This window comes from Callorhinchus milii, unplaced genomic scaffold, assembly GCF_018977255.1.
Source record: "Callorhinchus milii isolate IMCB2004 unplaced genomic scaffold, IMCB_Cmil_1.0 Scaffold3, whole genome shotgun sequence".
Classification (NCBI taxonomy): Eukaryota; Metazoa; Chordata; class Chondrichthyes; order Chimaeriformes; family Callorhinchidae; genus Callorhinchus; species Callorhinchus milii.
In genome coordinates, this window is record NW_024704744.1 from 98,598,681 (window position 1) to 98,742,859 (window position 144,179).

Genomic DNA, 144,179 nt, shown 5'->3' on the forward strand with positions numbered 1-144,179 from the left:
GCAGGGATGCAATTGCTGTGTGGCCTTTTGCTTTTCAGTTGATGACTGACGTGTGTTAACTGTTTTTTTACATTTGAAATGTCGATGAACCTCATGCTTTGTTTAATAACTAAGCGATTGTTTGCAGGAATATTCATTCTTCTGAGAGCTGCTGTGCAATGTAGGAGTTCCAAAAGGTTTCATTTGGTAATGTTCTACGGTTTCCGAGCTTTTTAATGGAACATTTTGGAACTGTATGAAAATATGTTCCGTTTGGTTCCTACTAAGCTGACCCGGTTTGCGGAGCTCTGTAAATGACATGTAAAAGGGTCGTAGGGTTGGGGGAGAAGGAGAGAGGGGTGGGCACGGAAGGGCATTAATTGTTCATGCCCATTATAAATGGGTGTTTCCAAGAGCCACTCAATGTCTTTGCAAGCAAGACTGACTCAAGAGGCAGTGGAGCTGTTCAAAAAGCAGCTTGAGACTGCGATGAGTTGGATGGTATGATGGGTCTTCTGGAAGGATGAAATGGAATGGACCAAAGAGCCCTCTTTTCCGTGCTCTCCGTTCCATTAATATACGACCCACACAGTGTCCTCACAACATCTTGCGCCCCCAAAAAATCCTTTCCTCTGCCATCTCTCTGTCTCTCTCTCTCTCTCGCTGCCATCACATGATGATGACCCTAGAAATGATTGCGAGCTCATAACCTAAACAGATACGATATGAATTGGAGCAGTAACACATTGTTTTTCCCCTCCTCCTCTCCAAAGTCATCCCCCACAGCTGTTGGAGCTGGCACGGAGTAAAAGCCTGGCCATTCCCTCAAGGCAATGGTGCGGGTGTGGAGTGGGGAGGGGGGATAACAGAGGAAAGGGAAGGGAGAGAGAGAGAGAGAGAGAGAGAAGAATTTAACCTGATGCTCACCAAAACCTTAAAAATAACTACAGCAGTCCTGAAGCATCTGCCCGCCTGACGGCATAGGAATTAGGGGCAAAACGACTGAGAAGGTGGCAGGAAAAATAAAGTTGACAAGACAGTGAGTGCAGTTGCACAGGCAGAACAAGCTGTGGTTGATGAAGCATTTTCATTCGAGATGCTTTCAGAGGGGGCGTTCGCTGCTCAAATTTATTTTAGTCTCACATTGCACACGTTTTAATCGCAGGTTTTGCAAGAGCACAATTACTGCGATGGGTTTATTGTAGGACCGCAGCTACTATTTCTTTTAAAAAACAAACGAATACCGCCACCTAATCCTAACAGGACTATTAGCAGAGCAGATGACACGTGTGAACATTTATTATCTTTCAGTGTCACACAACGGTGAAAATCAAAGTGACATTAAACCCTTTCCGACCCGAAGCAGCTGTGCATTCCCATTCAAAATAATGCAAATTCATAGAAACATCCAGAGTGGGGAAAGAGTTAAAGATATATGGCTCGTGCAGTCTGCCAATACTGTGACCAGCAGCTCTCTATCAGTATCTGCAACTGTTCAGCTGTACAGGGCAGTTGACCAAAAAGTGCCTTTAAAACTGCAGCCTGCGCTGCAAATATGCTTTCACCCATCTGCTCGAATTATCCATCTTGAAGGAGTACTGCATCATTTGTCATCATTTTTTATGTATAGTATAATGCAAAAAAAAAATTGCCCACATCCCGACTTAGCTCAGAAGCTTGGTGTGTTAATTTTACTTCTGTTTAAATGATAGATTGACGGCATCCGAGCTTTTCTGGTTTGGTAGACAATTCTGCCTGGTTCATCAAAGATTATCCTTTTAAAACACAATGTGGAAAAGCATAAAAGCAAATAGGGACAGTGCTGAGGACAGGAAAGATGCAGGGAGATTAATACTGAATGGTCCAAATGAATGGTGCTTACCAAATGTGATCCAATCCTTTGGCTGCAGTGAAACATAAATAATGGGAATGACACATCGTTTATTCAGAATAATGAGTTGATCCAAAGTAGTGGCCTAGGACAAGAGATTAAAGATTAAATATCCATCTCCTGATGAATATCAATAGCAAACTTTAACCTTTACTTTCCTTCTAAAAAGCATGCTTCTCAAAGTAATTGTATTAGCAAATAAACATTAGTCAAAATGACCTAAATGGAATGTCTTCCAATTATTCTTGGGAAATCATGCTGAATAAAAAGTGGGATGGACCTGGAGGCTATTGATTTATACAGTGGACATAGAGTCCCTTAAGTAAATTTTCCAAAGACAATAATAAATCAATGCTCCCATTCCATTATTCATTTATCAACAAGATTCAGCAAAATGTTTCCATTATAGGAGAAGTCATAAAATCTGTCATCTGAGGACAAGGTATTAGTCATTTAATCTTTAGACTTTTCAAATGATGGAATTACTTTAAATGAATTTTAGTTTGCAAAAAGGAAATTATAATGGCTGCTCTGAATTTAATCAATTTAACATACCATTTTATTTAAGTATAAAGTACTTGCCATAATACTTTCAAGATTTTCTAAATATGTTATGGTTTCTTACAATCTTAAACACATACTGTCGTACTCTGTTCATTAGTCCATATCACAATTGCAGGAAATGTAACCAATTTATTCTAATACCCAATTTTTATTAAGAAAAATTTCAAGCTCGTCATTACAAACTTATTATAAAATCCTTCTGCCAAGATCCAAGCGAAGGATCAATTACAAGATTAATTCCATTTCTCAAGTGTGCAATAGTGAGGGTAGGTAATGTGAAGATTATTAACCAAAGCCATACCTTCCAACAAATTGAGCACACATTAGCCAAAGTACAATGTCCATCTACATTCAAGATGTGCCTGATGTACTGTCCCAGTACGCCGTAGACTCACTCATCTATTTCCATGGCCGTGCGGGGTAATAGTTGGAGAGACAGCAGCAATTCTGTGCCATTGCTGTCCCTTCCAAAATTTTGGGTGTCATTGACAGCGCCCACAAAGAGGAGCACTGCAGTGCTCAGTCTTACTACAAACTACTTTAATTGTAATAATTTGCATTCCAAGCACAGGCAATCTTCAATTCACACCAAAAGACATTACAAAGGAAAATATGATTAAAGATCTTGTACAATCTTCCTCATCAATTCCTACATATCTAACATCTGAAACTCCCTCCTTCTATAACTCAGTCTCTCCCCACTCTTTCTATCTTTACGTCCCACCTCGAATCTGATCTTCTGGAATTGCCTATTGTCACATCTTCATCCACCTTCTCCCTTGCTCAACATCCAACCCCATCCCTGTAAAGAGCTCCCAAGATATTACCCATTATATTCAAGACTCACTTGTATCTGAGTTACAAGTCCAACGTGGTGTTAGATTCCACAAAATGTTCCACTCACTGAGACGATATCGGTCATAGATTGATGAACAATGCTCAAGATAGTGGGGATGACCTCAGAGGAATAATCTCCCTTTTAAAAACATCTGTTGTTGTCATGCATCAGGTAACATTCCCATTTGGGGCCAGATTACACACTGATTTCAGGTAGGACTCTCTTGTGGCTCATTTTAACTTCCTCTTGCTAGTAATAATCCAAATCATGCTACGAGTTACCTGCAGAGAATGGACAGGAGGAAGCTGGCTTCACTGAGTATGCCTTCAATTCCAGAATTAAAAACCTGCAAGGCGAGCGGTCTTAACTTTTCTTCATTCTTCACAAATGCAGAAGATTAGGAACGGACACTAACCAAGAAGTGTCTTTAAATGGGAGCTAGAGATAATCCTTCAGACACGGATCAATTAAAATCTGAAGGTTCTGGGGAATCGGAGTTACATTGCAAATGGGTACAACAAAGGAACAAATTTCTTCCACTTTGTTATTTGCCCAATACTTGCAGACGATGATCCCTGTTTTAGCCACGGGTGAGGGAAATGTTATGGATTAGTAACATTGAAAGCCCTTTGTCTCTCAGCGTTTCTAGGTCAGTGCAAGACTTACTTCATAGAGACGTAAAAAATTGCGAAAAAAATCTTAAGGAGCTGCTGACAGCTTCCCTACTATTTTCTAAATGATTGACTGACGGGATCTTCTGGCATTGCTGCTCTGCACTTTTGGGAGCTTTACGGGGTTTTATTGTGAACCTGTGATTTGCCTGCTCTGGATCCTGACAATGTATGCAAAAGGGAGCAAAAACTGAGTTGTAAAAGCATATCTTAGGGAAGCTCTACTACTCAGTAGTTCTGATAGTGCCTCAGCTGCTGTAAATAAGCTTGTGGTTTAAGGAGAGATTCTCTTGCAGGAGAAGCCCATGTACACCGCACTGACTCACAAAACCTCAGCTTTGACTCACAATCTCCTCGAAGACGAGGTTTCAGGAGTTGGTGTGAAACACATGGGGTTCCCTTCTGGAAGTGTGACTTTCATCAGGAGCAACTTATTCCGATGTCGAGATGCTGGTAACACTATTGCTCTCCTGAGCTTTATAAACCCCAGTGACACACTTCCTACCACAAATGGCCCTCTCCTCACCGAGGAGACCTGACAGGTCTAATGTTTTAAAACATACTTTAAAAAAACATTTGCTTGTGTTGGTTGGAATTATTTTTAAATCCAATTAAGAGCATAAAGTGGCACAGCAGAAGGTTTGCGAAAATTGCTTGTACAGAGTTCTAAAAGCACTGTGTGCTGTGTATTTTAGCAATGGGGGGTCATGCTGGGAAGAAAACATGGGTACACTGACTCCGTCTAAAAGGATTTAGCATATTTAAATTAAATTAATTGCTTGTAATTACAAGATTAATTAAAAAGAGAATATTGTCCCTAAGTTACTCAGCGTGAATTCTGATACTTTGCTTGCAGTGCTAGCATTCACACAACCCTGCACATGCCTGTTGGGGCCAATGATAGATCAGAAAATTAGGGCACTTGGGAATGGAAGCAGGTGAGGTCTACAGAAAACAAATGGGTAGTTGTTTGTATTGTTTATGAATCTTAAATGGAAACAAGAGCTGCTCTTAATTTACTGAGGAGAAATTTGCAGCGTTTAAACTGTGGGAAAGGCATTGCATTCAGAACATTTCGGGAGAAACAAAGGTAAATAATAATAATAGTCTTTGCAATCTGGTATGGAGGCCTTTCACATCAGAAGGACATCCCAAAGCACTTTACAGGATTTACTGTAAAATGGAGTAACTGTGTATTTTGGAGCAAACATGGCAATCAAATTGCACACAGCAATGTCCCACAAATAGCCTTGAATCAAATGATCAATTTTATTTGGGGGATTGGTGCCAACAAAATACACAGTCACTACACTTCGCAGTATATCCTATGAAGGCCCCTGAGATATTCTTCTAATGTGACTGCTAGATCTAATGCAAGGATTATAAATATTTTTATGCTTCCCCCAAACTAGTAGAGAAAATTAGAAATCATTACAACTTCTGTGTTTTTTTTAAAAAAAATTCCTTAACCTGACTTGTTTTGTGCCCAATAAGCACCAATAACTTTTTTTGGGGGGACAGAATGATACTCTCTTATCAAAACAAAAAAAAACTTCCACTTAGGAGTACAGAAGCAACGGGTTACAGAGTGTTATAGGAGGTTGAATGATTCAAACAGATGAATGACACATCCTAGCCCATTCATCTGTTAATTTCCTATTCATCTGCCCTTTCCACATTAACAGGGAGTAGTCAGATAGGAAAACACTACCTTAAAGACCCCATTTATCAAAAGTCTAGAGCTGTTACTTGTTACAAACAAAAAACTTGGAAGCAAGACACACACGTAATTTGGCCACCAATTGGAATTACTTATTCTTCCTAACCAGCAATACTATTAACAGGATGTTATGATTTATTTAACAGTTAAAGCGGGTGGGAAGGCAAGGTGGATGGTGCCCTAATGGTGGTCCTCGCCTGATTTATTACAGCAGGGCTTTAATTTTTCCCCAGAGAGACGTATTAAAAACTACTATAACGTAGGGTATAAACAGAGCGAGTCTGAAGATTTTTTTTAAAAACAGTTCTCAACTTTTCTGAAACTTTCCTGCCTCTACATTCCCAAGTGTGTGGATAAAAACAGAGCCAATCTTATTCAGCTTTTATAAACTTATGAAAAGATAATAAGGTAAAAAAGCAGTCAAAATTTAGTACATTCTTTGTCGATGCTGATTATAGTAATTATAGTAAAGCCTGTGTTGAGCTCTGTTATGCGACGGTTGTTGAGTTCACCTATAAATAAGCAGTCACTACACTTTACAGTAAAATCACTCTCAGGAAACCGATCTGGAGTCCCTCCAACTCGCTCCGTCCCTCACTTCATTCAAGGTCCTCCTCAAGACCAACGTCTTTGACTGTGTTTCCATGTCCAGCTCGGGTACTGAGCTAATATTGTCAGGTGCCTTAGGAGGACTTCCCGACGTGAAAGGCGCTATATAAATATAAATATTTATATGAATGTAAAGGTGTATTGGTATTTTGTATTAAAACCATCTGGAATAAAACTTGGTGTTCTAAAGGAGTATGGTCCAGCCTCTAAGATCTATCCAGCAAGACCTGATTCTGTCAAGCCAACCACTGTTCATCAGGACTGTAGAGCATCAGGCAGATCCACTCCATTGATGCAGTGTTTTAGTCCATTGTGATGGACACCACTTCCTTTGGCTACCTGGAGAGACACAAGAATTTATCATGAAGGCACAAAAAGCATGTCATAGTTTGGAGGGGGACACGAGGAGTAAACAAAACCTGAGCCTGCAGTTGTATCATACCCTGGCACCTCCCTATCTCTTCGACCTGCTTACTTCCCAACCCACTCAACTGGCTCCAGCCTCCTGCACGTCCCTCGTGGCTTCCGTTCCACAGTCGGTGGCCAAACTTTTAGCCACTATGCTCCGAAACTCTGGAACTCTCTTCCTCTATCTCCCTCCACCCCTCTCCTTCCCCATCTTCAGGTCGCACCTGAAACTTGCCTCTTCTGCCATGTCTACGGTCACCTTCCACCCCCCCACCGTCACCCAGCCCGGCATCCTGCTCCGCCACTCTTAAGCCCTGTGGGACGCAACCCTGCATCAGGGGCGCTATATAAATGCAAGTTGTTGTCGTATTCAATCCTAGCACATACCCCAAGTGTCTCACTTACACCACAGCCAGGGGTCAAACTAACTGCCTACCACAGAGCAGAATCCGACACTACTCACCTTAGATCGTACTTAATCAAAGCGAAGCATTGCTCACACGCGGAGTTTCTGTAACCAGCATCTTCATTGAGATTCAGTTTCGAAGTTAGCAAAGAACCAGAGGGAGTTGCTCCCTGGAATATATTGAATGTTAGCATTAAAGTTAACGAAACACTGCGCATGTGCAATGCTTGGCTTTGTTATTGCAGAATCGAAGTGGACAATCTCAGTGTGGTCCCCACCACCTTTGTTAGTTCAGATTACACTTCTTGAACAGCCTTTATGGTGTCCTGCAACTGTCCTGTTAAACATAGGCAATCTGTATCATCTTAAATGCTATTTAAGTTATTAACCTTAAGTACTAACGCATCCAAACTAACCTTCCACTCAATGTCACGACCAATTGAATCTTTACATTTAAATGGAACACTAGCACAATCTTTATTTTATCATTGCAACCGAAATAATCCCTTTCCAATGTACCAAATGCAGTGCAGGCCATGGTAACGTGTATTATGAAAAAATACCTAAATATAGCTGTGGGCCGTTGTGGGTGTGAATGGAAAACAAAGGAGTTACGAGTTGAGCTCCTGCTGCTGCGTCATTTTATCACCCATAATTATGTTATTATGTGTACTGCCCACTTAAGCTATATCTGGAAATCCCTTAAAAAGGCAGTGGGTGATTAATGACATGTCATCACTAATTTGCAAAAAAAAAGGAGAAAAAACAAGCAACCCTCCTGCTGTGTACTCACAATATGAGACATGTAGGGTTTTCAAACACTACTATGCGAAGCTGTAAGAGAAACGTATCATAAAAGAAACGCTTCTATTGAGATGGAAATGACTCTGCGCTCATACCAAATTTGAACCGCAAAAGTTTATACACTTTTATATCGCAGTTAGCGTCCATGCAATCCTGTTTTCTGTATTGAACTGACACTAAAAATTCAGTATGAATGAGGTTTAAGGTGCTTGACCTTGAGCTCTGACAGGACATACTAGAATTGGATTGGTTGGAGCATAATTTGAGTTTAACTCTACCTGATTTTTAACATTTTGGAAAATGTTTTATTTTGAAAATGTTGGAAGNTTTTTGCCCGGCATTGTATTATTATGATTATTGTAATTATTATTACAATGCATTGCACCATCAATACTTTGACGTTACTAAAAGATCCATTCCCATTCTTTGGTACTTTTATAACAACATTTAAAACTGAATGCTAGTTTATGAAGCTTTTTCATAATCTTTCAGTTATGTGCTCGCAGAGCTTTCCTCAGCTCCTGGTGAAAGCGATTGAATATACATCATGTTTCCAAATCACTATTCTCCTGGAAAGCAATGTCAGATAGCTTCAGTAGTACAAAAAGAGCATTTTGCATTCCAATACAGCAAATAACATCACAACATTTTCTGAAGCTTGAATCCTCAACAGTTCAATGTCAATTTGTTAATCAATGATTAACAGTAATTATTTTTGAAACTATAAACAGTTTTTGATAACTTTCTGGGTTATTTCCAATGGCCCTGGAATATGTTAATATTACAATTACAATCTGAGCTTTTATGGCAGTCAAATGAAAATTTTAACCAGCGTAAATTAAGCGATAAGGGAGTTCATGGCAATGGTTTAGAACGGTCTTTTCACCTCTGGGAATTGGAGTTAAATACCAAAAAAAAGTGATGAGATGAAAGTCTGTTCTCTTTAATGGCCATTAAGTGTCCTAAATGAAGTGAGTGTGTGCAATCTTAAACCAGTTCCCAGTGGATATAAATTCACAGCGCAAAGCAGTGCCCGTTTCCAATTTACATTATTTTGGATAATCCATTTAGAAAGGTAATGGAAGTGTCTGGTCTGTAAATAAAAAAACACCATGTTAGCTGTGTGCTTGAGAGTGATAATCTTCTAAGATTGGGTTTGATTTGGTCTGCACCCTATCCATCAGATAATTATATGTTGTTGGCAAGCATCTTTGCAAGTTGACAAGTTGACAACATCTTGAGTCATTTCCAATACGATTCACCTTTTGTTGTATAGAAATGTATAGAAACATACACCGGTTGGTTACTTAGTTTTATTTCAATTCTGTGTCAACCGGTAATTCAATTTGCTTCTTCATGAATGTACTAAAGGCTGGTCAAAGGAATGGGGAATAAGTTTCAATCTGAATCAGTGTAATACGCAGGAGAACAAAAAACATGATACACAATGAATTTATCTAGTCCCTATCTATATGTCATATCCTCCAATTCAGACCTTAGCCGTCTTCTCTCATTTTCCAACCCATATATATCATGATTTTGTCGTACCCCTGTGCCTTTCAATTGCTTATGAATCGCACTGCTGTCTGAGATTACCTTACAAGGCATTTCAACATTTTGTTCCACTAAACTTTATTAATCATTTTTAAATGACAGATTTTATTCTATACTTAACATCTTCCTAGTGAGAAGATGATATTAATATCCTTCTCAATTCTGTACAGGAGGCTTCGCCAGCTCAACTATTTCAATATAAAAATCTTTGCATTTGCTTATCACTTCATCAAGGTGTCTCAAAGTGCTTCATAGCATCTTGTTGTAAATTGTAAGTGTATTTTATAAGTGTCAGGCTCCATCCCCAGCCCCTATCCTTCCTGCCCCTGGTCCAGTCCCTGACCAGGACCGCTTTCCATCACTTCCGCCACATGGGACGTCCTCCCGACGTGAAAAGCGCTATATCAAATGCAAGGATTATTATTATTATCGCCCGTCTCTGACTGTACCTCACACTCAATGCAGCAGAAACTCTTATCCACATATTCGTCACCCCCCAGCCTTGGTTATTATTCCAATGCCCTCCTCGCCAGAGGGTGTTGAAATTCATAAACTGGTAAAATGTGAGTTGGCTGGGACACCGGGAAAAACTAGCTTCTCTTTTCGAATACGATCGTTATACGATACGAATACACTATCCCAACAAAGTCCTATTTTTACGTTCAAGTAGATTCCATTCAGGCACGAAACAAAGTAAAAAATTAGCTTACTTGTCACTTCCATTCTGTAACAAGTTGAAACTGCGGCACTTCCAATGAAAGGTATCAACATAAATCTGTTGCATTCAGTCAGGCTGTCAGAGTGTCTGTATTGCAATGCAATGTTCATCTAATTCTTCTCAAAAATTGGTCAAATTAAATATATTTAGATAATTTTCTAAACATTTATTCAATGTGTTTTTTGGCCTGCAAAAAATATGCAGTCAATTCACTTTATAATATATTCTGTGAAGCGCTTTGAGACGTCTCGAAGATGTGTTAAGGCGCTATATCAAATGCAAGTGCTATTACTATTATTTTTATCCATTCATTCTATTTCCACCATTGCTTTAGCATGAAAGCCAATGGAGTGTTATTGCAATAACTCCAGGTCAGGTATCAAGGGATCCATGTGAGAATACACTGGGGGGGAATTTAAACAGAGTTTGATTCCACAGATGCAGTGAATACATTTGAAATCCAATTATGCTGCATTTAAATGCATTGTCAATACAAGTCAGAGAGGTTCTGAGCTTCCAGTGGAACAATGGCTAACAGTAGTGCATAATGCACTATAACGCAGTAACATATTATGGGGATAAGATGAACTACAGCAATTAGCTGTGCAGTATATCAATGTTATCGCCACCCATGACGTATAACTGCCTCGTAACACCCTCCGGAGTGTATTATTTGCTGCAAATTTAACAGTATGTACTTTTATGGTTATCAAAGAGTTTTATTATTGATGGCAAGGGTACCATTGACAAAAGTGGTGAAATCACAATTTGAACAGAAGTGTTATTGTTCTACACGATTTACACATTCGGCGATATTGATATTTATTTTACTCCATGTTAGATGTGCACAACATGCTCCAAATTCACATTTACCAATGGTATTATTCTCAGTAAGTAAATATGGAGTCAGCAGGATAATTTCTTTGAATGCAGGCCATCTCCAGACACAGTTTAACTCCGTATTAAAAGATACGATTCGAGTCGGGTTGATATGGATCTAATGTGAATCTTATTATGTTCTATGTGAAAGGAAAACTCAGCACATGTGTTAGGTTTGTAATTTAATAACACATGACAAGCAAGTGTAAATCCAGGGCATTCAATCAGGTCATATCTGCTGAACGCAATCTCTGAGGGTTGATGCGCGAATTTAACTTAACTGATAACTCATTTATAGTGGAAACAGGAGCCAGTTCGGAGGAACAATTCTGATGATTCATCTCCTGTTTACCACTATCAAGTTCCCATAGGAATAAGATTAATCTATGCCATCCTTTGAGCCAGCTCTACCATTTTTGTAGTTCATGATTTTCCTTTATCATTTCATGCCATTTCCCCACCTTTTCTCAACGGTCAACGCCCAAAGTAATAATAATAATAATAATTCTTGCATTTGATATAGTGCCTTATCACGTCTTCGAGACGTCTCAAAGCGCTTCACAGAATAGACTGTAAAGTGAATTGACTATATTTGTGGGCGAAAGGCAGCAGCCAATTGTGCACAGCAGTGTCCCACAAACAGTCGTGGATTGAATGGCCAATTTATTATTTTTATTCAAGGGATTATTATCTCAAAGTACCCACCTATCACTCTTAAATACTTCTTTTCATTCTGCATCTGTGTCCATCTGAAGCAGTGCATTCCACATCTTCACAACCCTTTGTGTATCTGTACATTGTAAAGGACATTATCCTTTTGTGCACATAGTATTTCCCTTCTTTGTTCTTCCTTCCAAAATGCACTACAGTGCATCACATGTTTCTACATTGAATTCAATTTGCCACCAAATGCCGGCTAACTGCCTAACTCTCCGTGCACTCTTCTGCATTCCTCCTCGCAGTGAGACATAATATAAGGCAAGAAAATATAACATTACAACTGCAAGCACATATAATGTATAAATAGTCATTAGAGGAAAATATACCTTACAACTTCCAATGTTGGAAAGGAATCCAAGTTTAGAGCTCAAAAGCAAGTGTGTCATCCTAAAAGGAAGATAACTGCGAGGGACAATTCAAGAACATAGGAAAGCTGAAGAGAATAAAAGTCATTGGCCCTTCAAACCCATACTTTTCAACAACCCCACAATTCATTTACAATTACTCCTCAACTTAATCACACGAGGGAGGCAAGAACCACAGGTTAAAAATCTCCAAAGAGGAAAATGTTATTTCTAACTGACTTCAAAGGTGATCGAGGGGTGATCACAAAATCATGTTCAACACATCTGTGTTTAACGCGTACTGTACACAACACAGTACGTGTTCCCATACTTGTGTGCCAACAAGAAAGGATGGACTCCGTGAGCAACACAAAAGCAATTTTGTACATTTGTAAGAGAGTAAAGACATACAATAGTTACACCCAGCTGAGACCACATGCATCTCATTAACTCAGAAGTGCCACTTCTGAAACGCACTTTAAATTGTTTGTTTGCCATTGCCTAATTATGTTCTCATGAGGAATGCATACATCTGCCTGTTCTATTTCACACCACCTTTAATAATCCGGCTGAGAATCACTACAAACTATTAATGGGGTGCCAAGACACATACACACACACACACACACACATCCTTCTCAATTCCTTTGTATTTGTATACAAGTATTTCCTGCAAATTGCAAGGTTTCCCCATAGATATGGAATCACGTTGAGGAAATACAGATTATTTAATCCCGACCAGTTGTTTTCAACAACTGACATTTCTATATTCCCAACAGAGCTGAAGACATATGTTGTAGAATAATGGATCATCTATTTCTATTTTACGTTACGTTTGTTGTTTTGGACAACTAGAGGCATTTAGGTTTTATTTTATTTATTAATGTATAGATTCGCACCTCCCCACCCCTCCCTCTCCCGTAGTTGCTGACCTCCAGAGATACCAGGCAAGGTGCACTGGTTAGAAATTAGCAAGTACATAACACTTTGGGTTTGATAGTTACCCAAAGAAATGGCTCAGAGAGGTACTTACAACAAAAATCAATTCAAATATGACAGAGCAAGTCAATCAGGGCTACTCAATGTTGTGAAACGTTAAGAAGTAATTAGTTATTTTAAGGTTTTTATGATTCTGATTTTTGTTGTTGTCAATGTGTGCATTCCTCGTGCAACTACCAGGATGGTGGAAGGTGAACTGGATGGACCTCGGTTTTCTATCGCCGAGCAATTTCTTATGTTCTCATGTTCTAGGAACTTATCTAATGGAACTTGGTTTCACAATTGACCTTGAGGAAAAAGTGGATCAAACTTTAAATCAAATAAACATCTATTGCATTTAATAATAATAAATTAATAATAATGTTGATAACTTTGGTCTGTTAACACTTTCCTGCATTTAATTAAACTACAAATTACACTGTCAGCTGCCTTGTATTTTTCTTCTCTTCTATTTTTCGTACCCATTCTGAACTTTCAATTCAAAGCAAAAACATCCAAGACTATGTGTGGGAGTTGCCCACTGTCTTATAAAATGTGAAGTTGACAAGAGATATTTAAAATTAATTGCAACATGATAAATTCAACTAGAAAATATTAAAACTAACCTGAATTCACTGCCAAACATCACAACCAACGTGTACCAAGCAAAACTGCTGACCACGCTGTTCTACGCTTCTTTGTGCAAGAACATCTCTTGTCTTAGTGTATGACGAACGAGTAGATAAGCAAGGGTTCTTTAGCCTTGGAAAGAGATAAGTCTGAGGGGACCTTGTAGAAGTATTCAAAGCTTACCAGGATAAAGAAAGTAAACGTGCAAAAAAAAATTATAAATTGGTCACTTCAATCCACGGTTGTTTGTGGGGACACTGCTATGTGTGAATAGCTGCTGCGTTTCGCCCACAAAATATAGTCGATTCACTTTGCAGTGTATTCTGTGAAGCGCTTTGAGTCGTTTCAACGACATGATAAGGCGCTGTATCAAATGCAGGGATTATTATTATTATTAATATATGATTAATAATGATACTGCCAGGCAGCAGGCCTTGTGGGCACAGGGTCAGGGTTGTGAAGGGAACGTTCAGCACAACTGCCAGGAAGTATGTCTTTACACAGAAGCTGATCAACAGCTGAATGGGTAACAACTACAAAAATGGTTCAGATCAGAACATTGCACTCACTGAAGAAACAGCTTGAGAGTGTATTATAAAGTCAATAGGGTTGATGTTGTTAGCACTGTGAGATGATATCCCACACAGAGGATGCTATATAAATGCAAGTTGTTGTTGTAATGAACAACAACTTGCAATTATCTGGTGGTCTTCACGAAGGGTATCTTGTTGGAGAGCTCGACGGTGGTGGTTGGGGAGGGGGGAGGAGAGGGGTCTGACCTTTATTCTAATAAGGAATAGATCAAATGGTGTTAAGCGATGTCTTTACTTTAACTCCTTTCGTGATTTTGTGAGGACTGTACTGTACAGCGGAGTAAAAAAAAATCAAACTTTTGATTTGTTTAAACTTTTGAAACTTAAATATTCACAGAAATGCTGTACTCGATACTTGAGGAAGAATGGCATTTATCTTACAGAATAATAAACCCATAGTCTGGCCCACTTTAATCATGAGCCTCGATCAGAGGAAAAACACAACAAGTACAGTGCGACATAATTAATAAAACTGGATTTTTTTTTTTCAATTCCACTCAAGAGGTGACAGGATGACAGACCGGTTTAAATGAGGTGTTAAAACTAAATAAATCACTCGCAAAGTTGGCAAATGATTCGGAAGAGTCAATTGTGAACTCCGAAAACGTCGCTGTCACAAAACAAATCAAGACGATTTCACTCAGGGCAGGTCATCAAATTAATGACATCAAATACCAGACTGAACTTAACGCATAAATCACCCAAAAAAAGCAGGGGGTGGTGGGGGGGAGATTAACCTCAGAAATAATAATAAAACACACACACACATATTCATTCGCCTGATGTGGAAATCCTACCTTCACACAATAGGGGCAACTGAACTGTTTTGATAACTAACTCACACTCACACACACACACACAAACACAAACGCACCCCTCCCCCCCCCCTCCCCACACACACACACCTACACACACACCCACACACACACCCACACACACACACCCACAAAAACACACCCCTCCCACACACACACACTCACACACATACCCCCCCCCACACACACACACCCACCCACACACACACCCTCACACCCACACACACCCCCACCCCCCACCCCCCCCACCCCCCCCCACCCCCACCCACCAGCCAAGTCCAGCCACACTTTGCTGACAAACTAAACTCCCTCTGGAGTTTGGGATACACACCAGGAGTTTGCGGGCAAACAACAGACCTCATGTGTAACCTCACAAATCATCGCTGTCCAGTCATCAGAGAGCCCCATGAGCGGCGGCACTGCATAATATTGTTGCAAATATATATATTTATGTGAATTATTGTGCGGGTTCTGATTCATGTGGAAGGTCTTGCGTGCGCTCTGCGATAAGCGGTGTCCAATGTTAATAAGCAGGTTTCCTCTACACCTCATTAGCTCCTTCCTTTTCTAACCAATCTTCCTTTAATGTTTTGGTGTGTTTTTCCATTTGCTCAGAAGTACGCCTTTCGGGGGGTTATTGTGGGAGGGGGGCGGGTGGGGGGGGGTGGGGGGCTCTGATGTAAGTCTACTCGTCACGTTTCAAAATAAGTAGTAAGAGTTTTTTCGTAGCCACCTGTTTTTTTTTTGGGGGGGAAAAGGAATCAAAAAATAATAATATTAATGATGATGGTGGTGGCCCCAGGTGGCTTCACATAAGGTTACTATTGACTTCCATCATGGAAACTCCTGCAAAAGTTCTTCCAATTACCTCGGCAATTAGCGCTGTGTTTTCTTTGGCGACGTCTAAGGCCGAAAAAAAAGAGAGAGAGAAAATCGAAGCAATAGGATATAGACGAGAGATGGTGAACGACTGTCACAGTAAGAGAATAACAAGGGCGATTGGGGGGAAAACACTTCCTTTTTTTTTTGTCTTCATATAAGAGACAGACCTCGTTCACAGAGGGTTTGGGGGTCAAGGCAATGGGTAACAAGTGAACAGAAATAATAATCCTCACATTTATATATATTATATTTAATATATATATATATATATAAAGCGTTCATCTCGGGGGGGTCGTCTCAGAGCGCTTCACTGGGTGTGATTTGCCCCATTCCACTCCCTCCCCATATATATATATATATATTTTTAAAAAATCAACGTCTTAGGGTCTTAGATGGACGCGAGAGGGAATGAATACCAATTGGGTAATAAACAGACGGCTGAGATTAACGATTCAATTATCCTCTCCTTTTTTTTTTGCCCTGAACCGTAAACACAGATTATGATCGGGGTTAACTGGATCAGACTAATTCAGTTATCCTGCTTTACCACACGTGTGGTGAGTGAGAAGCAATCGTCGGAATCCTTCTTGAATCGTCGGTGTGAGACAGACTCACAAACTCCGGGCGATCCTCTCTCTCTCTCTCTCTCTCTCCCGATTCAGAGGTTCCTCAGGTTAGGAATCAATCTGATCGGCCAAGTAACGCGCTGTTGATTTTTTTTTAATTTATCATTTAATCAAATTTAATTGAATTCCCAGAAAACATCACCCCCACTGCAAAGGGGGGAAAAAAAAAAAAACGACTTTCGGCGAGTTGTTGCCTTTTATTTGGGCGCAAAAGCGACGCTTTTAAATACGCGTTCAGGACTTCAGAAAAGATAAGTAAATGTCTCAGTAAAACTGGGACCCTGAACATCTCGGCTGGTGATTTCAATGTGAGCCATCAAACCAATGTGTGTGGTCAATGGTAGGACGGGGATGAAGTTCCAGGTAACTTCAGTGACATAACAGAACAAGACAACACAGGACCTTGTTCGGTATTTCAGGGTTAAAGGGTTTCCTCTGTCCCCAACCGATAAGAAACGTCGCACACGGGGGGGGGGGGGTGCATTTCTAACTAAAGTTATCCCAAGTCTTCACAATCTTCTGCCTTTCGAAAATAAAGAATCATTTTAAATTTCTTGTGATCAAACAGGTCCTTTATATAATATATATATATATATATACAGCATATAGATATAAATATATATATATACACATATATATAATGGGCATTGGGTTTGAGAAATGACACTGAAAAAATGCTTCATATTGTAAATTATGATTTAAAAAAAAATCTCAAAACGCTTTCAACTTTGTCCTGACATTTCATTAGGGTTTGACTCTCTGATTCGGTGTCTCACGCGTTAATTTCTAAAATAGACACCGTCAAAAACCCCACATCAAATATTCCTGAAGACACCGCATCCAAGTGTGACAAATCCGGGGGTAACCAACGGTGCGAGTTTACAGCGAATGTGGCTTAGCCCCCACCACCCCCCCACCAACCCCCCACCACCCCCCCACCACCCCCTCACATATATTTGAAGACTATTTTTGTTATTCTCGGCTTTGTTTCACACCCTCAACTCTTCCAGATCTGACCCGAACATCCTTACATGCTTTTTGGAGTCGGGTTTTTAAAAAGGCAACTAAAACCTTTATAGTTCCTCCGCGAAAGGATTCTCCAACGCTAATGAGCATCGCTTAACTCTGCAAAACGCTTTGAAATCATTCCTTCCACCTTGAAGTCCGCAGTGGGCAATGGTTCTGTATCGCAATGCCTTTCGCGTCTGATGTACCGGTACATTGGCATAAAATCCTCACCAATGGGAAGTGATATAAAGTTCTGGCCCCTGAATATGGTGACAACTGCTCTAAACTTTATATTTGAGTGCTGGGATCATTATCACCACGACTGGCAGATTGCTGGAGACAGCTCACCAGATGCCATCAAGCGAGATTAGACCTGGGAGATCTGATGCGACATGATACTGGTTCTGCGCAGTATAAACAGAGAATATCCGAGCTCAACAGCGATAGGTATCACGTCGCTATTTTATTTTGCAAGGGGCAGATACTTTAAGCTTAACGTTTACTCCTTCGTGGCTTCACGTTTGTCTTCAAATTGTAAGGCGTGTTGAGTGAGCTCAGGGGTCCATCGTTTGGGAGCACTGACCGACATACACATACGTTGGCACTTGAAATTTGGAACAGACTGAGTTCTGGATCTCACACATGCTCCCACGAAAAGATGTTGAGTGAAACTCAAGCCAATTTTAGTATCGATCGAGGAGGTCCAACCTACGCCGTGCTGACCTACCTCCTGGAGACTAGATTCAGAGCGCATTGGTTGTCGCTTGGGAGCAAATGAATGTACCTGTCTCGTATCTTCAGATCGCTCCTCAAAACTTGGCACTTTGACTGTGCCCTCAGTCACCTCCACTTTCTACCTACCCAGATGGACATCACATCGCACCACAGTCCAACTGCATGGAGGGCGCGACATGATGCAAAGTGTTAGCATCTTTACAAACCACAGCTGGTTATGGAACCTCTGTTGGAACTTGAATTCATAAACTAGTCTGACCGTCCAGTGTTTGCAAGGGGTGGGGGGGGGGGGGGGGGTAATATCAAAGACAAGTCAAACTGAGGACCTCCTCCCCTTCCTTCTCCTTTGATTGGTGTCAAAAACCACCGTTTTTCAACATTCCGCTGGGTGGAGGGCAGTGTTGAAATCCGGGCAGGTTGTTGTTATTGTTGTTGTTGTTGTTTGTTGTTGTTGCTCTTGTCCTATCTCTCTGTTCAGGTGAACGTTAAAGATCCCATGAAACTATGTGTTTTCCCAAAGAGAATGAATCATTCCTGGCCTGGTGGCCTGGCCCAGAATCCTCCATCGTTCGCTCGTTGGCTGTTTGTCGGACCTTCCCGAGCCAACGGCTGTCGCCTGAGCACAAAAGCAGTCACTACACCGACGCCGGGAAGAGCGTTGGGAGGTTGGGTCGCCTGAGGTGCTATCAACGGCACGTGTTTTTTCATAGATGGGTTACAAAAGGAAGCATGAAAATGTCCTACAGTAATAAAGAGACTGGCCTTCAAAACGAGGGGATTGTCTTATCCTTTCACCTCTTCCCATGACATTGACATCTCCTATTCCTGTTGTCAACTTGTCCGGGGTTCCCTGATACTCAGCTCTGACTCCATCAGGGTTTCCTTTGGGGGTGGGGGGGGGGGGGGGTGTTGAGATTTGTGGCTGAATCCTTGTCTATCCTTTAATCACTCAAAACACTCCCAGGTTTTAACAATACCTTCCGATGGTTAAGTGCCAATGTATTTATTTATAAATGTTCACAGACTCCAAAAGACTTGACTGCCCGCAGCAAGATATCTACAAACGGAATAGTTGACGAGTAAAATAGAAACAAAACCACACGATAAAATTGGAAACTGTAATCTGTAAGTTATTGGGGGGGGTGGGAGGGTGGAGTGGGGCGTTGGGGGGGAACAGGTCGTGTCACCTCGAAAGTGCAGAAGTACAGAATCTAAAAGTTATGTTACACTGAATGTTCCCACTTCTCGCCTCTTGGGCAAAGTTATCGCTGGTGATGATTTTGCAGGAAAATCTCACAGGAGAAGTCTGACATTGGACAGTCGGTGAGTGCTGACGGGTTAATCGGGTGATTCATCCCTTTATCGGGTACGAATCACATGTGATACGAAGAGTGGTATTTATCCCAAACCTCTTGAACTCTACCCTTCTCTCAGGCAACGCGCATGAATATGGTGGTGCGGGGTGTGGGTGGGGTGTGTGTGTGGGTGGGGGGGATAGACTGGGAAGGTGGGTCAGCAAAGGGCTTACCATGTTACACAGTGCCCAGACACTCCTCACTGTGAGGATCTCAGAATTGCCCAGACCCACCCCCGGGGTCGGCCGCCACACTGACTTTATTGGTCAATGGCGAAGAGAGTGAAGACACCTTTGCTCTGTGTCGAGGGGAACGCGCTCCGCGTGCGGTGCAGCGCATGTGGCGATCACCGGCCCCGGGAGACACCCCGCAACCGCACCCGCAACCAGTGGGAACACTGCCACGATGTGCGCACCTGTTGAGGAGCTGATGCTGTGCAGCGCGTTCACACCCGGACCCCAATCGGAGCTACAACAATCCTGAACGTTTACTTACAGATGGGTTGAGGCAGCGGAATATAACGGCTTGGGGGGGGGGGGGTGTTGGGGGTGTGGGGGGTGTGGGGGTGGGGGGGGTGGGGGGGTGGAGATGGGGGGCTGAGGGGGTGGGGGGCTGGGGGGGTGGGTGTGGGGGCTGGGGGGGTGGGGTGGGGGTGTTGGGGGGGTGGGGTGGGGGTGTTGGGGGGGTGGGGGGGGTGGGGGGTGGGGGGTGGATAATACACTCACATGTTGCACAGTGCACTGTCTTAACTTTCATTGTAGTTTCAAACGTCAGAGGGACAGTTCACACCTCCGTATATGTTCCTCTTTTAATAAACTCAGTTTATACGAACATAACAGAAAGGTGCAGCTATGGATTAATCCAAATACCGGAATGGTTACTGTGGGGCATGTGGTGCTTGTGAGAATGACACTGGAATCCGGAGTTACGGGTTTGATACAAGAATTAAAAGGTCTCACAATATCCTTAACATTGTCGCCCATAATCCCAGTCTTTCTGGGAATGAATGTCGGAGCATTAGTTCTTTCGGTAATGTACTAACTTTGATCGATGATGCTTTAAATGTTAAATCAGCAGTGTTTTCATAACTTGTGCATCTTATTAAAACACACACAGAAACAAGCACACACACACACACACATATATATATATATATATATACACCCACATATAAAGAAATAGAATAGATACATTGAGAGTCGCTGACATCGCAATTTAAACTGAAATCCACCCCACCCCCCCTTCAAAATGAGTGCTATTTAGCAAGACACATTATATTCAGCATTGCTTTACTGCTATATATTGTCCTTTATATTGAATTATACACGCCATTTGTGATTTCAAAGGACCATTTGCAAGTCCGTGTTAATTTACACAGAGGCTGCGTTGATTCTGGGTTCCACTTGTGTCGTTTTACTCAGTAATATTCTGTACAGCAATTAACTGTACTATCCCACATATTCAAAACTGCAATCAAAATTCTAAAACACCCCTTTTTCTGTCAAAACAGTACACTAATACTTTTTTTCTAGCCTACGTGTATATATATATATATATATATATAATTTGCTATAGTATATCACTAAGTATATCAATCGTCAACCCTACCATTGCTGTTGCAGGCAATGACTGCGGTTTCCCAGTGTAAATTTATAAAGGGGAAAAATAAAATGTTCCATCCAAATGTACTGACCATCTCCGCGCGCCATAAAGGCTGTGAACGTTTTAGCAAATCAAAGTTTCTGAGCAATCAAAAGCCTCAATAATCCCTAATGTACCCGAAGATGCATTCGGCATGAACATTCATTTAAGGCAACCCGAAACAGCTGCTAGTTTAGAAATATATTTTATGTGAACCCTTTCTTGATTGTTTCAATTTAGCAAATGGTTCTCAGCTCAGAGATATTAATGTCAGGCCTTTTTTTTTTAAAAAAAAATCATGGATGTCATAACATAATAGTACACGATTCCAGTAGATTTCAAGACTCAATTCTTTTACAGTATTAAAAAAATCCGAGGTGGACGCTTAAACAGCAGTGCTTTCTTACAGGGAAACTAAGTTATTTTTATAACAAACTGGGACAGTAAAAGGGACGGACATGAAGAAAAACTGTCACCGTCCGAAAAATCTGACGTTTTAATTTACCATCGCTTTGATTTTCTGAAACTGCGGGTGGGGTGGGGGTGGGGGTGGGTGGGGGGTATTTATTATTAAAATTCAGCGTTTGCAATGTGTCTCTTATTGTCATTCGAAACGGTGTAGTGTAATATTATTATTATTATTGGTGGTGGTTGTGAATTGCATCCTAAACCAGATGGAAAATGCTCTCAGCTGTAACTTTCGCGGAAGGTGACTTGTGGACCCAGTGGGTAACTTGGTTTACTTGTTAGTGTTAGTACAATCCTGAACGACCATAACACGTCAGGAATGCCATAAAGGACAGCAGTGGGAAAATGTGACTCCTGACATTTGGGGATGGACATGAAGACCAAACACAGACACACAGAGATACACACACAGACAGACACAGACAGACACAGACAGACAGATACACACACACAGACAGATACATACACACAGACACACACACACACACACATACACACACAGACAGATACATACACACACATACACACACAGACAGACACAGACACACACAGACAGACAGACAGACAGACAGACACACACAGAGACCGCAGAACCATTTCAATATTTCAAAACAGGTTTATTTCTTAAGAGTGACTCGCGTCAAAAAGAGTGTGGGTGGGGGTATGGGTTGGGGGGGGGGGGGGGGGAGGGGGGTTAAAGGAAGGAGTGACAGTGGTGTTTATATCAATGAGAATATCACACACGTTATTCCACCAAAATCAACGCTGTTTAGGACCACCACCACCACCACAACACCAAAACAAAGAGGATGTCCCGCCAGATTGCTATTATTATTATTTTTTTGACATGAGCCACAAACCCAGACTGTTTGTTATTGCTTCGACACATATGAGCTGTCGTCTCTGCCTGCGGACCCCCCCCCAAAAAAAAACACACACACACACACACACACACTACACTCTCTTGCAAAAGTCACTCGCTTTTGCGCAAGACAGAGAGCATCGACATATTTCTGTGGCCAAACAGGCGCCGAAGCCCAAAACCTCTGCTGATGGTTATGTCTTTGTTTTTAAATCGGTGGGGAATGGTTGAGTCGCTTTCCGATGGAGAAACGAAGAGAGGAAAGACCGCGTCGCTCCACTGGAACTTCCAAAGAAAAGTAATCGACCGAACGTGTCCATGTGGTTCGACGCAAATGCCTCACCACCGATATTCTTCTCCAACTACTGTTTAATTATTTCTTCCCCCCCTCCTCCCCTCCCTCCTCCCTCCTCCCCTCCTCCCCACCACCACTACCATGGCATCACTTGGAAAGCATTCAGTTCACGAACACAACACGACCCCCCCCCCCCGCCCCTCCCCACCCCCTCGCAGTGGATTGAATCGCCATCAGGAACGTTACGATCGACTTTACTTTTTTTTTCCCCCAAAAAAATTGCACTTCAAACATAAACTGCGCGATGTAATCCGAGTGACGACCGATGCACAACGGAGGGGAGAGAGTGATGTGCACCTCCCGGAGCGCAGAGGGGCACAACCGGAATAACTGTCCCATCACCGAGAACCGCAGATATGTTCGGTTTCCAAAGCCCCCCCCACCCAAAAAAAAAATTATTTTTTTTACCTGAAGTCGCCCATCTCGCGTCTCTGGCCCCAATGGCTCGCACGGCTACGTGCGCTTTGTTCTAATTCACCTTTAACAAATAAAATAAAATAAAATAAAATAAAATAAAATAAAATAAAATAAAATAAAATAAAATAAAATAAAATAAAATAAAATAAAATAAAAGGCGAATGAGGTCGGGGAAAAAGCAACGGTCAATCAGCACGAAGAGTGATATTCCCACAAGGAGATGTCACCAAAGCTATAAATTCTGGAAATTTATTTGGTTGATTAAACTTTCAAGAGTCATCATTGCCTCCACACCCCCCCCCCCCCCCCACACCCCACACCCCCCCCCCATCCCATATACCCAATTCCCCCCAAAAGTTACCTATGTCCTCAGTCGCGGTTCCACTTTCGCTGTTATTGTTCCACAAAATTCATTTGTTCGTATCATTTTTTTTTGCACCCAATTTAGATTTGCAGAATGGAAATAGTGACACATCCCATTTCCGCCGTTAACCCCTTCCTGGACTTCGCTTCTCTTCACTCTCAATTAACTTTCCCCAACAGAGACGAGGTGTCTCCCCCCCCCCCCCCCCCCCCACCACACACCCCCTACACACCCGAGTCCCGAAGAGTCTCGAACCTCTCGCCATCGCTCCCGACTTCTCCCATCACCATCCGCCTCTCCAACACTTTTTTTAAAAAAAGAACAACCGACATCACAAATGCACAGTTTATGCTTTTACTTTGGTTTTGTGAGCAGTGTTTTTCCACCCCAATCCCCCCAACCCCACCCCCCACCCCCACTCTGCTCGACCTTGGAAACTATCACTTCATCTCTGAAGTTAGCAAAGTGCCAAATCAGACAGACACGGAGAAGGAAGGAAGGAAAAAGGCAAGAAAAAGGGAGGAGGAGGAGGAGGAGGAAGAGTGTGAGAAAAGGAGAAAGAAACAAAAAAAATCAGCAGCGAGAAAAATAGAATTGCAAACTTTTTTTGTTTATTGCCCACTGTAACATCCACCACAAACAGCCTTTCCCATCAAAGTTGCTAATTACTTTGTGAATGACACACACACACACAGACACAGACAGATACACACACACAGACACAGACGGAGACAGACAGACACACACACAGACACAGACGGAGACAGACAGACAGACACACACACACAGAGGGACACAGAGGGACACAGAGGGAGCCAGACACACACACACAGAGGGAGCCACACACACACACAGAAACATGTAGAGAAACAGAGATGCACATGTACACAGACGCACAAAGAAACACACACACAGACACAGATGCGCACATATGCACAACAGCGATGGACGGACACAAACACACAGAGCGATATACCCACATACACACACACAAATGTATACACACACACACATATATATACACACACACACACAGATATACCCACACATACACACAAACAAATACACACACACACAAATATATACACACACACATATACCCCCCCCCCCCCCACACACACACAGATGTATCGACACACAAATACAGACACAGAGAGATATACCCACACACAAATACCCCCACACATATATACCCACACACATATACATATACCCACAGACAGATATACTCACACATACACAGACAGATACACCTACACACAAATATACACACACACACATACACACACACACATATACACACACATACACACACATATACACACACACACACACACACAGAGGTACAGAGGTGCTGCAGCACGTGACCCCCGGGCTCTCCCATTGGCCCTGTTTGAAGCGGACCGCCAAGTCTCTCCTGATTGGTCACCGCCCGCTGCTCGCCCCGCCCCCTCCCCCCTCGCCCCGCCCCCCACACCCCACCCCGACGCCGATTGGCCCGGGCGCGGCTGACGTCACAGAGAGTGTGACGCGGGTTCTTCCTGTTTCCTTCGGTGCCGTCTTCAAGTGTATCCACAGTGACTCTCCATCCCGACCCCAACCCGCAGCGAGCGCGGCTCCCGGCTCCAGCCATCCCAAGCCATCCCAGCCATCCCACAGCCTCCTCCAGCCTCCTCCAGCCATCCTCCAGCCATCCCAAGCCATCCCAGCCTCCTCCAGCCATCCTCCAACCTCCTCCAGCCATCCCAGCATCTCCAACCTCCTCCAGCCATCCTCCAGCCATCCTCCAGCCATCCCAGCCATCCCACAGCCTCCTCCAGCCTCCTCCAGCCATCCTCCAGCCATCCCAGCCTCCTCCAGCCTCCTCCAGCCATCCTCCAACCTCCTCCAGCCATCCCAGCCTCCTCCAGCCATCTCCTGCCTCCTCCCAGCCAGCTCCAGCCATCCCAGCCTCCTCCAGCCATCTCCTGCCTCCTCCCAGCCAGCTCCAGCCATCTCCAGCCTCCTCCAGCCATCCCAGCATCTCCAACCTCCTCCAGCCATCTCCTGCCTCCTCCCAGCCAGCTCCAGCCATCCCACAGCCATCTCCAGCCTCCTCCAGCCATCCCCAAGCCTCTTCCAGCCATCCCAGCCTCCTCCAGCCATCTCCCAGCCTCCTCCAGCTATCCCAACCTGCTCCCAGCCTCCTCCAGCCTCCTCCAGCCATCTCCAGCCTCCTCCAGCCATCTCCCAGCCATCTCCTCCCAGCTATCTCCTGCTTCCCTCCAGCCATCCCACCCTTCCCAGCCCACCTGCCCCTCCTGCAGGTACAGCTCAGCCTCCTTGTCATCTCTCTCCTTCTGCCCTCCACCACCACCACCTCCTCCTGCAGAGCAGCCAAGCTCTCCTCCACCACACCTCCCACCTCTCTTTCCTTCCCTTCATCCCTCACTCTTCTCCGCTCGCTGAACCACTGCTACGAATACAGTAAGTAACCTGGTCCCCCTTTTATCTCTCTCTCACACACACTCTCTGTGTATGTCTCGCTCTCTCTCTGTGCCTCTCTCGTTCTGTGTCTCTTTCTCTGTCTGTCTCTCTCTCTCTCTCCTCCTTTACCTGTGTTTTTTTTTGGTTTTCTTTCTTTCTTTCTTTGCGTCTTTCCTAAAACTTTCACAGTTGGCGGAGAGCCTGTGTGTGTGTGTTTTTTTCTCTCTCTCTCTCTTGTGCGCTTCCTTCGGTGGAAAGAAAGGGCTTTTTTATTTTCGGTTGTGAGTGAGTGTGTGTGTGTGTGTGTGCGCGTGTGAGTGAATGAGTGACTATCCCCAAAGTAAGGCAAGAAGAGCAACGTGTTTCGGTAAGAAGACCGAGGGAGGATGAGGAGTGTGTGTGGGTGTGTGTGTGGGTGTGTGGGGGTGTGTGTGGGGGTATGTGGGTGGGTGTGTGTGTGGGGGTGGGGGGGGGGTATATCTTCAGCCCCTTCCTTGTCTGTTCTGCACACAATTCCGCCGCTTGTTTCCCAAATACTGTATTGTACTCTTTTGTCCCATCATCTCTTCTCCCTTTGTCTCCTGTCAAGTAAACCCCAGTTATTTCGTGTCTCGTCATGCAACGGATTTGCTTTTGATTTGCATTGGAGATACTTCCTTTTTATCCCCCCCCCCACCCCCACTCCCTCTCCCTCCCCACCTCTCTCTCTCTCTCTCTGACCCGCAGCAGTTCGTATTGGTTTCGGTTCGCCTTCTTTTCGGGATATCGCTTATTTTTGCAAACCTGCCCTTTTTTTTCTTTGCCTTCGGCTCTTTGGCTGTGGATCGGTGTGTTTCTGCTCAGAGAGCCCGAGGTTTCCGCCAAACTTTTTCCTGGAGTCGACGATCGCAATCAAACGTTGCTGAGAGAGAGAGAGAGAGAGAGAGAAAGCAGAGGGAGAGAGGTAGAGAGAGGAGAGGAGAGGAGGGAGAGGGAGGGAGGGAGTGAGTGAGTGAGACACGCTGTTTGCTATCCCTGTTTGTGTTCCTTTCTCTCCTCCCTCCCTCCCTCTCTCCTCCCTCCCTCCCTCCCTCTCTCCTCCCTCCCTCTCTCCCTCTCTCCCTCCTCCTTGGCTGATGCAGCTCTGATGGTCAGACATGGACAAAGAAGTTGGCCGTCACATCACAAGGTGTCCCTTTGTCAACAATTTCACCCCCTCTTTTTTTTTTCTGTCCCCGTTCCTCGAATTCTGCCCTTGACCATCCCGAGTCGGAGTGGGCACTGCGCTGCCCACCAATGTGCACCGAAAGTCGCTGTTATTCCCAATGCAATAAGTCTGTGTGTCTGTCTGTGTCTCTGTGTCTGTGTGTAAGGTAACGCTGTCACATCGAATGGACTGGTTGGCGTTGACAGGGTGTGTGTGTGTGGGTGTGTGTGTGGTGTGTGTGGGTGTGTGTGGGTGTGTGTGTGTGGGGGGGTGGGGGTGGGGGGGGAGGAGGTTGATTAACGGAAAGAATATTTTGCAACTGTGTTTGAACAGTTGGGAGTCGATGGCATTTGAGGGAAAGAAAGGCACCTTTTTTTTTGATTTGACGCAAGTGATCTGATCTGGAGAGTGGTTTGGGTTAGTGGTGGGGGAGGGAGGGAGGGAGGGAGGGGGAGGGAGGGGGGGAGGAGTGTGGGGGGGGGGGGAGGGGGGGGGGGGAAGAGACGTGAACTGTACCTCGAAAGTAAATCCAACTTCATCAAAGCCGATCGAGCCGACAGCCCCTCCCGGGGAAACATGGACCTGCGGCTGTTTCTCTTTTCTTTATTATTATTATTTTTTTCGCAAACGCAAAAAAAGATGTTCCGATTCAGTCCCCCCCCATCCTGTCCTGCTATCTGACTCGTTCAAAATGTAACCCCCTAACATCAAGGCAGAGGGGGGAGAGAGACAGGGACAGGGACAGGAGAGAGAGACACAGACAGGGACAGAGGGGGTGTGGGGGGGGGAGAGACAGACACACAGGGACAGAGGGGGGAGAGAGGGAACAGAGGGAGAGAGAAATATAAAGTAAGTCCTAAAAGCACAATTATCAGCTCACATTTGGTGTCGCCCTTTGCTTTTGAGGCTTTGAGATTGAGAGCCAACTCTTCTCGTCTTCTCTCTGTCCCCCACCCCCCCTCTCTGTTAGGCTGTGTGTGGGTGGGGGGTGTGGTGTGGGGGGGGGGGTGTGAGTGTGGGGGGTGTGTGTGTGTGTGTGGGAGGGGGGGGGGGTGACCTCTTTAGAAATGTGCCTTTAGTTGTTTACGCACCACTCCGGAGGCTCTGGATACGGTGGCGGTGTTGCTGATGCCCAGCGCTGGGGGGGCGCTCTGTATCCCGGGCACACACACGGGAAGGGACCTTGTGCTGATGCTTCTCTTATCCCTAATCCCCCCACCCCCACCCCCCCCCGGCAATCCCGACTGCAGGTGAAGTTCACAAGGGAGACGCTGAGAAAGAAGACCGACTGCTCTCTTTTTTTTCTCTGCCTCAACATAAAGAGAGAGAGAGAAAGAGAGAGGGGTGTGTGTGTGGTGTGTGGTGTGGGGGTGTGTGTGTGTGGGGGGGCTGTGTGTGTGGGGGGGGGGTGAAGGAGAGACTGCGCACGAGCACCAGGGGACAGGTGCGTTGTGTCAAACAGGCAGGTGCAGCAGCTTGGTGTGTGTGTGTGGGGGGGGGGGTTGTGTGTGTGTGGGGGGCTGGGTGTGTGTGTGTGGGTGTGTGTGTGTGGGGGGGGGCTGTGTGTTTGGGGGGGGCTGTGTGTGTATATGGGTCTGTGTGTGTATATGGGGGGGGTTGTGTGTGTGGGGGGCTATGTGTGTATGTGGGGGGGGGCTGTGTGGGTGTGTGGAGGGGGCTATGTGGGGGGGGGCTGTGTGGGTGGGGGGGGCTATGTGGGGGGGCTGTGTGGGTGTGTGTGTGGGGGGGGGCTGTGTGTGGGGGGGCTATGTGTGTATGTGGGGGGGGCTGTATGTGTGTGTGGTTGTGTGTGGGGGGGGCTGTGTGTGTGTGTGTGTGCGGGGGGGGGGGTCAGTAACATTGCCTGCCCACTCACTGTTCTTTACAGAGAGTTCAACCTGCGATCAGACTTAACAGTGGGGAGGAGGGGGAGCACTCCAGGAGGCATGAACCTCACCAGATCCTCCCCCCCCCCCCACACACACACACAAGGGGCAACTCCACCCACCCCCTCCCTCCCTCCCTCCTGTGTATCTGTCTCTAAAGATATATTTGTATGATATCTAACAAATCTCCAGAGCAAATCTCTTGCTGTTGCTCCTGACTGACTGTTCCTCTCTGACTGATGACTGGTGACTGCTCCTCTCTGACTGACGGATGACTGACTGATGACTGATGCTCTCGGGCTGTTGGGGCTGTTGGTCGGTTTTGACTGTTCTCCTCTTCCCCAACGATGCCAAACAGTTCAGGTGTGAGAGACGTAACACGGTTGCGGCTTCAGGTGTAGGATTGAAGTCAGGGGGTAAATTGCAGTTTTTTTTTAAAAACAGGTTTTTTTTCTTGTTCTGTAAACTTTTTTTTAAAAAGGTAATTTTTCAAGAGGGGGCAAAACCATTTTTTCTTAATACACAAAAAAAAATGCCATTTTTTTTGAAAGCCAATGACAAATAATTGCATTTTATAATCCAGTTTGGATGTGTGTAGATGAATGAATGAATGAATGAATGCATACCAGTAGCTTATCAATTGAAACCAAGCTTTTTTTTTCTTTTCTTTTTATTTTATTCAATTTTTTTTTTGCAAAGGAGTTCAGAAACGTAAAAGGAGAGTTTAAATGTTTATGTTCCAGTGTATCGATTAAACGTTTGAAAATTCTGGGAAGTAAAGAGGGCACAATTATTTAATCTTTTCCTATATTTTATGACCTCTGGTTTGCATCAGCAAAAGCAAAACTGATTTGTTACCAGGCGTAGTTGAGGCACCTCAGTTGGCGATGGTCATAAAGTTTTTAAAGATAACGGCTAGCAAACATCTGTGATTATTTGAACTATTTTTTTTTCTCAAGTGCCGAATCTTTTCTCACAGAATTGTGAGGAAATGTTTACACATCTGGTTAGATGTATAACTATATCGGTTTCATTGCAGCTGTTGGATGTATATTTTAAACGTTGCACTGTAGGCAATGTCCACCCCTGGATCGAGGTTTAACGTCGATTAAAGGTTACTTTGATTTCTTATGACAGTTTAAGTCAAAAGAAAGGAGTAATGGCATAGATCCGCAAGGGCCAATGTGTTGTATAAATTGCACATTTGCTAATTGCCGATGATGAGACCTGCAAAAAAAATTGTACACTGGGTTTGCAAAAGCTGCCTTTTGTAATCAACTTAAAATCAATTTTCCATTCTGAAATCGAGACTTTTTTTTTTAAAAAAAAGTTCATTGAACCTGCGAGTCTTTTCAGAACTGTTAACCAAACAGTCATGTTAACCAATTAGAGCCTGAAACAGCCATCTGAACCAGTTCTCTCTCCCACCCCCCAACCCCAAGGCTGAACAACAACGGCTGTCTTTATTGCAGTTGAAGCTTAATAAACGCATAACTAATTTGCCAAGAAATGTTATGCCGAGATCAGATCTTCTGTACAATGAAAATAAATGAGATTGACACACTGGAATATTGTGCTTTCATCAGGTAGCCAAACTGCTTTATTTCTGAGGAATAGAGATTGAAAATGCATTTCTGCCAGGTATTACATGAACTCACGACAACACCTTCATTTTCGTTGGTTTACCTTGAGAATAATTTGATATTTTTATTTAAATCCACCTAACATAACTTCCTCTTCAGATAAGACACTGGCTTCCTTTTACACAGTCTTTTTTTAAAAATAAGTTAATGCCTGACTTATTTGCCAAAACATTTGTTCAAAATAATATAATTCATTTAAATGCTTCAAAGATTGACTTAGAATAATTGTTTGCTAAATAGGGGTTGTCTTGCTGATTTTATTCTGCATCTTAACTGGCAGATGGATTCTGATATTTTAAAGGCGAGTGGAGATGTCTTGTGTTTTGAAGATTTTCCTGTATTTTTGACGACTTAAAGTCTTTATTTTCCCCGAGAGGTAATTCATTTCACAGAGCAGGATGCAACCAATTTTTAGTTTTTATATGACTAAATTTGTTTTAGGTGTTCACGCGCTTTTACCAGAGAGAGATGAAGGTTAACATTGCAATAGTTAGCTGTGATGGCTGGGAAGTTTGTTTGAATTGTGTTTTTATATACTGTTATGTGAAGTGCCTACAGAAGTCCATGAAGGAAACTATAAATTGGAGTTTGAAAGCTTTCTGTTGGGGAATGGGCTAATTACAGTTTCTTTATCAAAGTCCTAGTACGAAAGCGTTATGCCTAATTTTTTTTTCGCGAGGAAAGTGAACAGTTGCTTAGGTAGCCAGAGTCGTTCTCTAATGATGGCCACAGCTGTGGTCTTGGGGAATATGTAGATGTTTTTACAGGTGAACCGAAAGAGATGGCCTGATTCCAAAATGTCCGCATGCTGCCTTTGGCAAGCAATCCTGCTATTGTGGAGATGTGTGCTGTTCAGCTCATGTACAAGTTTCACATAGGATAAATCTAGCATGAAAAATATATTCTGATTTGTTGTTTATGTAGGTTGAAAACCTAAACCCTATATTCAATGAACTTAGCATGAGTTTATAAATTCACTCGTTAACCAGGCATGGCGTACACCAAGAGTGTCTCTGTGTGAGAAATTATACAAGGATTTTAGCTGCGTTTCTGTTTTTTGGGAAAGCACGAGATTCCACATGAAAAAGAATACATTCTCTTCCTTTCCCACGCTTTTGCCCAATGTTGTTTTCTTACACCGCTGCTTTTGTTACTCAACATTTTGGACCATCTTCTTTTGTGACCCGTGACTCAAAAAAGGAGTTTTTATTTGCGGACGCATTGCATCAAAAAAATGTTAGGCTCAGTAGCGGAAAATTTTGAAAAGCCTTGTTTTATTTGTGTGCCGTAATTTAAATCTCAACACGGTTAGGCACCTTTGTAAATCTGTGGCCTTTGATCAGATAAATTCTGCCATAATGTTTGAAAATTGACGTAAATGTCATTGTTGCTTCTGTATTTTGTAGGGTATGAAACAGGAAGTTATATCTTATTATCTCGGTGATAGATAACCTTTCACCAGCACTCACCTATATATAGGTTTCGAAAGGAATACATGGATGGCCTAAATCTATATTTAGGTTTGCCCTGCTGTCTTCCAACTGCAGTTAATAATATGACATATCTTCGTGACATTCTAGGAATGAGGTGTACGTACAAGAAACAGATGCACTTCAGCCAGAGGCCGCTGAAAATTTTTAGAAGTAGGAACGAACAAAAAGTGAACTGAAAATATCGTGGCATTTGGAGTGTAACTGTAATGGGAGCATAATTCTGTACGCAGTATTTGCCAGTGCGAGATGATAAAAGCTATGATAACTCAGCAATCAAAAACACACTGCCGCGGTATTCAATCCGGTTTGTGTAATCAGCAGTGATTCTTTCTATTGAGGTAGTCAAACCTTTGATGTCTCTGATTTAATCAATAGTTTACTGTATTTTAGCAATCTTTGTTTTTTTTTAAACCCCCCCCCCCCAAGATAAATAGTATCATTTTAGGCATTTGTACAGGAGAATCATATTACTGGTGCTTAAGCAGTTTTGCTTTTTTAAATCTTAATCCATCTTAAAGCATTGGAGCAGAAATATTTAAAAATGTTTCATTTCCAACCTAGTACATAATGAATTGTAATAATTGTAATGTGCCATAAATCCCAGTGCCAGCGCATTTCTACTTTGTGCAGAATTGAGGTCAGGAAATTTAGAGAAAATTAAAGAAAATGATTCATCAGTTCTTTTGTTCTATTGGCTAGGGTCCCGGGATTCTCGAGCTGTGCCCAGCTGACCAGCTTTTCAAGATGGCACAATAACAGTCCAGTGATGCCTGACCATGACAGCACAGTCCTGTTAACCAGACACACGAAGAGACGAAGAGTCGATATCGGAGTGAAGAGAACTGTAGGGACCTCCACGGTGTTTACTAAAGCGCGAGTGAACCTATTCAGTGCCATGAATCCCCACGGCTCAGATCAGGACGTCGAGTGCTCAGTGGTCCAGCATACAGATGGGGACAAATCAAACGTGCTCCGCAAGCTGTTGAAGAGGGCGAACTCGTACGAAGACGCTATGATGCCTTTCCCCGGAGCGACGATCATCTCCCAGTTGCTGAAGAGCAACGCGAACAAGAATGGTAGCACGGAGCTCAATCTGCAAGCCGGGCCGCTCTCCAGCACGGGCTCCGAAGCGAACCAGGAGGACGCCTGCAGCAACTCTTCGAGGGAGAGTCCCCAGGATCGCATCTCGCCCTTCAGCAGGCCGAGCATGAGCCAGTTTGACGTGGATCGGCTCTGCGACGAGCACCTGCGAGCCAAGCGCGCCCGAGTGGAGAACATAATCCGGGGCATGAGCCACTCGCCGAACGTGGCCATCCGGGGCGGGGAGAATGATCGGGAGGGAGGGCAGCAGCCCGTGAGTCCTAGGGACAGCTACAGGGAAAACAAGCGGAAGCAGAAGCTGCCCCAGCAGCAACAACAGAGCTTTCAGCAATTGGCCACGGCCCGGAAGGAACAAAAGCGCGAGGAACGCCGCCAGCTGAAGCAACAACTGGAAGACATGCAGAAGCAGCTGCGTCAGCTTCAGGAGAAGTTCTACCAAATCTACGACAGCACCGACTCCGAGAACGATGAAGACGGCAACATGTCCGAAGACAGCATGCAATCGGAAACCAATGACACGAGGGCACAAGACAGGTCTGACAACGAGATGTCTGACCTGGATCCAGGACACTTCCTCGATCGGGCTCGCGCTCTTATCAGGGAGCAGGAAATGGCGGCGGAAAATGAAAAGTTAAAGCGAGGTGGCCACCTGAGGAGAGGCCAGGGCCTGAGCTCCTTGCACGGTGAAGGGAAACAGCTGGCAGAGACTCTCAAGCATGAACTTCATTCCACTATGTCACAAGTAGTGGACTCGGTTGTCAAAATGTTTGCTAAATCATCCCACCACCAGCTTCCTCAGGTCTTCCCACCCATCCAGATTCCTCAAGCGAGGTTTGCCGTCAATGGAGAGAACCACAACTTCCACACCACTAATCAGCGGCTCCAGTGCTTCAGTGACGTCATCATTTCCAACCCCTTGGACGCTTTTGGCAACATGCACGTCTCCAACTCTTCAGATCAGACGGAAGCACTTCCTCTCGTGGTCCGCAAAAACTCGGCAGAGCAATCTGCCTCCACCCCTTCCATGGGAGGTCACCACAGTTCTCTCCATCAGTCGCCACTCTCAGCTACAGCAGGGTTCTCATCCCCTGCCTTCCGCCACCCTCTGCCCTTGCCCCTTATGGCCTATTCGTTTCAGAGCTCTCTAGGTAACGCCTCCAACACAGTGTCTGGGAAAGACAGGTCATCTCCCGAGTCCTTAGACTTGACCAGGGAAACAGCCAGTCTGCGGACCAAAGTGTCGTCTCACCACATGAATCATCGTCCGTGCTCACCAATGCACCCTCCCAGCACAACTGAAGGTCTCTCTCTGTCTCTCATTAAATCGGAGTGCGGTGACTTGCAGGACATGGCAGAGATTTCATCCTATTCTGGAAGTACGATATCCTTTTCCTAATGGTTCCATGTGTTCACTCCTAATGTTGATTGTGTGCGTAGGTAAGAGTACCAATTTTTTCACCTAATTAGTGCCCTTGGGTTCCCTATTAGCACAGTGAGCTGGTCCTCTGAGGTGTGTATAAGTCTATTACCCAGGGACCTTAATTTTATGCACTATCATTACCTGCCTGTTCTTCTGTGTAACATGGCGAAGATGCAACAAGTGCATTACTCCCACCCTCCACTGTTCCGCAAGTTAGTTGCAGCTGCCTGCTATGCATGATTAACCTCTGTTCAGCTGTACACAGAAATCTTTTGTCCTTGTATACACAAAGCAAATGATTTTAAAAGCTATTGAGCACAATTGGAGTAGCCTGAGCTAAAGTGAACTTCTTACACAAGATTCACGGTACTTATTTTTCCACCATCAGGCAAACAGGTATGTGTTTTTTTGGTTTTTTTTTAAAAAACTTATAAATAGTGCTGGTTACATAGAGATTATCTGGTTCAAATCACCTTCTGTCAAAGTGCCAGTTTCTCTATATAGTTTTTCTTCTCCTTATCATATCATTCTGTCAAAGTAATAGAGCTATTTTTACTCTTACAAAGATTTGTTGACAGGAGTCAGTAACATACTGCACCATTTGATGTTGCTTAGCAGCAACGCTGGCATTTCTTAATTTAATAGCTATTTAACATATTTCACGGGTAACAAAATTCGCAATTAGGTCTATCATAAATGGATCTGGTTTATTAATTGCCCCCAATATTTTTTAATCTGTCTGTAGAATAAGATTTTTCCAAGATGGGTGTTTTTGATGAATTGTTAATTCAGCAGGGCACTTAGCTTTCTTTCACTCCTCCAGTAATTGCATTGTCCTCACACGCAACAAGCAACAGATATTACACTGTTTTCTGTTATGTAAAGGGGAGTCGGTCTTCAATACAACCTAAGGGGAAGGGGTGGGGAAAACTGAATCTTGGACTCGTATAAAGGTGCACCTCAGCTTATAAATTTACATTTCACCATGAATATGCTCCGTACTGTTGTGAACGAAAATCATACTATTCAGACACAAGTTTTATTCAAATGATCAGAGGAAACAGTTGAACAATTGTTTTCAAGATTCCAGCCGTGATCTTCCATGTCACGCACCCTCTTTGCATCTCAAGAAAATAGCCTCGTAGAAAACCAAAAACATTTGCATGCAGCAAAAATTGGAACAGAGCTGTAGTATTATGCAAGGCTGAGCTGTCGGAACAGAGAATCTCTATGGATCTACCAGAGACTTAAGATACCATTTGAGGGATGGGAACTTGAGATGGAACAAATAGTAAATGGGGATAGGCAGGAAACGACTGGAACTTCAGTCAGTTTATAAGTTGTGATTATGCAGTTGTTATTATATAGAATCTAATTATTGTCAGATTACATTGGACACATCTTAAAATAGCGCAAAAGGCAAAAACTAGGACCAACATTTAAAATTGATGATTTTAATTATTTCAAGCTTTTTTTGATTGCGTGCATTTCAATGCTGGTTCTCTTATCGGGAAGAAATGGGTTTACAAGTAGGAATTGTAAAGCATACGTTTTTTTTAAAAAAAAGTTATCCCTTAGTTTTCTTTATTTAAAAAAATATATATAATTCTTGAATTTCTCCTATGTACAGTACTGCATTAAGAAACATATTTAATATTCCAGTTGTTGCATTGGTTCAGTTTGTTGTCTGATTGTTGGGTTGCATGTTGTACTACACTGAAAGACACAATGACATTTATCTGCCTCTCAGGTAGTGCTGCCTATTTGCCTTGGTTTGCTTTTTTAAAAAAAGGAAAAGTCCGTATCCAGACTATCCACAGACTCGGGCTATTTGAACACTGCTTTAGGTTCAGCTGCAGTGCAGTATTTCTCTGATCTTTTATTTTCCTGAGCAGATGTCTTTCATTAATTTATGGATTTATCATCTTTTCTTTTTTTACACCTGGCAGCTGGCTCAAGTTTCAGCAGTTATTGTCTATTTTGCATGACACGTAGAATTGAATGTCATCTGTCTTAACAAAGCTGAAGTGGAGAGAATGAGGTGAGCCACATGAGCTGCTGGGACAGAGCTGTACATTTTCTTACCTCCTTAATATTTATTTGTGCTCGTTTCTTCTGGCTTTGAATGGGCTGCACTTGCATTCTGTGCAGCTGTATGTTTACCAAATCTATTCCAACATGAGTCATTGTGCGTGCGTAAGTATCCTAGAAACAGCTACCGCTTTCTTGGAAGAACAGTTGCTTTGAGCAGAAGCACTTAAAAGGGAAATTGACCAATTGGTCAATCCAGCTTTATTTTGCAAACCAGGGACATCTATTTATGTGCTGTACATTTAAGATATTTTCTTGTCAATTACACAAAGTATGATGCCGAAGAATATGAATTACAAAGCTTGTTTTGGGCAGCCCTCTTAATGCAGTGAACACATTTTTGTGCTGATTTTGGTTGGTCACAAGGTATGCTAATTTATAATTAAAGTTTGCCTTCATGGTGACAGAATGCAGAACAAAGGTTTAGGTCAAATGCATTTTAAAGCCTCCGTAAAACATTTTTAAAATTCTTCATTTATTATATTCATTTCACTCTTTGTTCTATGAAGACTATTTCTTTCCCCAACGTCAGACCTTTTCTTGTGGATTTTTTAAATGCAAAGATGTCTCCTTGAAATCTTGATCAAACCGGAAAATAATGCGTTATCACATACTTCGGTTACTATCAATAAGAATACAGAATGCTTGTTTTCAGTGTAGTGTGATCTGGATGTTGGCTGGCTTTCATTTTTTTTAATATTCCACCAAGAATTATGAAGGGAAATTGCTGATCTGTGTTCAACAAATTCACAATTGTAGGGCCTGTTTTTACGTGGGCAATTAGCAATGTCTTTAATGCAGTGTTAATTGTCTTTTATGCAGTGATACAAGACCATCTTGAATAAGCTTTGATCTACAATATAAATATTTTAAATAATAGTATAATTGGACTGTTTCCAGAAATAAGCCACCCAAGGTACAGTTTCAGACCCGGCCCTATCTCTGCAGTTCTTTTCCCCTCAACGAGCTGAGGTTAAAAATTCACACTTTTAAAAATATTGTGCCAGGATTTTTTTTTTGTAACATGCAAAAATTATGAGTGGTGCAAAGTCCACAAAACTAAGTGAGTGTACATAATGAAAGCCGTCAAGATTTATTAGCGCAAGGACAGATATCGTTTAAACATATTTTCCAATTGTGCCAATGACGGCATTGTGAAAATCTTAGCTGTAATGCTAAATGATGTTTGCACCATGTTATTGTCGTGCAAAGCTTCCCAACTTTAATAAGACTCAAAGGATAGTTTTCTTCAAACTGTTTATGTTCTGAATAATGGATGAATGGAGGAAGAAAATGGTGATTACTCTGCACTTTTTGTCACCTTTGTAGTCAAACCACGCTGATGGCAAAGAATCCACTGAACAATCTACGTTGCATCTTTGTCTGCTGTTCTGCTATATCTTTACCATCTCTATTTGAAAGCTAGATACAGTCATTTCTAGACTAGGATCACTCATTTGACAAATTTGGAGTTACTTACTTATTGTACTTACTTTCGGTAGAAATGTTCATAGAATTGGACTGTCAAAATATATTCCTGAACTTCCACCCAATTCAGAGGATTTCACAATGTGTTGGTGAAGAATGAAGTTTGCGATGTCTTGTTCTCCAGTGACATGATGTTCAGTTTAAGTGTCGTCTGTCATTCCCGGGGGTGATCCATAAACGTGAACTGAAATGAAAAAACGCTGTCGCCTAATATAGTCACCGAGTTTATATTGACTTATGTCAGCCAAAGTAATTAGTCAACCAATAAACTTGTCAGTGCTGGTGTAACTCACTTTTTTTTCTTAATTTAGAAGTTAAATTTACTAATGCTGATCGATGGCTAACCACGACTGTTTGTGGGACATTGCTGTGCGCAATTGGCTGCCGCGTTTCGCCCACAAATATACAGTCAATTCACTTTACAGTATATTCTGTGAAGCGCTTTGAGACGTCCAGAAGACATGAAAAGCGCTATATGAAATGCAAGGATTATTATTTATTATTATAAATTACTTGCTTTACGACAGCTTCACGCAAATATGACAAAAGCCAAGCTTGAATATCTCAACAATTTAATGAGGTTTAAAGACAAAATAATAATCCTGAAATGAATCGTAATAAAAATGCTCAAAGTTTGCAAACGTTGGAAACAAACTTTTTTTTTCAAATGTACAATAGTACTATTTCAAACCGGTTAAAGTGATAACCTTACCAATAGTCTAAATCTCTAGAATGAATACACATTTTTAGTTCTGCTGATGCAGAAAAAAACTTGTGCAGAGTGATCATACGCTTGGCTGATTTGGATATTTATTGTTTCAGGAAGTCCAGTTTTAATTGTTTTTTATTTTGCTTTTTACTGTACAGGCTTTCGTTTCGGTACTTTGCGGCATTAAACTGATGCTCACTGAATATATAGAGACACGTAGAGACAGAGCTTTTTGGATGTTGTGCAGTTACTAAGTTAGAGACGAGGAGTCATGATTTGAAAGTACATTAAACCTTTGGCCTGACTTTTTTAATGGGGGATAAGATCCAGTAGCTTTACAGTTAACACCTTGCTAGCTTCGTATTTTTCAGCTTTGCCTTTGGAGGTTTCTACACGATAAATATGATATTATCTTATATTTGCCAAAGTGCCTCTGGCATAACAGATGCAATCCTGTGAGGTTGCCTCATGTAACTTGCCGAATCTTGTGGGATTTTTACTATTTTGGCATATCTGAAATAATTATTTGAATATTAAATTAACAATTAAGTTACTTTGCCGCAAAAGTGACGAGTTATGCTTTTGTCTTAATTTATTTTTTAAAAACTAAACAATAAAATTAATTGGAGCTACAGTCCCACATCCTGACGTACCGTGTGTGTGTGTGTGTGTGTCTATGTCTGTGTGTGTGCGCGCGCTTTCGTTTTAGAACAGGAAATTTACATAGCCTGCTGTAACAAAATAAAAAATAATTGGATTCAGAAATATAATTCCAGACGATCTACTCTGGCGACTTTGTGTGTGTTTTTGTGAAGAGGGTGGGGCAAGTTTATTACTCTTCAATGGGTGGTCACCTGGGAAAGTGCAGACTGGTAGGTTAGCCAAAGGGCAGCACCGATGGCACAAATGAAAATCGTTTGAATGAACAAGTCTCGCACTTTTAAATCAAAGGAGATATTCTGAGAAGGAGAGGCCGATTTACAAATTCTCGTACCTCAAGAAGCAGTTCAGCTCAGTGGATAGTGTATTAACTGCCATTGCATTTCCGTTGTAAGATGAGAGAAGCGTTTGGTGAATACGTAAAGATGGTTTTCTAATATTTTAAAAAATTTATAATAAAGGCCTTGCTTTGAATTCCTCTTCAATTTTAATATTAAGATTCTATCCTTTACTGGAGCTATTGGTAGAGTTTGCAAAGTTTACTATTGTAAAGTTTACAATGAAACTTGTTTGGTTTTTTTCATAATTGTATGTTAATATTGTTATTTCAGCTTTGCTCTTATCTATTTACGAGTGGTTTCCAAAGTCATTTGTACAATTGAAATTGCTAACAGGCTTTTAAATTTACGATTTTGAACTGAAATTGACGAGTAGATTGTAAGATGATGCATCTCCGAATAGAAATTTAAATTGGAATAGAATTAAAATCCCATTGAGTTTAAATCCTATCAAATCTGCATTTTTCCGCGGTGGAGTACTTAATGCAGATCTTTAAAATGTTCGAAGATTCTGCCTGTTTTGCTCCTGGTTTGCTGTTGGTCCGTAAAATGCAAGCAGGCATTGATTCTTTTAATACTCTGCACTTTCATGAGGCACTGCAGAACAGCTTGCTGCACTTCCTTTCATTTGCCATCGTTATTTCACTTATGCATTATGACAGATGGCAGTGGAGAGTGTAATGCTCTTTTAGTCTTCCCTATCAGTCTAATGGAGGTCACAGAAGGTTTTTCAACTCTTCCCTCTTGGTACAAGAAGCATGTCAATCATGAGTTATCATCTTTGCCATCATTAAGCTTCCAGAGCACAAAGGACCGGCTTGATCGAGTTGCTAAAGAGTTTGCTCACTCAGATAAAGCCTCCTTTTCCGATAGTTTCATTTCTGATATAAATGTGTATCTCCTTGTATAATGACCTAGGTAGCCTTGGAACAAGCAGCATTTTAAAAGCAGTCTTCAAAGGACAGCCTTTAGAACGACTTCTGGAAAGGACCCCTTAATTGACCTTCTGGGGCCCGCATTGATTTTCTCCACATGCATCTTCATTTCTGATAAATTATAAAGCCATTAATTTGTGGAGGAAATGGTGGAGCGATCTACAGCAGATGTGCCAAATCCGTACCAATGCACAACACACAAAAGAACGCTAGGGAAACTGAATGAAAATCAGAATTGCTAGATCGTTACGGTTAGCGTCACATTAAACTTTCTCCTGGGAACTATTTTAGGAAGCTTCTGTCTACAATGCTGAAGGGTAATAATATTTGCAGATAAATGGGATTCTTTATCAGTGTAAGAAATAATTTATTGATCAGCTGGCCCTTGGGGATTTTTTTGACTGTCAGAAATCTGACCTTTGATATCTTTAGTTCAGTACCCTTGATAGGTCAGGAGCCTGAAAATCTACCCAGTGACCGCCCAGTATAATGTTTCTATGCATACAATATCCTACGCTATGAGTCAGGATGTTTAATTTTTAACATTAGAATAATAGCCTGATTGTCTGTGAACTCATTTTGCAGCACACACCAACCTGTTAAATGTCAGTGCAGATTCCAAATTCTTCTCCGTTGCAAAGAAAACGAACTTCCGTCGAGTATTTTGCCTTTAGTTGTGGAGGAGGGTGCTGAACAGATGCTAAATTTGGTGTCTGTTCAAACGATAACCACAGGGATCAAACAGTAAACGTTGTGTGAAGAACGCGAAGCATTGTTTCTTACATTACGTCTCTGTCTCTTATCTATTAAAGTACGCTTGATACTGAAATGCTTGTATGCTTTGCTTTTTTTAGTACAAAAAAAAATCCTTTTGTCAGATAAAGTCAAATGTGGAATAATCGCAGATTGGGCGATGGTTGAATTTCGGCAGCTGATGTTCTTTTTGGTTTGTTCACTCATTCGCCTGGTTACTAAGGGTTTGCTGTGCAGGCCTCTTTCCCCCCCCCCCCCCCAACCCCTTCCCATTGCAGCCTTGTTTGCCATAATTGCTTTGTGTGTTTTCCTTGACGAACAGCATCTCACATCCAGGAAGGTCTGTCGCCCACTCACCTGAAAAAGGCCAAACTAATGTTCTTCTACACCCGGTACCCTAGTTCCAACATGCTGAAGATGTTCTTCTCCGATGTGAAGGTAAGACATAGTAGGATTCTTTCTTGCCTCTTTCTTTTCACAGCCACTGCGTGGGGTTGGGGGTGGGGGGGGGAGAGAAATACAATGGTGATTATTGTCTCCTATTTACCACTTAATTTGTTTTTTGATGTAGCATACAGTGAGCATAAGGAGGATGAATAAAGTGACAGATTCAGGCCACATTATTCAAATGAGGACATGAAGGCTGTCCAGTCACACAGCTGTACCCTCCCTCTGCTCCTCGTAAATTTAACCCCACTTTGTATTTGTTTTCTTGTTGAGCCGTCAATTCCCCCCCCCCCCCCCCCCCGTCACCACCATCCGCGCTCTCCCCGAGTCGCTCCTTAATTAAAACACGTTTAAAACTCAGTAATTATTTCCTTCCAACAAAATAGTTCCGAAGAATTCCCCTACTTTTTGAGTTTCTCGTAAGTTCTGCTCAAGCGTGTTGAGCAGAACTTTCTTTTACGTTTTTTTTTTGTCACTTGTAATTGAACTTTCAAACAGTCCCACAGACTATTTTGTTTCCCGGCTGGAGACCAAATTAATTCCTAATAAACCGGGGATAATGATCCATTGTATATAGGCAAACTGTAAAAAATATTCCAATTTCAATTTATTATGGAAGGATAATGTTATTTCACTTGCAACTGGACATTTGCTGTCTCTCCACTCACCACTGGAAGCCAAGCATAATTCGGGCACCGGTATTATCCAGTAGACCAACAAACGACAAAATGCAAATTAATGACCCTCTCCCCTTGCAGTAAATGGATATCAATCAGTTAACCCTTTAAAAATTGCAACAGCAATCTGTACCAAGCTGAAATACACAACTATTTCATTGAGTTTTAAATCTGATGAATAATAGCAATTGGAAAATAATTAGTTGGTTACAATTCTCATTTCTAGCATCTAGGCTTCTCTCTGAGATGTCAGTTTTGAAAATTGATAAGATTATTCTGTACTCGAGAAGTTAATGGCACTTCCTAAGTTTAATGTTTTGCGAGAAAATGGATTATTGATATCTGTTTATTGTGGATTTCCCATAACTTGGGTGATGGCAGCTCAATTTCCATGTGAACAAAAACCCTTTGCAGATGCCCTTCCTCCAAAAGAATCCACCAAATTGGAACGATCATCCAGCAAACCTCTAAACGTTGCATTAAAGTCTAAATAACTATTCTTCCTTCCAAACCCAGGTCGACATATTGCATTAAATCCTTTTAATTTACTTTTTTTTAAAAATCAGTTCATATGATTGCTCACTGGGTATTGGAGTCAGGCAAGTTCCAGTCGTTGGGATAGCTTAGGATGGGATTCAAGAGATTGTTGAACTTTCTCTTCATTAGTGCAGAGTCCTGCTGTGTATGAGTGTGGGGGTGGGAGAGTGAAGATTGAATGGAATTGAATTGCACGGCATTTGAAATGGTGGGTAGAGCCCGGTAGCGATGATGGCAATTCTGAATTTGCATTGATTGGTGGGGGGGGTGGGGGGAAACTGGTGGGAGACATTATGGGACGTTTCCATTTGCGTTCCATTTGTTACTACGGCTGATTCCCCCCACCTCTTCCCCTTCTACCAACCCAACTTGTCTGCCACCCTGATGAAAAGTTTGCATTCTTTACATATGAGCTTGTGGCCACCAAGTGCAAAATACCTGTGGTGGTGAAGGTAAGCAGTAGAAGACCTTACTCTCTTCTGTTGCAAATGTCAGGTTCCAGTGGGGAAAATTCAACTCTGTCAAATAATTATCCTTGCATTTAATGTCATGCTTATAAGACTCGTGCATTGTAGCTGTGCCTGTCCACTGCGACTGCTCTCAGAAGCATTTATAACACTTATGAGAGCATGAGGCAACAAACTCATGTCTGCAAAACATACACAATCACCTAATTTTACAGTAAGTCCTGTGAAGTGCTTTGGGATGTCCTCCCGACGTGAAAGGCACAATAACAAACGGAAGGATTATTATTATTATTATTGTGGCCATTCGTGCTGAATTGATGTCAGCAGTAACCTAACGACACAGAAGTGGGACCAGCAGACATTTTTTTTCTCCACTACCGGTTAATTGGGGTGTCTAATTGTATGGGCTCTAGTGCTGGACGTGAATTGAGTTGTGGCTGGAGCCTTCTCATTGCCCTCAACCCCCGCCCCCTCAAAAAAAACACATATGTGGGAGGGAGGGGTTGTCTTTGTTGCTCCAACAGTTTTTCATTGCTAGCAATTTTCTGTGCTTGGGAAAGAGGCATTTACAACAACTACAACAAATTACACTTGTATAGCGTCCTTCACGACAGAAAGACACCGCAGCTCAATGGACAGTCAGGGTTTGTTGGATCTAAGCTGGGAGTTGGTTTCAGGAGGGGTGGAGGGCACAGTGAGGAGGGGTGGGGGGGGGAGTGGGGAACGGGGACCGATAGTGATTTTTTTTCTCCATGGCCAATTTGAATGTGGTGTCTAATTGTATAGGTCCAAATCACATCTACGTGGTGCGAAGGCCTCTTACTCTCCTGCGAGTACAGTCATTCAGGGATGCAAATGGGCAGCTTCAGACAGCAGGAGGGTGAATATATCAACATGCAGACCCCCATTTTGAAGTGTTGGTATACAGTTCTCTAAAGGGGCATTTTAATTTATTACCCTTTAAGTAGCGAGTCATTGAAACATTGCTTTTGTTGTCTTGTCAATATAGACGATTGAAACTGTGCTTCACAGTGGAAGGGAAACTAGAATAAAGTTTAAAAACAAAACCCAAAATACTGCAGATGCTGGAAATCTGAAACAAAAACAGACGTCGCTGGGAACACTCAGCAGGTCAGGCAGCTTCTATGGAGAGAGGAAAGTGAGTCAACGTTTCGGGTCCACGACCCTTCGTCAGAACTGGGGCACGTTGAGAAGGAGAGGCTTTTAAAGGCTAATAGGGAGGGGGGAGGCAGGACAAGGAAGACAAAGGAGAAAATGGGGTAGAGGATAGGGGTTGACCATGGTTTCGATCACCCTGTTTCCCACCCTCCGCCCTCCCCGACCACCAGCTCGGGTCCGAAATTCTGACTGTCCAGTGCCTTGGGACGTCCTCCCGACGTGAAAGGCACTATACACATGTAATTTTGTTGTTGTTGTTGTTGATGCTGTTTTAAAGAGGTGTTAATTATGCAAAACAGAGGTGGGGGAATATTGCAACAAAATAGGCAGACCTGAGAGAGAAAAGGTGCGTCTGGGCCCAGGTGATGTGGTAATGGTCACAGACGAGTGGGAGGAGGAAGGTGAGCTGTTATCGTCTGAAATTGTTGAAATCAATATTGAGGCCAGAGGGCTGTAAGGTTCCCTAGCAGATAAATGAGGCGTTGTTCCTCGAGCTAGAATAAAGTTTATTTGCTCTGGGTGTAATGTATTCTGTTTCCGCAGAGTTTAACAATATTACAGAGAAGGGGGAGATCAGCAGAAGCAAAATGCCTTAACGTAATCAATTTCCAACTTGAAGAAAAAAAAACTAGCACTACTTTCAATAATTGAAGTATGTTGAATACACTTAGAATGCATAAATGTTAGTTTGTGAACTTGTATGATTGTGCGATGAGCAGGAAAAAGTTTGCAAAACGTAGTATTCTAATGCAATCCTGAGACAAACTTGGATCATAGTCGAGGCTGAATATTATTTTGTATTTTAGTGCAAAATATATTTGCGCAGCAGTTGAAGACATGAACAGTTTTTGCTTTCAGGATACTCCCTGGACCTGGTGTGTGCCCACCTTGCTTTCTTTTGTAAAGCCTTCAATGTGAACTAATGTTAGGTTCAGGTTCCACTCAGCGCTCAGCCTTTCAAGTTCAGTAAAATGAGAACAATACCTAAAAATGGTGGAGGGTGGAGGGAGGTAAATGATTCTGGGGTTGAATTGACGCCCAAGCAAATACCCAGTGAAACCAGACAGCTCTGTACTAATCCAGGATGCTATTGATTATTAACCAGCCTTTCTTACTCATTAGTAAGACTTGGAGGTGTACGCATGTTCTCAACCCTGCGAGCCAAAGACCCTAAGTAGTTGGACAATCCTAGTTTTTAGCTGGACAGGTTCTATGAAGCTCACCAGCACAAAGTGTGTGTGCGCGTGTGTTATTACTACACCACAACATATTAAATGGAACAGTGTAGTATCAGCAAGACTAATGTTAAACTTATACATGAGAAACTTACACCTGACCCTTAATAGCTCCGGAATTAAAATATGCCTTTCTGGTCAATGAAACAGTACTTCAGTATGGGAAGGGGTGGGGGTAACCTACAGGTCCATTATTAAAATGAATGTGTGTGTGTCTATATATAATGTGTGTGTGTGTGTATATGGAAAAAAGACCTCTGGGAGTTCAATAGTTTTGTGTTTAGCCAGAGATGTAACCATTCTGGTATCTGCATAAATTACAATCACTGTGAACAAAGCTTTTACACATAAGATTTGTTGCCACACTAAATTATTTTAATAACGACGGTTTGAATTAGACGGCGAGATACTCTACTGGGATATTCCACTTGCTGGTAAATAACAATATGTTTTCAGCCATCTCAACGAGAAAAGAAATGTATACAGAATGTAATGTGCAAATTTAAAAAAATTCTAACCCTTGAACATAACTTCATGATGCATATTATAACAATTGAAAATATATGATTCATTCATCTAACTTGTCAGCTACATTTCATTTTTAGAAGCTCTTGCCACCACAGAGAATAGAACATGCCTATGTTTTTCAGCTGGATTTAAATTAAACGTCTCATTTTTCTTTCTTTCTCCCCCACCTTCCCATTACACATTCTCTTGGGTTGATCACTGCCTGGCTAGATTAAGGTGTCAAATTGATTTGTTTTATGCATCTTTTGACTGTGCTCATTGAATATTTAGGAAGTTTCTTCAGCAAACACTGGGGCTTGAAGTATCCCATGGGAAGCATTAATCCGTCACAGGGACAATTAAGCCGCGGAAAGAAGAGACTTTCTCTTTTGGCATTTGCTTTTTTTTGCGATGCGTTCGTACTTGTCAGGACCTTAAAGATCAAGATTACTCTGTTTGTTTAAAAAAAATTGTAATTCAGGAACTGTTAATGTTTGATAAGCAAAAAGTGACAAGAGTCTTAAATGCTGAGCCCTCATGTTCGAGTGGCTGTGTTGTTTTGGCTAGTGCATCTCTGGTATTTCCATTCTGTAACAATAGGTTTTAAATCTCCCTTTATACCCTTCTGCCAAACACTGTCATGTGGACTTACTTTTTTTGTAGTCCCATTAGGTCATCTACAGGCCATTCTAGAAAAAATACCCTTTCTTTTTTTCCTATTCTTGTACGTAAAAGACAATGTCTTGCAACAATACTGAAGCCTAATCTCCATGTCAAAGCAATTTTCATTCCCTGGTGCGCAGGCTTCTCTCATTTTGTTGTGTTTTGTTTCTTATTTTAAAAGAATTAAAAAGGAACAGTAGTCGTCATGGGGCCTGTAGTTCTTATCTCAGTGTCTGGAAATTTGGACAGTGTATTTTGCTGCAGAGATAACATGGAGAGAACTCTGAGTTCAGCAAATAGTAATGGGTTTAAGTTCTATTGAAATCAGCAGCAGAAGATCAGATAGTGGGGTCCTTCAGTTGTCTTTTTAATCAGGTCCCCGCAAGGCTGACTGGAGACAGAGCAGACACACAGAGTGAAAATATAATTCTTGGATAGGTTAAGTACATGTTTGAACTCTTGCAGTCAGAGTGATTTGATGATGACTTAATCATTTTCTGGTCAATTATCTGTGAGGACCCTTGCAACTGGGAGGCAATTATGATGCAAGCTGGCCTCTGGGAGCTACAGCAGCCTCCACTTCTGTTTCCTTGTTACTTAGCCTTCACTGCCATGAATTTTCATTCACTTCATTATCTTAAATTCACTGGAATAGAAACAACTTTCTGCATTGTAATTACACCCCCATTAGCTGTCAGCTTGAGAGAAGCAGGCAGCCCTCTGCGTGGCCAGAGCAAATGCTTGATAAGTGCTCTCTGTGATTTTTGATTAATGCACACCCCTTGCTCTAAAGGGGGAAAAATAATGGATGCCTACGATGAAAAAAAAGTCAGCAGATCAGGCTATCTGATGTACAGGCTGTTTGAATTTATTGTGGTTTTTTTTACTTGACCTAATAGAGTCTTAGCTGACCTTGTGTGCACGCACACATGATCCTGTTGGGAGTGATCTGGGCAGCATTTGTTGTCGTCGAGAAGAGCCCTATAAAAGTCCAGGGTCACTAAGCTACCAAGTGTGCAGCCAGCTACTACAGCAATCTTAACTTCTCAATGGCATGACAGTGGTGTGTCTGGAGAATCGTCTGTGACCTTAACTCCTTTGTATAAAGGGTGAGGGGGGGGTGAAGACACTTTGAAATCATCCCTTTCACTTTGGTTCCCATCTGTGGCCTATGTCGTCTCCAGCCCTGAAACCTTGAACTTTGCTCTCTTTTTTTACGAGCTTAAAATTGGGCAGCGGGCGGTAAATTATTCCGTCCGTTTACACCAATTTTATTTTGGCTCCATCCAGTAGGTTAATTTGTTTGATTTAACCTTTTTCTTGTTTTTAAATCTTTCTAGGATTTTTGGCCTGTGTTTTTTTTTGTAAATTGCGACACAGGTCAAGAAAACCATTTGGACTTGTTATGTATTGGATCAAAGAACAAAATATATCCAATTGAAAACTCACCTTCCCCCTTCACTAAAAAGAGTTCGTTGTTTAAATCATAGAATATTTACGGCACAGAAGGAGGGCTGGTCGTGTCTGTGCTGGTGCTGTAGCCGCTAATTCATTCCCCCGATCTTTTCCCTACCTTCTTTAATATTATTTTTTCCTCAAGTGGTTCTCTAATTCCCCTTTAAATGCTGTCACGGACACAGCTTCAACAGCCGTTTGTGCTAAGGCATTCCACATTGCAATAACCTTCTCTTGTGTGTGGAGGGGCAAAGAGACATTTCTTCCAACCACCTATTTTTTCCTACCAGTGCTAATCCTCATTTTATGTCCTTTTTATGACTGAGTTCCTCATGAACCTGGCACTCTAACATTCAGAATCCTTGCCAGTAGTTATATTGTTCTTGTACGTAGCGGACTGAATTATTTAACGTTTTGAGGCTGAAGCTGCTATTAAAACAGGTTCCTGAAAGAATTTGCTTATTGATTTCATCAGTTGCAATTAAAAGTTAATGTTAAAACAAATTATTGATCATATTCACTCCATTCGGGCTCCATATTCATTCATGGTGCTTTTTGTATAGTATTTATTCAGTTTGCCCACTATGGTCACCCTGTGTTGAATACTATCGACAGCCAGACTGGAGATGTATAAGAACAGCCTGGGGTGAAATTTTGCCTCCCAATTGCTTCTTGCTTGTGGGGGAATAGCTTGTTTTCTGCTCTGAGTTTGACTGCACAACTGAGAATGAAAACCTGCTACGTGCGAACTGCAAATGTGATCCCACAAACAGCTCCCAGCGACACCCTGTAAACCACCATAATCGAGTTCACAATATCTGATTTCACATCAGTGAAATGTCATAGAGAAATGTCGGAAGGGAGCACAAGATATGCAATCCAGCCTAAAAAAAATAAAAAATAAAAAAGCCTAAAACAAACTAGGATACCTAGTCTGACAACCTGAGCGATGTGGAGTATTTGCCAATCTTAAAAAGTGAACAATGTATTTTTTTTGTAGCGCCCATTTAATGTTCATTGTAGATGAAATGAACACTGTTGCGATAAACAGTTGTTTTGCAATGTCCATCTAAAACAATTGTATATCGATCTGATTTTTTTTTAAAAGTACAAATGAGTATTTCTTTCCTGTACGTAAGATGACATTCCATCCATTCAGACCCAATTTTAGCCTCGTCTGGAATTAAAACAATCGAACAAAATATTCTGTGTTTTCATGCCGTGACTTACTTAACGAGTCACATACTCTCGTGATGTGCAGTAGCGCAGCCAGTCGGTTGGCTAAATAAATAAATGTAAACTATTTGAATGTGATGGTACTTTATTGTGATCCCTACGTACTTCCCCCCCCCCCCAACCCATGACTTACTTTTGACATGCAGTGACTATTGCAATGCAGCAAATACAGCAGTGGATCTGCATCAGCAACAACCCACAAACCACAATAAGAGCAGCCACTTCCTAATCCCCTATTTTTTTCTTGTTGAAAATTCCTCCGCTATTACTTCAGTATCGGCATCGGGCTCCTCCACTGCCGAGTGCTCTGTGACCCCAGGCCGCACGAGGTGCCCTCAATAAATGCAAGTTGTTGTTCGGGTTCAGTCCGGTTGAGCAAAACATCTTCTTTTGAAAAAACAAAGCGAGTTTAATTTCACTGATGTATTCACATAAAACTCGGCTTGATAGAATATCAGCGACACGTCGTTGGGTTTAGATGCGCTCTGAAATGTGCGTAACCTACTTAATTTATTTGAAACGTTAAGCGGCTAAAAAAAAATTTGCAGCGGCTAAAATTGAAACGTCTCACCTTTGTCCTTTTCTGTTTGATAGTTTAATAGATGCATCACCTCGCAGCTTATCAAGTGGTTCAGCAATTTCCGAGAATTTTACTACATCCAGATGGAGAAGTTTGCCCGTCAGTCCATTAACGATGGAGTAACAAGCACAGAGGAGCTGACTGTCTCTCGCGATTCGGAGCTCTACCGAGCCTTGAACATGCACTACAACAAAGCAAACGATTTTGAGGTACCGACTATTTTGTTGCCATTTTAAGTGCCTGTTCCGTAGTGAGTGTGAAGCATTGACACTAATAATAATAATAATAATAATAATGTTTGTGAAGTTACTTCCACATCTTGTTGCACTGGTTTTGGTGAGATCCATTTTGTGTTTCTTCACAGAAAACAAACGTGAGCTGAGATTTTTTTTCACGTAAAGTAGTTTCTGTATCAATAGCAAGGCAGCGGGTATGGATTCAGTCAACTGTAGTTGAGCTGAAAGCTTTACCGAGCAGTAGTTTTCTGTTTAGAGTCTTGGTGTGTACTCAGTTACCATTTAGAGTATAAAGTGAAAGCTTTTGGAGGTAAAGAAGGTTGTTGTGCGTTGAGCAAATACTAGGAGGCAACGGGTAATGACAGTAGATCACAATGCACAGTTGGCTGTGTTCAGCAGAAGACGCAATGGATCTTCTTGGGGTGATTACTCTTAATATACACAAACTATTTTAAGGGAGGTGCTGTAATTGTGATACATCGTTGGAGAAAGCCAAGGAACAGGATTAGAATTTAGAGATCACTGCAGCTTCCCTCCCGTTCTAAGTCAACGAGTGAGAAAAGTTGATAGCAATTAGCAATGTAAAAATGATTCAGAATGTCAGTTAACTAACTATAGGTTGGAAGAATTCTAGGTGTGATTGTTTGCCACATATTGAAATTCATCATTATGGTTAATAGATCAATCAAATACAAACCTAAGCTAGTGATTTTGCTAATCTAAAATGTTGGAGAGACTGAGGATAAAATACTGGGTGTGGAGGGGACGAGGGGAGAGGTTAGTGTTCCCATTGCCTGTCTTATTGTTTTTTTTGAAAGAATAACCCAGGCAATCTGAAGAACTCACAAAGGGCATCAAAGGTGATTTGGTGACCAGAAATTATTGTACAGTATTCTCAGTGGAAAAGAAGACAAGAAAAAAATGTGCACTAAATTTTGAACATGATGAAGGGATGTGGGATGGCCAGTGAGCAGAATCAGAGGGACTAATTCATAAGCTAAGGAAGTCATGAGGTAAACCTAGCGTAAATAACTTTTTCATGCTCAATTGGTTTACGAAATAGACTGCCACCTGGTGCAATAAATTCTGACTTTGCTGAAACTTTCAAAGCAAATGTGACTGGGAAGCAGTAAATAACTCTGTGTGAGGTTAGACATCTTCAAAGGGGAGGTAGAAAATCAGCAGTAATTTGGGGGCATATCTTACGAGTAACCGGCCAGGAATAAGTGGTGTTACTCCTAGCTTGGGAGCAGGCGACTTATCCTCAGTCACAGATGATGGATTCACTCTGAGATCTGAGCAAGATAAGTGAGAAAACGTTTTTTGTTCGAAAAATTCTTACACTCCAAAGAAAATAAATTTGACCAACTATTGAGGAACGTTTGTCTGAGAGAAAGAGAATTTTTTTTTAAAAAAGCCTTCTGTCAGCACTGTGATGTCACTCGGCTTCTAATGACTGGAAAGAGATTATCTCATAAACTCTTCTCTTGCAATAATATCGGCCACAAAGTGCACAGTCAGTTTACTTTACAGTGTATTCTGTGAAGCGCTTTGGGACGTCTCACCGACATGATGTGGCATTGTATCAAATGCAAGGATTATTATCGTTGTTATTATTAAATTAAAAACAATTAAGATTCTCACTACAGAGTTTGATTAAATCCAGGTCATTGAGAGCGCGAGAGGCTGGTATGGAGGTCTGGGGCCACTCGATAAAACATCCTTTATAAATACTATCTCTGCCTTTATAAAAACTATCCCTCTGTTTGTGTCACACACAGAACATACACACACACACCTCTGTTTACCTCGCAGTAAGTCAAAACCCGGGTGTTAGTCAATTGGCGGATCGCTTTCCAGGTGTAATAATCCCTTCCAAAAAAAAATTATTATTATTTGGTCACTCAACCCACGACTGTTTGTGGGACACTGCTGTGCACAATTGGCTGCCGCATTTCCCTACAAAATATACAGTCAATTCACTTTACAGTACATCCTGCGAAGCGCTGTGAGATGTCTCAAAGATGTGATAAGGCGCTGTATCAAATGTGAGGATTATTATTATTATAGAAAAAAACATAAACTCAGTCGATTGTACTACTTTCAGAGTTGGTTTATGTGTTCAAGTGGACAACAACAATTTGCATTTATAAAACATCCTACACTTAGAATAACATCTCAGAAGTGGCAGGGATGGATACTGATCAGGGGAAAGAAAGGGGACATTATGGATCCAGGCCCATGCTATCATTGCTTAACACAGTATTTGTGCTACACTTTATAGTGGTCAACTTTGGGGTTTTTAATTCTTTTGTTGCTGGTAAGGTACATATTTCGGACACTCTGGGGTGATCCATCCATCGTATCTTAAGCTGGGATTGTTTTGTACATGGCTGTAAAAAGTAAATTGTCAAAACATTCCCTGAGTTGACATCAGGGTGTTTGGTTATTGTTGATTTCATTGGTATAGGATTTCCCTGCCCTCCACCCCTACTAGGAGACACTATCACGCAAATGCTGTTTTAGATCATGTTTGTTCAGAAGAGAAGCAGCTGCTACAACGCCAACTACAACAACTTGCACTTATATAGTGCCCTCCACGCAGGGTAGCATCTCAGAGCGCTTACAAGCTTCTAGATGCTGCTAGATGTCCAACAGCATCAAAACTATCTCAGGTTGAGTCTTACTTTGAAAATGGATTTTGTACGGATCTCTTTTTTGGGGAGAATTCTGAAAACTTTGGTCTTAGGTCTTTATCTTAGGTTAAGAAATGTTGCCCCCCCCTCCCTCTTTCCCGGTGTTCCTGACAGGGTAAAGAGCTTCCTATTGGACCAATTTCAGAATGCTCAACCTTCGCCTACTGCGTGCGCGTACTTGAGTTTCGGAAATGCATTCCAATACTTTGAGGTCTTCCCTTTGGTCCGTAGATCTTAACGGATTCTTGGCAATCCATTACCGACAGGAGAGGAGTGTATATTCATTCCGCACTTAATTTGTTAATGGCAAAAGTACAGCACAGGAGTACAATGGAACAAGGGAAGCTAACTAATGAAACATTGTCAATTTCTTCAAGCGTTTGATGCATAATTTTCATCAGAATACGTAGAAAGCAGATGCAGCTGTTACATAGATACCACAATTTTCTTTATTTCTTTCTCCCTTCCCCCGCCCCTCCCCCCCTCCCACCTCCAACACCACCACCTCTCCTTTGATGGCTAAGAAAGTCTTACTATGTTTCTACCTCAGTGGCCCTGCCTGTCGATCCGTGTCTGCCTTTCTGCAATTACTAGTTGAAATAAATGACCTGAGCGGCTGATATTTGGTGATGAGGGTTTGGATATTGAGATTCCTTTTGATGCTCAATAAAGAAATAATACTGAAATTGTTATGAATAAGACTACAGTGAGGGCATCATTTCAATCTTGTGAGCTGGTGCTCCATGGGCAGTTTAGGATTGTGAAGGTGATCTGGAGTAATGGGGTAATAGAGTGTGGGAGGCACTTGAGTGGAAACCTAACACCTCCCCAGTGGGAGCTGTCAATACACTGCCATGTCACAGTGTGGTTGTTATATTAGCCTGGGAGTAACTTAAACAGCCACATCTCAGCCTCAGTGGCTGCACGGCCTAGGGAGAAAAAATAATAATAATACTTGCATTTGATATAGCGCCTTATCACGTCTTCGAGACGTCTCAAAGCGCTTCACAGAATATTCTGTAAAGTGAATTGACTGCATATTTTGTGGTCAAAACGCAGCAGCCAATTGCGCTCAGCTGCGACCCACAAACAGCAGTGGATTGAATGACCAAATTATTTTTTTTACCCCCGGAAAAGCGATCCCCCAATTGATTAATAACCGGGTTCCTACTTACTGCTAGGTACACACAGAGTATGGTGGGAAAAGGCAGGGGGAAAGGGGAAATTGGAGGGCTAATACATCAATACTCTTAACTATGAAAATTACATATTTTACTGCATTTTGGCCTCGGGTAACTTTCTCTGAATTTAAGATATAGAACAACGGCGTCTAAGTTTTCTTTCATTGATGTATTTTTGATCAAAGTTACCCAAATGCAACTCTAAAAATCATATATAATAATAAAAATAATCCTTACATCTGACATAGGACCTTTCATGTCGGGAGGAAATCCCAAAGCATGTCAAGTGATGTACTGTGAGGTACAGTGCCACTGGGTATTGCGGGTGAACCCAGCAGCCAATTTGTGGACAGCAGCGTCTCACAACTCAGCTGTGAAGTGAATAACCAATTTTATTTGGGGGATGGTTGGCCAGGATAACGGTGCAATAAGGCAACAAACCTGATGAACTACGAGGGACCTAATGCACATCTGTAATTGAACAACTGGGTGTTTAGTATTGTATGCAAAAGGCACCTTTTGTTTCCATTGTGAAATGCAGGTAAAATGATTGCTGGGCGCTGTGAATAGGGCTTAATAAATAGAAGCTTTCTGTTGATGTCTTTTAAACAAAGCGGTTATGTAAAATTGAACTGTTCCAATTCAATTTTATGCTTTTGCTTACTGTCGAGTCTTGCTCTGCCAACTTCCATCACTGTATGGCAATAGAATCTCACTAGTAAAAATAGGATGTAATGGATTGCTGTTTATTAGGGGAAGAGGGTTCATCTCCATGGGTGCACTGAAGTCTATGTGAATTGGTTGATGATCTAATGCTACAAACCACAAGGGAGAAAGCAGAGTGCTTTATACAGGACAACCTGTCTATTCCACAAAGGTACAAACATTTCAGTGCGAAGAGTTCTGGACCTCAGTCACAGGATTAGATCTGATCAGTGCACTGCCTCAGTAAAACCGTTTAATGACGTTTTTTTTTACATAGAAGTACGATGTTCTCGTGCATGTTGTGCAGCAAGTATAGAGAATAACTGATGTCTCGAAGGGAGTATATATCATTGGGAGGTTAAACTATTATCTGACATGCAAGACAAAATTACAGCCTTGAAACTGCTCCCGTGTATTCATTTTTTTTAAAAAAAATGTCATGCCGAAGTAGTTAAGCCAGGCTATTTTTCTTTTGCTGCTGTGCCGTGGAAGGCATTCAGTCTTTATTCTCTGTGTAGTTGATTGCTCCTTGAAGGACTAAAGGTTTGTAATGTAATCACTGGAATATCAATCTTTGTATATTCCGTGTTACAAAGCAACCTTTTCTCCCAAACTGGTAAATTGTAATTTTAATAGTGCTTGCATCATCCGTTTATGTAACGTCCTTGGACAGAAGCTGTGATTGGGGCTGCAGGCTTGCCAGTCCATTTGTATAATGGTTTGTGCTGCTTCTCATCCGAGCTGTTAAGTAGTCGAAATAATGAGGAACAATAGAACCAGATTCAGAAGAATATTTGATCTTGTGGGGAAAGGGAGAGTAGATGACAAGCAGAGTCTGATGCAGATAAAGTGTGCAGTAATTAGTATGGGAGCAAGGAACCAAAAGGATGAGTATGGTGTTAAATGGAACAGTCATATTGTGCGCTGATCAGTCAAGAGATTTGGGGATTATTGTGGATGAGTCCACAAAACAGTCAGCCTAGTACTTGGCTGCTGTGTTTTTTTTAAAAAAATCAAATAAGTGACTGGCCTGTGTTAGCTGAGGGAAAGCAATTTTAAGCTAAGAGAGGTTGAATTGCTCTTTAAGCACAGGTCAGATCCCATCTAGAGTACTTTTGATCACCTAATCATAAGAAAGATATTGTTTGCCTTTGAAAGGATACAGAAGCAAGCCAGCAATCTAAATTCTGACTATTGGGGAACCTAAGTTATGAGGAAAGGTTAAGGGAGTTGACACTGTTCTCTTTAGAAAAGAGGAGACTTCAAGATGTTTTCAAAATTATACCAAATGGATTCATAAGATTGATGAAGGCAAATTCATTCCTTTTTTCGAAAAATAGTTAAAATACCAGAGAATGCAAGTCAAAAATTTGGAAGCAAGAACTAAAACTGAGCTGAATAAACCTGTGTAAAATGTTACCCAGAAACACAAGTGAAATTAACAGTACAACATTGAGTGAATGGTATAAATATAGTACAATAGCTCTTTTCATGTCAGGAGGACGTCTTGAAGCGCAAGGCAAATTTTGGCTGGTGACTGGAGCTGGAGTGAATTAAATGATGCATTTTTTTTCAAAATTAATTTTGATCAGATAATTTTTTTTTAACTGTCCACTTACTAGAATACAAATTAAATTATTGGAAGGCTCTTTTAAAGATAATGTGATTAAAAAGGAAGCTTCTGATTTTCAAAACCCGTGTATGTATCACACTGGTATAAATATAAAGAAATTGGTCCAAATAATTTTAATATTACTAAATGATATCTAAAATTGATAGTTTGTAAAAAAACAAAACAAAAGTAATAGTCCAGGTGGGGTTACTGTATACTGAACTTAATAGTGATGTGGATGACTGACCAAAATGAACGTTTCCAGTTGACTTTTTTTGGATGCATGGAGTTCTTGGTTTGGTTTGGATACGCTTAAGCATGGTGATGGGTTTCTGCATGTGTCACAGACACCCGGCTGACCCCCCCCAAAAACACCCAAACCTTTGCTAATGATTTTCTTGATGATCAACAGTGGATCTTTCTTCAGTTTTTAAATTTTGAAATGATAAATCCTTGTATCTTTCACCTTAGGAGGGCATCTCAAAGCGATTCACAGGATTTACTGTAAAGTGTTGTGACTGTGTTTGTCCACCAAATACTCAACCACAAGGCGATTGCTAGGCTTGGAGAATGGATTGCCAAATAGTTTAACAGCCGAATGCATTGACATTCGGCGCTGGCTTGAGGAATCGCCGCTAGTCGAGAGAAAAAAAACAAAGTAAAGCCCCACTTAAATTTAAAACTGTATATATTATATTTTAAAAAGTGATTACAGGGCTGTAATCTAATCTGGGGATTCAGTTGGCTGTTTTAAACCACTCAAGGTTTGTTCTTGCAGTTTATGATGCCTTCGATCAGATTACTGATTTGTAATCATTCCCAGGTATCCATTATTCTCCGTATAATTTTGCTGGAGACTCTATTCTGAGTTGCATCTGGTTTGTGTATTTTATTCATAGAATGTTGTCGTGGGGGGGAAGGGGAAGAGCTGTCCAAGTAACCAGATACTAGCACGGCACAAGTAAAAGAGACCCAATGGCTTCCTTCTGTGCAGAACTTTCTATGTTTCTGTGATGATTGGTGACTCGTGTACAATTTGTTCAGTTGTCAAGTGTAGGTTTATGTCAGTGAACGGGTTAACTGCTGCTGTTGACTGCGTGAGGTAAAGGTGTTACTAGATGGTACCCAACAGGAAGGAAGAGTATTAAAGGATACAGAGGAAATTAAAAATAATAGTGAAGCAGGCACAATGAGCTGAATGACCCAACTTCTCTCGCTATGTTCCTAAGAGGTTACTTAGATAAATGAAATTTCAGCATGTTTTTCTTCCTGGACTGTTTCACGCATCCAAAAAGTAATTTTACAAATCAACAGAAGCCCAATCCTTTTGTAGCTGTCCCTGTTCTCCAATGGATGAAGAATCCAAGAGATATACTTGTTTTGCAGCCAGCAATAACCTGGCTCTTATGATCTGATGACAGAGGCTGAGCACATCTTCTTCAAAGTCGTTAATTGGTTCCATTATGCAACTTGTACAACCGCTGTTATGTATTATGCAACCCGTGTAAACCACGTGTGAACATTTCATTGGGTGTTTAATTGGACAAGGAAGGGACTCAGCATTTCCTCTGTATACAAGCGCATAGTTTACAACTCCAATCATAGACCCCGGCGGTATCTGCTATCATGGGGAACCATGCAATCTGAAATGGGTCTCTAATAAATATTCTAAATATTTTAAAAGTTTGTAGATGAAAGAAAATGAGTAATTAATTTCTAAACGGACTGATCCTGGAAACATCAGTGTAATGGAGCATCTTATCTCAAAGGCATTTCCTTGTCTGACATCACCTCAATGCATCTTTTCTTCTGCTTGCTTAATGCAATGGATAATGTACAGAACTCCATAGCTGAACCATAGCTCAATAGGTTCAGCTCTTAGAATGAATAACTTGAGTCCTGACAGAAATCATGAGGGTGGTTTCAGCAGATCAGTTTGAACTGCTGCATCGTGGAAGAACCTTTAAGAGATCATTTCTTAATATTACTTTTCATGTGCAACTAACTGCATCTCCTGAACCCCAAGTGACAACAGTTGGGTTAAGCAAATTTAACTTGCCTTTCAAACCACTCCAAGGAGCAATGTCTGAATACCACCAACCAGCCATACAAGCCAGCCATAGGTAGATTGTCCATTATTTCATCTAAATCTAATATCTAGCACAGTTACTTTGTACAGGGAAGTATTATTATTATTGGGCTATATTGAAAGGTTAATTTTGTAACAGACATTTTATTAGTGCCCACATTGCAATGCTTTCTATTGATGGTACTCCAAACATAATAGAATTTATTCCTGTATTTCTTCCAGGTGTATGAACAAAGGTAGAGACTAGGTCGCTATGATTAATGTACTATAGACCTTTATTTGAGAATAGGTTGTCGTGTTTTATTCCATACTGTATCCTAACCAATGAAACGTGGTCCACAATGGTACATTTTGTTGATTATATTTCTGTGGGAAGTGTGAGAAAAGAACATTTTTTTAAAAAAAAAACTCAAATTGCATAATGTCTAAAGGTTTTACAAATATAAGGTTAAAAATTTAAAAGATTCAATTTTAAAAAGAAAACTCAGGTCGTCTGGAGAGGGTCGCTTTACGTCAACATGTGGCCTGAAAGGCAGAAAGTTATTTCCATTGTTTTGTAACCCAGACCTGAAATCGGGGTTGGGTCACATAAGGATTTGACTGACACCAGCACGTGGCATGAAACAGTGGCAGAAAGTGGGGAAAACTCTTCTGGTTCTCCACACTATTGAGTTATTTATCTCAGCCATGTTGCTGAGAAGCATCAAGCAGCTGCTCTCCCTTAGGGGAAAAGGCAAATCGGGGGCAGGGTTTGTTGCCACTCTGCTCTCGGGCACCTGGTCGAGGCCAGATGGAAACTGCTTCGGCAAAGGCTTGGGAACGATTTGACTGGCTGCCCTCTCGGCTGAGTAACTCCGCAGCCTGGGGAAACCTAGTTGAAAGGCTATGGGAGGGGAGGAGAGAGAAAGATTTCTGTACATTCACACAAGCATAAACCGAAGCTTGCAATGTTTCCATCTGAAGGGAGTTTGAGAAAATAACTAGAACCATTGGGAAAATGGAGATAGTGTGTGTGTGTGTGTAAATAAATAAATAAATAAATAATAATCTTTGCATTTGATATAGAGCCTTGTCACATTATCGATGCATCTCATAGGATTTTCTGTAAACTGTAGTGAGTATGTATCTTCCAGCGAACACAGTGGTTGGCTGCATAGAAGTGCACTGGCTTAAACCTTTTTATCTGCCATCCAATTTATTCAAAGCTGAATATCCATTTAGTGTTAGCGAGCGAAAGAGTTAAAGGAGTGGATTGACTTCAGGGTTTGATACTAATCCTAATTGCAGTTTAGTAGTTTTAACTTGGTGTATCTCATTCAGTTTCAGGGACCATGTCATCTTAAGAGCACTGAGTGTAATTGAGCTCTGGGATATCAGTTTAAAAAGAAATAACAGTACAGCAGCAAAACCACAAAACAGTTGTAAATAATTCTGACCAATGCCTCCGGAAAGTTTGCAAGCTTTCAGAGTGTGGCGGAACCCTCCTTCGATAGGTCAACGAGTTTACTCATTTGAGTTAAATCCTACAGACCAAGAAGGTACTATTATTATTATTATAAGTCTCTGCTGATTTAAGCTGATCAGAGCGACACTACAGGTGTGGTGAATTGGCGTCTGTGGTACAGGTCAGTCACATCAAACCAGCCTGAGATCCCATGATGGATCACTCACTAAGCACAATCCATCAGTCATTACTGGAGGTGTGTGGATACTGGGAGGACATAATTGGGTTTGGTTGCCACTCCAGGATACTTCCCTCCCCCCCCCCATCCCCGCATCCTGATAAATAACCTTATTGGGAGAGGTACAGGAGACCGTAGTCCCTCATGAAATTGTACCTCATTGGAAGGAAAAGTATCCTTTGTCTTCAGAAGGGCGGAGAATGAAAAGAATTGTTGAAGAGGCAAAAACAGGGAGGGAAGCAAGGTGTGAACACTTCTGTGGGATTCTTTGAAAAACGGAGTTGTCTAATTTTTGATGCTCTGATAGGGATCACCGTTTTTGTCCTCTGCACACTCGTGCAATGTTTCAAACTAAGTACCGTACCTGCTCAGATCACCAGCAATTGTGCAATCTCCTGTTCAAGAGAGAAAAACACATATTTTAATGATTGCCATCGAGCGCTAGCAATAGTTTTTTGAGGCAATTCTTCTGTGTACTTGTGCTTTCTGTTTTCCCTTCATATTTCATTATGGATGTATACCAGTTTATGAGAAGTGAATGTACTGTGGGGAACCAGACGAAAGGATTTTGTGGCTTTGAGGTGGAGAATATTATATGCACTGTTTTACTGATCAACCCATTTGTCTTTTGGCATTATGTACAGTATACTTAACTCTTTACCTTCCTGAAGTCATGCTATATGAAACAACAGAGGTTAATTCTTTGAACGCTGTGTGGCACTTTGACACGATGAGTCACAATATAAAATGCAAGCATCGTATTATTGTTTGGTACAATAATACAACAAAGAAAAAATATTTTTTCTACTCTAAAGGATCATAAATTTATACATTGATTTATAGATTTCAATGGATTGATTTGTCATGTTTACTCAGTCAATGTTCTGTACTCGAATCAGTTTAGCATCTCGATCTGCAGTAGATGCCCGACATGTTTCTACATTCAAAAGACAAACACCTTGGACCTGCTAAGCTGCCGATCGGCAGATTCCTTAATTAAATGCTACTGATGCCAGTTTCATTACCTCTTCCATATAATGGGCAGGCAGCACAAGGCCAGACACACATTGCCTTCTAAGCAGCCAGATCGCCACAGAAGCTCTCTCCCGTTGTTTCAAATTGTTGAAGTACAATTCGGCCTTGACTTGTGCGCCCCAATGTTTTTAAGAAGCCTCAGGACAGAGTGAGCTTGAACCCCTTGCAGCCAGCCTTGCAATTTTGGTAGCTGAACGTTTGGAAAATAAAGGCTTGTTTTTTTTAACACTGTCTAGTTGTTTATCGCTTGCTTCGGAGGTGGCTTGAAGTTGTTGGTTGACACACCACTGGTTGTTAGTGCTGCAAGCCATGCAAATATCTGGCGGTGGCTGTACTACAGGCACAGTAAGTTATCACACATTTTACAGACATTGTCATCTACCATTCACAAGGGTTTCCTCTTGCATTTTGGGGTCTGGCATTTTTCAAAGAATGGTAACTTTCTATGATGTCATTTCTTTTCGAATGTCTTTCCTTCGCTGTTTCTTCCTCAAATTTCAGAAATTAATTAAGATATTTGCTTATGGAGTTTGTTTCTTTGTGTTTGCCTTCAAGGACAGGCATATTTTTGCCATAATTTTTGTCCCTTGAAGGAGTACAATATGAACAAATGTTACAAACGCATATTGTCTCAAAACGATTCAAGGCTGTGAACAAATTAAGCTGTCTGGTCTATTGTTATATTTTGTTACCTCAAATTTTAAGAGTCTACTTGTAGGAGTTTAAAATCTCTCAAAAGGCGGCTTTTTAAACCATGCTGCTCAGAGGAGTGTGTATAGAGAGGGCACGTGTCAAAAGAGTAGTCATTTTCCTGGTCTCATGGCCAACAAAAATAACAGATGAACTTAGTTATTTGCTTCATGACTGTTTGGGACATTGATGTGTGCAAAATTACAAAAGTGTAAAACAACCATTACATATGTGTTCTCAATAATAAAGGTCATACTTTATCAGAGTAACCACGTAATTTTGATCCTTCTGTGAACTTCACCGACTTGTTTCTGCAACCAAATAAAGCAATGGGTTGTGCAGGGATTTGCATAGCAAAGAATCTGTGATGGCTGAACAAATCATCTGGGTCTTGTTCAGATGTATGAGCGCATTCACTGTGCTGAATCTTGAATCCCCATTTTGATCCAGGAAGTTGCATAGCACCCACATTGTATCATATAATAAATTCAATTATTTGCTTAAATGATTTGAATATTCAGTTGGAAAAATTGCTTTGTTGCAGACGCAGCACATAAACTGTTGGGGGTGGGTGGTGGAACTGTCTTATGTTCTTTAGCGCCTACACATTAGAGGAGCACTCCAAGAAAGGCTCACCAAAATTATTATTTCCCAAGCCCATTGACTAAGTTTCTTATGGAGCAATAGAAATACAACCTTTTATTCCTCTCCTCCTGTATGACTGACTGTCTGAAGTATTGAGATTGGAGTCTTCTGTGGTAAATTTCGGCTTTCAGTGATGAGATGCATCAACTGTGTAGTCAGTGTTCCCTAAGCACAAAGCTGAACCTGAATGTGAAGAGGATTGAGCAGGGGAGGTTGAGATGGACACAAGTCTCATAATGCACATGTGTTTACACGTGGATTACACAACTCGTATAATAGGCCACAATGTGTTGCTTTCCCAGGGAAAATTCCATTCATGCTTTTTATGGGTTATTTTCCATTGTAGAAGTGAAATGAATTGCAGAGTAAAATAATATTAGTGATGTGTTTGACTTGTGTTTTTTTGCTTTGGGCTCATTGGTGTTAATTTTGCCAGCCTTGTGTAGTGTGCTTCTTTAACTTATGTGAGGTAGTAAAGATAAATGACAGGGTGAACCTTTAAGAATGGTGCATTTCTGTCTTCTAACTGAAATATAATTTGTTTTTTTGTGTCTTTGTTCAGAAAAAGTTTGAGAGAATAATTTCTTTCGTTAATCTGCTTGGAGCAGTACGTTGTACCCAGACTGGGACTTCTGCTGGGTACCTCATTTGTACCTGTAAACTTTGAGTAATGTTGCAAATGACACAATAGTCTTGATAAGTCAGTCAGACCATTTCAAGAATGCCACATGAAAGCAGAGTGTTCCATGGGGTGGGAAAAATTAACAAGACAAAAAAGGTGGCAAATACTTGAAACGCACATTAAGATTTGCACTCGCAATCTAGGCTGACGTAAGTGCATGTCTCGGGGAGCGTTGCGTTGTTGAGGATTTCATATTGCTAATGAGACATTAAACTGAGTTGCCGTCTGCGTGTTCAGGCAGATGTTAAACTTCCCATTGGGCTTTTCAAATAAGAGAAGAGGGTCTCCTGGTGTCTTGGTTCTCCAGGGTAATTGATGATGTACCTGATGGCTGCTTGTGGAACGTCGCTGGTGTAAATTGCTGTCAGATTTGCCTACCAAAACAATAATTTCCCTTGACCTTAATCACCTGTGAAGTACCAACCTAAGCTGTTTCACAATGCTTACCCCGTCCTGACCCAACAGGCAATGTTTCCTATCCCAGAAATCACAAGACAACTCAGCGATGGTGCTCTGTGCTCCATAAACCTATTCACAATATTACTCATCAGTTCAAAGTAGGTCAACACTTACATTGAATCTTTGAGACCGTTGCCCTCAACGAGAGAGTCACACCTTTTATTTAAAAAGAACACTTTTTTTTATATTAAAACATAGGAATTTATATAAATAATGGATGTGGAGCTGTCTCGTGTATTCTTACTTTCCTTACTCCCCTTTCTCTCTACGTTCCTCCTCCTCCAATTCCATACACATGCATGTTTTCCTCTCATTCATGAATAGAACCATTTTCAGTAAGTGCACTTCTGAAGAACACCAGCCTCTCACTCATTATCCTCTGTGCATATCCCTGTGTACAGGATCCTCTGCTTTTAAGCTGCTATGTTGTACAGCAGATGTACTCATTTTAATTGACTATTTAGAATGTCTTCTCCCCCACCCCAACGGCTCCCAGTCAAGCTGACATTAGAATTTAAAGAAAGTGCTGATTCTGTTAGTTACCGTATACATAACACAATCTTACCTCCTGACTGACACCAATGTGACAAGTAAGTTACACAAAGAAGACATGAAATATTAAACCCCGCAGATTCAGCAAATTGTACTTTTGCCAAACTTGGAATCATCAAAGTTGTTTTTCACCTTGTTCTGTATTCTGGAAATGAATAAGACTTCTGTTACCATCTTTTTGATGTTGACTTGTTTTGTCACTACTTTTCTGAAATGTTCTCTCTCCTTTCCCCCATTTCTTTCTCTCTCTCTCTCTCTCTTTATATAAGGTATTCAGAGTTTTTTTTGTTGTTTTATTGTACATAAAGTTGAAAGCTGGTTTACATGTAATGCGCACAGCAAATCTATAATCGGGTCTCTTGCTCATTTTTTTTTATGATTTATTGATCGTTTCTTCTCTCAATCATCTTCTCGTTAAACTCTGTATGACATTTGGTTAAAATGTAACTTGCAGGCGCTTACTGGATAATAGTGCTAAACGGACATGGGACTTAAAGTTGGGTTCTGCTTTTTTTCTTCCCCCCTCCTTGCTGATTAGGCTTTGTTGAGATGAATAAGGCATTTACTGCTGGAGTATAGCCTGTAATTGTCCTAGCTTTCAATAGCTGTGTCTTCGAATGTATCAGAGTTCAGAAGAACCTATGGGAAAGAGTTTTTTTTGTTGGCTTGGAAGGGTCTCATCTTTCCTTCAGAATAGTTCAAGGCTCTTCTGTCATGCTTTACTATTTACAACATTTTCCTCCTACTTCATAAAGTTTGAGTGGGATTGTGTGGAATGCTATGATCTTTGTGCTTTGAAAGATGGTCCCTGTGCAGTATTAGCATAGAAGCGTTCTTTGAATCGAAAGTTTGGGATCTGTGTCTTTGGGTATCATGTGTCTGACCTTATCAGTTACTCCATTTAACGTTTGAGAAAAAGTCTTCATTCTTTGTGTTTATCTGTTTTGCCTTCCTCAATTGCGTGGTGAAAAGAGCGTCCCTTTTTTTAAAAAAAAAGTGCCACTGGGAGGCCATCTCCAACTCACCTAAAGCCGTGACTCGCTCTTCTACTGCTTGTCCTTCAGTGAGTGAATGATTCCACAGTGAAAATGGAATGACAACACAAGGAGCAGTCACATATCAGAGAGATCGAGGCAGAGAGAGAAAATTCATTCACTTCCCTTTTTAAATAAACTACGGAGCCCTCAGTGGTTAGAAGACTCGCCTCGCAAGCGAGAGGACCTGGGTTCGATTCCCATCAGGGCGAAATGTTGGGAAAGTTTCCTTACTCCAAACGCCTTTGTTTACCCAGCAGTAAGTAGGAATCCGGCTGTTAGTCGATTATCGGATCGCTTTCCAGAGATAATAAAAGATAACAAGAATAATTTGGTCACTTCAATCCACGACTGTTTGCGGAATGCCTCCGGGCGCAATTGGCTGTTGCGTTTCGCCCACAAAATATCCAGTCAATTCACTTTACAGTATATTCTGTGAAGTGCTTTCAGACGTCTAGAAGATGTGAAAAGGCACTGTATCAAATGCAAGGATTATTTTTATTATTATAACACAAGTAGCAATCGCATATCAGAAAGAAAGAAAGCGAGAGAGAAAACTCGTTCACTTTCCGTTTTAAATAAACTATTGATTATTTTGGTAGCTGCTATAGCTGCTCATCCGGCTGCTGTCTCCCGAAAGGCACAGCCATTTAACAAACATGGACACCGGTAGGAGGAACTTGGCCAGCAGTAGTTTCTCCCTTGCTTTGACCTACCCCAAAGGCCTTCATAATTAATCGTCCTTTAGAGATGGGGAAAAGTTCACAACTGAACATGGTGCTGTCTATTGTCTGACATTCAGTTCTCCTCACCCTCAGCTCTGTCAGTTTGGTGCGTTCTTCATTCCGAGGGGCTTAGCGATTGGAGAAAGACGAGTCTCTTCAAATAGCTGTTTGTGGTGGGGAGGTGGTGGGAGGGGCGGTCACAACCTACAGCAGAACATGTATTCCTACCAACAATAAAGTTAAAATGCAGGAAGGCAGTAGTTCAAAAGCAAAGTTGTGCGGCAATTTTTTTGTGTGTGTGAGGAAACCGGGGGAAACCAGGTTAAAAAGAAAGACCAAGAGCAAATGTTCTCCGGGCAGCCTTTTTGTATTTCTACGCTCACTTATTTTGTCGAGGGGCTTCTAAATTGTCTCGTCTATCACCTTGATTATTGGCATGGGATTTAGAAAGTTTGATATCAAAGCAAGTGCCAAAGGTGTACTTTTGTTTTGGTGAAATGTTACAAACATTTGCATTAAAGTATCTGGATTACTTGAGACATGTTTCTTATCCTTATATATTTTTTAAACACGCCAACACCGTTTCCATTTATTTTCTAAAACAAATAACTCGAGTGAGTGTGTGTGTGTGTGTGTGTTAATTCCATTCAAGTCCTGGTGGTAATGTTTTCAAGTACAGAATGATAAAAACATTTGAAATGTTAGTAAGCCATTTCTTTAGCAGTTTGCTGCATATTAAAATTGTAAATTGCCTGGTTTACATTAGAGGTCAACAGCTAATAGGCACTTGCAAGGCAATAATTAAGCGAATGCGTTCGGATGTCAGCCCTGTGAATAAACTGGAGCCTCGTAGACGCGTTCAGACTTTCATTTTAAATACTTGCTTCTTTTTTTTAAAAAAAGTGGCAAAAGTTATTAAGAAAATCGTCACATGATATCGATGCTGCAATGTTCTGTGCTGTAAACTGTTGAGAGATCAGTTCAGACCCAATCCGTTTCCAGAATATCTTTGTTGCACCTTCACAGGATGAAATGCTGAGTGGAGGAAACTCAACTCGGACATATCATACCTGGCTTGCTTTTGTATACCTCCTCTCGTGGTATTGTTAAAGGTTCAGGGGATCAAAGCACTCTATTAGCTTGGGAATGATCCAGGACATTCGTGCTCTTAAAGAGGAAGAGTAGAATTTGTGGGGTGGGGGGGGGTTAAAAAGGAAAAAATACTTGCATGTAATTTTCCCACTATTAATAAGCTGGGTCTGTGGCTGTTGTGCTATAAAATAAGTATCACAGAGGTCTGAGTTTAACAAACTAGGCGCGATCCTTAACCTGAAGATATATTGCATCACTTAACCCGTATGGGAGTATTTCAGGAGATGATCAGTTGTCCAGGTGTTCAGGATAAAATAACTTGCCTCTGAAACAGCCCGTCCAGCTTCCTTGTCTTCAGATCACAATTTTTTTTTTACCCTTTCAGAACTCTCCTTTTTTAAAAAAAAAGCTTTTAAAAATATATCTTCAGAGTGTTCTGTGGCTCGGAGTATCAGCAAACGTGGGATGAGCAGTAGAAAAACAAGAGGACGTTTCTTCCATGTTGAATATATTTTTAAAAACTAGCTTTTGCTGCTGCAGTCGGTTGCTAACAACAACTGCGCACTCCATTCAGGGTAGCGTCTCAGAGCGCTTAACAGTGACTCCGAGCCGGGGTGTGAGGTGGCACGATCGAACATAAAAGTTTTCAGGCGGGACTTGAAAGAGGGGAGAGAGGGAGCAAGGAAGAGGGATTGAGGGAGAGTGTTCCAGGGTTACTAATCTGAATTAGTCTTTTGCTGCTTGCTGTGACTTTTGCATATAGGTAGATTTCACTGGTATCTTTCACGTGATCTGATACTTGTACAGTTCACTGAGGGAAGGAAAATAGAATTTCATTTTGGAATATTTCCTTCATTAGTTATTTAGTTTGGTGAACTGCGAAATGCACGAGATCCTAATAAATGATCTCTGGCATCTCCCACTTATTGCTACATCTTTGAAACGTATTGTTTTTGTGGTTAATTTACTTGTTTACTGAAACCTTATTGTTCGCCCTGTAATAATAAAGAAGTCACAGCTGGTTCATGTAATATTTCATTTTGGTCAATAAAAAAAAACTTGTTTGGTTAGATTCCCTGAGGCAGCCTATGTGGAGTAAAGGCAAAGTTATCAATCATGTTATCTATTTTGCATTTGGGTCCTGTGTTTATATATTTATATTTTTATATGTATATATATATATCTATAAAAAAAACTTTGAAGTGAAATTGGAAGTAGATGCTGTCGATATGGTAATGCAAAAAGACTCATGAAAAATTGAAACCATTCTTATGAATCTTTAATTGGAAGCAATGAAAGGGGCACGACTGGAGCCAAATGCTTTGTTCCATCCTCTTCTCATTGGTTACTTGCCATTATTCTTCCACCTTCTCAAGCAAGGCATTCACTTAAAGCTGACAAAAGTCACTTGAAGCCTAGACAGCTGTAGTCACACCTTCTCCGTACAGAAAGGCTGTTTGCAAGTAATTAGTGCCACTTAAAAGGAGCTCTCTTAATTTTTGTTTGTGTTTAGTCCACAGTTTTGCACTTGAATGGGAAGCTTGGTCTTCGTTCCTTTTGCACACAAGTCACCCTGGTGTCTCAAGTGAGTGGGGGGTGGGGAGGGGGAGAGAAAATAAGAGGAAAGGGCAAGCTGAAACTATCTTGCAGTATGTATTCAGGGAGTCTGAATGATTCACTTTCATTTGTTTGTCTCCCATGTCACCTTGTGTGCAGTCTGGTCTGTGACACTGATGGTGATTATGTCATTATTTTGCTCTGGGGGGCTTTGACACATCTGCAAAGCTGATGCACATCTTCTTCCAGCGCTGGCATATGGCCCACATTCCCAATGCTTCATTAGTCACTACTGCCTGGCCCTCGCCAGACAAAACGCCCAGCTCTGAGCTGCTTCCCCACTGCATTGTCCATGCTGCTTTCCTCGTCAGTGCTTGCCATTGGTTTATTCACGTGCCTCCTTTCCTTGTTCTTATCCCATGCTCCAGATGTCCTGATTTCTGTCTGTATGAGCAGAAAGCACAATGAAAACAAGGTGACTTTTTAACCCATTTAGTTCCTCTTTGACCAAAGAAGAACCGCATTCTCTCAGCAAGAGTGCTTAAATCCATTGAATCCAATTGCAAGTGTTGCATCTGGATTAGGGGATGGGGGTATTTTACATTGTGGTGCTAGTGATGGACAAATCTCTCCAGGCTTTAGTTTAATGCAAGTATGAACTGAGAATTTTTTTTTGCCTTACAATTGATATCCAGTTTGACATCTTTGCTAGCTGTAATAATATAGAATAATCCTTGCATTTGATATAGCGCTTTATCGTGTCTTCGAGACGTCTTAAAGCACTTCACAGAATATACTGCAAAGTGAATTGACTGTATATTTTGTGGGCAAAATATGGCAGCCAATTGCGCACCGCAGCGTCTCCATAAACAGTCATGGATTGAGTGACCAATTTTTTCTAAAATATTTTTTGAAGGAATTATTGTCAATAGTGGTTTGAGCCAAACAATTTGATCTTAGGAGGTCTGTCTGTTTTGGATCTTGGTTTAAGGCAGTTGAAGTCAAACCTATTTTTATGACATTCGAACATATCCTCCATTTGTTTTGATAAAATGTGCCCACAGAATGTTGCAGTCAAGACAACATGTGTAAATTATTTGGGAAAATGTTATACTCTTGTCTCACGTTAATGCTCCATACAAATCTCACACAGCTTTTTGACATTTTGTCAAGGCATTGCATTCAAAACATAATGTGTCTTCATCTCAAAGTGGTTTCCATTTTTTCCCCCCAAAATCGAATCTGATCATATTTCAGACCTTTTGCAACAAAAAGCAGAAACACTTGACGCCCAAGGTTAATTTTTGATGTTAACAAGATTGCAATTTTTTTTGTTTAGAAGTAAGTATCCTTGACAGAACTGAACTAAACATTATGGAACAGCCGTTGCTACGAGGGTGATGCAACTAAACAAGAATCCTTACCTCAATGTTCAATAAATTCCACAATGAACCCTCCAACTATACAGTACTTATGAGAATAATAGTACCCAATTAATCTTTTTCAAAATCTACCAAGATGACAAGTGCATTTGCTTGTCTCTATTTCTGATGATCCTCTCAATACTAGTTATCTCTGAACAATCCAGCTAAATGAGCCACATTCACACTGTGTCTAAAACAAAAGCATACTTTATGTTTGTTTTGCTTACTATACATAGAAATAAATATGTGATTAATACATAATTCTTCCAATGGACTCACTAAGTCAAGCTTGGACCTGTTTTAATCTGTTTCAAATTTAGTTTTATTTTAGTAGTTTATTAACTTTTACATGAAATTATATTGCAAGTTTTCTGTAATACTATAAGAGAAGGCCAAAAGAAACTAAATTCCATTGATTTGTTATTCTGTTTGAGACTCGATTGATCGATATCTCAGAGATTACTGACATCATTTAATCAGTATGTCTGTTGAATTATCACTTTGCGTCTATTTCCATGTTTTCTGCATTGAAATATCCTGTACAGTCGCCTCTTGAATTGCTATTTAATATCTCTCTTAGCGATTGGTCTGAATCATTATGCCACTCATTCCAGCTCAAAAGGTTAGTGGAACCAGCAATTTGTGTTCAAAACCTATTTAATTAACCTCATGGCTGTTTGTGGGACATTGCTGAGAAAAAACACAATTCTACCTTCTGCTCTGAATCACTCTTAGAACTGTGCTATATCACAAAAACTACAGCGTTGCAAATGTATAACTAAAATGCAGGCACCAAATAGTGGCCAATCCTTAAAACACTTTTCAAGAGCTTGGAGTTGAATTCTTTAATTCTTAAGAACATCAAAGCTGCCTTTTGGACAGCACGGAATTTCTTTTTAGTGTCCAAGTTCCCTCTGCATTGGTGAAGGTGAAACTGGATTTCGGCTGCAGCCGGGCAGGTCAATTTGATTTCCAAACCACCTCCTGCTGCTGTTTCGGAAGCATGGCTCAAAATTTAATTCATTGCCACTTCAACTGGAATCGTGCTACATTTTAAGCATCAATTCATCATGGAAATCGCATCAAGCAAATATAACTATATAAAACAAATACAGAAGTCGCTGGGAACACTCAGCAGGTCAGGCAGCATCTATGGAGAAAAGGAAACTGAGTCAACGTTTGGGGTCCACAACCCTTCGTCAGAACACCAAGAACATGGTTCTGTGGTGGTGCATCTAAATAGTGACTTTGGCAGGATATGTTTGTATTGGAAATGATGGAAGAAACCTTTGAATTTCTGAATTTTGTACAATTACACGTTATGTATTTAAGCAAGATTTAAACATCAATTATTTTAGATATGCAGAATTTAGTTTCGGAAACCTGTTTTGGTTTGTGAAGCTTATTCTGGTTCAATAATTAAATCTGTCTGCCGTGCCCAGAATATATATATATATATATAATATGTATATGCCCAAGTGGTGTTTGATTTTGTTTTGCCAGTTTTCACTCCCTATTTTTTCTCTTCATGAGCTTTCTTATTGCAAAGGGAAGGAGATGGAAATAGATGTTAACAGAGACTATTTCCTTTTCTAGTCACAAAGGAAAAATATGCTATGACAGCTGGGAATCGCCAATTTACTTTTATTCCACCTCCCAAAGTTGGGTTTGAAGCTGGGCAACTTCCTCTTCAAAAAAAAGCCATTCCCTGAGGCAGTAAAATCCTCAGTGGAATATGATGGTTTCTACTGAATTGGGGGTGAGGTGTTGTCTGGGGGAGAAGGGACGAGTAGGCTTGGTTTGAATAATGGAGATAGATGAGTATTCTAGGGTTTTGTTCCCAGTCCTTGGAGACCAAGATTATTCATGATGAAACTCTCTTTCCCTGAGAGAATCTTCTCTTATTGCATGCTTTTCTTTTTTCATTCCTTTAAAATGTGAAACCTACCTTGTGCAGTTCTGCTTGATGGATCCTTGAACTCCTATTTTAATGTTGGGGTGGGAAGGAGTGAGGGTATCATAAGGTTGACATATTCAGCCATGAAAGTCTCTTTATAGGGACAAATGCCCGTTTGATCTATGGTTGTGTGGCTTTGCTGATTGTGGTTTGGAGCCTAACTTCATCAGGATGACTAAACCTAATGGAGAATAATCTACTTTTCTTATGTGAAGCACTGTGGCAAATAATTGAATATTATGTGCAGAGAGTGGAGATAAATCCAGTAATTTTCTTCTCCCATTCACCCCCTCCCCACTCCCCCGCCAAGCCTTTAATATCCAGAGAGAATTCTATTCTATTTTCTTCTGATCAGCGTTACTCTAAATTTAACTCCTCTAAATACTAACCATTCCTTTTGATTCCTGTGTATTGAGAAAATCACCTTAAAAGCATGCAAGTCAAATTTTGCTTCAAACGAGCTAAAAAGAGATCAATATGTAAGCTATCTTATCATTTTTAAGTGTGTTTATCCAGCTTTGTGCTTGAAGACTGGTGGCTGCTTCAAGGCCAAATAACATTTGAACCTTGGTTGCGACACGTCAGCTCATTTTGAAACCATCTTTATCTAACTGAGAAACCTGAAATCTGTTTGACCAAGTGACACTAGAGCCAGCTTATCTTGCAACAGAGTTGTAGCTCACATAGGTCATTGATTCTATGAAATGAATGTTTTCAACATGTTGGTCTAGTTTTTGTTCAAGCTATTGTCACTTTGCTGTATGAGAATATACATTGTGGTTGGAAATATGGTTTCACATCATTTTTTTTTCCTTTTTGGTCAATTGTGTGTCTGACGCATGCAGTAACCCGTGCTTAAAAGTACCTTAAACCAGACAGAGTTCCACACGTGTTTGCCATCTACACTGAGAAATGTCCTTGTGTCTTGAATGGAATGTGCACTCTCTCCTTGGAGGGACGCACCTTGCAAAGCTACTTGTGGAGAGAATTAGGCACAGGTTCTGTTGAAAGCACTGCCCAGCAATCTTCCTGCTACTTGTTCAGCAAGGTTCACTCTACCCTTTACGGCTTTGGCTTGCAGGATTAGCAGAAATCGATCGAATCCCTACCCACTCTGACCAGTCTGCCGCTTCAAGTCATTTCAACAAGCCAAGCTAACTGATCAGTTAACAGTAGTGTGTTGGAGTTCCACCAATCTGCCTCGCTCAGAAATCGCCCAATCAAGATTGCCACAGATGATTGACTTGATTCCAAGATTCCTGTGTCAAGCACATCACCTTAGAGACAACTCTTTTCCAAGGAAATCTGCTTCCCACTTCCCCCTCCCACCAGCCAAGGTAATAGGATAGGAAATATGGTTTCAGACAAAAAGGGACAGTTCTTCATAGCTAAGTCTTGCCTCTATTTTGTTTTTCATTTTACAAACTCATTTAAAACCTTGTTTGCTTTATTGGGAACACAATAAGAATAACCCTTGCATTTGATATAGCGCCTTATCACGTCTGCTGCACATCTCAAAGAGCTTCTCGGGATTTTCAGTAAAGTGGATTGACTGTATTTTGTGGGCGAAACGCAGCAGCCAATATCTGTCTGCCCAGTGGATAAAAATGAACACATTTTATCAATTGGGGAAAATCTAGCTTCCCCCAAATAATAGAATTTTATCAAGCATTTTATCAGAAGACAATAAGTGGCTGATGCCCTCTGAAAAATTAAGCAGTATACTCCTAAACAGTAGGCAGTTTACGTGCAGTTTGATGAGAGCCAAGACTGGGGATTCCCAGAAGAAAGTGGAGCATTAGGTTATAGACAGTAAAAATCCAAACCTAGTTCAATTATTCCTTTTTGGGGTCTGTGTTGACATCTGCATCCTGAATTTGACATCAGTAATAGTACAGAGGCCTCCATTCTTGAATTGGAAAACATTAATCCACAAATAACAAGTTTGGTTCAAGTGTGAAACATCCCTATTATTTTCTCCAAAAAATTAGCCGCTCCCGTCTCCAAATAAACTGGAGTTTAGGTCCAACTGGTACCCAGTGTTGCCTGGAAAATGAAAGGCTGTAAATAGAAGAGTGACTATCAAATATTTCAGAAATTTCAATCCTATCAATAGTTTTCCAGACAGTTCCAGACAGTACTGACTGGTTAATCCTGTCAACTTGGTCAAGATTGATTTTTTTTTCTTTCCCTCCTCCACATGACCCTTGACAACTGCCAGTGGCAGCTTATTTGATTATCTGGTTTTAGGTTGACTTTGAACTTGGATTTGTGATGAAAGAGTTTGGCTAGACCAGCATTCTCCACAGAAAGTGACTCGCGTGAAGCCTGACTTTCAGATTTGCTTTTATTCTGTAAAGAAAGTCTATTTTTAATTCTAGAGCCCCAATTACTTTATTTACAATTTTAACTGCAGCACAATAAAGAGCAGAAACTTGGAATTACATAATTTGAAATTAACCGGACCTTCGCTGTGTCTTTTTTTTGATCATCTGAGAGTCTGATACAAACAGAAAGCTCTCACTATTTTTAAGATTATCCAAACCAGACTGAGTTCCATGTATGTATGGAAATTTCAGTTTGTCTAGTATGAAATGAGAACTCTCTCCCCAGAGAGATACTCTGCCTATCTCATGCCAGAGAGGTTAAGTGCAGTTTGGCAAGAACCAAGCCTTTGGGGTTTCCAAAATATGATTTGAGGTATTGCTAGACTTTAACCCACTAAAATCGCGCATCTTGCCATTGCAAATGTGTTTCTTTAATCCCAGAGAGTTTATGAGCAGGTTGGCAAGAGAGAAAGGCTTGCTTGGGCACCCCAGGGTGTGTATTGTGGTATACTGGAATTTAACCAGCTAAAATGAAGCAGTTTGCCAGTGCGAATTCTGGCAAACCTGTCCAGATAGGACCACCGCTCCCCATTAGACTTTTAGCTACCAGCGTCAACAGGAGCCGATTGGGAAGGATCTCAGTCCCAAGTGACCTTCTTATGATAAAAGGACTAAATAGTTTGTGGTTGCTGGCTCACTTGAATAACTTAAACCCATGACCAGATGGCTGCCACACGGCATAAGTTCCATAATGGCTGAACACTGGCAACTTTGATTCCCTACCCTCCCCACATTTTCATGGACCACCTCACAAGACAAATAAAGTAATTGAAGACATGCTTTTTTTAAAAAAAAAACACTTTTAAAATGCTTTCCTGCACTGGGGAAACCAACAGCGCTGAGACATGGCTTAAATGAAACCTCTCAGAGTCCAGATGTCGACTGCACATATGTGAAGGAGGTACCAGAAAGAGACCTCGCGCCTCCCCAAAGGGAGAGGTGACGTGAGAGAGAGTATGTTTTTCTACGTTAGCATTCGTAGAAGCCAGGAGCAGTTTGCCTGCCTTACCATCTCCTTCACAAAGACAACTTGCATTTATTTAGTGCCCTTCACACAGGATAGTGTCTCGGCGTGCTTTACAAAGAACCATTACAATTAAGTGGAACAGGGGTAGAAAATAGAGAGATTAATAACTTCAAAAAGGTGTTTGCTTAATCTCAGATATCTGTAGAAAACCAACATTTTGAAGATTCTCTAGTTCATTATGATATCCAATTAAATTTCAAAAGCGCTTCAAAAGATTAAAAATGCTAGTCTGAAGCATCTTGTACAAAATATGTAGCATAATTTTCAAGCACTTATTTACTCGTATTAATTTGCTTTGACTGCTCCAGTTTAGCTTGCAGCATATTAAACCCGAGAGTTGATGCTATCCTTCTTCCCTGAAAGAAATTTAATTGGGGGAATTAGGTGTTAGATGTTAACTGTTAAAGGAGATTTGTTTGAGCACTCATGATCTGATTACAATAAAGGGAAGATGAACAATCAAGAGGAATAAAAGCCAAAAGTCCTAGAATATAGAAAATCATTCCTGTTTCAATGGTTTGTTCCGGGGCTCATATTAAAATAGGGGAATTCTCCTGTGTAGACATATGTGCTCTGGGATAACAGAAAACATCAACTTTCAAACTTCTGTTTAAAAGTGAATCAGCTCACTGGTGGAATGATAAAACCGCTTTAATTGGTTATCACAGTGTTACACACAACGACAACAACTTGCATTTATATACCGTGCTCCACGCCTGACAAGCGTCTCGGAGCTCCCCCAGTTATACTATTCTTCCAATTGTTTCTTGTTCCCAGCATAAGAGCTTTTGTAACTTTCAGGTGTGACTGTGGTTTATTTTATATACTTCGGCAGGAAAAGGTGGAAATTGGTGAAGGAATCTTTTTTACAAGCCTGAGCAATTTGCGATGTGGTCAAGGCCTGTCATACGACATGCTCATGGAGTGCCTGACCCCCCCCTATTGCTTTGTGGAGTGATTGGCCCTGATGTAAATTCCACAGCGCCTCACATCATGCTGCTGGGGTCTGAAGAGTGCTGATTGTTATCTGCATTGGTGACATATCTCTTTAAAGCACAGAGCTAGCGATAGACACGTTAACCCAACATGAAGGGTTAAACCTTGTTTGATAGATTGACAGTCTAGGTAGTTGCTGGCTGGCCACAAGTGGAATGGGTCTGGCTGTAGGCTTCAGTGAGGTTAAAGCAACGTGCTACCGCAGTCCCTTGAAATGCACGGATGATGCGCTCAGCATTTCTCTTGGAGTCTTAACACATTTATTGTCAGTGTGTTTGTTCTGAATTCATATCACTCTGATGTTTAAGGCAGTGTTGAAATTCGAGTAATGCGCTTCACTCTCTGGCAGAAGGGAGAGAGACCTTTCTGGAAGGTGGTCTCGCATTGCAAATGCAAGGAACCCCCAAAAATACATTACCGTCGCTTGATAATTTGCATAAATAATTGATAATTTATGCAAGGCTACACTTCTCCATAACCAACTCGCCAATTCCGGCAGCATATTAGGTGCTAAGAGTCCATCTTCCTCTTGCTTCTCGGTCAGAAGGTTGTGATTCAAGCCCTACGTCAGGTCTTTGACCTCACAGTCTAGAAGGCCGAGACTCCAGAGGTACATTGTCAAGAGGTTCTGTCCTCCAGATAAGCAGATTGGATTGGCCCACAATCCCCCAGATAAATTGGTCGTTCACTTCATGGTTGTGTGTGGGACTTTGTTATGTGGAAATTGATTGCTGCATTCTCCAAAAAATGCACTTGGCATCAATTGCCCACAAAGTACTTTGACACATTTTGACGTTATTGGTGTTCTATCATGCAAAATCGCTATATCATTATTATTGCACGGATCTGGTTATCTACTCTGCACTTTGGTCAAACTGATTTTCTGCATATCTCGTATCTCAAGGTAAATATAAGTTTTAGCTCATGTTGTTCCTAAGAAGGAGCAGGGAAGAAGTGGTCTGAACCTTGCAGAGATCATTAGCAATTTTGACAGTTCATTAAATTTATTCTAGTGGCATGACAGCCTACGGCGTCAAGGTAGTGTCAGTGAAAATTATATCTAGCAAATGCTACAATTTGGGAACACAGACCTAGACTAAAGCATAAATCTGATTATCAAGAGCCGGAGTGAGAAGATAATGAGGTCAGCAATAGGGATCTTACACTCTGCACCGGTTTGTTTCTCTAGCAGTGCTTCAAATTCCAGTTACTTTTCCCTTTCACAGTTGGACACGCGCATAATCTTAATAGTCTCAATGCTGACCACTTTTTTTTATTCTTGTAATCCTTTTAATTCAATTTCTTTGTTGGTCACAGCTTCAGATCTCCAACTGAGATGGGAGTACTTTCTCCCGCTAAGTGATCAGCATTTGTAGGATAGGTTGACGGTGCTGACTGAGACAATGAAGGGAATAAGACCTGGATCTGATTCCTACATCCCTCATCTTTAACACGTAAAGTGGAAAATTCCTCTTTCTTAGCCCCCCTTTCTCCAATGCATGAATTTTGCACCATTCCCAATGGAAGAGGGGTACAGCAAGAATTAGTAGATATTTCTCCATAAGCCCCCGAACTCCCTCGCGAGGTTCAAGGTCCATCGCTTGACCATACCTATGGTCATCTTTCCCCTCCCCACCCCTTTCAGCTCCCACCACTAGGTTGGATCCCAAGCCAGGACTGAAACACCTTGGGATGTGCTCCCCACATGAAAGGTGACCTGATTTTCCCCCCTACGCACATACACATATTTGTGTATGTCCCAGCGCCTTGGGACGTCCTCCTGACGTGAAAGGCGCTTTATAAATGGAATCTTGTTGTTGTTGTTGTTGTATCACGATGGTTTGTCTCCCGTGTTTTTCCTAAATTTTCCTCCCGTTTCTGAGGCTTCCCAGACTTGACGTCTTTCGGGGGCTGCTCAGAATATGCAGTAAAGTGTAGACCAGTGGGAGCCAACCTTTTTGGTCGGCCAAATAATATGTTTTTTTGAATAAATATTTTTTGTTTTTTTTCCCCCCCACATCAGTACTCAGTCACTGCTGGAAACAAAATATGAATTTGACACAGACGTACCTAGACTAGTGGGAATGTTCAGCCAGCCACTTCTTGACACCTTTGCGAGCCACCACTGCTAGACTACCGGAGCTGGCACGTGCAGTTTTCTGCAGGAGTCCCTGATGTGTTGTTAGGGAATCCCTGAGAGGTCTGGGGTGGTGATGATGGGGAGGTTGTTTCCATACTGGTTTCTGCTTGGATATGGCCTTCACTCCAGTTATCTTATTTGAGAAGGACACAGAAGAAAATGATCTTGAGTATGGAAGGAGCAGGGTCCACAGGAGAAGTACCGCTGGACAGGGTCTCTACTGTCCTACCTCGGCCTCAACGACCGGTTCTGTCAGTGGAAAATAAGGTGTGAGGTGGTTGGGTCAGAACTGTGAATTTCATTGCTGTGAAAGACGCAGCCGTTGTGAATGTTCTTGCTGTAATCTCCTTTCAGTCTCCCCTTGGAGACTTGGTGAGCATCAGTCAGAAGTCTGTGTATGTAGCCATCAAGCAGGTGACTAATGCTTTCCTGAGGAAGGCCAGAAGTTTTGCACCATCCCACAGGGACTGTAAAGGACAACTGCGCAGATGGGAGTAATGTTATGCTATTGCGGGATTCCCCAGAGGAATGGGGACAGTGGGTTTCATGAATGTGACACTGAGGTCCCATCGGACAGTAGAGTGCCAAACGTGAGTTGGAAGGCGTTCCACTTCCACAATGTCCAACTGGTCTGGGATACTCAATCGAGGACCAGCCATTCCCAGGATAACACAAATATCTCTTCCAATTATTTCTTCTTTCTTTGTACAGCGTACAGCACGGGTGTTGTTGTTTTGTGCTAGTGAATAGTAAATGGGTGCAGGTTGGTTGTCGGGGTAAGACTGAGTTCTGGATTGCTTCATGTCCCAACAGTTAGTGTGATTACAAATATTCCCCCCTTTGATCACTTTGCCCTAAGTGATGTACATGTACTGTGTTCCCAATTCACTTCAGTACATTTCAGATCAGCAGAAATAACAAGAGACCTACTGTTAGAACTAATGGAGCCCCACAGGTAGGCCAGGCCAATGTAATTGAGCTGTCATTGACAGCCAAGCCAGCAGCAGGCTCTCACCAGAACCCATGACCTTCCCAAACAACTCGTAGCCTAATGCAGCAATTCATAAAGAAATCTTTCCTTTTTATAGCTCTTGATGCTCTTTGCATGTTCCTAAAGCTGTGGTGCAAACCAATGAGGGATATTTAATCCAAAAGGCTTCGGTCTTTATCTTTTGCATCAGTGTTTGTTGACTGTTCATTACAAGTCCGTTCATTTCTGTTAAAATGATGTAAAATGACTGATGCAGTAACTTTGCTGCACTGGAGGCAGCAATCAGCTATATTGGAAAATTGCAACTCATTCAATTTTTTCAGAATTTTTTGTGGTTTCAGATTGGCCTTATGATCTTATTTGGAGCGATCTCCCTTTCTCTTCTCTTCCTTCGTTCTGTCCCCAACCCCTCTCCAACCATCCCCCCCCCCACCCCCAAGTAATGAATGATTTGCAATAAATGCTAATTTTGGCCCACAAGTTTTTTTTCTAACTCTATGTTACATTTTAAGAAATGGGAATACATGGAGTTAACATTTCTTTTCCCGAGTCTTTATTGAGAAGCTAGCCATTCATTATTGTAGTTTTCTCAATTAACAATGGATTACCTTCCCTCCCCCTTCATGCTTAAATTTGTCACTTTCCTCAAGGAATACTGAGGCCGTACAATCAGAACTTACAGAAATATCCTTCATTTGAGAAATATCCGCCCATTTGACCAACTGATGACCCTCCAGTTTTGCGGTTAAAACTGTATCAAGATAAGGGAGAATGTCTTTGGGTTTATATGCGGAGTTCACTCTGACTGCAGAACAGAACAAGTCGCACAGCTTATGTCACTGCGATCAGGAGATGCAACTCTCCTTGATCAATATTTGCTTAACAAACAGCAGGGATGGGAGAGTTTGTTCAGAGGAATCATGTGCACGCAAGGGTGAATGAATGCTCGGTGAAGTACTTTGACTATTTGTCTCTTGCTGTTTTTTTTTAATTCCCCCCCCCCCCCACCACCCTCCCTCTTGAGTTCTTAACCAGGGGGAACATGCAGCTACACAAACCCACCCCACCACCAAAAAGAAAACAGCACAACAATCAGCATGACTGCAAAATAAAACTCCCGATGACAAAATAAGTGTCGTTTCTGGTTCCCTTTATTAGAAATTAGCAATTTCTAGAAATAACACGCTCCGTTTCCTGAGCATCAGGTGTCAGCAGTCAATCAAGTTGTCACGAAGCGAGTCAGGACAAAAGAGAGCGTAGACGCAGTGACTATGTGCCAAAGAACCACCCCATCTCTGAGATGCTTTCCCTTCAGGGGTCATTTGTTTGATCTTCTGACTGTCCCCAGACTCGGCAACACATAATAAAAGCCTGACATAGCAGCCTGCCTGCCTTCTGTGTCCTGCGGATAGTCATCATAAGTGTCAGGACATACCAAGGTTAGCGGTCACTGAAACAGGGCTCATTTGCCTGCCTTGGCAATTGAACCAATGTCACATGAAACACAGGGGGAATTTTTACAAAGGTAAAAGAGATGAGATTCAGTCTTTTGTTACTTCGCGCCAGCTGCTTTCCAAAACTGAAGAGAATTAATTGCACCCAGTGGCTGCTTTTTTAAGACCCTTTTGACTCTCTTCAGATTAAAAAAAAAGTTACATTTTAGGGTTTGTTTTCCTCACCCCCCACTCCCACCCCACCAACAGGAAAAAGATAACTTAGACGACGTGTATATTTTTCACAAGAAACATATACCACGGCAGCATTTTAAAATTAAATGTATCGCATTGTGTGTGAGGATGTGGCGGTGATGGGAGGGGGGGGGGGGGCAAGATTTAGAATTTCCTACGGCTGCTCGAGCAGGAATAGTGGAGAGCTGTCTCATTTTTTGACTGTAAAAGGGAAACGTTCGCCTACTATTATAAGAAGATAACAGGAGGGAGGGCAAGGAGAAAAGGGTTATTGGTATTTTGGATTCTCTTGACTCCTCGCCTTGGAGAGAGAGTTATTCTTGTCACTGCCTTTTGTCTGCATCTGCTGACTGCTTCCCTGCAGCCAGCAACATGCTTCAACTGTTCGGTCACCTCCTAACATCACATGCATCAGCTGTTGTGCTTTTGTTAGAGGTTTTGTACGTCTAATCCGGTGTGACCATACTGCCGCACAGTAAATCAAATGGAGATTGTTTCTGGGATGACTTCCTCATAAATATTTTAGACAACCTTTACTGCCTTTATTCTTAAAAATTGAAAAACAGATTAAAACCTAAATGCTTGTCTGCCAAGTGTATAGATCATCTCAGGGTACTTCCTGCTGTTAAATGTAGTTTGGGGGGGAGGTGGGGGGGGTGAAGAGGCAGGGTTAACCCTTTAAATGCCAACAGACTGTTTTCAGAATACTGTGTTTCAAAAGTTGTGCAAAAATCGCTCGTGTGTGATCAGGAACAAAGTTTAAAATTTGAGAAATTTGCACAACTATTGAATGCTGTCAACTGCTGGTGCTGAATTCTCGGTTTTAAACTGCACGTTATTTTTTTTCGGTGCAGAAGTGCTACCCCAGTCCTCCAGAGTTTCATGACTCAATATATGGGTGGTGTTTTTTTTTAAGAAATACATGTTTTAAAGTAGATCAGCAAATGTTTAAAAGTGTTTTTTTTTAAAAAAAAGGTGGCAGATTCTCCCTTTCAGGGAACATAATTGAATTGAATATAAGTCGTGAAGTGCTCCCACCCTCAGAGCTCAGAGTGCGGATAACGTCATTAAAATGTGCAGCTTTTAGGGTAAGAATTCCGTTCATCGTTACGCCACATCGCCTTTCGTGATGTCGGCACTAATGGAATTTCCCACTGTAGTCTTACGTCGCCAAAATCTCTGTGCGTAAAGCCGGACAGAGTTTACCCCATTATGAGCGGTATTCAGAATATTTTTGGACAGCGAGTTCTATTTCCACTCTCTGGTTCAGAGCAAACATAGAGGGCGATTCTGTGCTAAATCCATTTTGCAGACATTGTAATCTAATGTGCAGAAATACGTGAAGGGGGTTCGTTAGGAGTGACTCCTGAGAGCAACTAGAGTCGGCCAGCCACTCCGACTCAGAACTCCAGAGGTCCTGCACGTTGGCGGGAATACTCTCCCGCTGAGTTACCATTGGGAGTTGCTCTATTGTGACTCCAGTTTGGAATGACAGCGTATTAAACCCCATTGTAAATTACCTTCACTTTGTGACTATGCAAATGTTTTCACATTCCTAGTGGGCTGTTGCATGACCAGATGCATTCAGTTAGCGCGGTGAGGAAGAATGATATCATACACTGGGCTACACTGATGCTGATTTTGTCCCCATGTCCTTGGTGGTAGTTGTATGGAATTGAAATTCTCTGCTGCACCTAATATAGATTGAAAATTGGTCTAGCACCACAAATGGTGATTGCCATACAGGTCTATTTAGCAGGGGAGGAAAACTGGCATTAAAAGGTTCACCTTCTGTAAAATACTGCTATTATGTTTTCATGCAAAGAGGTGTGATAAAGAACCATAAGGTGAATCGTAACCAATGGATTGACCTTGTATCTTGCAAGTGAGTTATGGTTAGTGCCACAAATGAGATATAGATCACATCTCAGAATTTATTTTAGAATACATTTAATTTAAACCACGATGTGAGTAATTTAAGTTTGATCAAAAGACGAAATAGGAAGTAATTGATGCACAGGTTCCAGATCGATTTCAGTGACAGCACTGTGAATTTGCGGTTCTCCATTATCGTGTGATCTCAGTGGAATACAAATATATAGGACGCACCTCACTGGAGAGAGAGTGAATGTATGGAATTAAGGGGAATATATTAGCATGGATTGAAGAGTGGCTAACGGGAAGAAAACAAAGAGTAGGGAGAAAAAGGCCCTTCTCAGATTGGCGAGATGTGACTAATGGAGTGCCACAAGGCAGTGCTTGGGCCTCAACTATTTACAATCTACATCAACGATCTAGATGAGGATATCGAACTTAATATATCCAAATTCGCGGATGACACTAAACTAGGAGGGAGAGTAAGCACCGAGGATGACATTAAAAAAATGCAACGAGATATAGATAGGCTAGGTGAGTGGGCAAATAGGTGGCTGATGAAGTATAATGTAGGGAAGTGTGAAGTCATCCACCTAGGTGGCAAAAACAGTAGAGCAGATTATTTTTTAGAAGGGGAGAGACTAGATAGTGTTAGCGTTCAGAGGGACTTGGGTGTCCTTGTACACCAGTCACAAAAAGTTAGTTTGCAGGTACAGCAAGCAGCTAGGAAGCTAACGGTATGTTGGCATTTGTTACAAAAGGGTTAGAATATAAGAGTAGGGAAGTCTTGCTGCAACTGTATAGGGCCCTGGTGAGACCGCACCGAGAGTATTGTGTGCAGTTTGGGTCTCCTTACTTAAGAAAGGATGTACTCGCCTTGGAGGGGGTACAACGTGGGTTCACTAGGTTGGTACCAGGGATGAGGGAGATGAGTTATGAGGATACGTTGAGCAATTTAGGCCTATATTCTCTAGAATATAGAAGAATGAGAGGTGATCTTATAGAAACCTATAAGATTATTAAGGGGCACGACAGAATAGATAGTGGGAGACTTTTTTCCCTGTTTGGAGAAACTGTAACCAGGGGTCACAGTCTTAAAATTCGGGGTAAGCCCTTTCGCACTGAGTTGAGGAAAAATTTCTTCACTCAGAGGGTAGTGAATTTATGGAATTCTCTACCCCAAAGGGCTGTAGATGCTCAGTACTTGAACATATTCAAGACTGAGATTGATAAATTTCTTGTGGATAAAGGAATTAAGGGATTTAGGGATAAGGCGGGTAGGTGGAGTCAGAATAGATCAGCCATGATCTTATTGAATGGCGGGGCACAGGCTCGAGGGGCCGAATGGCCTACTCCTGCTCCTAATTCTTATGTTCTTATGTCTGCTTATAACATGGATGTTATAGATAATCGGAACTTGATTACCGAAAGTTTAGTGCACCTCCAGCGTGGACTGCCCACTTTTCTGTGTATGTATGCAGTGCACAGGAAGCTGGCCGGTCAGACATTCATCTCGCCAACATTTCTAACATCAGCAAACCAGTCTGCGCTGGAAGCAGGAAGTGTCCTGAGACTGTCAGCCATTTTTTCCGCAGAGCTATTATAACTCTTGTAACTCAATGTCCAATGTTATAGATCAAAAACAATAGTCCTCTTGTGTTTGTTTCTTGGCTCAGGTCCTCCACTCCAGACAGGGGGATTTCCACATGTTGGTGGCATGCATGGAACTCATTCCGGTTTGGATACTCTTAAGCGTGGCGATGGGTTTCCGCGTGTGTCAAATACCTGGCTGACCGGAGAGAGTAAAAAACCCAAAAGATTGTTCAAGCGTCCTTAATATTTTCAAAATTATCAGATTTGGGGATTTCACTTTTAATTTTGATACCATATTTAATAATGTTCACCAGTGTAAAAAAAGTATTGCTAAGATTTAAACACCAGTGTCTAACCACAAGAGGTTCCTGTAATGAAGTGCGGGCCACAGAAACCCGGCAGCACATGCCATTCTGTGATGGGTAGCAGTCTAGCATCCTGAATTGACATGTCGTCTTTAAAAAGTGTAATCAAAGTGACTCGGGTTCATTAAGCATCTAGTTATTATCTTATCGTGTAAGAGACTGAATGCACATTTATCTGGGAAGCAGGTGAACACTAATTTAGGCAGCAACCACGGTACATTATCTCAAGCCATTTCCATCCCTGCAACATGTACTAATGTAAATATGCTGTAAGTCCATTAAATGAGAACATTAATATTCATCACAAAGTATTGCTTTATGTCACCAAATCCAATAGGTTAGAATGATGCCTAAAGGCTCTTTGATGCACACGGGTATATTAGTGGCTATTTAACACACCCAAAGCAGTAGCGTTTAGCCCCAGATTCCCGTTGAAAATGGCTGAGCTGTGAGTGTCCAGGTGCTCAGTCCATGCCTATGTAAGAAGCCATGTGTCACCTCAACTTAATGCTGGGATTGCACCAAAATATTAAAGTGAAACGCTAGGAAAATATTCCCCTTTTTTTTAGAGCTAGGGAAAAAAATAATAATCTCATCCACCACCACCCAAGAAAAAACATTTTTTTTTAAAATGGTGAAAGATCACGACCTTTAAGGTTTGAAGCTGTGTAGACCAGATTGCTGAAATTAAAAGGAACCAGAAGCACCTCGCTCATCTTTCTAGAAATAGCCTTCCTGGAATAAACTGGAAATCGCTAACTTTGCCGTGCTCGGTGGCTGGGTGCACAAGTGCTTTACAGAGATGGGGGGAGGTTGCTGAAAGCACAGCCCCTTTTTCCCCTCCCCTTCTTAACGAATAGGAGACTTCGGACTGAAATTGAAAACTGCTAATGTCATTGTCTCCTTCTGTATCAGCAGGTTCCGGAGAGGTTCTTGGAAGTGGCTCAGATCACATTACGGGAGTTTTTCAATGCCATTGTTGCAGGCAAAGACGTTGATCCTTCCTGGAAGAAGGCCATCTACAAGGTCATTTGCAAGCTGGACAGCGAAGTCCCAGACGTTTTCAAATCTCCAAACTGCCTGCAAGAGCTACTACACGAGTAAAGATGCCCAGAAGCATCTGAATGTATCAGATACAGTATAGCATACACCCCCCCCCCTCCTCTGTTTTGATGCCCCCAAAATTGTGTATTATTGCTTTCTTAGCTCTGCTCACTTTTCCCCAACGTTTTACCCATTCACGTTTTGACCTCGTGTCTCCTCCACTTCTCACAAAAGGATTATTCGCCACATTCTTGAACCCGCTAACACTGATCCCCGAACCCTTCTGTTTTTAGAAAGTTAGTTTTTTTTATTTGATTTCCAGAAGAAGGTGTGAAAGTCTACGGTTAATTCTTTTTACCCCAAGGTAGCACATTACACTTATAGTAATCTGTCAGATGAGAGGATTTATTAATGATTACTTGTGGCAAGTGGCAAATAGCTATGACATCATTTGGACAATAAAATAGATGTCATGGGATACACTACACACTGGGAGATTTAGGTTTAGCTATATTGTTATTAGATGTGTGTAAGACTGCCATTGTTTGGGATTTTAGACTTGTTTCCAGTTGATCTTTGCCCCAAGACAAGAACTAATAATATTATAGTCAGACTCACATACAGTGTCCATTTTTCTTTCCCTCTGCATAACCAACAGCTGCGGGTGATGGTGTCCCGTAGCTGCACTCACTCACGTTGCGCTGACCCTGATCTTACCGACCGGCGATTACTTTCCTACTGAGATGGCCGTTTTCCTGCTAAGAAATGACTACTTTTTTCCACTAGAAATGACCACGCTGAGAACAGCCCTCCCTGGCTTAGACCAAGTCCCCTCTCCTGCACTGGGGATGGGGGGGTTTGTGGGTGGCCGGATTCCTATGCACTTCCGATGATTCCAAATGGATCCTTTGTTACAAAGATTCATAGCCGGTCAGACCACCAGAAACGCTCGTCTCCAGGGAATAGATACCATCATTCTCACTTTCTTAGAATTCATTTTACAAACTAATACACAACTCTTAAATATTTATACTCCGAGAGAGAGATTACCCAGTTAGCCTGGTATCTGTTAGCACCAGTTAATGGAGCATTAAATCTACAGCTAAGATATAGTTTTTGGAGACATTATGGAGCTCCATTAATATCACTGTTTATTTATTGGAACCGTGTTTTCAGTGTTTGAGTACACTGTAAACTGACAGATTTTCAAGCCTCAATGTTTACAATTGAATAGTACTCTCTTGCCCATGCTCTGACTTTATTGGGAGCTGAGACATGCTTGTCGATCATTACTTAAGAGTAATGTTAATACAACCGTTGTATCTCTCAGCAAACACTGAAGGGGGAAAAAAAAACTTGAAAATTGAGTTGATGAAAATGTGTCCGTTTACCACTGTTGAAACCATGAAAAAGACATTGGATTGTCATTACTCAAGTTCGAGGGAGTCGGTTCAGGTTAAAAGAAAAGAAAAACTCGAATGCAAAAAAAAATGCACTTTAAAGTGCAAAATGTGGTGACATACTGCTGAGTGCATTATTATAATTAGAATATACATACTTTGTGAAATGGCTACTTGTATATAGTGTGCAAATGTTATATTGAGACAGAAAGTTGCATGTGCTTAGACATGGCAATACTGTGGGAATTGGTTTGAAACTAAATTGCTGAAACTGTGAATCTGACGTTGGTTGGGTTTAATCAGATTTCCGCTCAATTGAAATTACGGTATGTGGAGGTTTTTTTTGCATTCTGATTTAAGTTGCTTGCAACTAAAATATGTCTCGATTTGATGCAATGGAAAGAGACGTGTCTGGGGAGGGAGGACCCAACATTTCACCACTTTCCGCCTTTCCCTCCTCCTCTCATCCCCATTCTCCCTTCCGAGCAGTTTATATTGTGTGTTGACACTGACTGTTGAAAGCCCCTTGAGTCACTAGCTAAAAAAGAACATTCTGAAATATTTACATTCTGAAATATATAATATATATATTTTATATATATATATAGTGTATGTGTGTGTGTATATATATATGTATTATATATATATATATACTTTAAGCAGTTGAACTGAGAAAATACTACCCTCATTAGTCTTGAAGACTGCTATCTGAGAGTGACCTTTAGTTGTAGTGTATTTATTTTGTTTGCCAACGCAATTACTACTGAAAACGAAATCCTGTGTGAAATGACTTTGTGAATTATGTGTGTGTGTGTGTGTGTGTGAGAAAGAGAGAGAGTTTATTGGGAACAAATTTGACTTTTAAACCAATTCAGTTTGATGATTGCACACATTTTTGAGATCCATCAGCCAGCACATGTATGAGAACATTTTAAAATTACTGAGGTAAGCAAAATGTTAGATTGGGTTCAAATACAACTTACCTGACTTTATAATTGCAGTTTCTGATGAATGATGAAGCATATAAATCTGCACTTTCTGGGATACTCAACTTAAGATACAGTATTGTAAAAAAAAATAGCCGGTATAACTATTACCTTTCTGAAACATCTCCGTAGAATATTTTTTTGAAACTTATCTTTCTACAATCATTTAATCATTTTGGCTTGGACAAAAAAAAAGGATGATTTTGCCGGTATCTCATTTTATAATGCTTGATTTCAGCAACCACAAATTCAAAATGGATCTGATTTGGTTTCTGCCTTAGTTAAACCGAATTTGTGTCAAACTCATTTGGTTTATGGGATTTATTAAAGAAGGATTTTTGATGATTTCCCCCCCCCACCCCCCCCGCCCCAACCACTCCCTATTTATGTTGTCACGCAAACCTACCTGTTTAAAGGGGCTTTGTCAACTAGAAAGCCAGAAATTCTGTACTTGTAGCAGTTTCTTAGGATGAAGGAAGGCTGGTGCTCCATTTGTGATCTGTTCAGTCACACTATATTTGGAGAAGATTTCAACAGCTTCCCAGTCCGCCACCACCTTGGATAATGTCAGAACAGTTGCGTAGCTACTTTGGATCATCTTGGGCTGTTCTTTGCTGTTACCATAAATCACTCACCTCCTTACCATTCTCCACAAAATGATCCAGTCTCTAGGGTACACCCACAATCATGTTTAAACTTTTCACTAGCATTTGCTTTTATATGTAGGGCTGAAATAAAATGGCACTTTGATGGAATAACTCTAAATGCAGTGTTGCAGTGAGGTTTCTTCCCCCTACCTTGTAATTAATAACATCTCTTTTCTGTGTTAAAAGAACCACACTCAAATCCAGTATAATTCCGTTCAACAGTTTTATCCCCTTTTAAGTAACAAAACCACTTTAACTTTGTTCACATTTTCGTTAACTGGCAATTGCAAAACCACTTTTTTCCTGTACACATCTTGCACTGAGTATTCCAGATTAGAACTGGCCAAATGTATAAAACTGCAGGATGCGACTTACAGTTTATTTTGAATAAATTAAGCATTCATTATGTTCTATTTGGGTACTGAAGCTATTTGGGATGTAGAGCTTTTTACCTTGCATTTCAGCATTATAAACCTCAGATACCTTGCAGAATACTCATACGTACTATACTCATCCTACAGAGCATGAAGGCACTTTCAGGAAAAAAAGACCCAGGACTTATTTGTAACTTTTTAGAAATGAACCTTAGTGAATCTCAAATACAAGTATTTGCTGGAAGGTTATTGTAAATACTAATGAGTAAGAATTCCAACGCTTTGAAAGCCATGTTGACTAGATGGGTGGAATAATAGTCATTTGGACTTTATGTTTTATTTACTGAAACTTTAGTATTTGTTAGAAACCTAGAGGAGAGGGTGATACCATAAAGTAATTTAACTATTCATATCACTGACCATTTCACGCTAATATATCTGTGTCAGTGAAATCCAGTACTTTTGGTTTCTGTTGTGCAGAAATCCTATTGCAGTTTTTGAAGGATTACAAGAATTAAAACTGGTCCCATAACAAAATGCAACATTAAACTTCAAGGGCAAGAAAACAGCACCATACGAAGACTTTTTTTTCAATGAGCCAGTGAAGGGTTAAACTACTTTCCTGTTCTATAAGGTTGTTTTACAGCTCTGCAAAAAACAGATGGTAACTGATATCTGCAGGACTTCTGTCAACTTAAGGTTCATTTCAGTTAGGTTGAACTTTTACAAGTTTTTTTTGGTTATTATTTGAATTCAACCTGAACAAACAAAAAAGGGATCTTGTAGAAGGACGAAGGCACTTAAAAAAAATCTAGAATATGCAACGTTTCGCGTAATTATTGCATTTTAAAAAAAAACTGCGGAGAATGAGAGTTCTGACAATGTGACTGTGTGACTGACCCTAACGCTGCAGTTTAACGAGTGGAAAATGCAGTTTGTGGATAGAAATGCAGGAAAGCAATTATTGTCAGCGCACAAGCCTTAAAATCTGCTGACTTCAAATTAACAGCACAATGTCCTGCAATGCCCTGTCATTATTTTGGAGCACTCGCACTATCTGCAGATTGTAGGAAATGCAGCCAATAGCAATGACGTGCCAATGTTTTCACTATGCATCTAAAACAAATCTATCTTCTTAATCTTGGCCTACCCCCAAAGTGCTGAATCTTTTTAATTTTGCAATGCATCCTAAACTGTCCACCAACCCTGGAATTGAATGGCAGGCACTCGGTCTCAATTACTTGGTGACCTGCTTTGGTAACAAAGTGTAGAAGTCCATACTTCTCTGGTGAAGTTGGCTTGAGATTATCGATGGTCCCAATGCAGGACTTGCCCTGACGAGGCTGACATGATGATGCAGTCTCAACAAGGTGCAACGATTATCATAAATACGAGTAGAGAATAAAGTTCCTTCTACCCAGCTTGCTCCTTTGGAGACTGTTAGGATAAATGTGGGTAAGTCATGACCAGATCATAATATGTCATTGGTGCACAAGACTACAAAAAAAAATCATTGATTGCTATTTTGTAAAATAACAAAGTTTGGGTTCCAAACCGTTTCCTGTTTCCACAATTATTTACACCCTAGAGTTTTATATTTAAAAAAAAATCCCACTTCAATAAAGATGTTCGATAGTCCAATTGCAATGCCATTCAGACTAATTTTTGCTTTGTGCAGTATATATGAAGAATGTTCTGGAGATTTCTTTTGAACTGGAATGATTTTACGAGAGCCATAATGCCTTTGTGCCTCCAGCTACATCTTTCCTTACAAACCAGAGGTGATATGGATTGCAATCACTGGGGTTTTGCTGACTGTCCTCACACTCACTGTACCAGCATTCACTCTGCACAGTCACGATGTAACAGCTACAAGCGGCAAAGGGGCGGGGTGGTGGGGGGGGGGGCAGATGTTTTAAGAGTGGAAATTTATATAGTTTAATATGAGCTCACAAATGGATGCTATAACTGTAAAAAAAACACGAATCCCGTATTGCTGTACTCATTGCTAATAGAAATTTAATATTGCGAAGAAACTTAAGGTGATATCCTGTGCCTAGACTTTAAACGCACCAGCTTGAAGGGTATGGACACCTTCAAATTACCATTTTCCCCACATATACAATTGTTCTTGTGCCTTCTGTGGCTGAACATTACTTCATTTGGGGGGGATATTAGAGTGGGGGAGGGAGTGGGGGGAGGTGGGGATTTCCTTTTCATTCATAGCCGACTGCAATAAATGCCAGATTTTCTTTTTTCCTTTCTGCGGTTTACCATGATGGTGATAGCTATGCATATATTGTATCTTTATAAGAAAATAAATGAGCTGGATTTAAAAAAAAAAAAATTTTTGAAGAGAAATTTTTAGAACTGTTTGATAAAGCAAATTATTTTTTCCTCCTCGACTTGTTCGCTCAGCACTCGAGTTTGGGAAATCTTGTAGAAGCCAATTTTTTTGTAACTGTGGTGCAGATTTTGTGTTTTCATAGACTATTAAAAAGTAGTATAGAAGCAATATTTCATATGATGTGATATAAGTGTGAAGTGAAAGCTGACTTTTCCCTTTTAGATGGACAACTTTTTCTATTTTAGACTTACGCTGAATATGTTTTGTGAAGAGAATGTTATTTTGTGACTTCTGCGACACTTATATTTATGACTATTGCAGGATACGTCGCAGACAACGTTCACAGTATTGGGGAAACAAAATACACGGCAGACATTGAGTTGTAGTATTTAAAGTAGTGTTGCGGTATTTGCTCACATATTTTGTTGCAGTTAGGTCTGTGCCTCTGAGATCAAAAGCTGGTAAATCTAATCCAAGGTTCTGATTTTTAATTTAGATTGTTTTCAGAAAAAAAACGTGTTGCTGTAAAGTAATTGCAAAAAAAAATATGTGGGTAAATATTTGGAAACAAAAGTTTTTGAAAAGGGAGCCCTCAAGAAAGGCTGACTTGAAAGTGACCGTTTTTCCGTTTAATTCTGTTTCACAAATTACTTTACACTTTTATAAAATGTAAAGAGAGAGTTACCTTTCGCATCTCAGTCCTGTTGCTAAACATGTCACGACCAAAGTAGATGCTCTTCAAGGCTGATACTATTTTTGAAATCTCTTTGGAAAATTGCCAATTCATTTAATCTTTCACGCCTGTCCACCCCCAAAAAAAAGGCTTCTATACGGCAATTCTCTTGAATCTATATATTTATAAAACTGCATTAAAAGTTCAATTTCATGGTTTGACACAGTTGGATTTGTGAAATTCACTAATTTTCCCCTTTTCACAGCCGGACAACTTTTTTTCTACTTTAGACTTGCGCTGGATATGCTTTGTGAAGAGAATGTTAATTTTGTGACTTCTGCGACACCTATATTTATGACTATTATTGCAGAACGTGTCGCAGATAACGTTCACAGTATTGGGGGGTGGGGGGCGGAACGGGACAAAATACCAGGCAGACATTTGAGTTGTGGTATTTAAAGTAGTGCTGCAGCATTTGTACTTAAATACTTTTGTGCACTCATTACCTGCTATGACTTTTGCACCTTGTCACATATTTACAGGATGCAGGTTAGACCTCCCTATAGCACTGTGGGGTGAGTGAATGAGTTCCTCAGTTGCAGCAGGGATCCCAAGTGGCACAAAAAAAATCAACAGCTGCAATAAAAGCACACGTGAATTTACTGAAATTGCTGTCCACACGAACACTATATAAACCTTTGCGAAAAAGTGGTACTTCAATGTTGAGCTGTCTTTCTTTCTCGAGGGCTCCCCCTTTTTTTTTCCTCTCTCTCTCTCTCTCAACCGAACGACAAGGGAGATGGATATTTTTGGGGGAATGGTTACTGCGTATTGCACTTCTAGTGAAGTTGAACGAAACACGCTCATCTGGTCAGATAATTGTGGGATATATAAGCTGCCTGTGATTTAAAAATAAAACGCTTGTATGTATATGGTTGCAGAAAAGTGACAAAAAAACACTGCCTTTATATTATTTAGCAATATGTTGTACATAGCTTTATGCTCCTTTTTGTATCAAATACCCCATTAATTTGAAAAAATAGTGCAGTAATTAAAAAACTGACCTAGTCAGCGTTTTTTGATTTTTTTTTCTAGCTAGAGACCATTTTGATTGTGGAATTTTGTTGTTGTTATTGTTGTCGTCAATTGTTCTGAAGACTTTGCATAATTTATTGGTTTAATTTATCCTAATTTATTTTGAAGGTGTACAATTTTTGTATTACCGGGGATGAACTGTAATAATTGATCATGTAATGAAACAATAAGATACCCTGTACACATTACAGGGGTGCAGTAGCCAGCTGACTAAAGCAATCCTTATTAAATTCTGCTTGGCAGCGACTACATTTTGAAGATGAAAAAAAAACAAACCCTTTTGTCGAATAACTGATTTTATTTTGTGTGTTTTAAGCTTTTTTGTATGGTATCCAGACTTTTACCTTTGCTTTGTACCACCTACAGACTACAGTAGTTCAATTGCCTTGTGTGCCTTCCATTCTTCTCTAAACTGAATGTATGTGCAGTATATATGCAAGCTTGTGCAGAATAAATATAATTCCAAATACATTGTTTTTGCATTTATTTTAGTGTCTGCTTCTGGCATCAAATGGTGTTCATAATGTTTTTGGTTCGGTAAGTTAGAGGGAATGAATGATATGGCACGGAAACAGGTCACTCAACCCAACTAGTCCATGTCAGTGATTATACTCCATAAGACTTCTCTCCTATTTCCTTCACCCATCCCCCTCTATTCCCTTCTCCCTAACGTAAGCTTCAGAAATGCATTAAAGGAGATACCTAGATACTGAATATCAAGGAGTGCTCGGCTTCTAACTAAGTCCTACTTTGTGTCTTCATTCTTGATTTAGTAGTGAAACCAATAGCACAAGGATGGGCTACAGACAGAAACTAGTGGGCCTTAATTATAGGCTTTGTCTACATTTGGGATGCAAACATGTCCTCGTAACATAGAAGCCCTGAATATGTGACCATCCAGTATTCTGAACAGAGGGGTAAAAAATTTATAGAAATTAGTCCCTAGTAATGTTTAAGTGGTGGGGGAGGTGGTGGAGGGGGGGGAAGGGGGGGGAGAGAGAAGAAAAGTGTGACATAGTCAACTAAATTTGTCTCTGTTGGTACATAGATCTCCTTTTCAATAGCTTAAGATGTGCTTGGATTGTATAAGCCACATGTTCACGATGATCTGATTGGTGATCATGAGAATGCTCCTCTCAAAATTAAATGATATAATGATATGGCAGGTTTGCATAACTGAATCTGCTTCTTTACTATTGATCTGCTTTAAATTGAGTCTCTGGCTTTATGGTGCCTGGCTGATACTATCAATGATGGTTAGAGTTCAGAGGAAGGCCAACCTCAGCACTGACAACAATCTCATTGAAGGGATTTGAGACGCAAGACAGTGATTGTTAATAAGGAGTAGATTCACTGTTTACCTTCCATCACAAGTAAAAGTACTAACTGAAGGGAACACCACTGTAAATTTGGCTTTGGAGATAATAATAATCCTCACATTTGATACAGCGCCTTATCATGTCTTCTAAACGTCTCAAAGCACTTCACAGAATATACTGTAAAGTGAATTGATTGTATATTTGTGGGTGAAACGCGGCAGCCAATTGCGCACAGCAGCGTCCACACAAACAGTCGTGGATTGAAGTGACCAATTTATTATTAATGTTATTTCTGTGAAGGAATTATTACCCCCGGAAAAGCGATCCGCCAATTGACAAACAACCGGGTTTCTACTTACTGCTGGTAAACCGAGGCGTGTGGAGTGAGGAAACTTGCCCAACATTTTGCTCTCTGGGAATCAAACCCAGGTCCTTTCGCTTGCAAGACGAGATGGGGTGAAAGGAGGGAAAAACACCTGGTGGCAGAAAAGAGAAGCATCACAAGCTGAAGAGGTGATGATAGTGCAGAGCTGCAGTTAATGGGGGACAAAGTTGCCATGGAGCTATTTGAATTTCCCACCAAACTATGTAGGAAACCATCTGATTGGACAGATGAAGCAGCTATTTCCTAACGATTTAGCAGTATCACTGGCTGGACACTTGGGGCTGAAGAGAAATCCTGGCAGGTCAATGGTTAACGAGTAAAAGGAATTGTATGTTATTTTTGTGCTGGTTCAGATTATGCTGGAGCAGGCACTTGTGGGATGTCTGTAGCTCTCATGCTCTGAGGTCACCTCACCTCCTTGTAGGCTACACACTGGTTTCACAAACTCTTACTTGTGTCCATCACTGTCCAAAAAGGACAGTTTAAAACAATTCAGACATTTAGGTGGGGTAATTGCAGGCGTTAGTTTGTCCACAGTTTGGTTCACAAATGTTACTCCCCTCCTTTACAGCACGACTGTCAGGCAGAAATAACAGATTATACTTCATAAAGTCTGACAGCTTGGTCATAAAGCAGACAAAGTGTTCCTTACCCTCTTGGTAAAGAAATACTTGTTGCTGTCAGTTCATAGGGTTGTGTAGATCAGGAATCACCAGATTGCACACCATATTGTGTCCAAGTTAAACTTAAATTTAGAAAAAAACACTTCCTTTGCAATTGGTGACTCTGGGTCTAATCCTGATCGAGATCTTTGACCAATCACTGGGAAGATGATAACAACAGCTTGTATTCATACAGCATCCCTTCATGTAGGATGGCATCTTGGAAGAGCTGTCCGCCAAGCAAAGGACAGGGGGTGTGTGGGGGTGTGTGGGGGGGGGTTGGTGACCGTAGGTGCGGTTGAAGAGGTAGGGCTTAAAGTGGAATTTAAAGCTGGATAAAGAAGGGATGAGACACGGATTGAGACATAGAGTTCCAGAGGTTAGGTGTGTCGTGTCTGAAGGCACAGACACGATGGTGGCACATAGGAGATAGGGAGGAGCAGAAGGCCTGTGTTAGAGGAGTGAAGTACAGGAAGGTCAGCGAGGTTGGGAGGTCCTGGGGTGTGAAGGGATGTGTGCAGGAGACAAGGGTGATCAACAACAACATTTATATACTTGCTATGTTGTGTTCTGATCAATAACAATGTACAAATCTGTCTCCTTCGTGTGCCATGTGAGTGTTTTGATGTGACTGGGTGAAATGCCACACAGTCATGTTATAATTTAGTGCAATCATGTGGCACTGTTCCTCCTGGTTCATTTGTTTAATGGTGTAAAATCCACTTACATAGACCAGATGACATAAAAACACAAGCATAATATATACCAGTGATTTGAGTGAATTTAACCCCTATCCTTGTGTTGTGATTGGCAGTTACATGACGCGGCAGAATTCAGTTCAGTTGTGGGACTGTGGAATATTCCAGTGATTCATTGCCTATAATTCGCTTCAGTTAAAACCAGCTTCTGCCACTCGAGTGACATATCTCCCAGTGCGGCATCTGAGCTGGACTTACTTTCTCGCGCCGTTCAAAGATTATAAGATCTCCTCGTATCTGGGGTGGGGGGGAGAGGAAGATCGACATCCCACGGCTCGCTACCTGTCAGAGATATGTGATGTATGATCGCAGTCTGAAGAAAGGCCATTCTGTGTTGTTATATCACCTGCTGCCATCTCCATTACCAACACTGCTTTTCACTCCAAATTTAAATCTAAATTGGAAATGTAGCTTATAAACAGGGCGATTGACGCCACGGGTGAATTTAGTGTCACTATCAGACATGTCAGCCAGAAGCAGACACTTTGAAATGACACCACCACTGGAACCACCTGCTTTTTAAATTTCCCTGCAATCTCTCCCCACCATCACCACCATCAGCATTGCTTCGTGGCGGCTAAAGCAGCATCTTTGTATTATACGAACAATCTGCTCCATAATCAAATACCATCTGTCGTTACATCTGAACCTAGGTTTAACATCTGTGCTTTCTGGTTTTAACAAAGCTTTTTTTTTGGAAGAAGGGGATGGGGGCGGAGCGGGAGGGTGGGGAGGGGGTGCAGTGGTGGGGGGGGGGGTGGGGGTGGCGGGGAAGATTCACAAGTTTCACAGCCCACTGCCTGCACACAAACTTACAAACTCAGATGTGTGTTATCTGGAAAAAAAACTTATGTGTGTGTGTGTGTCTCTGTGTGTGTGTGTGCGTCTGTATGTGGGTGTCTGTGTGCGTGTGTGTGTCTGTACGTGTGTGTGTGTGTTCTTACACCAGAGTTTGCAAATTGTCGAGGTGTTCCCTCTCCAAAGTATTTGCAAGATTAAATACTCTTGGCCTCAGCTTGGGCAGCCAAGTGTAAAGGAACACTTGTTCCTGGGAGCTGCAGCAGTTCTTTGCCAATTGTGCCAATTGAATCTGCGCACGCCAACTGAGAAACGGCAAGTTGATCAGTCAGCACAACCCCATTATTTTGAATGGGATTGTAAATAGAGTCATGATGGGGGAGTACTAAGCACTTACAGGAAGGAGAGCAAATAGAGGCTGTAGAGCAAATGGTAATGTAAAATTCCAAAGAGTTCTCCCGAGGTTTGGTGCTCAGCAAGTCACAGTACATTTACAGAGGCACTTTGTCCCTCTTTTACTGCCTGCCTCGCCAGGCATTGATCCTGTGGTCAGAGTTATGGACTGACAGACTTCTGTGCAGCTTTGTTTCAGCCAGAAGCAGATACAGTAGTACCAAGGATGGATCTCGATCTCTTGACTAATAGCAGAGAATGAATCCTTGTAGAAAACACATTCGTAAGTGGGTGGAGGCGGAAGGCACCAAAGCGTTGAAGTTTTGATGGCTGAGTGTTGTGTTTAAGGGCCAGTGTCGGGGATGCTTTGTAGTGGAAGCATATTGCAGCCATTTTCCATGGCCAGCAGTTTCCTGAACTCGAGCTTGAACTAATGGTTGGCCACACGGCTAATCAGAGAGTGAGAATGAAGGGCTTCAAAAGTGTGTAGTTAGGCAAAGTCACAAGCTTTATAGCCATAATAATAATCATAATGTTCTTTACATTTGATATGCCTCAGTGCAGTGACTGTGCATTTGTGGACAAACATGGCAGCTAATTTGCATATAGCAATATCCCACAAACAACCATGAGATGAATGACGAGTTTTATTTGGGGGACTGTTGGTCGAAAGCGCTCTGAGACACTACCCTGTGTGGCGGGTGCTATATAAGTCCAAGTTGTTATTGTTGTACAGCAACGTAGCCAGGGGGGAAGTGGCTCTGGCTCTAGTGATGTGAATCAACGAGGAGATCTGTGACTGCCCACTTTAGCCACTTTCCCTCTGTGTTGGTGTTACACAAGAAATCGCAGAAATAGCAGCTTAAACGACATACTTTTAGTGGCTCAAACGGCCCTTTTGTATGCTGTAATAGCATAACCACAAACCCATGGTAGGTTTGTACAGCTGAAGACACTTCTACTCATGGTTGTGGGTTATAAGGTCCTCTTACACGCAGAAACAAAGGACACAAACAGCCACAAAATCTCACATTCCAAAGTAAAATCCAGCAGAGGATCATTGTGGAGAAGACGTACTTTAAGTCCATATAAACTTGATATAGTTCATTTCAAGACCTCCCTGTTTGACCGTGCCTTTTGTCAGTGAGTCTTCCCTGGGAGTCCACGATGAAGGGCACAAAAGCTGACGTAGAAGCTGCGTTCCACCAACAAGGTCAGGAGACACTCTCTTTCCAGCAGCTGCTAATCTCCAAGGAGGGTGGGGGAGGAGTGGGGGTTTGGCGTGGTGGGGGTGGGCAGGATCTCTGCTTCTTTCTGCCTTTGTGTGACTTAAAGTGCACATAAAGGGACCAGCCTCTGAATTGTAGGATTCGTGAGCATTTCATTGTATGAAGGGCAGGGTGACACAGCCCTGTGGAAGATAGGTTAACCTGCTGTAACTTAATACTGCATGGTGCAAAAGCCTTTACTCCACTGCAGAACGGTAGGGAAGACAAACATTTCATACCAATTATCTGCACTAGACACCTCCAATTAGGCCGACTTAAACCCACAATCACCAGATAAGGATGAGGTGCCACAAGCTCGCCGCTGAACTGAGCCACAACTGAAGCAAACCATAGGCTCCTGTCAGTTATATAGCAGTAGCTTATACCTTGTCCTGGGCTTCAGCTCATCCCGATCAAACAGAACAAGAAGGGTTCCTGCCTTAGTTAAAGGGGACCCGTCGGTGATTTAAAAAAACATCTACTGATATGACCAAGAATCCTGGAAGCGCTTAGAGGTTAATGATATGATAGAGACAAGCCCCTTGTGAAGGGCGCTATTTAAATGCAAGTTGTTGTTGAGATTTGTGGAGTCCTACAGCTCGATGGTTAGAGCGCTTGCCTCGCAAACGGGGCATCTGGGTTCAATTCCTGGCCGGGCAAAATGTTGAGCAAGTTTTCTTACTCCACATACCTCTGTTTACCTAGTAGTAAGTAGGAACCTGGTTGTTAGTTGATTGGTGGATTGCTTTTCCGGGGGTAATAATTCCTTCAAAAAAAATAATAATACTAATTTGGTCACTCAATCCACGACTGTTTGCGGGGACGCTGCTGTGCGCAATTGGCTGCTGCGTTTCGCCCACAAAATATACAGTCACTACACTTTACAGTATATTCTGTGAAGCGCTTTGAAACATCTCAAAAATGTGATAATGCGCTAGATCAAATGCAAGGATTATTATTGTTATAATAATAATATTTGCATTTGATACAGCACCTTTTATGTCGGGAGGCCATCTTAAAGCATTTCAGAGGATTTACTATAAAGTGCAGTGCCTGTGTATGTTGTAGGCTAAATATAATTAAATATAAGTTAATGGAACATGCAGCAAAATTATTGTTTGAATATAGTAAAAATCACTCTTACTATTATTGTTGAGTTTCATCATTGCGATATTTATAATCTGGATTAAACCACCATCTGCTATCAAGGAGCCCGCTTGCTTCACTTCCAACGGTGACTATCTTTGGTGAGTTTCTTAAACAAATGTTACACAAATTAATCAGTTTGATCCTTGGATTTGAATAGATCTTTCCTGTTATGCAAACATCTGATCTCATTCAATGACAAAATGACCTCGCTCCCCTTCAATGGTTTAGTTGGCCTGGACCTCTTATCTTTTCATGACCAGTTAAATCAACTCACCTCAAACACCAGGACAGGCTCCAAAGCATGGCTTTCTTTACACGTGCTGCATTCATTCTCTATTTCGTTTTGGCCAGTAGCTTGAGGTATACGGCTCTATGCTGGTAAATTATCTCTCTGGTTTATTACATTTATCTTCTCCATTGCTGAATATAAAATTGTTCCATACGCTGGATGTTTGTTTCCAGCCTTCTCTCGCGTCTGATAAACCCAAATGCATCATACTGTACATTTTCGTTGATAACAGGTGTGTTCATTGCTACCAGTATATCTAACCCTCATGGAATTGTGCGACTGTGGTTTCCATGATTTTAGGATGATCATGGTTCTGTTCCTCTGTATTTTTGTTTCCAATTACAGCTAATTGTACACAAGTAAATTCATATATTAGTAAACTTCCCCCAAGAACCTGTGCAAGTCACAACTGTAGAATCCTTGCACAGAATCAGAATAGTTTGGCAGTTGCATTCATCTCAATAATAATAATAATCCTTGGATTTGATACAGCACCTTATCACGTCTTCGAGACGTCTCAAAGCGCTTCACAGACTATACTATGGAGTGAACTGATTGGATCTTTTGTGGGCGAAACGCGGCAGCCAATTGCACACAGCAGCGTCCCCACAAACAGCCGTGGATTGAGTGACCAAATTTTAATTTTTGTTTTTGAAGGGGTTATTACCCACTGGAAAAGTTATCCACCAATCGATTGACAAATGGGTTCCTGCTTAAAGCTAGGTAAGCAGAGGCCTGTGGGTTAAGGAAACTTGCCCAAGGTTTCGCCCTGCCGGGAATCGAACCCAGGTCTTCTCGTTTGCAATTCGAGAGCTCTAACCACTGAGCTACAGGACTTTATGGCCCTAATGCCGATATTCCACATGGTCTTAGCCTGAAGATCATTTTGTTTTAAAATCTAAGGTCATGGAGAATTGTGGAAAATCCTTCAATTCAATCTGAAATTGGAAGTCAGTTTTTCTACATTTCTTAAAAATAAATGTTTCCAAAATTAACGTAAGGTGGAAAATAACCATGGTACACCGTTACAATAATATTCTTATATATAATGCTGAATGAAGAACTGTAAAGGACAATAAAGAGAACCATATATAAAACATTGTCTACATTGCTTTCACAAGCTCACAATAAATGAGTATGTTGCTTATAGCATTAACAAAACAATCTGTCAAGGCACCACTGCTGTAAAAGTCTATTTAATTGCCTTTAAACACCATCAGCAAGTTGTCTTTCATGTTTCTAGTTATTGTGATTAATTTCAATTGAAAAAGTGCATTAGGGGGTGGGGCGGGGAGAGTATGTTGAGCATTGCTCCCGAGGGAGTCAGCAGTTTAGATCTTAGCTTTAATTCTAATTCTTAATTGTTTGGATAATCCATTATTTATCTTTCCTGATTCTGGAGTGTTTAAGGTCTTGTTTTAATCTAAACAAAATATTTCCAAACAAGGCCTGATCCTCAAGTTCTGCCTCCACCGGGGAGAAGATCTGGGAGCAAGTGAGCGGTGACTCAGTCTCCGTCTCTGGTTGATGCCCTTGATTTCCGTTTAAACATAGAAAAAGATCATCAACGTTCGCGCTCTCCTGAAACACAATAATAATCCTTGCATTCGATATAGAGCCCTACTATGTTGCTGATACATCTCAAAAGGCTTCACAGGAATTACTGTGAAGCGTAATGACTGTTGTATTTGCAGGCAACTAATTTACACGCAACAATGTCCCACAACCAGCCATGATTTAGGAACCCGGCTGTTAGCCATTTGGCGGATCGCTTTTCTGGGCGTAATAATTCCTTTTAAAAAAAATTGGTCACTCAATCCAAGGCTGTTTGTGGGGACGCTGCTGAGTGCAATTGACTGCCGCGGTTCACCCACAAAATATGCAGTCACTACACTTTACAGTATATTCTGTGAAGAGCTTTGAGACGTCTTGAAGATGTGATTAGGTGCCTATATCATATGCAAGGATTACTAGTATTATGTGGGTGATCAATTTTATGTGGAGGATTGTTGTTGGCCAGGACACCAGTAGAAACTCTCTTTTCTTTTTGAATAGTGTCATGGGATCTTTAACATCCACCTGAACAGGCGGGACCTCGGTTTAATTTTTAAAATTAGGCATACGCACGCGAAGGAGGAGGAAATAGAGGAGCGCGGGAGAGGGGATTAGGAAGAGTGGCAGCATGTGTGGAGTACAAAACACTTGCACTAAATGATCTGTTTCAATTCTAAAGTAATTCTGGGTAAAACGTCTCATGTGAAGGTTGACCCCTCTGACAATGCATTACATTGGAGTGTCAACTTAAAGTAGTTGAAACCAACCATGACATAAATGAACATTTTACCTTCTGGTCCCATTTTACCTCACCCTACCCCCCACAACATCTTGTCCACTCTTTTATGTCATGGAGTATATTACTGTAGTTCCTTTGACGAAGAAGTAATTCAAGATAAAACGTATTTATTTTACAGGTTTTGCATCTCATACAATGGAAATGATTTGGCAATCCACGTAAGCCATACCTTGGTTTTCAAAACATTTGTGTCAATAACATTATGGTAGTTGGTCAGGTAGAATAATAACAAAGCACATTCTGCCACATTCAACAGCACTGCAGTGAATGGAGGATGTGAACTTTTTTTTGACCAGAAATCATAGCAAGCACCAGATTGTATGTGGATTTCAATTAGAGACAGATGCCGGCTGCTTAAGGGTATATAGGTGATAGTTAACCGGTGCTGGTACAGTGAACATGCTGTGAATGAGGTAACAGATGCTAAGTCTTTGTACCAGAACTATACACTAGCTTCACCTGCCTTTGTTACAAACCCTCGTCTATTCTGTCAAACAGGTAAACTGGCTTCTCAATCCCTTAACATACAGGTTGGCATTGGAGAAGGTAATTAACAACAACGAAGTAACATGAAGGTATTCTCTACAATTCATAGCACACGTCCAAGTACTGTATAGAAGTTTGTAATGTACAATACTTTGGCAGGGTGAAACCTTAGGCAAGTTTCTTTACTCCACAGGCCTCCGTTTACCTAGCAGTAAGTAGGAACCCGGTTGTTATTCAATTTGCGATTTGCGGATTACTTTCTGGGGATAATAATCCCTTTAAATAAATAAATGGATAAATAAATAAATACATTTTTAAAAATTAAAAAAAATGTGGTCACTCAATCCATGACTGTTTGTGGGACACTGCCATGCTCAATTGACTGACACGTTTTGCCCATAAACAAAATATAGGTCAATACACTTTACAATATATTCTGTGAAACGCTTTGAGACACTTCACAAAATACATTCTGCCCCTGGTGTCATGATAAACCAGCTAATGGGTTGGGAGGTGGGGGGTGGGGTGGGGCAGCAAGAGTGCACAGAGTACCCAGGGTGTATAACAGCGCAAGGAGGAGCACCAGCAGGTGTCCTTCAAGCCAGGATGCGCTCCTGTCTATGTAGGGGAGGATAGGGTGGTCCCAGCCAGACAAAGCTCTCAATGACAGGCTGCTCAGTTTTAGCTGGTTAAACTCCAGCAGTATCTTAACCAGCTCAAACTGAACAGCTTGTCATTGAGAGCATTGTCTGGCTAGGACCACCCTACCTTACCCTATCTTAACGCACTCTGGGGCTTCCAAGCCTTGGCTCTTATCAATCTGGGCCTGACACATTCCACAAGTAAGTAAACAGTGTGTGTGCCTCCAGAGAGCGAGAGAGAGAGAGAGAGAGAGAGTGCATTCCATTCCATTCCAGACACAGGGCAATTGCCACGTGTGGATGGCGTGTATATTTGGTTTGAATACTCTTAAGCACGATGATGGGTTTCAGTGGACTTTGAGTAATATCTCCTGTCAATTTCCCCAAACAGCTCATCATTGTTTTTTTCAAAAGTACAACAAAGTAAAGCAAAAGGCTGTTAAACTTCAATATAATTGACTCATGTGAACTTCTATATAATTCTTTGTTTTGTTGCATTTTATAAATGGGGGGGAGGGTAGGCAGAGGATGGCTGGGTTAGGGGACAGATTATTGCTAGTCACATTCACTCCTAACGATAAAGACCTCAAATCAGTATCTAAAGCTCGAAATGCCACTTAACCTTAGGGAACAAGACCACTTTGTCTTAGATTTTAATACCGCACACAGAATTGGGGAAAATTATTCAGTTCATTCTTAATTTAATCGTGGAGTCCTGTAGTGTATTGGTTAGAGCACTCGTCTTGCAAGCGAGAAGACCTGGGTTCGATTCCCAGCAGGGTGAAACGTTAGGCAAGTTTCCTTACTCCACACGCCTCTGTTTACCAAGCAGTAAGTAGGAACCTGGTTGTTAGTCGTTTGGCGGATCGCTTTTCTGGGGGTAACAATCCCTTCAAAAAAGATTTTTTTAAATATAATAATAATTTTGTCACTCAATCCATGACTGTTTGTGGGACGCTGTTGTGTGCAATTGGCTGCCGCGATTCTCCCACACAATATGCAGTCAATTCACCTTACAGTATATTCTGTAAAGGGTTTTAAGACGTCTTGAAGATGTGATAAGGCGCTGTATCACATGTAAGGATTATTATTATTATAATTTGGAAGCCAGCTCCTTTTACGAACCATGAAAAATCGGGTATCAAATTAAGATTGCATTTTAGAAGCTTCCACAATTCAGCACAATCTTCAAATTTAAGACAAAACGATTACAGGTTAACACCATGTTAGAGCTCTAGAGAGTTAAAACATAAATGAAAATGCCATGAGATTCATCAGAGCTGACATTGTCCCAGGTATAGGTTAATTGCACAAAAGAAGGAGCTTCAAAATGAAACAGCGATTCTTAACCTTTTTGATATCAGACACCATCTCAGTTTGTTCAAAAATGTTAGTAAATAATACAAATCCTTCCATTTGATATAGTACCTTACCAAGCCATCGAGACATCTCAAAGTGCTTCACAGAATTTACTGTAAAGTGTAGTGACTATGTATTTGTAGGCACTTGGACAGGACAATAATGTCCTTCAAAGAGCCATGAAGTAAGTAACCCATTTTGTTTGGGGGTTTGTTGGCCAGGACACTCGGAGAATCTCCCTTCTCTTAACTAGCGCCATGAGATCTTTAAACTCCACCTGAACAGATAAACGGAACCTCAGTTTAAAGTCTCATCCGAAGGACGGCATCTCCAACTCTTATCACAGTGTCAGAGTTGGACCATATGAGTTCAAAATCCTGATGTGGGGTTTGAACCCACAACCTTCTGACTCACAGGCAAGTCAAGCTCCCACCTGAGTAAATGTGCCCATCAAGTCCCTCAATTTAAAAAGATCTCCCAGTATGGACCCGTCATTATAGAATACCACATGTCCTCCAGTCATTGAAAACCCTGCAATAGAACAGTAATGCTGCCAGTTCTAAATTGCTCTCGGACATAAACAAGGAAGGGAGAATTCTGTACCGGCACAAACCTAAGTACCTGAAGAGGGCTCTGCTAACTGGCCCCAATCACTTTAATTATTAAAATTATTAAGGAGCTGAAATTGTGCAGCACTCACCAGCAACATTAAAGTGTCAAGGCACGGATCACCCGGGCACGTTGAAACTTGATTTGCATTCGCACTAGGCAGATCAGAGTAATACCAGTGCCATTGCAAAGCACATTGATTGGAAGACTGCAGTGTCTTCCAAAGTGGAAGATCTTTTGCACATCTTTTCTGTGCTGCCTGAGTTACATTGCTGGACACAATAGGCCACAGACTCCCAGCAGTAACTCGCTCGTCTTCTGAAGACATTTGACTCATTTTATCCCCCTAAAGGCAGCAGTATCAAAGGGGCATTGGCTTCCGGCATCTCAACCACATGGCCAATATTCATGTGTAAATTGTAGCCTGTATGATCGAGCTATTTTGACTGCAGAAGACATGACAGCCAGGCCCGATCTGTCCTCATTCGGTGACAACACACCTTCCAGTAGTCAGGAAAGGGGGTGGGGGGAGAGCAGAGGGAGAATGTTATCTGATTCTTTCTCCCATTGACTAAATGCAGGTTGAGAAAAATTCAGAGCTGAGAGTAACACTGATATTCCATCTCTGAGTTATTCTATTGCTAAGACAATGTTTGGACAAGCATCTGAAAGTATTTCTTTACAAAGAGGGTGAATAATAGCTGCAACGGGTTAACCGGGTAAAGTTTATTTGAGGCAGGAACACTGGACTCATTTAAGAGCCATCTCAACGCCGTAATGGGATGATCTAGTGGGTATTCTTGATGGATGAGACCAAATAGGTCAAAGGGGCCTTAATAAAAAATAATAATAATAATCCTTGCATTTGAAATAGCGCTGTATCACGTCTTCAAGACGACTCAAAGCGCTTCACAAAATATACTGCAAAGTGAATCGACTGCATATTTTGTGGGCAAAATAAGCCTTCTTCACCCGTATCTCTTTTGAATGATCTTCATAGAATTCATAGTCCTTTTGCTGTCGTGTCTGAGACCAGTTAAATCAGACTGGGATTGAAATCTACTCCGTACGGTCTGATGCTGCACTGGACATTGCATTTACACATCATGCCATCCACCGCTCCATTCCTTCCCTGCTCTCTGCCGCTCTCATTTTAATAAGGATGAAGCCAGGAGTAGCAGTGACTGGAGTTTCCATTCCCACCGGATGCTTTAGTGCTTGAAACGCTTATTACCATCAGCTGAAAGAGAAGGAAGCGACACCTGGTCTAAGCGGCAATTTTTTAAACAGAAAAACATCTGTCCCTAATTGTTCAATTCCTGTCCCACTGACAACAGAAACCAGGTCATGCCCAGGATGAAGAATCCAAACAAAAGTCATGCGGCAGCTTATTCTGTTTGTGCGTGTGTCGGTGTGTTTGTGTGCGCATGTGACAAATCCACAAATGTACCGTTCTGTTCACCAACTTTAGTAAATTTGGCACTTACAATTGTAACACAGTTTTGCTGGAATAATTTATTTACATCCTAAAACTGCATCGTACTTCTCTACAAACTTCACCGAAAGCAATTGTCGAAACTTAGCAGAGCGATGCTTGGTTAATGTGTTGCATTGAAGCCCACCGAGCAAAATAAAGGGCCGGTCTTATTTTCCCCACTTATCACAACATCTGTTTTTAACAGGAAAATGTACCTCTTCTGCCCACATAGCTAATGAGGCCCTGCTGCCAATGTGGGAGTCCAGTGCCAATTACAAAAGAGAGCGGTGACTATATTGCCAAGTGGGAATCTGGGCCAATTTGATTCCACAACATTCCACTGGTCTCCACATCAGTTTTAGACACAGTACCAGGAGTATCCCAACATACCCTCTGAGATCAACAAACCATGGCTCTCGCCAACCTGCGTCTTAATAGTTTCCAGGGTGGGTCCGTCCAGGGGAGCAAATGCGCATTTCATCCCAGACTCAGGGAAATCACCACAAATATGTGGAACCCTCAGAATGGTTTGGATACTCTAAGAGCATGTTGATGGGTTTGTACTTGTGTCAGACACCGGAGATGAATGGGCAACTGACAGCCAGAATGGACAGCAGCAATTCATGCATCTCACAGAGCATGTTACCCGGACACAAAGAGTAGATTTCACTGACCTCTGCTTACAAAAACAGTCACTACCACTGACAGTAATTACTCACGTGGTGCTTTGAGAATGTTTTGACTCAGCAAAGTGCCATAAGCCTGCAAGGTCCTTATGTTCTACCTTTAAAAGAACAGTCCCAAATCCCCGCTCCAAATGAAGCTTAATACTGATAGATGCAAGGTATCAGATCTGAGAATAGGAAACACAAGAATTCCATGAATGGGATTGAACTTGCCAAGGGGGAAGCTGAAAGAGATCTCGGGGTGTTAGTTGACTTGTCGCTCACTACGTCAAAACAATGTGAGGAAGCAATAAACAAGGAAAACAGGATGCTGGGCTATATTGCTAACCCAGACGTCATACTCAGGCTGTACAGTGCTCTGGTCAGACCGCACCTTGAATACTACATATACAGTAGTTCTTGTCACCGAGACAAATGGGATCTGTCAGTGACCTAGAGGCTGTGCAGTGGAGAAAGATGGTGATTCCCCAGTGATAGAGGAATGAGCCATCAGCAACAAATAGACAATGTAGGGCTCTTCAGACTTGAGAGAAGATAACTCAGAGGGGGATCGAAAAAGGCAAATCCAGATCACAACATTAGGATGCATCATTGACAGTAGAACAAACAGACGTAGGCTTAGAATTGGAAAGGACAACTTCAGAACAGATACCAGGATGTTTTTCTTTATGTCGAAGGTAATCAATGATTGGAACAGATTGCCAGCAGGGTGGCAGAGGAGAGGGCAGGACAGTGATGTGGGTATGGTAAGGGTGGGTGTTCTGGAGGCATGAGATCAGATGGGTCGAAGGGCCTTCTTTATCTCTAAACCAACCTCGTGGTCTTGTGTAAGGCTCGAGGTGATGCTGAGGAACCTTCCCCAAATGGCTCGTCCCCGATTGTAACTCTGTCCTGCCATCCTGTGGTGAATGAGGGGAATTACAATGACAATACAATTCTTTCCTGACCTTTACATGTCGCGCCTTTTAAATTGATAATCTTGTTCCTTTCCTTTTCTGCCTCTGAAAGTTTGCCTTTCTTTGGTGGGGGAGGGGGGTGGGGGGTGTTAAAAATAAATAAATTCTTCTCTATTTTGATTTGTGAAAGGATAACTGTCGCTGCCTTTACTGGGATTTGGATCGTCCCCTTCAGCGCTCGCGAGCAAATAACTTTGCAAGCGTTGTCTCTCCCTTCGAGAGATGTTAGCCTTGTGTCAATCAACCGCGGCAAGAACTGGGAAAAGAACAAGTGATCCTAATTGGACCGCACTGTCGTATCTCCCGACACACACGCAGAGTGTCAAGGGCAGAAATAAAATCACAACAATTTTGGTTTAGAGGCCGGGGCACGAGAGGAGCTGGTAAAGGTGACCTTTCGTTTCAGCCGGCAGTCTGTTCCTTACAGACAAGACGAGGGAGCTTTCAGCTCAGAGATTCTCCCAAACAACATCACACCCGCAAGAAGCTTTCTTTACCACCCGCCCAAAGGAAACGAGGAGCAGACTGAGAGTGAATGTTTTTGCACGAATGCTTTCCAGTATCGTTGCCAAACATATGACAAAATTCATACTTTCTCCTCTTTGAAAATGAAAACGAATATCAATATCACTGTTTTTGCTTTGAATCAGTGGGGGAGCATTTCCATGACTGCAGTATGAACAGAATAATTTCAAAGGACACAGGGCAGTTCACAGGCAGCTAACTGGTGAGTAATTGCACCTTATTCGATGCCCTTGTAAGATACAAGGGCTGCATAACCGAACATTCACAGCATGCCGCACACTGGCTCCTATTCTACTCAGGCCAAAGGTTAAAATGAGAGCTATTTAGGTTATGCACTGAACTGCTTCAGCTGCGTTGACAGCAGTCAATGCCGAAACAGTAAAGAAAAAGAAGGCAAAATATTTATCCAATGCCGCGCAAAATATTTAATAAAGTCGCGGCCAATTTCAAACAGTCCATAACATTCTCGACGATAGAGGAATAAGATTTTCGGTATATTATCGGGAAGCAATGAGCTTGATGGTGTGCACACACATAGGAATTGTTCTCGCCTAGTCAGCGATTACTTTGATGAAACAATAACTTGCATTTATATAGTGACTGTCACGTCAGATAAGGACGCCTTGGAGAGCTTTACAAAGACGGAGTTGGACAGCGAGCGGTCGGTGGGGTGGTGTGTGGGGGGGGGTTGGGCTGGGGAGGAAGCGGGAAGTGATCAGAGGCATGTTAGAAGAGGTATGTTTTAAGGTGGAGGAAGATGAGGTGGAAGGGTACTGGGAGAGAGTTTCAGAGGTTAGGGCTTAGAAACCAAATGCTCTTCCACAAGGCCAAGCTCAGCACTAAAGAGAGAAAAAAAAGATTCACCCGGTGTTTTACAACCAGTCTTAAAACCTGCTCAACCTTCGAGCTGCTTACAAGTTTGTCCAAATGCGTTTTAAACTTCAAACCCCATTTTCCTCACGTGAGCAGTGGGCAGAATCTTTGTTCGGAGGCAAACGACTGACACAAACAGGGTTAATGTGCGGTGTTTTGTACCTGGAGGTGACTGCTGACCGTAACTGTGGAACGTGTCCTGTTGGCCCACAGGAAGTCTGCTCCAACACATTCTACATCCAATTACCAGACGTCCCATGGGTCAACTTGACATCATTCTGGTGACCCGCAGGAATTACTCATGTTATGAATAGTCGCATATTCTAACCCATTTAGCCTTGCCCTCCCTCCCTCCCTTAACCCCTTCCCTCACTCCCTCCTTGGCTAAATCACAAGGGCACTGTCTCATCCCGTTTACTCTCCATCAATGAAGGCAAATTCACCTCCCACCCCATCCCACTTGTATCCCCGCCCCCATTTAGAGAAGGGAGTTTCGCTCTCTCTCCCGTTGTCCTGGCCAACAATCCCCAAATAAAACTGGTCATTCACTCCATGGCTGTCTGTGGGAAATTAGTTGTTGCATTTGACACAAAATGTACACTTTACACTTTGCAGTGTTCGCTGTGAAGCACCTTGGGACGTCCTCCTGACTTTTAAATCGAAGGATTATTATTATTAGCCTTGCTGCCCCTCAGTGTCTCATTGACTGACACATACCCATCCTCCGCTGATAACAACAACAACAAATTGCATTTGTATAGTGGCCATTCATGACGTCCCAAAGCGCTGGGGCCAGGGCAAACTGGAACAGCCCAATATTTGGCTCAGACACTTGCCCTGCATTACTCATGCGAATGAATCGGCCTGGGTTGCCAACGGTCTCATGGCATCTCTTTATGGAAGGGAACAAGGCTTGTGAGATGGGCGGTGGGGGAGGTGGTATCAGCGTTGAAGTGACTTTGCGTAGAGGGAAAGGTTCCAGGCTTTGTACATCTCCGTCAGTGTTAATAGACTTTAAAAGGACCTGAGTCGAATGGATGTGTGTGAGCTGGCAGTTTCCTGACGAATCTCACCACCTTTTTGTGTTCTTGACAAAAGGGAGAAGTTATTTACTTACTGGCCGTTGTGTAACTGGGCAGATTGATGAGATCCTGGAGGAGTCCTGTAGCTCAGTGGTTAGAGCACAGGCCTGGCAAGTGAGAGATTCTTGGCAGGGCAAAACGCGAGGCAGGTTTGCTCATTCCACGCTCCTGTTTACCGAGCAGTAAGTAGGAAACCGGTTGTTAGTCGATTGGTGGATCGCTTTTCCAGGGGTAATAATTCCTTCAAAAAATAATAATGATAAATTGGTCACTTCAATCCATGACTGTTTGTGGGACATTCACTGCTGTGCGCAATTGGCTGCCGCGTTTCACCCACCAAAAATACAGTCAATTCACTTCACAGTATATTTGTGAAGCACTTTGAGACGCCTAGAAGACGTGATCAGGTGCTATTTCAAATGTAAGGATTATTATTATTATCCAATACCTTCTGCTGAGTATCACCCAGGTATCAGAAAGCTGAGGGGTCTAAACCTCCCCAGGTCAGGGCTTTGCCTGTTCCGGTGGATGATAAAGATCTCATGCCACTTCTCGAAGAGAGAAGGAAGTTTCTCTCTCTCTCCCGATGTCCTGGCCAACAATCTCCCAAATAAAACTGGTCACTCACTCCACGGCTGTTGGTGGGCCATTGCTGTGCATATATTGGTTGCCACATTCTTCCAAAAAATACACAGTTACGAAAATACAAAGTAAATCTGTGAACTGATATATGAGACGACCCAACAATGTGAGATGGCGCTACATCAAATGCAGGGATTATTATTAAACATAGCAGCTTAATTTGCAACAGCAACGTGCAGAAACATTGGCGAAATAAGTAGTCAATGCGTTTGGATTTTTAGGGGGAATTTGGATGATACAGGAACGTAAGGCAAAATAAAACTCTCTAAAATAGAGGCTGGAAATAAGTAAATTCATCAGGTGAATATTCCTGTAACATGATCATGTGCGTTATAGTATATCCTGTGATGCGCTTTGAGACGCCTTGATGACGTGATAAGGCGCTATATCAAACACAAGGATTATTATTATATTATGTGTAACTGGAGGAATCATCGCGCGATGGGTGGGGAAGCATGTCTGAGCTATGAGCAAAAGGATGCTAACACATTTCATCACTGAGAGGAGACGAACTGTGCTGTTTTTCAGGAAGCTCGCAGAGAGATGCTGGTACCCGTACCCACCTGGTGAGTGCTCAAAGCTGTGCTTGTCAGGTATGAAAATGACCAACACCAGTGACTGTCCTCCATGGGGGAGAGGCAAGTGGAGGTGCCTAGGAGCTGAGTTCCAATCACATTCAAGTGACTGGAACATTAAAATATCTCTCCAGCATGTTCATCAGGATGCTGTCTCCCAGTTTCGGCAGTTTCCGTGAGACGTATTGAGGATTCAGGGAAATCTACCTTCCGCTGACCCGACTTGAGGAGAACGTGGCCTCAGGAAGGGATTTCATTTTGTTGAGGTGGGGGCGGGGAAACCAAGACACTCAATCAATGAGAATGTTGACATTGACGGAATAAGATCAGTTTCAAGGAAATGCAGTTCCAACTAAAACAGTCTGACCCTAAATAGAGAGCCAGAGTACACTCTAATCACAGGAGATGTACTCTGTTAAACCCAGCCCTCGTCAGCTGTGCGTGTCCACTGTAATGAATATGAAAATTAAATCCTTTTTCAGCTTTGAAACCAAGAATATTTTCATCTTGCCCCTGAAGGGAAAGCTTTGTGCAGTACAGTAGCGGGATTACAAGGTGAACCCACAGGTCACAAGAAACCTTTCCTCTTCTCATCAAGGAAATCAATTTCGGAGCCCAAGTCTCTTAAAATAATACATTCTTACGGCTCATGAACCGGCTTTTATTCATATCTGGTATGAAAAAAAATAAGCTCGGAGGAGATGTAAAGAGGATCAGAGGTGGGGATGGAAATTATAATCTGCCACACTCACACATCAGCCTTTTACTGAGTAATCGCAGATAAATTGAGGATTTACATATTTAAGATTAAGAGGGGAAAGAGAACTGCTGCAGAAAATTTTAATTCAAAGATCAGTTCCCAAGACTTTAACTCCTGCAATCCCAGCTCCTCCCCCAATTTGTTTAATGTGGAAATAGACAATTTCCTTTATGTTTGGCAAAGTAACTGTGCAATCTGGGTGGGGAATTGTTTTTGTTTAGGATAAAGACCATGNTTTTTTTTGCTTTGTAGTTTCACATCATTGCTTTGGCCTTGTATCAGATGCAAGGATTGTTTATTTTGCCCTATGAGTAGGAACAGCCTCAACCTGGTGGGATTTCGTGCACTTAATGATCAAACCACTTTCCTAGTGGATAATAATAATAATCATAATAATAATAATAATAATCCTTGCATTTGATACAGCACCTTATTATGTCTCTTAAGGACGTCTCAAAGTGCTTCACGTAATATACTGTAACGTGAATTGACTGTATATTTTTGTGGGTGAGATTCGATCCCTAGACCTACTTCATTTGACTGGTTACACAAGGGTGTCAGGGGAAGCCTGACAGCAGTTCTGTACTCGCAATAAGTGAAGGGTGTCGTGCGAGCAAACAGCGAAGGAAAATAAATAACAAACGATAAAAAAAAATCCAATTTCAATCATACATTTGTCGGTGTAAATGATAAATAGCAATTAAATTAAAAAGCTCACTTAGTTTTCCTAGACTAGACGAGTGGTGCGAAAATATAATAGGAGGCTTATAGAAGCTGACATACATTATATTCATGACACACAAATGAAGCCTTCCATCTGACCTCGCAGCTTGAGTTCGCACAAAGCTCGAACACCAGTGTATAAAAGGGTTATCGGTGCTGTTTTATTGCAGGGCGATGAGCTCTGAAGGAGACCACGTTTATAGAGAATTTAGCCTTGATGAGATGTATATTCCGGACATGGTAAAGGTCATTAGTTCACTTTCACTGGCATCATCAAATCTGTTCAGAAAGCCTTCATTATGATATTAAAATGGACTTAATAAGTAAAGTGACTAGCATTGGTGATCATGAGAATTAATCAAACAAGCTTCTGTCTGTCTCTCTCTCTCTCTTTCTCTCGCTGCGTTATGTTCCACGGGTTATGGCAAAACTCTGTTTTTCAATTTTCTTAAGATTAAATCTTTATGAGATGTAGGGAGAGAGTTGTTTTAAAATAATTTTTAAATGATTCTCTTAAAATCATTTTATCGCTTCATGTTAATGAATTCAATCTTGCCACCGACACCACTGATTTGAAAGTAAGGCAAATTATAAAAAAAATTATTTAAGTGAGAATGTAGGGGAAATAATGTTGAGGACCAAATAAAATGTTTATCAATAACAATAGTAATAATAATCTTTGCATTTGATACAGCATTTTGCCGAAAGTCTCAAAGCAGCTTCACAGGATTTTTACTGCAAAGTGTAGTGATTGTATATTTTGTAAGTGAACGCAGCAACCAATTTGCACACAGCAATGTTTCCCAAACAGTGATGAAGTGAATAATAATAATCCTTGCAGTTGAACAATTACAGAATTAGTTTCTACAGTGTCACTGTAAGCTTTCTTGTAACTTACCCTCTATTCCTGAAGACTGCAATACGTAATAGATCAAATCCATATCTGTCCCTGTCCCTTTTTATATGGACTTTTAAATACACATATAATATCATGGGCTTCATTCCACCCATTCAATCTCCTGGGAAAAGATTGAAAGCTCCCTAAGAGTTCTTTTCCTTTCGAGCACAGGAGCACCGAGGATAAACCTTCCTGATGTGAAAGGCGCTATATGAATGCAAATTTGTATTACATTGAACACTATAGCACCTCAAGCTCTGTTTCAGTTCAATCAGCTAATCTGAGTTGTTGGTCTGTATGTTTATGCTGAGCTGTCTCTTTATCTTCTAGGGGCCATTGGAGCTCATATATATATTTCAAAACACAGTTAATTTTCATGATTATGATGGTGAATTTAGGACTCACGATAAATGAAGTCCTGTAGCTCAGTGGTTAGAGCGCTTGCCTTGCAATCGAGAGACTTGGGTTCGTTTCCCGACAGGGTGAAATGTTGGGCAAGTTTCCTTATTCCACACACCTCTGTTTAAGTAGGAACCTGGTTGTTAGTCGATTGGAGGATCGCTTTTCCGGGGGTAATAATCCCTTGAAAAAATAATAAATTAGTCACTCAATCCACGATTGTTTGTGGGGGCAATTGGCTGCTACATTTCATCCACAAAAATATGTAGTCAATTCACTTGACAATATATTCTGTGAAGCTCCTTGAGACGTCTAGAAGACATGACAAGGCGCTCCATCAAATGCAAGGATTATTATTTATCAGACTGTTCCATGGCGATCTTTGCCTCTGTTGATATTATTATCATCAGTAATAACAAATAATAACATAACATAACATGTAGGAACAGGAGGAGGCCATTCGCCCTTCAAGCCTGCCCCACCATTCAATCATGGCTGATCTTCTATTCTAACTCCAGCTAATAACCTGACCCTAATAATAATAATAATCCTTGCATTTGATATAGCGCTTTTCACGTCGGGAGGACGTCCCAAAGCGCTTCACAGAACACACTGTAAAGTGAATTGACTGTATATTTGTGGGCGAACGCGGCAGTCAATTGTGCACAGCAATGTCCCACAAACACTCGTAGATTGAAAAAGACCAATTTATTTTTTTTGGTTTTGGAGGGATTATTATTACCTGACCCTACCTTATCCCCATATCCCTTAATCCCTTTTGCAATAAGAAATCTATCTATCTCAGTCTTGAATATGTTCAAATAATAACAATAAATTGTTGTAACACAACACAAATAAAACAAATTGTTGTGACGGAAAACGTGGTTTATATATTTTTTTGACAATATTAAAGAATTGTTTGTGTGATCCTCTCTTTAATAATATTAAAAAGTTTGTTCAAAGTTCCAGCCGTCCCAAAAAATTAAAAAGAGGAACAAGGGAGAGATGGCACCTGCCTCATTGGTCCTCCATGAGTGACAGTCAAGTGCCTCCTCCAGAGGGTGTCAGGACAAGGCTCCAATGTGATTTGTGGGGTCACACATCCATTCGCACTGCATGTTGTGTGGTCAATCACTGCCCAAAATGCAGCAAATACCCAACATCTTCAGCAGTAAAAAGACACGGTGCAAAGGGGACCTTAGAGATGTACAGAAGGTACTCACTCAAACTGAGAGAGTAAGTCCAGAACAATATTTTCAGATACGTCAAGCACTGGTTCAGGGAAGTGTAGGGCAACTTCAGGACAGACACCAGGATGTATTTCTTTACACATTGGGTAATTAACAATTGGAACAGATTACCAGTAAAGACAGAATGTTGGCTTATAACTAGTCCAACATTTAAGAAAGAGCTTGACGCTGAGTGGGTATTTATGGGCGAATGAGATCAAAGGACCTTCTTTCTAACCTCACTTGTGAACTTGATGGAACACTAAAGGGCTCCACCTGGTGCCTACTCCACGCAAAGCCACAAAACTTTGCCCACTGAGTGAAAGTAAATTTGAAATGACAAACTCACATGTTTTAAAAAGAATTGAGTCTCATGCTGAAAAGAGTACTGCAAAAAATTAATTCAACGACAACAACAACTAGTGTTTATACAGCGCCCTCCTCTCTGGTTGGCGTCTCAGAGATTAATAATGGCGGAGACCGAGGCCGAGCCAGGGGGAGGAGAAGGTGACTGTTGACACGGTCGAAGAGGAAGGTCTTCAGGCAGGACCTGAGGATGGGGAAGAAGGGGGACGAGGCCATGAGGTTGAGGGAGGGAGTTCCAAAGTTTCGGGGTGTAGTGGCTGAAGGCACAGCCAACGATGGTGGACCAGATAATTTGGGGTACACAGAGGAGGCCGGACCCAGTAGAGCGGAAGCAGCTGGTAGTGTTGCAGGGAGAGAGGAGGTTAGAGAGATGGGGGGCAAGGAATGGAGGGATTCAAACACGAGAGTGAGGATCTTGAAGTGGATCCGCTCTGTGACAGAAGCTAGCGGGGTTTGGCCAGGACTGGAGTAATCAGAGTAATTTAAAGTGGAGCAATTTAAAAACATATATTATCTCTTCATCTGCTGTTCCCCACCTAAATTTGCGTGTTATAACTGTACCTTCTATGAAAGAAAGCCTGAAAGGGGAAGTTGATGGTGGTGTCCAGAAAACACAATCAAAGAGATATATATAATAATAATAATAATATTCCTTATATTTAATACAGCGCTTTACGCATCTTCAAGACGTCTCAAAGCTGTAAAGTGAATAAATTGGGGGTTTTCAAGGCATGGAGGGACAACACAAGGCAAAGGGATATCAGGAGAGAGTGCAAATGAATGGAGGCAGAGAAGTTCTGGTTAGTATTCATAGATAGTATGCACACGTGGAACTCTATTTAGTCTGTCTACTGAGAGTTCTGCACCTATTTTTCGTTTGTTGGAACGGGCGGCTAATTCCCTTCCCGGCAAGATGCACCCTATTTAATTAGGCGCAGGTTGGCAGGAGCCAAGGCTTGGCACTTCGCTGTGTGCATTGGGGAACTGCCGAAGTTTAACCAGCTAAGCCCACATAGCTTGCCGTAGCTTCTCACTGCTTGTCCAGCTAGGACTACCCTGCCCGTTATGGCTTTGACCTACAGGGTGGGCAAGAGTGGGAAGAATCTCGAGCCCCAATGACTGATCTGCCTCTCCTGGTCTACCGAAACCACCACAAAGAATCAATTTGATTTTGCTATTCCATGGCCTGGAATGCTCGCTCAGTTCCAAGGTGGCTCTGCTTACCCTCAAGGACGACAGTCAGAAGTTGGTTGTTAGACACGTACTAAGGTCAGATTCAAGTCCTCACCAAGTGAATAGCAGGCACCAGGATCTACTTGTGAGCTTCTTAGTGAGCAGCACAACAGCAGGTAATGCACAAGCCCCTACGCATCCCTATAAAATAATAAACTTAGCTGAGCATGATTAACAACTTTCATATTGCCGTGAGCAAAAAACAAATCCAGAAAAATATTTGTGACAGATAAGAGTTGCGCCATAATTCCCTGGAATTGGAGAGCCAGAATTGTGACTTAAGAAATAAAATAATAATAAAAAATGCATACAATCATTTTTAAACAAGATATTGGAATGATTTCACTCATGGAATTTGATTTTACATGTGGATGTATGTGCACATGATAGTTGGAAAATAGGTCAATCAATCTTGTGACAGATGCAAGACATATTGGCATCCAAAGCCTCACCACTGGCACACAGCCTAGATGTACCATTTAATCTAATGAAGTTTATTATTTGGTCTGAACATTTTTGAATTTCTGGATGAAGATCAAGCCACAAGGTTTGTTCCAGTCGCGTAAAACAAGTTTGTAATATTGCAGATCCTCCGCAGTACACGTTCACCGCCAAGGGTCCTGTGAAAGAACAGGCTCCAAAACAACGACAACAAGTTCCAATATACAGTGCCGTCACCCAGGGTAGCATCTCGGAGTGCTCAAGGCAATGGTATGAGTTTTTACTCGCAGATTTATAGTAGAGCATCCTCTGTACGTGCCAAAGTCTTGCATCACAGAACAACAACAACTTGTATTTATACAGCGCCCTTCACATGTGTCATGTCTCGGAGCCCTTAACAGTGGCGGAGTCTGACCTCCGAGCCTGGGGGAGAGGGAGGGGGGAGGCGACCGTAAACACCATCAAAATGGATGGTCTTTAGGTGGGATTTGAAGGTGGGAAGTGAAGGGGCAAGGAGGAGGGATTGAGGGAGAGAGTTCCAGAGTTTTGGGCGTAGTGGCTGAAGGCACGGCCACCGATGCTGGAGTGGAGGGGGCGAGGGACAAATAGGAGGCTGTACAACCTTCAATCTTGTTTTTTTTCTTAAGTATTTATCCAATTCCCTTTTAAATCCTGTAGAACCTAAAAAAAACATAAAAGGAATTAACTAAATAAATGATACAATCACTGTTCCTTAACCATTAAACTTTCTGTGAAAAAGCGATACTGTACCAGAGTGCATTAGACTCAACCTCCACCAAATTACTCTCGAACACTACCGTTGATAGTACATTGCAGTAAAATTAACACTTAATCACTTATTAATCTTGACTTCATCCATTTCAGTGGTAATTGCTTTGAAAATAAAACGTTATATAACTTATTCTAATTTGTTTTCTTTATTGAGGATCATGCATGACATTTGCCAACAGAGTACACGGTCACTAACTACACTTAACAGTAAATCGTGCAAAGCGCTTTGTGGCTTCCTCTTGTTAATGATAATAATAATAATAATATTGTGGAAGGGGCTTTCTCAAATCAAGGTTTGTTAGTTCTATTATGAATATCTTGTGCTCAATCATTTACTAACTATTCATTAGTTAATCTGCCCAGGTACTGAATGCATTTCAATGAATTACAAAATAATACTTATATGTTGAATATTTTAAAGCACCCTTTTGTGAGGAAGGACTTGTTTTAATTCACCAAGTGGATGGACTTGTGCTTCAATGAATATTTGTGATAATGTAACATTTGAATCTAATTTCTCTTTCTCACCTCCTTTCTCTAAGCGCTTCGAGACACTATCCTGCGTGAAGGGCGCTACATAAAAGCAAGTTATTCACCACCAGCCCAACATTTTGTCTCATTGTTTACAAAACAAGTTTAGAAGCTGTGATTCACAACATTTCACGTTGGATTGTACATTCTGTAAATATCTCCTGTACCCTGGCATCTTCTCTTCATAAGACTTTATAACGCTTTTATTTTTGGTTTCACCAAGTGAACACTGACCTTGATGGAACGCCGGAGACTCAACTCCAGAGTCCGGTTTATTGCGGGAACGTTGCCCTGAGGAGTAATCCCGAGGGAGTCATACTGGCACAGAACGTCTCCTCTCCAGCTGTGTGCTTCATGCTGGTTTGGTTCCTAAAGCGGAGCAGTGTAAAGCAGCTGCCAGAAAGGCATGTCAGTCCCAAGCCTTATGGTTTCCTATCAATATGGATGTTAATAGGGTGGCATCTGCCGCACTTGACATCGGTTCACTGTTATTTTTGCCCCACTGCGAAAGGGGAGAAAAGTGGTTCGTTCTGATACTGATAACTAAATCAGTATTAGGCACAGACCGGCAAGAGCCAAAGCTTGAGGACCCCTGAGTGTTGCTGGAGTTTAACTAGCTAAAACCACATCGCCGTTGAAAGCATTGAGAGGCTTTCCCGCTGCTTGTCCAGCTAGGACCACCTTATTCATCAGCACTAGGGATTGCAGGAACTGAGTGGGAAGAATCCTTGCCCCCAGTGACTGATCTGCCTTTCCAAGTCCTAACAATGAACCCGGGTGGCTGGGCTGTTATAGCACATATTCCAAATGTTACATATTAAAGTGAATTGAGGTTGTATTTGGGGGGAAACACGGTAGCCAGTTTGTGCACAGCTTGAACCCTCAACCTTCCGACTGATAACTAACTAGTTGAAATAAACTCCCAGCAAAAAAAAAGCATTACATATGGACAGAAATAATAAATTATTCAATGGTAAACCATGCAGAGCAGGAAGGTCCCAGCCTGATCTGCAACCTCTACTGTGTCAGTTTATCTCAGCTCTGGCAGCAATAAGTGTTACAGCTGGGTTTAGCATCCCTGTAAATCATCTGGAGAAGCAATTGAACAGGGTTCGTTATCAGGAACATATGGGCATAGCAACAGGAGGAGGTCATTCAGCCCCTAGAGCCTGTTTTGCCATTCTATTAGATCAGGGCTGATCTGTACCTCGACTTCAATTACCCGCCTTTTGCCCCATTTATTAGATATTTGTGTTGCACTTATCATCTTTGGGGATCATGCAGAACACCTCCCATTATATCAAAAAGGTTGATCTAATGTGTCAATAGATCAAGCTCAATAGTCACACATGGATATCACATCTGTACGGTCTCAATCATTTAGTAATCCTTGCATTTGATATGTATATATATATATAGGACCTTATCACGGCATCAAGACATCTCAAAGCACTTCACAGGATTTACTGTGTCTTTTGTTGTGAAACATGGCACATTAATGTCCCACAAACAGTCATGGAGTGAGTGACCAATTTTATTTAGGGGATTTGGGGGCATGGGGAGGGGATGCGATGTATATGTGGGACTCCTAGTTTATTTTGTGTAGTCTTGTGCATGGTGATGGTTTCTCTGTGTGCCAGGCATTGGGATGCACCCCTTGCCCACCCCACCCCCAGCACGTACAAAAAAAAAGAACGACGACGAGAATGCCTTCTAAACAACTTGACAAATCTGCCAGTTATTGTTCCAGCACTCATTCGAGTTTATTTATTCGAAGTGCTCTGAGACGCGTCCGGGTTGGAGGTACGCTATATAAATCCAAGTTGTTGTTGTTATTATTTCTACCTTCCTGAGTATTCAATATTAATACCAAATGCTGTAACGCTGATGTCCACTGGAAGGCACTTTTGTTATTTTGAAACCGAATGCAGTATTGTAAATATCCGCCTCTACACCAGATGGTGCTGCAGCCACAAACAGATCGCCTTCACTTTGTTTGACAATGTTCTGCTGTGCGCCATCGGCTGTTGCGTTTCGCCCACAGAATGTACACACAATCAATTCACTTTACAGTACATTCAGTCAAGCGCTTGGAGACGTCTCAAAGACGTGATAAGGCGCTGTATCAACTCCAAGGATTATTATTATTGTTGTTATAAAATTGCTACCAGTGGCCTAACTCTTCTGAAGCTGATTCACCTCCACTCTCTCTGTTCCTTTATTCATAGAAGAAATCTGATAATAAAATCGTTAAGTAGGTACAATGCACGTACAAGCATGATAGGGGCCATCGTTTCCTCCCTTCTTGCCCGATGACTTTCTCCCTAGTTCGAACTGCACGGATAAAGAAACAGCAAAGATATGGGCTTCGGATTCAAGCACAAACTGTACTTGATCTAACAAAATCAGTTTGCCAACAAATGTTGCATTAGGATCGACAATTATTTATAACAAAGCACAAAAATGCAAAGTTTATATTTGCTTTTATATCACAACATAGTTGATAATCGATTTAGAAACACAGATCTAAAACAGGCAACTTATATTTTATACAAATGGATTTGGACTTCAGTTAGAATTTAACAATAAATTGTGCTGAGCTGCATGGTTATTTATATTTTGATTGTGCTTTAGCTCAGTCCCCAGCAACATACTATTTTTTTACAATGAAAGTGGCCCCTGCAAATCTCTGAATCGGATGTATTAAATACAATTTCTCATGTCCACTTGAGCTTTGGTGACGTACCACATGAATACTATCTCCATGGCTCGTTGACTGACTTCACCAGGAGATGGATCCAAATCTAGAACAATAACAGTAATAATAATGATGATGATAATCCTTGCATTTGATGTCGCTCCTTTTTTACATCTTCGAGACGTCTCAAAGCGCTTCACGGAATATACTGTGAAGTAAATTGACTGTATATTTTGTGGGTGAATTCTGTATATTTTGCGGCCGATTGTGCACAGCAGTGTCCAACAAAGAGTCGTGGATTGAGTGACCAAATTATTATAATTGATCGATTGATTGATTGGTTGATTGATTGATGGGATTATTACTTTATTAAAGTGAAGACAGTTTTATTTTTGAGAATGTGATAGCTCCTTTTTTTCTACTGCTGACTGTTTTCCTTTGCTGCCTACTCTTAGGCCGTGCATCTCCTTCCAGCCCCGTGGAGACTATCCATGTAATTCCCCATCTCACTTCTGAGAGGAGGTATTGCACTTTGGCTTCCCCTCAACTCTTCTCCACAGCAGTGCAGCTCAGACATAAAAATCCCTACAGACAAATATCGATCCTGCATCCCATTGCTTCCTGGCACTATGTGACAGTGCGCCAATGTACTGCACCTCCATTCAGCCCTGAAAAAACAGCCACTGTCCTGAACTTGACCTCCTTAGTAAATACCTTTATAACTTCTGAATTAAGGAAGAAATGTTTGACTTTTCTTTACCTCTCCTACGTATTCAAAGATGGTCATTTTGAACAGCCTTACGCTAATAAAGTGTTTTCTTAAAATGCAGAAGTTATAGCTTGGGGGAGGGGGAGTGGGAGGGAGAGGGGTGGCTTTAGTTAACTCATCTTAGCTAGAGTCGCAATAAAGACTCTACAGTTGCCTCAGTCTCCCTGAGCTTGTCAGGGGATAACTCAGCCTGCTTCCGATCCCCATCCAGGGAAACGTGCTGGAACATGCAGATCAGGCAATCACAGACTTTGCAGCACAGAAGGAGGCCATTTAGCCCATGGTGTCTGCGCCAGTATATTGGAGGTTATTGGGTAAGGACAGGTTTTGTTCAGCAATGATGGACCTCAGTGGTACAATAAGTTGCTGATTCTCTCCATCCAGACCCACATGTTAAGAATGACTATTTGAGGAAGATGGGGTTCTAGCCCCTATAGAATCATATGTGTCAGAACCACAGGGAATAGAGAAACGTGGATGCCTAATACGGGCTCATCTGCGCTATATCAAAACCTTTCAGCTTGGGACACAATCTTCTTCATCTCATAGAATCATAGAATTGTACAGCACAGAAAGAGGCCATTTGTCTCATAGCGTCTTTGAAAAGAGCGACCCAAATCAACCCCACTCCCCCGCGCTCTCCATAGCCCTGATCAACCCCACTCTCCCGCGCTCTCTCCATAGCCCTGATCAACCCCACTCCCCCAACTCTCTCCCCATAGCCCTGATCAACCCCACTCCCCCGCTCTCTCCATAGCCCTGATCAACCCCACTCCCCCCGCTCTCTCCCCATAGCCCTGATCAACCCCACTCCCCCACTCTCTCCATAGCCCTGATCAACCCCACTCCCCCCGCTCTCTCCCCATAGCCCTGATCAACCCCACTCCCCCGCGCTCTCCCCATAGCCCCGATCAACCCCACTCCCCCGCTCTCTCCCCATAGCCCTGATCAACCCCACTCCCCCCGCTCTCTCCCCATAGCCCTGATCAACCCCACTCCCCCGCTCTCTCCCCATAGCCCTGATCAACCCCACTCCCCCCGCGCTCTCCCCATAGCCCTGATCAACCCCACTCCCCCGCTCTCTCCACCGGCCTTTCAGGCAATGCATTCCAGATCCCAACAACTCGTTGTGTAAAAACAATTCTCCTCCCCTCCCCTCCCCTCTGTTTCTTTTAACAACTATTTTAAATGGGTGTCCTCGGGTTACCGACCCACCCGCCAGTGAAAATAGTTTCTCCCTGTTCACCCTATCGAATCTCTTGAGCATTACCAGCCAGGGCTGATTACTAAAATATTTTCCACATCCCACAAATGCATCTTGTTTACGTGGAAAACTACTAGACACATTATAGTTTTTCTTTGTTTCGTATCAACATTAAACATTTTGAAACTTTTTGGTACTTTTTCCTTGCAACATTTTTAAATCAGTAATTTCACAATCCTGGGAGACATTTTTGAACATTGTTTCGGCTGAGGATAGTCATCGTGAATAAAGTGACGGAAGAAAGTGTCGTAGGTTATTATTTAATAACATATAAACAGTTTCTTTTTTAAACCGAACAATAAAATGGATTCAAATTCATCCGTAAAGGCCAGACTAGTATTTCTTAACTCTTTTTAAGAGATGGTCATATTCACCGAGTGCAGAGATTTGACAATCTTTAAAGGAATGGTTTTGAGGGGTGTTGAACTCACTCTTACCTGTATCGGAAGATTGCGGGCTCAAGCCCTTTGACGGGACTTTCAACTCGCATAGTCTTCTAGAGTCTAGACTTACACTCCAAAGCAGTGTTAAGGATATGCTGCATTTTTATAATAATAATTTAATAATAATAATAATAATAATAATAATAATAATAATAATAATTTGGTCACTTAATCCACGGCTGTTTGTGGGACGCTGCTCTGCGCAATTGGCTGCCGTGTTTCATCCACAAAATACACTTTAAAGTCAATTCACTTTACAGTATATCCTGTGTGTGAAGCGCTTTGAGACATCTCAAAGACGTGATCAGGCTCTATATCAAATGCAATGATTATTATTATTATTATTATATTCACTGCATTTTACAGTCAATCCTGAGAAGTGCTTTGAGACGTCCTCCTGAGTGTGAAAGGCGTTATATGATAATAACCATTTTACTTGGTTGATCTCCAGGTTAAAAATTTATCGGGACTCAAAAAAAATTTGGTCGCGGCGAAACGGCAAAGTTACCACAAAGTTGCACCCCTCGACAGAAACAACAAAAAAGTGACCGTTTGGGAATACTTTCCCCCCGGGATCAAAGGAACCGGGAAAAACAGGGACATTTGTCTGTTGTCTGAACCCTCCGAGGAGATGCCCGAGAACCTGAAGCAAGAGAAGCCCAAGACCCGGCCAAGGGATTGGTTCTCGTTCGCATTGAGATGGAAAACCTTTGGGGATCGGTAAGAACCCGAATTCACATTGGAATTCACTCTGGTCGGGTGAGGCAGCACCTTGGGATGGGGGGGGGGGGGGGATGGGGGGGCACTAGCCCTGGGAGAAGCCAAGAGCATCCTGCAAAGGGATAAGGGGGTGGGAGAGTGAGAGAGAGAGAGAGTGTATGACGCGGTCCCCATTAATAGGCGGATCCAGACTGACTCGCAGCTCAGCAGCAACATGGACACTGGCCTGTGAGAGCCTGAGACACCAGAGGAGAGGAACCAGGAACCCTCTCTCTCCCCCTCTCTGTGACTCTCTGAGAGGGCACCTGCTGGGGTGGGCAGCCTGGCCCAGCCATGCCAGAGGAGCTGGAGAGGTTCCTGAGTGAGGGCAAAGGCAGAGGGCTGAGGGCTCGCAGGAACTTCCATGTAGGAGACCTGATCTTCACGTGTCCGGCTTACACCCATGTCCTGACTGTCAATGAGAGGGGCAACCACTGCGAGTATTGCTTTGCTCGGTATGTGATGACGGTGATGTTGCTGTTGTTGTTGTGGTGGTGGTGATAGAGGCGCATTAGGGTTTCCTTCGCTGCAGATTTCTAATTGTGAATTCCCCCCTAACAAACCCCCTCCTGTCCAGGACTCCACGTCTGCAATGGTTTCTCTCCAGGTCCTAGTGCATGTCTGTCCTGTTCCTGTTCCTGCTACTGCTGCTGCTGCCTCTGTTTCTTCTTCTTCTCCTCCTCCTCCTCCTCCAGGGCCTTGTATTTGAGAGAGTCCTCTCTGTCCTTGTCCTGTCCTGTAATAGATTTGATGTGGCACCTTATCGCATCCTTCTCTCGTGTCTACGAGCTCTTCCCCAAGACTTGCAGTCGGATCCGCTCGGGTCCAAACCCCTGACTTGTCCTCCTGACGTGAAAGGCGCTATGTACCAACGTGATTTTGTAGTGTGTGGTGTAGTGACTGCGTGTGTTGTAGGCGGGCGCGGGCAGCTAGTTTGTGCAGAGGGATGCCCCACAAACAGCCGTGAAATGAATGTAGCCGGGAGGAGCTCCCTTCTCTTTCCTACAGTGTCTTCCCGGCGTGAAAGGCGCTATTACCAATGTCATTTGTCGTTGTGGGATCTTTAATGTCCAGGGTTTTCAATTTTATCCAAAGAAAGGCACCGACGGCAGCCCACTGTAGTGCCAGCCTCGGTTACGAGCTGAAAGTTCTGCCGAATGCATTTATTTATTTTATTTTAACCCCAAATCTTACCCGGTGTAAGATTTGAATAACAATCCTATCAGAAGGTGCTTGGCTGCAGGGTACTTGAATACTTTGGAGAACTTTCACAACCCGTGTGCTGTGTTCCTGCAGTGTAACAGACAGTCACTACACCCGACCCGCAGATTGTTGTGACGTGCTTTGCCGGAGTTTCGCTCGGTAACTTGGCCAACAATTCTCCAGATAAAAAATTGATCGCTCATTTTCACGGCCATTTGCAGGACATTGAATTCGCTGCTGTGTTTGCCTACAAATACACTACAGCATTTGAGTTGTTTTGATGACCCGATAAGGCACCAATCAAATAAAAGGATTGTTGTTGTTATCATGGGAAATGCAATGTTTAGCATTGGGACCTTTACAGACACCTAATCCCTGGGAGGAGGAACATTCTGTGATAGAATTGGACTCGAGAAATGTCGTGTGACACACAGAATTCGAGAACTTCCCTCACAAAGGAGAGGAGCGCGGAGCTGCAGCCTTTAAATGTGGTTAAAATGCTGAATTTAACACTTAGATGTAAGGCCAGAGTGCTTTAGTTTTCCTATTTACCCAACTATTAGATGGATTGCTACCGCTACCTCCGTGTAACTGCATTGAAAATTGGGTCAGGCTTAAAATAATTGCAATTTTTAAAAAAAGTTTTTTTCATAAATATGGTCTTGGCTGAAGTCCTTTTAAAAGAAACGGCTTAACTAATGAAGACCTCATTCTTGCTGCAGTGAGAGAGAGAGAGAGAGAGAGAAGGTTGAAAAATGTGGGACAGATATACAAAGTTTGGCTACTAGTGATATGTTGCAGATGCACCTCCAGTGCTCCAAATAAGGTGACCTTTCTTTGGTGACACAGTACAATAAGCAATCTTTACAAAGAGATATGTTTAGCCCGGAAATTTTGATCTGCTTAATTTTATGATGAAGGGTTGACGTACAACTGAAAGTAAGACATTGTAAGTGAGCGCCTTACATTTTGATGCAGTGTGTATCTCCATTTCTAACACTGTATTAAGATGTGCCAACTCATTAAGTGGTTCCCTCGGTTAAGTCACTGATTGATGCCTGTAGTTTCTCAGTGACATTTCTGATTGCAGTTGCAATGCATCTGTTAGTTATTGAAGTAGGAACAGAGCAGATTGGCTATCTACACAGTAGATATTGCAGCTCTCCTTTGAGGAAATATAGCAATAGGACCCTGTGAGGCTCCTTAATGACCGCTGCCTAAAGTGACCATCAGCCATAAAGTCTCAGAGGGTTCCAGGATTCATTCCCAGCTATCTCAACCAAGATAGCCCTACTGTGTAAGTGCGTGAATGTGGATCTCAATGAAGGATGAGAGTAGGCTGAGCCTCTATGGCCTACACAGGCAGCCTGTTGCTGTCTGTTGAACGCGTTGCCGAGTGATGAATGGTTGGCCGCTTGGGGAGGTTTTGCAGCATTCCTGAGAGTAGCCGAGATCGTGGTCCCCGATCAAAAGTAGTGAGTAGTTGCTGCCTTGTAGGATCGGTTGGTAAAATCATTGTAATCTTAGAATAAAACGGAACCAAACAGACATGGGAAGTTCAAGGTTCAGTCTTAGTTCTGCGCTGCGTTAACTGTTGTCAGTTGGAGCAGAAGTGGGGTGCTACAAATGGCATCAGTGCCTATAGGGTAGAGAGATCAGCCAAGACTCCTGATACTTACTGACCACTGTCCAGTGGCTTCCACTGGAAGGTGTACTGAATGGTAAGATTTGGGGTTGCAGTAATGCCTTTTCTTCTTTCCTCTTCCGTGTCCCCCCCACGGTCAACAGCTTATTAATGGTCACTATTGACTTGTATACGAAGAATGAACGAGGGTGACTAGTCTATTGGAATGTACCCTTCAGCTGGGTCAGGGTGGAAATAGTGGGTAACACTGCCCTGGGAAGGAGAGGCACAGAGATATTTGCATTGGCCGTGGGAGATCTTTCATCATCATCATCATCATCCCTTCTTTCCTCTCTCTCCCCCCCACCCCCCCATCTGAATAATGTGGAATAATAAGGTGGGGAGAGTATTTTTTTTAATAATTGCATTCAAGGGGGTGGGATATATTGAAGAGTAAAAATAAAGTTGTAGCAATAGGTTTCTAAATGAATTCTAGAAGGTAGTAAAGTAATGTAACGTTGCTAAAAATAACAGGACAAACAGCCACCAATTACAGGTTGTCACAAGAAATTTATTCTCCTTGTATCTGCAGTTGAAAGCTATTGCCTTTTCCCCCCCCCCCACCCACCCACCTTCCCCAACAGTGAACTACACTGCAGCTTAACACACAGCTTCAGCTTCAAGGTGAAGCGAATGTCAGTGGACATTGTTTGTTCTTTCTTTTTTATGCGTTCTATATAAAGTGGATGTATGGTTGTGCGGCGTGTGGTTTACATAATATTAACACAGCAGAGTAGTCCCACCTTAACTGCAATTAATTTGAAGACCCTGAAAGGCTTTCTGCTACGTTTGATTGAGACTCCACTGGTTAGCTTGGTGCAATCAGTCGTTGGTGTTCAAGTGATCATTCAAGGCCATCGCAGCACAGTGTCGTGCTGTGTCTGTGCCATTAATATGCTCCTGAAGCATCTTACTCTGTTATTGGCTTGAGCTGTGGTTCGGTTGCTTCAGTTAATGCTGTAAATTAAATGGGAGTTTCCGATGCCCTGGAGGACGCCCAGGCTGTTTCTGCTCCAGGCTGACTGTTCACATTATAGTCCCCCACCACACCCATAATGTTTCTCAGCTAATTTCTCGACTGGAAGCATTTCATTTTGCTGTTAAATAGAGATTTCATTCAAATCAATCTGGGGTTGCAATGGACCACCTTCCCCCTCCTGTAAATGTGGGTTGTAAGCGCTCTGGAACTCCAGCTTCCTTGCATGAAGGACGCTATATAAATGTAAGGATTATTATTATAAATGCCAAGATGTTGTGGTTGTTGATAAGTGCAGTGGTTTGATCACAATACTGCTCCTGGGGATCTCTTGAGTAAAGGTCAGTGAGCAACACTGCCCGAAACAACACCCACAAGGGATGATGGTTCTTCATATTTAAACAAATAATAATAATAATAATCGTTGCATTCGATATAGCGCTTTTCACGTCTTCTAGACGTCCCAAAGTGCTTCACAGAATATACTGTAAAGTGAATTGACTGTATATTTGTGGGCGAACGCGGCAGCCAATTGCACACAGCAATGTCCCACAAACAGTCATGGATTGAAAATGACCAATTTATTATTGTTTTGTTGTTTTGGAGGGATTATTATTAGGCTCTGTGTGGAGTAAGGAAACTTGCCCAAGGTTTCGCCCTCTGCCTGGAATTGAACCCAGCTCTCTCACTTGCAAAGCGAGTGCTCTAACCACTGAGCTACAGGAATCTCTCAGCCATCGTTTGGCCTAGTGTCAATGAACCGACAGCTGGACATAGCGTACTGCAGATTTGGAGCGACATTGAGCTGCTGAATTTAGGATGTTTCATAACTATCACTGACAATGATTAACAACAGCAATAATTGTGAAATGTCATAATTTCAGACTCCATGTTTGGCGTGGAACCAGGCCCAGTGTTTTGTGTAAATCCCAGATGCCATCATTCAGCTCGTGTCAGGTTGCAAACCGCATTCAGCGCTCGACACTACTGTACAACACAATTCTCTTCAGTAAACGTTGTTTGATAGATAAAACACAGAGTGAAATTTTTCATCTATATCTGCCTTTATGCTCAAGTGTGTTCCACCTTGGATTATACTGTTGCAGAGCCGACCAGTCTTATTTCCTTATCGGCTGTGCATTGCAATTTTAGGATAATAATCATTTATTTTACTCGGCTGTTTTTTTTCCTGTTGTATCTCTCTACTTGTCGTTTGGCAAGTCTAAGGATAGGATGTGGGTGGATGGAGAAAGGAGGAGAGAGTAGGAATATAATTGGTAAACAACACCAGTCAGGTATTATAATGGAAATAACAAGTGCTCTGTAACTTGTACCCAGGTGTCTGTTTATAAGTGTGTAAACAGCAAGACAAAAAAAGGTTGCATGAGTTGATGTTTAAATGAATTCCCTGGCCAACTGGATCTGTTGTGCTCTCGATCACACAGGGAATCAAACTGTCAGGATTGCTGCAGGATTGGTACAATAATAATAATAATCCTTGCATTTGGTAAAGCGCCTTATCACGTCGTCAAGATGCCTCAAAGCGCTTCACAGGATATACTGTAAAGTGCGTTGACTGTATATTTGTGGGCGAAACGCGTCCCACAAATAGTCGTGGATTGAAGTGACCAAATTATTATTTTTTAAAGGAATTATTACGCCCGGAAAAGTGATCCGCCAATCGACTAACAACCAGAATCCTACTTACTACTGGGTAAACAGAGGAGTGTGGAGTAAGGAAACTTGCCAAAGGTTTTGCCCTGCCAGGGAATCGAACCCAGGTCTCTCGCTTGCGAGGCGAGTGCTCTAACCACTGAGCTACAGGACTCCACAAGCTGATCTTGGCTGATTGTAAATGTGTAGAGGCCACAACAGCTGTTTTTTCAGGCTTTGACGTCAGCTCTTCTTGTACAAAGCGATCTGGATTTCAAGCTCTGCAAAAGGAAGTGAGCAGACAGTTCAGATTTAAGTACTTCTACACTGAGATTGGAAAATATATAGAACAGACCACCCAGGGATATCTAGGTGGAGATCGGTTATGTTAGCAATAGGTATTTGGTGAACAATTCAAAGGTATTATAGATTTATTTTGATTTGGTTCACGTGGTCATGTCCGGATCAATTTGGTCTGAACCAGTCTTATCTTGGATCTCCATGTCCCAGTTCCAGGTTTTGGCCAATGGTAACCACATTTTCTTTCCTTTACAGAAAAGAGGGTTTGGCAAAATGTGGACGTTGTAAGTTGGCATTCTACTGCAATGTAAACTGCCAGGTAAGATTACACACCTTCACAAGCCCTCTCTCCCAGTGTCTGCGGAGAGGCGAAACACAACAACAACTTGCATTTAAGTAGCGCCTTTCACCCAGGGCGTCTCGGAGCACTTTACAGTGGCGGAGCCTGAGGCCGAGCAGGGGGAAAGGGGGGTGACATTAAGCAAGGTTGAAGAGGAAGGTCTTCAAGCATGATCTGAAAATGGGGAAGGAGGGGCCAAGTTGGATGGATTGAGGGAGAGAGTGCCAAGATCTCTGGGTGTAGTATAACCGCCGAGAGTGGAGTGGACGAGGGACAAGAAGGAGGCCAGAGACAGCCAATCAGCGTCGGCGGGTGGTTTCCTAGAGCCCAGGAAAATCCTGGGCTTGGATCCTTCTTGGTCACTTGATCTTTGTCAGGGTGAGGGGGAGGGGGGAGGAAGGAGCACTTCATTGATTTGATTGTTTCTGGATTAGGGAAGGAAGAATTGGGTAAATTCTCCTGGTAGCCAGGAGCCCACATTGGATTGTGTGTGTTATGTGTTGTGTGTGTGTATGTGTTGTTTGTTGGGTGGGTTGGAGACTGGGAACAGGATTAGACTTGACAGTCATGTACAGTATATAATCAAATTGGAAATTTTAAAGAAGAAATTTTTTCCTCCTCCTCCCTCCTAAATTATTAAAAAGAAACAGAAAGCCTAAAGAAAATAGAGATGTAAATAGATTTATATTTGCTAAACCATTGATATAGATTCGACTTGTATGTTTCCCTTCATCCTGTATCCTACCCTGGCATGTGTGGTGCTCTGTCAGCATCACTCGCAGCAGCAGTGCTACACTTGTTTTACAGTTCTCTGCGTAGTTAATATTCTGGTGTCCATCTGGCCACCTGCTGGCCTGGTGTGGAGTCAGGCTTGTGCCGGCCAAGTTACAGATTATAATACACGCCCAGTACGACATACAGCTGCTGTAGTCCTGCGGTTTTTACACTGCTCTCATTGACGTTCGTCTCTCTGTCCCGCTGTCCGTTACCCCATTTAAGTCTGGCTCTTACCAAAGGGCTGTTTTTAAAGGGGAAGTGATGCGACTGCACTAATATCCCAAATATTAATATATATTATATAATAATCTATTTCTACTTTAAATTATTAATTTGAATAATTGTTATTACTTCCGTTACTATTTTAAAGAGTGACCCCTGCTTACGGCTAAAGGTCCCCTGTTTTGGTTGGAAATCATTCTTCGGCGAGTTTCAAATTGTAAAATGTTTAGTGAGCTTTTTTTCCCTTTTTAATATTTAACCCCTCTCTGCGTGCGGTGGGTCATGGAAATCCATGATGTCAGCTAGTTGGACGTTTCCCTTCTCGGGAAGACAGTGAAATGGTTTCTCCAGGGTTCGAACTCTCCCCTTTGAGCAGGAATGCTTCCCGGCGGCCATGACTTAGTGTTGGAATTCGAGATCGGAAACTGTTTGCGCGTTTCTGAAATTAAGCCCTCTTGAAATGCTTAAAGAGTACATCTTGTTTCTATAGAAAACCGACTGGCCTATGCACAAGCTGGAGTGTGCGTCTATGTGTAAATTTGGACAGAACTGGAACCCTTCAGAGACAGTCAGACTCACAGCGAGAATCCTGGTCCAACAGGTGAGGTGGCTCACAGCAACTGAGCAACAAACCTATAGATCTGGTTGGGGCTGTTCATAGGATGCCTACCCTTGACATAAGTCGACGCCCCACATGATTTAACTAAAATGCAAGACTTATTATCGAATTCAAGATCCTCATCCTCACCTACAAGGCCATTCACGGCCTTGCTCCCTCCTACCTCTCCGATCTACTATCCCCTTACCTACCTACCCGTACCCTCCGTTCTACTGGCTCCTGTCTGCTCCATATCCCCGCCCCAACCTCCCTACCATTGGTGGCCAGGCCTTCAGCCTCTCAGCCCCGAGGCTCTGAAACTCCATCCCCAGTGCCTTCGCCGCTTCCTCCCTTTCCTCCTTCAAGGCCGGTCTCAAGACCTTTCTCTTTGACCTTCAGCCTTCAGCTCCCCTCTCGACTCTCTACCCCCTCCTCGCTCCCTCCCTTCCGTCCCCTCACCCTGACCATTGCCCCCCCCAGCTCGGGTCCCGACCCAACTGTCCAGCGACTTGGGATGTCCTCCCGACGTGAAAGGCGCTCTATAAATGAAATCTTGTTGTTGTTGTTATTATGTTTTCAAGGAGTGAGCAAAATCTCAGTGCTTTCCAGCCTGCCTGAGGTTTAAATGTGGGATTTTAAACCAGGCTCTAGTTGACTGGGATTATCGTGCAGTTTCACTGCAGCTGTCAGGCTGAGCAATCTGGGAAATTCTGTGCGTCTCAGTCACAGGCCCTATTTTTATTTATTTTTCGGTCTATCCATCCAGTGATCGCGTTTCGAAGATCTGCATTTGTATTCGATTAGTTTTTGTTTGAAAAGTTCTGTTAGCCTGTTAAATTCTTTTATTGTAACGCAGCTTTCTTAATCCAGTTGTACTTCCTTCACGTTTTAATTGTAGAAGCTGCAGACGGAGATAACTCCGTCAGAGGAATTGCTGTCTCTTAACGAGTTTGAATCTAGTAAGTATTAAGTGTTGCTCACGCTGCTGAAGCCAAGGCCACCTCCGTGCTTTGTGTCCTTTTGATATGAGGCACCTCTTATAAAGTTTGCCTGCAATATTAAAGAGACATCGACACTATTTCAGACGAGTTTCTTCCTGTGCCAACAAACCTTCAGCTATGTAGGTCATTCACTTCGTGGTTGTCTGTGGGAATTTTTTAAATTTGGACCAAACTGCTAGAACATTCACCCGAGGTTCACTGCACAGCCGATGATTTTTTTATTATTTCTGACGCTACTGTAAAAAGTTTTACCTTTTATAAATCGTAGAATCGCCGAAGTAGTACAACTGATTTAAATGTACAAGTTCCGTTCAGCTTCCTATCAAAACCACTTAGATTTCTTTGCACAAGTCGTATTTTGAAACAAGTCATCTCCTAACTCGTAACCCCGCTCCCCTATCCTCCATTACGCCTGCACTTACCGGCTGAATCACAGGAAATGACATCCTAACTCGTTGACGTGTGCGCACTCGCCAGGTTGACACTAAAAGCCTTGGTTTGCAGAGTTTCAGTCTCACATGGATCCAGAGAGTACAAAGCATAAGCAAGACTCTGACCTTTGCTGCTGGTTTTCCCCCATCCATACATACATCCATGATGGAGATGCACACAAATGTGTAACTAACTAATGAAAATGATTATTGTCTTAATTACAAATTAATAAATCCTTTTTATTGCTTGTTAATTATGTAATTCAGGTCATCGCTGTTCACGTGTGTTTACGTGTGAGCAAAATACATGTGTTCTTAAAAGACCCATGTCTGAGTTTTGGCTTGTAAACATAGCCCAAAGCCTGTCAATAATCTGTCTTCCTTGAACCACTTGTCATTGCAGATAAGATTAACTGCAAAAGTGAAAGCAAACCGAAATTAGTTGGGCATGAAATTCCTAAAACGTGTTAGGATTACTTATGAGTCCTTTGCTTCAACGCAGATTGTTAATGGATTTTACTTCCTTGTTTTAATACAGATCTCGATCAGTTGGACAATGAAAAGCGAGAGCTAATTGAGAGTGACATCGCTGCCCTTCATCACTTTTACTCCAAGCACTTTGACTTCCCAGATCGAGACACATTGGTTCAGCTGTTTGCAAAGGTTTGACAGATCTCAGCATTTAGCCCAGTTTTGTTACTCTTATTTTTACTCTCTCGGGTACGACTGGATAATTTGATTACAAGCCTACAAGCTTAACATTCACACGTAAAAAAAAATCCTGTTAACAATTGTCGCACCATCATAAACAGTAACTAACCATTAAATGACTCTTTGCAGGTTGTTAGAGGACTAGAATTATAGGGCAAAAACTGCCACCAGAGATTTTGATGTTCAAGCACCATTTGGCTTCTGTTGAAGGACATTCTTGTTCTCCTGTATCAATGACTCTCTCTGGTGAGATGTACGATGTAGTCTAACCCATTTTGATTCAATATTAAATAAATTACATAAATTGCTGAAAAAGAATTCCTGAACCCTAAAGGGAACGCCCACAAAAATTATAATTAAAAGGGGGTGGGGGAAGATGTATACTTCAGATCACAATGACTTTTGAATTTCCTTTTCATTAATATAATAAAAATAATAATCCTTACATTTCACGTCAGGAGGATGTTTTGAAGCACTTCATAGGATTCACAATAATAATAATAATCCTTGAATTTGATATAGCACATACCATTTCTTGTCCCATTACCAGCTATGAACTGAATGACCAGCTATATTGGTGGGCTGGTTGGCCAGGGAACCAGGAGAAACTTTCTACTCTTTTCGAATAGTTGGAAAAACAAGTTGCAAAAAATCAAATGCCGTGTGTCAAATGATGTATGGAAATTATGTTTTTTAAAAATAAACAACTCCTGCTGGAGGCAAATAACAAATGTTATCTTCAAGTGAACAAGACTTCCAAGTGGCCAATTTGATCCAGTGCTGTAGATGGCTTAAGACTTTGTTTGGAAAGACATTTGAATTAGGGTGGTGAGATCTTCTTAGACCCATCCCACTATGGCTCAGTTGTGTACGATCGCAATGTAGCTTTCTTTCAAATTCAGTTTTAGAATCGCTTTGATAATAATTCCTTGGGGTGGAATGTGCATGAACTACATTTGCTTGCTCTTAATTCTATTAGTTGGCTTTTAGTTAAAGATTTCTGTAATAGCTTTTCTATCTTGTATGCCCAATTTACTTGCCATATAGAGGAATAGGATTATTCCATACGAACATCTTTAGATTTTAAAAATCTGCCCCGATATCTATATAATATTTCATTGGCAGCACTCTCACCTCTGAGTAAGAGATTGTGGGTTCAAGCCCCAGGTTGGGATGTCCTCCCGACATGAAAGGCACTATGCAGATGCAATTAAAATCCCTTGGCACTATTCAAAAATAGAAAGAAGTTTCTCTCAAGAGTCCTGGCCAACAATCAATCTGCTAAAATTGATCATTCACTTCATGCTTGTTTATGGGACGCTGCTATATACAAATTGGATGGCACATTTGCCTACACCATACAGTCATTAAACTTTGCAGTAAAACCTGTGAAACTCTTGGAGACATTCTCCTGACGTGAAAGCTGTAAATGCCAATATATACGTAAATTATATTTTAATATCAACTGTAAGGGATTATTATACTTTTTTATTATTATTAATAGCAAACAAGTAACAATCGCTGAGACTTGCCAATTCTGCCTGAAATACACAAGGCTACAAGTTCACTTGGGAACCACACTTAAAGCCACTGTTGCTGCCAGTCAGCTCAGGATTAGTCACATTCCTGTCCTTTGCGGGTCAGGTTTCCCGCACACTCAGAGGTCCTGTGTTTCACTGGTGTCGAATGCAGAAGGCAAACTGCCTTAGGGTCATGATGGGCTTACCATAAAAGGAGAAAGATTGGAGCAATGGGCCCTGGGGTTCAGACAGTAGAGGTTTTTTTTACGAGTCTATTAAAAGCCACAATCAGCTGCATTATTTAAATATTTATTTTATTTTTTAGATAAATTATTGCGGTTTGAAGAGTGAGAAACTGTGTAATGGCACCAGCTTTTCTAATCAAAGTCACTATGTAAATGACAACATTATTATGTTGTTTCTGGGTGGCGGGGGAATAGAGGGGGGAGGATATGGAACTACTTTAAATGTGAAGATTTTTTACCTCCCTTTTACCTGCCTGCTGCTCGGTTTAGTTACCAGAATATAAACTATTCCTTTTTAAATCTCTTATAATAATAATCCTTGCATTTTATAAAGAGCATTACCATGTCGTTGAGATGTCTCAAAGCGCTTCACAGAATATATTGTAAAATGAATTGACTACGTATTTTGTGGGGGAATTCGGCGCCTAATTTCTCACAGTCGTGAACTGAGTGACTTTTTTTTGGAGGAATTATTATCCCTGGAAAGCGATCTGTCAATCAACTGAGAACGCTACTTACCGCTAGGTAAACAGAGGCTTGTGGATTAAGGAAACTTGCCTAAGGTTTTGCTCCACCCAGGAATTGAACCCAAGTCCTCTCAACTACAACAACAACTTGCATTTATATAGCGCCCTTCAAGTGGGGTAGTATACTGGATCCCTCTCGCTTGCGAGGCGAGTGTGCTAACCACTATTCTTCAGGACACCACACGGGGATTAACTATGCAGAGTTAGCAGAGGTTCACCGTAGCACGACAAAGTCCTGATGATTTGGATCCAAACAAAGAGTGGTTAGACTGCCCTCAGTGAGTGTCTAAGGTGGAGCCGGGAGTGATCTTACTTCCCGGTCAGTCGGGTGTGCTTTCACATATGGAAACTCATAATGGTAATAATAATATAACAATAATAATAATCCTTGCATTTAATATAGCGTCTTATCAGGTCTTCAAGATGTTGCAAAGCGCTTCACAGAATATACTATATATTTTGTGGGCAAAACGCGGCAGCCAATTGCGCACGTACTTAAGAGGTTCCAAAGCAGACCCGGTGTGTGTATGACACCTACTCGTGATCAGTGTTGTTTTTGGGGGAGGGGGTGGGGGCGGCCTTGGATTGCCAGTTTCCTTCCACTCACAAGGAGTAATGCCTTTGGTTTTAAAATACAAACCTTTCTATATAATTTTTTTAAAAAAACAGAGTGGCTTTGTTTAAAGATTTTTCTACAAAAAATGTTGTTCACTCTCATTATTATAATAACTTGAACTGCCTGAACGTTTAACTCCCATTATGTAAGAAAGCCTTTTCCTTTTGAACTTCATACACAAAATATACACATTTCGCCCATAAAATACACAATCCACTTTACAGTATATTCTGTGAAGCACTTTGAGATGTCTCAATAACTTGATAAGGTACTATATCAAATGCAAGGACTATTATTATCCCCTACATAGTGTTGCCAGAATGAATGAGACTCTATAATAGCCTGTACCTTGCAAAAATAAATTGCGGTCTAGTGCAGATCTTTGACCATTAAGCAGTGAAGTCCTGCAAAATGCCCGCTGTAACTACCTCCCTTTGTGGTTGGCAAAAATCCAAGTATCTTAGTTGTGAAGACTCCAAATACACAGTTACTACGCTTTGAGACATCGCAACATCATAATAAGGTGTTATATTAAATGTAGGAATAACATAATTATAAATGATATAGAAACAAGGGGAGAAATGGGATTAAACAATCTATTACCAAGAACCTGGCTTTGTGAAAGTCACCGTTAAGAATGACCTCAGAGATGACATGACTCACACGCCTACGATGTAAATATCAAATGGCCCCCTAAACATGTTTTGTTGCGTGGCAAAGCAATATAAATCTGGTTCAGATCATTTCTGAAGTGAAATGGGGTCAAGGTGAGGGATTAACTCAGTGGATTGGCAACGGACCCAAGGGATTGACTGTTAGCCTTCAGGCTGAACAACAATCCAGTATTATCTGTGCAAAATGATTGAGGAAGAAACAATTGTTCCTACAAAGTTTTTATTGTCTCTTTTTCTCCTCCTCTCACTAGGTTAACTGCAATGGTTTTACAATTGAAGATGAAGAACTTTCTCACTTAGGCTCTGCTATCTTTCCAAGGTTAGGACAATGTGACTGTGTACACTCTGTTCATGTCGACATTAAGCTGGAAGGTTTTTCTTTACTTATTCACTAAAAAGACATTAATCGAGTCACCTTCTTAGCAAGTCGGATTCTTGTTCTCTGCAAAATGAGATCTTGATGGTGTGCCTTTACTCTCAACTTGGATACCGGGATTTGTAGGAATTGGAGGAAAACAGCTTCTAAACTGAATGGAATGAAAATAAATACCACAATTTTTGTGCTATTTTTAACCTTTTAAAATAAACCGGTCTTCAAGGCTAAGACTAGGGGACATTTTCAGCCTTGGGTTTATACTCATTCATACTGAATCATCTTTCTGTGAAAAAATACAGTACAAATTAGGGTTGAACAGTGCTCTCTGCAAGGCCACTGAATAGAAAAACACTGATGCTGTAACCCTATAAAGCCAAGCAACACGATGGAAATCAAGGTTATCTCCAATTTAGAAATGATCCCATCAAACTCTCAGAGGAGAAGAATTTTAATGTTATTTAATCAAGCATGACCACCCTTCTTTGGGGAAACTAAGTGGATGGGGTGGGGGAAAGGTGGTCCCCTTGGAGCTCTACTGGCTCCAAGGTTACATGTTTAACCCCTGAATGTCAGAATTGAGTCCAAACCTCTGTGATGGTCTCTAGTCCGTTTCCTGAGCCAGGAGGGGCCGCAGTATCCCAGGGCAGTCACTGCTGATGACAGCGCAGCCCGGCCCGGCTCATCAGCAGGACCTGGAAGGGTCGACCAATCACTGGGGGCAGGGAATCCTCCCCTTCATCTCCTGGTGACCCTGCAGCCAAAGCCCTAACTGGTAGGGTGGTCCAAGCTGGACAAGCAGTGGGGAAAGCTGGCCAGACAGTTATGTTATTGAAAAGTGTGACACTACCAGCCTTTCAATAGCATTAGGAAGCTGACCTCCCTAACCCAAGCTCCACTGCGCTTGGCTCCTCCAGTGTTGTCCAATGCATCAGCCCACCCATTCCCCATCAGTCGCTTTGCTGCTGGGAACAGTAAGAGCAATATTGCTTCAGTTCAAATAAATTAAACCTGGGATAATCCTAGTCGGCTCGGAGGGTAAACTCTCATTCTGCATTCCTCCATCTGTCTAAACCTAGAAATCCAAGGTGATCCATGGGAGCAATGGAGAGTTTTTGACAAGAATGTGAACACGAGTTTGAAATGCTGATTGCCAAGCAGCAGAAGCTACATTTTGACCACAGCTTTCTTATTGATTGAATAACACAATTAGACCTTTCTCACAAATATAAGTGTTGAGGCTCCGTGTGAAAGGGCGCTGGAGAATTGCATGAGGTTGATGTGAGCGGCTGCTGCTTTTCTTTCCCCAAAAAATATTAAGTCTGATCTGAAACTTTCCTTCAAAACAATAGATTTCAGGACTTAAAATCAAAGTGGTTGCAGCAAATTATGATTTTAATACTTTTTGTCGGCTATATTGATTTAACAGTGAGTTGCTGTTCAGTGGTATCGGTGTGGACACATTAACGAGTCCGATAGTATGAGGAAGCTGTAATTATCTACACGCCTGGAATGACCTACTTGCTGAAGCCTGGGTTAATTTCTGTTGATGTTTATTTAGCTCCGTTGAACTCAGTCAGTTTGTGTAGCTCCTGCAAGACAGTTATAATCATGGGCACCCACTGTTAATTTCTGTTGCTCATTTTGGAAAAGGACATTACCCTGAATGTTTAACTACAGCAGTTCATTTCAAATCTGTGCCCATTAAAGCTGAGATTTTCTCTCTCTCTCTAAGAATTGTTCTGCTGAGCGAGAGTGTGATTCAGGCCAATGCAGCATTCTCCTCGAGCAGAAAGAACTGAAACACTATCGTTCAGTTCAGCATCATGGCACCTACGCATGAAACTCACGTCAATGTTTTCCAACGGCTGTAAGTGCTAGAAATCCACAGCAGGTCAATGACAGCATCTGAAAGTGAAAGACAGTAGTTATCGTTTCTCAAAGTGTGTTCACGCTCCAACCATATGTCGATCTCTTTTAGATGCTAATTGACCCTGGTGTAGGTCGCCAGCATTTGCTGGTGAATTCGTTTGCCGTTTCTAGCAACTGGGTTTGTTTTCTTTTCACGTCTAATAAATTTTCTCAAAGATTCCCGAGCACAGATGTTCCGAGAAATATTGGGCTGCGTTATCATAGGGGGGTAACAGCAAACAAATAACAGCAATTATTTGAACTTTTTTTTCTGGCCCGTGGAGTTTCTATACTTGTAGACTTGCCAGATTTGGGATTGGGTTTCATTACATCCACATCTGACCTCTTGGTGGGCAGCGGTGTGCAGCTTAGACCTCTTCCCTCCGCCCCTACATCCCTGTGTTCAATTCACTTTCTCAATTGTCTCAACGTTTTTACAGTAGAAAGCTCTCCAGTGCACACTGTACAACTTTTTTACTGAGACAAACCAAACCCTGGTGAGTGTATTTTTATTGTGTTTTCTCCCCCAACAGCGTTGCTTTGATGAATCACAGCTGCTGTCCGAATGTGATCGTAACCTATAAAGGGACATGTGCAGAGGTCAGGGCTGTGAAGGAGATTAACGCTGGAGAGGAGGTTAGTGTGAAGAGGCTTTGGTGGGTGGCGGAAGGGAAGCTATTTTAAAATGAACCAATACTATCTTCTTCCTGATCTGTCAGACTGGACCAAGGAGAATGGTGAGAAATGTAGAAGCAGGAGTAGGCCATTCACCCCTCGAACCTGTTCCACCATTCCATAACATGGAGAAGACATGCATGTGGGACTGAGCAACCAAAACGAGCGGGTTTAATGGTTAATGGTCTTTCCTACTCCTAAAACCTGTCTTTGGAAACAATTTTGTGGACCATAGTCATAAAATGGATATATACTGCTGATGTTATATGATCAAGTTGCAGATTGTTGCTAGATAATCAGAGCACATAATAATAATAATAATAATCCTTGCATTTGATATGGCGCTTTATCACAACTTCGAGACGTCTCAAAGCACTTCACTGAATTGACTGTATATATTTGTGGGCGAAATGCGGCAGCCAATTGCGCACAGCAGCGTCCCCACAAACAGTCGTGGATTGAATTTACCAATTTATTTTTTTGTT

The 144,179-nt window shown here is 41.7% G+C and overlaps 2 protein-coding genes across 5 annotated transcripts in view; both read left to right on the top strand.

The window, feature by feature from the left end:
* Positions 1-25,980: 25,980 nt before the first annotated feature.
* Positions 25,981-89,152, top strand: prox1a (prospero homeobox 1a). Of its 3 annotated transcripts, none has more exons than XM_042332823.1 (5): positions 25,981-26,300; positions 33,208-34,990; positions 42,334-42,441; positions 51,001-51,195; positions 87,017-89,152. In XM_042332823.1, exons 2-5 carry the CDS (start codon positions 33,275-33,277, stop codon positions 87,203-87,205), a joined length of 2,208 nt encoding a protein of 735 aa, XP_042188757.1. In that variant the 5' UTR covers positions 25,981-26,300; positions 33,208-33,274; the 3' UTR covers positions 87,206-89,152. The 3 variants fall into 3 exon arrangements, with proteins under 3 accessions (XP_042188757.1, XP_042188755.1, XP_042188756.1); XM_042332821.1 differs by lacking the exon at positions 25,981-26,300 and adding an exon at positions 27,398-27,468; XM_042332822.1 differs by lacking the exon at positions 25,981-26,300 and adding an exon at positions 27,398-27,468 and having other exon boundaries at positions 87,020-89,152.
* Positions 89,153-127,388: 38,236 nt separating this feature from the next.
* LOC103186165 (N-lysine methyltransferase SMYD2) overlaps positions 127,389-144,179 on the top strand; it is a 22,161-nt gene continuing 5,370 nt past the window's right edge. The window contains exons 1-7 of one of the 2 annotated variants that reach the window (XM_007905027.2): positions 127,389-127,712; positions 133,329-133,392; positions 134,903-135,013; positions 135,909-135,969; positions 136,981-137,105; positions 140,987-141,054; positions 143,553-143,655. In XM_007905027.2, coding sequence (XP_007903218.2) covers positions 127,552-127,712; positions 133,329-133,392; positions 134,903-135,013; positions 135,909-135,969; positions 136,981-137,105; positions 140,987-141,054; positions 143,553-143,655 — 693 coding nt within the window. In that variant the 5' untranslated portion in view covers positions 127,389-127,551. The remainder of the gene's footprint in view (positions 127,713-133,328; positions 133,393-134,902; positions 135,014-135,908; positions 135,970-136,980; positions 137,106-140,986; positions 141,055-143,552; positions 143,656-144,179) is intronic. The other variant, XM_007905026.2, reaches the window with a different exon arrangement.

Excerpts from the sequence above, each read along its gene's own strand:
- prox1a (XM_042332821.1), top strand. The coding sequence starts at position 27,437 with ATGGACAAAGAAGTTGGCCGTCACATCACAAG. Across the intron at positions 34,991-42,333 it reads CATCCTATTCTGGAAGTACG|ATCCAGGAAGGTCTGTCGCC; the intron begins ATATCCTTTTCC and ends ACAGCATCTCAC. Across the intron at positions 51,196-87,016 it reads ACAAAGCAAACGATTTTGAG|CAGGTTCCGGAGAGGTTCTT; the intron begins GTACCGACTATT and ends CTTCTGTATCAG.